This window comes from Dasypus novemcinctus, chromosome 9 (assembly GCF_030445035.2).
Source record: "Dasypus novemcinctus isolate mDasNov1 chromosome 9, mDasNov1.1.hap2, whole genome shotgun sequence".
In the NCBI taxonomy this organism is placed as follows: domain Eukaryota; kingdom Metazoa; phylum Chordata; class Mammalia; order Cingulata; family Dasypodidae; genus Dasypus; species Dasypus novemcinctus.
In genome coordinates this window covers 90,037,907-90,179,602 of record NC_080681.1, presented here as the reverse complement: position 1 = coordinate 90,179,602, position 141,696 = coordinate 90,037,907, and the positions used below count along the sequence as shown (strand labels likewise).

At 51.9% G+C, this 141,696-nt stretch overlaps 1 protein-coding gene across 9 annotated transcripts; it reads left to right on the top strand.

Annotated features, from left to right (window-relative positions):
- The first annotated feature begins 53,772 nt into the window (after positions 1 to 53,772).
- PTPRF (protein tyrosine phosphatase receptor type F) lies at positions 53,773 to 138,616 on the top strand. Of its 9 annotated transcripts, XM_023586333.3 has the most exons (36): positions 53,773 to 54,026; positions 60,339 to 60,414; positions 67,044 to 67,180; positions 75,945 to 76,090; positions 76,265 to 76,406; positions 88,496 to 88,684; positions 97,799 to 97,909; positions 107,833 to 108,102; positions 109,600 to 110,181; positions 110,376 to 110,512; positions 110,892 to 111,036; positions 114,701 to 115,006; positions 115,396 to 115,589; positions 118,480 to 118,506; positions 119,738 to 119,855; positions 119,934 to 120,512; positions 121,216 to 121,313; positions 121,444 to 121,697; positions 121,780 to 121,873; positions 122,511 to 122,726; positions 123,075 to 123,229; positions 125,861 to 125,976; positions 128,790 to 128,822; positions 129,649 to 129,746; positions 132,710 to 132,833; positions 132,950 to 133,125; positions 133,892 to 134,011; positions 134,255 to 134,409; positions 134,489 to 134,774; positions 134,877 to 135,055; positions 135,348 to 135,474; positions 135,713 to 135,838; positions 136,054 to 136,208; positions 136,314 to 136,449; positions 136,926 to 136,990; positions 137,497 to 138,616. In XM_023586333.3, the coding sequence occupies exons 3-36, from the start codon at positions 67,090 to 67,092 to the stop codon at positions 137,678 to 137,680; spliced, it is 5,934 nt and encodes a 1,977-aa protein (XP_023442101.2). In that variant the 5' UTR covers positions 53,773 to 54,026; positions 60,339 to 60,414; positions 67,044 to 67,089; the 3' UTR covers positions 137,681 to 138,616. The 9 variants fall into 9 exon arrangements, with proteins under 9 accessions (XP_023442101.2, XP_058159735.1, XP_023442102.2 ...); XM_058303752.2 differs by lacking the exon at positions 114,701 to 115,006; XM_023586334.3 differs by lacking the exon at positions 118,480 to 118,506.
- The last annotated feature ends 3,080 nt before the right edge of the window (positions 138,617 to 141,696 follow it).

Genomic DNA, 141,696 nt, shown 5'->3' with positions numbered 1-141,696 from the left:
AGTGATGCTGAGCATCTTTTTATGTGCTTATTGGCCGTTTGTAAATCTTTTTGGACTCTACTAACTTTTTTTTAAGATTCATTTTTATTTTATTTATTTCTTCCTCCCCCCTCATTGTTTTGCGCTCACGGTCTTCTCTCTGTGTGTGTTTCTTTTTAGGAGTCACCGGAAACCAAACCTGGGACCTCCCATGTGGGAGGGAGGCAGCCAATGTCTTCTGCCACCTCCACTTCTGCTTGTCGTGTTTCTCATTGTGTTTCCTCAATGTGTCTCTTCGTTGTGTCATCTTGTTGTATAATCTTATTGCATCAGCCTGCCGTGCCAGCCCATCACATCATCTTGCTGTCTTGCTCATCTTCTTTAGGAGGCACCAGGAACCAAACCCGGGATCTCCCATGTGGTAGGTGAGCGCCCAACTGCTTGAGCCATATCCCTCTATTAACTTTTCAGACATACCTTTTTCTATTATTTTTTAGTGGTTTCTCTAGTAATTACAATATTCATCCTTTTTTTCTTTTTTTTAAAAAGATTTATTTTTATTTATTTCTCTCCCCTTTCCCCTACCCCCGCCCCAGTTGTCTGTTCTCTGTGTCCATTTGCTGTGTGTTCTTCTGTGTCCGCTTGTCTCTTTTTTTGTTGTTGTTGTTGCGTCATCTTGCTGCATCAGCTCTCCGTGTATGCAGTGCCACTCCTGGGCAGGCTGGACTTTCTTTCATGCTGGGTGGCTCTCCTTACGGGGCACACTTCTTGCGTGTGGGGTTCCCCTACATGGGAGACACCCCTGCATGGCACGACACTCCTTGTGCACATCAGCACTGTGCATGGGCCAGCTCCATACAGGTCAAGGAGGCCCTGGGTTTGAACCATGGACCTCCTATGTGGTAGATGGATGCTCTATCCGTTGAGCCAAGTCCCCTTCCCACAGTATTCATCCTTAACTTACCATATCTACCCTGAATTAATATATACCACATCATGTGTAATATCAGGTAATATACAATGGTTTAATTCTAATTACACCCCATCCTATCCTTTGTGCTATTGTGATCATATATTTCACTTCTACATATTTATAAACCCCACTATAAATTGCTTGTTTTAAATAAACAATCAACTTTCAAATAATTTAAGAAAAATTGTTCCTTTATATTTAAATGTATGTGTACCCTTTCTAGTACTCTTTATTTCTCCTAATAGATCTGATTTTTCATCCATTAATATTTCCCTTCTACCTGGAGAACTTCTGTTAGGACATCTTGTAGTGAAGCTTGTGGATAATGAATTCTCTCAGATTTTGTTTATCTGAAAATGTACTTATTTCAACTTCATTTCAAAAATATATTTTTATTTGATATGGAGTTCTAGGCTGACCACTGTTTTATTTCTTCAATGCTGTAAATATCATTACATTGTTTTTTGGACTCCATTTTTTTCTGATGAGAAATTAGTTGACATTGTTATCATTGTTCCCCTGTATATAATGTGTCCTTTTTTCCTAGCTGCTTTTAAAACCTTTGTCTTTATCTTTGGTTTTCAAAAATTAGACTATGATGTGGATGTGCATAGGTGTGAATTTCTTTGTACTTATTTGGCTTGAAATATCTGAACGTCCTGGGCTTCGGTTTGCTATTTATTTTTAAGTCAAATATAGAAAATTTCCAAGCAAAACTTCTCTAAACAGGCTTCCAACATATTTTCTGCCCTAGAGTATTTCTCTTCTCCCTTGGGAACTCTAATTATACGGGTGTTACCACTTGATACTATCCCAACATGCCATTGATGATCTGTGCATGTTTTATTCAAACTTTTTTTCTCTCTCTGCATCAGTTGGATTACTTCTATTGACATGTTTTCAAATTCTCTAATCCTTTTTTCTGTTGTGTCCAGTCTTCTTTAGTTAATTGATGTATAATTCACATACCATAAAATTCACCCTTTAAAAGTGTACGATTCAGTGGTTTTAGCATATTCTCAAGGTTGTGCAATGGCATCACTATGTAATTCCAGAACATTTTCTTCACCCCCAAAGGAAACCCTGTACCCATTAGCAATTACTTCCTATTCTCCTGCCTCCCAACCCTGGGAAAACACTATAGACTCTCTGTCTCTATGGAATTGCCTATTTTTTATATTTCATATATAAGGGATAATACAATATTTGGATTTTTGTGTCTGACTTCTTTTACAAAGCATAATTTTTCCCTAAAAGCATAAATGTTTTAAAGATTCACTCATATTGTAACATGAATCAGTAGTTCATTCCTTCCTACAGCTAAATAATATTCCACTGTATGGATAGGCCACATTTTGTTTATCCATTCATTAGCTGATAATACTTAGTTTGTTTCTACCTTGGAGCTATTATGAATAAAGCTGCTATGAACATTCACATATAAGCTTTTTGTGGATATATGTTCTCATTTCTCTTGGGTACATAACTAAGAGTATAATTGCTGGATCCTTTGGTAATTCTGTTTAACTTTTTTTTTTTTTTTTTTGAGGTACCTGGGCTGGGGATTGAGCCCAGGACCTCACATGTGGAAAGCCAGCCCTCAACCACTGAGCCACATCGGCTCTCCTGAGTTGGTTCCTTTGCCTGTTTGCTTGTTGTTTGTTTTTGTTTTTAGGAGGTACTGGGAATTGAACCTGGGACCTCCCATGTGGGAAGCAGGCGGTCAACCACTTGAGCTGAATGTTTATATACCACATCTCTCCCCAATGTTTAACTTTTTAAGGAACTATCAAACTGTTTTCCACAGCAGCTACACCATTTTATATTCCTATCAGCAATAGATTAACTTTACAATTTCTCCATATCTTCACCCACACAGACTATTGTCCATTTTAAAAATTATTATGGCCATCCTAGTGGGGGTGAAGTGGTTATCTCTTTGTGGTTTTGATTTGCATTTCCCTGATTACTAATGATATCAAGCATCTTTGATGTGCTTATTGGTCATTTGTACATTGTTTTTGGAGAAGTATCTACTCAGATCCTTTCACCATTTTTTAATTGGGTTGACTTTTGTATTGTTGAATTGTAAGCATTCTTTATATATTCTAGACAAGAATTCCCTATCAGATATATGAGAACCCATTCTGTGAGTTTTCTTTTCACCTTCTTAATAATACACAAAAGGTTTCAATTTTTATGAAGTCCAATTTATCTATTATCCTTTTGTTGCTTATACTTTTGTGTCAAATCTAAGAACCTTTTGCCAAACTCAAGGACATGAAGATTTACCCATTTGTTTTCTTTTAAGAGTTTTATAATTTCAGCTCTGACAGTTTTGTCTTTGATCCATTTGAGTTCATTTTTGTATATGGTATAAGGTGAGGGTCCAACTTCCTTCTTTTTCATGTGGCTATCCAATTGTCCCAACACCATTTGGGAAAAGACTTTTCTTTCCTTATTGAATGGTCATGGCAACCTTGTTGAAAATCAGTTGACCATATATGTAGGGGTTTAATTCTGAAATCTCAGTTTTATTCCATTGATCTATATGCCTATCCTTTTGACAGTACAGCACTATCTTATTAATTATTATTAAGTAAGTAGTAGGTTTACAGAAAAATCATGCAGAAAATACTGAGCTCCCATATATTCCCCTTATACACAGTTTTTTTAAAATTAATAACAATTTATAGTAGTAAATTTAATATGATGTGGGGGCATTTTCGGTGGTTGGAGTTGTCCTGGGTGGTGCTGCAGGGACAGTTACCAGACATTGTATGTCCTCCCATGACCCACCGGGTGGACTGTAGGAAAGTGTGGGCTATGGTGTGGACCATTGACCATGAGGTGCAGCGATGCTCAGAGATGTATTCACCAAGTACAATGAATGTCTCATGATGATTAAGGAGGTTGTTGTTATGGCGGAGGAGTGGGTGTGAGGGGGTTGGGGGGTATATGGGGACCTCATATTTTTTTAATGTAACATTAAAAAAAATGAATAAAGAGGAAAAATTTAATATTATTAAAATTATACTATTAACAGGAGTCCATAGTTTACATTATGGTTCACTGTATTGTACAGTCCTATGGTTTTTAAACAGGTTTTATTCATAACATAACATATATACAAACTAAAATTACCCTTTTTAACCACATTCAAGTATGTAATTCAGTGGTGTAAATTACATGCAAAATGTTATGCTACCATTACCACCATCTATTTCAAGAACTTTTCCGTCACCCCAAAGAGAAACTCTGCACCAATTAAGCATTAACTCCCCATTCTCTAACACCATCTCAACCCCTGGTAACTTGTATTCTAATTTCTAGCTCTATCAATTGGCTTACCCTAATTATTTCATATCAGTGAGCTCACACACCATTTGTCCTTTTATGTTTTGCTCATTTCATTCAACTTAATGTCTTCAAAGATCATCCAGGTTGTCTTGGGTATCAAAACTTCATTCCTTTTTAATTTAAATAATATTTCATTGTGTGTATATACACACACACAAATACATGTACCATTTATTTATCTATTCCTCTATTGATGGACCTTGGGTGAATCCATCTTTTGTCAATTATAAATAATGCTGCTATGAAAATGGGTGAAAATCTGTCTTAGTTCATACTTTCAATTATTTTGTGTATATACCTAGAAGTGAGATTGTCAGGACATATGACAATTCTTTACATAACTTTCTGAGGAACTGCCAAACTGTTTTCAAAGCAGCTGCACCATTTTTCTTGTCAACCACCAAGGAAAGAGCGTTTCTACCACTCCTTATCCCTCTAATACTTACTATTTTCTGTATTTTTAATAGTAGCTATTCTGGTGGGTGTGAAATGGTAACTCATTATGGTTTTGATTTGCATTTCCCTAATGGCTAATGATGTTGCACATCTTTTTATGTGCTTTCTGGGGCCATTTGTATGTCTTCTTTGGAGAAATTCTATTCAAGTCTTTTGCCCATTTTTAAATTAGATTGTCTTTTTTGTTGTTGACTTGTAGGTTTTACTCCTGTATTCTGATTATTAAACCCTTATCTAGGGAAGTGGATGTGGCTCAAGCAATTGGGCTTCCGCCTACCACATTGGAGGTCCTGGGTTCAGTTCCCACTGCCTCTTGGAGAAGGCAAGCTGGCCTGGCAGGCAGGCACGGTGAGCTGATGCAACAAGATGATGCAACAAAAGAGACACAAATAGGAAAGACAATGAGAGACACAACAAAACTAGGGAGCTGAGGTGGCTCAGGTGATTGAGTGCCTCTCTTCCTCATGGGAGATGCCAGGTCTGGTTCCTGATGCCTCCTAAATAGACAACAAGCATGCATAGAAAGCATACAACAAACAGACACAGAAAGCAGACAGCAATCCCAAAATAATGGGGGGGGGGGGTGTTTGAATGGGATAAATAAATAAAATAAATCTCTTTTTTTTGAAGATTTATTTATTTATCTCCCCTTCCCCCCCAGCTCCCCTGCCCCGGTTGTCTGTTCTCTGTGTCTATTTGCTGCATCTTCTTTGTCCGCTTCTGTTGCTGTCAGTGGCGTGGGAATCTGTGTTTCTTTTTGTTGTGTCATCTTGTTGTGTTAGCTCTCTGTGTGCGCGGCACCATTCTTAGGCAGGCTGCACTTTCTTTCACGCTGGGCAGCTCTCTTTATGGGGCACACTTCTTGCGAGTGGGGCTCCCCTACACGGGGACACTCCTGTGTGGCACAGCACTCCTTGCGCACATCAGCACTGCGCATGGACCAGCTCCACAGGAGTCCCATGTGGTAGATGGATGCCCTAACCACTGGGCCAAGTCCGAGTCCCAAAAATAAATCTTTTAAAAAAACAAAAACCCTTACCTAATACTTGGTTTCCAAATATTTTCTCCCATTCTATAGATTGTCATTTTACATTCATAATCAAGTCCTTTTATGCACAAAAGTTCTTTTTTCCTTCTCTCTTTATTTTTTTTTAAATGTTACATTCAAAAAATATAAGAGGTCCCCATATACCCCTCATCCCCCTAACCCCACTCCTCCCACATAAACAACCTCTTTCATCATCGTAGCACATTCATTGCATTTGGTGAATACATTTTGGAGTACTACTGCACCACGTGGATAATGGTTTACATTGTAGTTTATACTCTTCTCCAGTCCACCCAGTGGGCCATGGCAGTACATACAATGTTCAGCATCTGTGCCTGCAGTACCACCCAGGACAACTCCAAGTCCCAAAAATGCCCCCATATCATATCTCTTCTTCCCTCTCCCTACCCTCAGCTACTGTGGCCACTTTCTCCACATCAATGTTACAATTTCTTCCATTACTAATCACAATAGTTCCTTAGTAGAATATCAGTAAGTCCACTCTAATCCATACTCTATTCCTCCATCCTGTGGACCCTGGAATGGTTATGTCCACTCCACCTCTATATTGAGAGGGGGTTTAGATTCCACATGGATGATGGATGCAATTCTCCTGCTTTCAGTTGTAGGCACTCTTGGCTCCCTGGTGTGGTGGTTGACCTTCTTCACCTCCCTATTAGCTGTCTGGGGTAGGTCCTATGAACCAGAGGGTAGGAGTTACAAGTCTGCTGAGGCCTGTCACATGGACAATCCAGAGATTCAGGTCTCCTGAGTATACACCAACCCCAGCACCAACCACAGGTTCAGTAAAAGTAACAGAAGAGGCATGTGTAGAAAGGTCACATCTGAATCTAGCTCCATCACACTCAGGAACACAAACTCCAAAGTAGGGCCAACTGACATGGCACTGAACTCCAGAGCCATCTGTCATGATCATAGAACCTGAGGGTCTCTGTAGCCTTCAGGAGAACCAGTACCTGGGGTTGTATCTGGGACCCTGCTGAGGCGTGCATAAGCATGACCCCTCTGATGACCTCCTGACTCTTTTTTGGAGACTCATAGCCATATAAATTCATTTGTCCTTTCCATTTCCCCCTTTTATTCAAGGCCAAAATGCAGTTTTTAACAGCTGATCCTACACGTAGGTTGAGATATTCTGCTGTCTGAGTTGACCCTTTTATTCAAGGTCTTTTTCTAGTTATATTACCAGCTGGTGCTTGGTAGTAGTCCCTCAGCACCAGGGAGGCTCATCCCCAGGAGTCATGTCCCATGCTGGGGGGAAGGTAATGCATTTACATGCTGAGTTTGACTGAGAGAGTGGCCCATTTGAGCAACATGGAGGCTCTCAAGAGGTAACTCTTAGGTACCCTGCAGCTCTAGGCCTAGTTTATATTTCAGGTACACAGGCTCATAAGCATACTTATCAGTATCAAGGGCTCATTGTTGGGCCATCCTTCTTTGTTGGTCTTTGCCATTGCACATGGGGGATTGTTGCTGTTCCTTTAGGGACTGTGATAGAGCTCCCCTGGCTAGGAACTCAGCACTTCCTCAATTGTCGTTTTTAACTGTAACTACTATGAAAATATCCAAATATTTTTTGTACCCTGTATACATGCCCTGGAGAACTCCTTCCCAACCATGAGCCCCCCATCAATAACACCCCACACCAGTGTTCCTCCCCTGCCATAGTTGAACCTCTCTGCTGTCCAAAACTTCTTCAAAAATGAAGCTTAATATATTGCCAAGTTCCATTAATAGTAAAATGGAATATAGTGATGGGTTTAAAGGTTAGATATAAAATACATACTAATTTAGAAAAATTAAAATAAAGTAAAAATAACTGGGGTATCAAAAATTAAAAAATGAAAAAGCTTTGTTTTTGACACTTTACCTTTCATCACTGCAATAGGTGTTGTCCTGTATGTACCACTGTACATACAGCAAGGCAATTTCTTTCATTTCTTCCTCAGTGTCTACATCCTTTCTTTTCTTTTTTTCTAATTATTAATTTTGTCTTCACAAAAGTTTTAGATCACAGTAAATCACATATGCAATATAGGGTACTCCCACATATCCAACATCAAACACTTTGTCCCTTCCCCAGCAATGGCCTTTTTACATGTTCATATTATATTTGCTGCAGCTGAGGTACAGGTACCGAAACAATAGCTTTCAAATATGGTTCATTTTGGTTTACATTATGGTTTATATTTTAGACTACACTATTTCCTAACTTTTGGTTATCTTATGTTCTACATTATGGTTTACATTTTAGCCTATAGACTTTTATACATATTTGGTGTAAAAGTTGTGAGCTGACACCTACATCGGTGAAATCTATGATAAGTTGGAGGTAAGTATTTGTACAGGGAAGGGATAAAATGGGGGCATAGGGATACCTTTGGGTGGGGCTTTGTGGGCTTGAGGGGGAGATAGGGATGGGAGGATGGGTCAGAGGGCCCAAGAAATTGGGGGGAGGGTAGGGGGAACATTTAAACATAGGAGATTGTCAGGTATGTGGTTGAAACTATAATGTTGAGAAAACTCTTTAGAAAATATAATAAGGAAGTTTGCCTGTTTAAGATGCTTAAGGGTGGGAGGGGGCATCTGACACAGGGCAGGCTTCTAGGGAGTGTGTGAGTGCTCATTTTGTCATAGTGGGTTATATCATTGGGGGGACACCCATACAATGAGTGTGAAGGTATACCCACATCCTGGGGAGGACTGATGTTCTCAAACAGAGGGAATTGTGTCTCTCAAGAGAATTGGTGGCTCCCAATGGGTTAGGGCAGTTGAGTATGTCAAGCCCTCAACATTGTTGCAAATATCTGTGAATATGTGTCCTTCAAGTAATGAAGATTGATCGTCACTGCGGGTCCTGAGGGGAGGGGGAGAGAGGTATTGAAAAGGTTTTAATTTTGATGAGGTCCTCATTTATTTATTTTTCCTTTTGTTGTTCATGTTTTGGTGGTAAAATCTAAGAAACCATTGCCTGAAACACAGTCCTGAAGATGTTTCTTTATGTTTTCCTCTAGATATTTCATAGTTTGGGTTCTTATATTTAAGTCTTTGATCGATTTTAAGTTAATTTTGTATATGATATGAGCGAGGGATCCATCTTCATTCTCTTGCATATGAATAAACAATTTTCCTAGCACCATTTGTTGAAGAGACTATTCTTTCCCTATTACATACACTTGGCATCCTTTGGTCATAGATGGGAGGGTTTCTCAACTTTCTATTTGATTCCATTAGTCTATATTTCCATCAATTCTTCTATTAATGCCTACTTTCATATTTATTTTGCTATTTTTTAGTGAACCATTTTGAATCCCTTATTTATTTCTGTGTATATTTTTTGTATATTTTCTTCATGGTCACCATGAAGTTTAAATTTAACATCCTAAATCTACAATAACAATTATGTTTGATTTGATACCAACTAACTTCAATAGCACACATGTACACTGTTCCTATATACCTCCATCCTCCCACATTTTTATGTGTTATACTTGTGACAGAGTATATCTTTCTATACTGTATGTCCAAACCATAGATTTATCATTACTTTTTATGCATTTGCTTTTTAGAACCTGTAAAAAGTAAAAAGTGGAGTAACTTATTAAAACACACAAGTGTATTGGCATTTATAATTATCCATGTACTTACCTTTACTGACTTCCTGAGTCACCCAATAATAGAAAGTTCAATGAGATCAGCAACAAAACCAAGAAAAATGACCTTTTCACACTAAAAGTCTCAAAAGAGAAATTCTTCCTGCAAAATCTCTTAGATTTGATTTGATTTGGGATGGAGCAGGATGAAGAATATGCAGAAAATCTTCTAAACTATACAATACTACTAGGTTTCGAGTGATTTTTAAAGATAGACTCAAATGTCTCATCCATCTGATACACTTATGTAACTTGCATTTGGGGGGGAAAAAGCCACTGTTTAAAATTGTATTCATATTCAGGCAATGATTTCTTAGACTTTATAGCCAAAACACAAGCAACAAATGAAAAGTTAATGGGGCCTCATGGAAATTAAAAACTTTTGTTCCTCAAAGGTCTTTATCATGAAAGTAAATGACAACCTAAACAATGGGAGAAAAGTATTTGGAACCCACATCTCCAATAAAAGATTAATAATTAGAATATACAAAGAAATCCTTAGACTTAACATCAAAAAACAAACAACTGAATTTTAAAATGGGCAAAAGGCTTGAACAGACATCTCTCTAAAGAAGATATACAAATGGCTAGAAAGCACATGAAAAAATGCTCATCATCATTAGCTACCAAGGAAATGCAAATCAAAACCACAATGAGATACTATTTCACACCATTAGAATGGCTGCTATTTAAAAAACAGAAACATCTTGGAGAGGATGTAGAGAAATTGGACACTCATTCATTGCTGGAGGTAATGTAAAATGCTACAGCTGCTGTGGAAGACAGTTTGGCATTTCCTCAGAAGCCTTGGTACAGGACTACCAAATGACCCAGCAATTCCACTAGTCATTATATACCCAAAAGAATTGAAAGCAGAGACTTAAATAGGTATTTTCACACCAATGTTCATAGTGGCATTATTCACAGTGCCAAAACATGGAAGCAATGCCATGTATCCATCAATGGATGAAATGGTAAATAAAATGTTGTATATACATATAATGGAAAATTATTTAGCTGTAGAAAGGAACGAAGTCCTGATACATGCAACAACATGGATGAACCTTGAAGACATCATGTCGAGTGAAATAAGCAGACAAATATTATATGAGTTCACTCATTTGAAACAATTAGAATAAGCAAACTCAAAGTGTCTAGAATACAGGTTATCAGGGGACCAGATGGGGGTAGGGAATGGGAAGATAAGGCTTAAAATGTAGAGAGTTCCTATTTGGAATGATGGAAATGTTTAGATGTGAATGGTGGTGATGGTAACACAACATGGTGAATTCAATTAATAGCACTGAATCATATATCTGAACATGATTTAAAGGGAAAATGTTAGATTGTACACTATGGTAACAATAAAAATATTTTTAAAATCCATAGAACTACACTACACAAACAAGGAGCCTTAAGTTAAACCACGGACTTTAATTAATAGTACACGTATTAAAATGTGCTAGCCACAATTGTAACTTATATTTCACACCAGTGCAAGGTTGTGGTGGTGTATAAGAAGCCTATATTTTATGCATGATTGTTCTGTAAACCCAAAACTTCTCTAATAATAATAATTTTTTAAAAAGAGTTGAATCCTCGCAAGTTTCTGTCTGCTTTTTGTCATTTTCCAGTAGTTTCAAACAATTGTGTTTTATATTTTGGCCAGACTTTATCATTTTCTCTGTAAGAGAACTAGTCCGATACAAGCTACTCTTCTAATACCAAAGTTAGGACCTTGTTCCAGAACTCTTTTGATATTAGTTGTTAAACAATATTACTTTATTATCTATCCTTAAATAAAACTAACAAATACTCATATAAAAATGGCCAAATGATACAGAAGTATAAAAGGAAAAATCAGGGAAATAGATTCGGCTCAACTGATAGAGTATCTGCCTACCACATGGGAGGTCCAGGCTTCAAACCCAGGGCCTCTTGACCCATGTGGTGAGCTGGCCCATGCACAGTGCTGATGCACGCAAAGAGTGCCGTGCATAGGTGTCCCCCGCATAGGGGAGCCCCACGTGCAAGGAATGCGCCCCCTAAGGAGAGCTGCCTAGCACAAAAAAAAAGTGCAGCCTGCTCTGGAGTGACACCGTACACATGGAGAGCTGACACAGCAAGATGATGTAACAAAAAGAGACATGGGTTCCTGGTGCCACTGACAAGAATGCAAGCGGACACAGACAGCACATGGTGAATGGACACAGAGAGCAGACAACTGGGGGGGGAAAGGGGAGAGAAATAAATAAAAAATAAATCTTAAAAAAAAAGGAAAAATCAATTTAAAGTAATTAAAAATTAATCATTTTAATTACCCTCATCTCACTCCCATCTCCATGATAGTTTGGTATTTATTATCATATGCACACAAAGACACACATATATATTATTTTTACACGAATAGTAAGACACTGTACTTATTACTTGGCAATCTGCTTTTTCCCCCCTTAAGTATTTTACTCTTTCTGTTAGTACATATTTATTCTTTCAAAAAATATGCACAGTGTGTTTGCTATGTGTTAGGCATTTGTTCTAGGTCCTGGGTATAAAGCAATAAGTCAAATGTACCAATAACCTGCCTTCATGTAGCTTATGTTCCAGTGAGAGTGGAGGGTGGCAGACGGAAAATAGACAATAAACTAAATAAATAAGTGTTAAGTGCAATGGAGAAAGACAAAGAGGGAAAAGCAATAGGCAGTACCAGCCATCTGTGAGGGGAAGAGGGTTGCCTATTTTAAAAGTGTGATAAGAAATGATCTCTCTCTAAAGGTGATATTTAAGCAGACTTGAAGGATGATTAAAGAACTTTCTGGGCAATGGAAAAAAGCAAAGGCAAAGGATGGGCAGAAGCATATCTGTCATGTTTAGGGGACTACAAAGGCACCGATGTGTCTGAAACAGACTGTGTGGGGACCAGAGTAGGAGATGAGGTCAGAAAATTACAAAAGGCCAGGTGACACTGAGCCTTGCAGGCCACTGTGGTTTCCTAGCTCTACATGGCATTCCATGGAGGTGCATCTGTTTGGCCCCCTTCAGCCACTGGTTTTATTTATTATTTATTTTTATTTATGTATTTATTTATTATTTTGAGGTACCAGGGCCAGAGATTGAACCTGGGACCTCGTATGTGGGAAGCCAGTGCTCAACCACTGAACTACACCAGCTCCACTGAGTTATTTTTTTCATTTGTTTGTTTTGTTTTTAGGAGGCACCAGGGATTGAATCTGGGACATTGTACATAGGAAGCAGGCACTCAACCACTTGAGCTTCATTCATACCCTCGTTTTTCAATTTTATTTTATTTTTTGTAACAATGTTACAAGATACTCTGTTTTTTTTTTAAAGATTTATTTATTTATTTCTCTCCCCACCCCACCCCAGTTGTCTGTTCTCTGTGTCTATTTGGTGCATGTTCTTCTTTGTCCACTTCTGTTGTCAGGGGCATGGGAATCTGTGTTTCTTTTTGTTGCATCATCTTGTTGTGTCAGCTCTCTGTGTGTGCGGCGCCATTCCTCGGCAGGCTGCTCCCTCCTTCGCGCTGGGTGGCTCTCCTTATGGGGCCCACTCCTTGCGCGTGGGGCTCCCCTATATCGGGGACACCCCTGCGTGGCACGGCACTCCTTGCGTGCATCAGCACTGCGCGTGGGCCAGCTCCACACGGGTCAAGGAGGCCCGGGGTTTGAACCGCGGGCCTCCCATTTGGTAGACGGACGCCCTAACCACTGGGCCAAGTCCGCTTCCCACAAGATACTCTGTTAACACCACATAATAACTACAATAACAATAAATCTTTGTTCTGTGGTTATATTACACACTAGGCTTGTTCATTCCTCAGTCTTGAGGGATTTGGGACAAAGTCCACTCTGACTACTTCAGGCTGAGAAAGGACATAGATATTATGGGACAGAGGAAAGGAATTATTTTGCTTGCAGTTGAAGATAAGTCCTTGTTTGGGGGATGGGACTGATCCATCATCATCGTTTTGGTAGTTGACCAGGGCAAGCCTGAAGAACTGTAGAGTAGGAGTTGGCTGCAAATCTACAGGGTTTCAGGGCTCAACCAGTACATGGACAATCCAAAGTGTCAGGGAAATATACACAACAGGTACATTGAAAGTTATAGGTTCAAATAAAAGGAGTAGAAGAATCATGATTAGGGGAATTATAAATGAGTATAACTATGTTATGTTGGGGAAATGATTTTCATATATTCCCAGATAGGGCCTGCTGAGGGGCTATTGATTTCACAAGGCCCTGTGAGTTGCCTGTGGTGTCTGGACATCCTTACAGCCCTGGGGAGCACTTTTGTTTGAGGTTTTGTTTACCGTTGCAGTTTGTGAAATCTGGCTGAGACCTGCAGAAGTGTGACCTCCGAATGAATTCCCCACTCGCTTTGAAACCTCTTAGCCATATTTTATTTAATATTTCCCTCCTTTGGTCAAGGTCTTTTTCCAAATGCATTGCTGGTTAATGCTTGACAATAATTCCTCAGTATAGGGGAAGCTCATCCCCAGGAGTTATGTCCCACGGTGGGCGGGGTGGGGGTGGGGGTGGACAATAGTGAGTTTCTTTGCAGAGTTTGGCTTAGAGATAGGCCACATGTAAGTAACAAGGAGGTTTTCAGGAGGCAACTCTTTGGCATTAATTGTAATTAAGCTTAGTTTTATTATGAGAATAACAAGGTTCATAAGTGCAAGCATTAAGATTGAGGGCTTGGCTTATTGGCCTATGTTCTTTTGTTGGGCAAAGCTTATATATTACAGAGTTTTTGCTGTCTCATTTGAGAAAGTAGCAGAATCCCCACGAGGCAAATTTAATATTTTGTTACCTACTAGACAGATTTTTTGGACCTCTATCTATACATAAAATATACCTATGTTAAAACAAGGATACATTTATATTCCGTAGAAGTATGCTTTAGGTGCATTTTTTGCCCATATGCCACGCACTATCAACACCCTGTATCTGTATTAGTGACATATCTTTGCTATAGATCCTTAAAAAACATTCTTTTTTTTTTTCTCTCCAGCACTTAGTGCTTTCTATTTTTTTTTTTTAAGATTTATTTTTATTTATTTAATTCCCCTCCCCTCCCCTGGTTGTCTGTTTTCTGTGTCTTTTTGCTGCGTCTTGTTTCTTTGTCCGCTTCTGTTGTCGTCAGCGGCTTGAACCGCGGACCTCCCATGTGGTAGATGGACGCCCTAACCACTGGGCCAAAGTCCGTTTCCAAAAAAAACATTCTTATATTTGTATTATTAGCCACAATCCTCTGCCACCAGAGTCCACTGAATTATACAATCTCCTGGCTTTTATCTTCTAACCTTCCTTCTATCAACATATGTGACTTGAAACATCCCCTTTCAACCACGTTCACACCCACACTTCAGCTCTGTTAATTACACTCACATTGCTGGGCCTCTGTCACCTCCCTACATTTCCAAACCATTGCAATCCACCTAATTGTAAATTCTGCACAGATTAAGCATCAGCTCACCATTTTCTACACCCATTCTATCTTCTGGTAACCTATCTTCCTGACTCCTTGAGTCTATTCACTATACGTAGTTTACATCAGTGAGAACATACAGTATTTGTCCTTTTGTGCCTGGCTTATTTCACTCAACATAAGGTCCTGGAGGTTCAGTGATGTTGTTGTACGTGTCAAAACTTCATTCCTTCTTACAGCTAAGTAATATTCCATCATATATATACATATATATACATGACACATTTTGTTTATCCATTCCTCTGTTGATGGACACTTGGGTTGCTTCAATCTTTTGGCAACTGTGACTCATGCTGCTATGAACATTGGCGTACATATATTGGTTCATGTCCCTGCTTTCAATTCTTCTGAGTGTATACCTAGTAGCAGGATTGCTAGTGCATATGGCAATTTTATACTTAGCTTCCTGAAGAGCCACCAAACTATCCTCCACAGCCACTGCACCATTCTACATTCCCACCAGCAGTGAATGAGTGTTCCTATTTCTCCACAGCCTCTCCAACACTTGTAATTTTCTGTTGTTGTTTTTTTAATAGCAACAGTCTAGTAGGTGTGAAATAATATCTCATTGTAGTTTCGGTTTGCATTTCCCTAATAGCTAGTGATGTTGAGCATATTTTCATATGCTTTTTAGCCATTTTTATTTCCTCTTTGTTAAAATGCTGTTCAAGTCTTTTGACCAATTTTTATTAGGGCTGTTTATCTTCTTACTGTTGAGTTTAGCCACTGGTATTTTATCTTCAACTGATACCACGCGGTGTTCCTGTTGAACCCTGATCCCCACATTCCAATGGAAGCTTTTCTGCCCTGGTTGCCCTGGGCCTTTCTGGGGTTATGGTGAAGCTGCAGCTCAGCTGTTATTGCCCAAGACATAATACCTTTTGAGGTACTCTGGCTTAAAGACACAGCTTTTTTTAGGAGGTACTGGGAAATGAACCCAGGACCTCATACATGGGAAGCTGGCACTCAACCACTGAGCAACAAACATTCCCCAATGAGACTTGGTTTTTTTCACTTGTTTGTTTTTAGGGGTACCAGGGATCAAACCTGGGAGTTTATATGTGGGAAGCAGGCGCTCAATCACTTGAGCTACATCTGCTCCCCTCCCTATTACATTTTTTTAAAAAAAAGATTTATTTATTTATTTATTTATTTCTCTCCCTCTCCCTCCCCCATTGTCTGCTCTCTGTGTCCATTCACTGTGTGTTCTTCTGTGTCCACTCACATTCTCGCCAGCAGCACTAGGATTCTGTGTTTCTTTCTGCTGCGTCCTCTTGCTGCATCAGCTCTCCATGTGTGTGGCGCCACTCCTGGGCAGGCTGCGCTTTTTTTGTGTGTGGGGCAGATCTCCTTGCAGAGTGCACTCCTTGTGCATGGGACTCCCCTACACAGGGGACACCCCTGCATGGCACAGCACTCCTTGCATGCATCAGCATTGTGCATGGGCCAGCTCACCACATGGATCAGGAGGCCCTGGGTTTGAACCCTGGACCTCCTATATGGTAGGCGGATGCTCTATCAGTAAAGCCAAATCTACTTCCTTCTATTATCTCTTAAATACATGTGTTCAGCTCAGACTCTACCTTCTCTTCACCTGATCAGGTCTCCCTAACTTCAAATCATGGAGAAAAGGGGTAAGATCACCATTCTTTCTTGCCCAAAAGTCCTTTCTGATGCAAATCAATTTATTTTCTCCTCAAAGACCAACCATCCATCCGAAGGATATATAAAGGAACCGTACTTTTCTGAAGGTACAAAAGGTTCCATTCACCATTTTCCCAAGGTAAGGGATGCCTATTCAAAGTATACTGCCATAAATAATGGATATGACTAAAATTATTCTCCTCTGAGTGGAGGAAGTCTCTTTCAAGGTGAAATGTTAAATCTGCCTAAGCAGAAAAGAGGGGCATCTTCTTGGCACTCTCTTACATGTGGATGTACTGTAATTTAATTAATCATTCCTCTGCTTTTGGATATTTATTTCCCACCTTTTTATTATTATAAATAATTATGTGATGAATATCTTGGCATGAGTATGGATATTTTTGCAGATTAGATTCTTGAAAGCAGATGCTGCATCAGAAAAACATGCATTTAAATGAAAAACCTTCCTGAACTGCCCCCAAAAATGCTTTACCAATTTTTATTCCAAAGAGAATGTCTGTTTCCCCACTCCTTCAATATCACTAAATATTAGGAATCATTTTTCATTTTTGATAGTAATATTGTTTCAATTTCCATATCTCTGATTACTAGTGAGGCTGAACATACCTTTATATGTTTATTGGCCACTTTTTTCTGTGGACTGTTCATAAACTTTCCTTTTTTTCTCTTGGATAGTTTGTCATTTCCTTATCTTGCACACAATGTTTTAGGCTTATTCCTAGGTATTTTGAAGTTGTTAATTGATTACAATGGACAAACGATAAAGCTATTGACTTTGCATGTTGGCCTTATTTCTGGCATCCTTCCTGAACATGTTGGGGTTTTCCCTTCTTTTTTAAAAATTTATTTTATATATTTCATTTTTTTATTATCTTTTTTTTTTAAAGATACATGAATCACAAAAAAGTGAACATGTTTCTAGGGAAGCAGACTTGGCCCAATGGATAGGGCGTCCACCTACCACATGGGAGGCCGGCGGTTCAAATTCCAGGCCTCCTTGACCCGTGTGGAGCTGGCCCATGCACAGCGCTGATGCGCGCAAGGAGTGCCGTGCCCAGGAATGGTGCTGCACACACACAGAGAGCTGACACAAGATGACGCAACAAAAAGAAGCACAGATTCCTGGTGCCACTGGTAAGGATAGAAGCATTCACAGAAGAACACACAGAGAATGGACACAGAGAACAGACAATGGGGGGCGGGGGGTTGAGGGGAGAGAAATTTTTTTTTTAAATCTTTAAAAAAAAAAGTGAACATGTTTCTTGGTTTCAGTAGTTTTACAGTTGACTATCATTTCTTTCCAGGGGAGACTATCATATCATTTGCAAATAATCGTTTATTGTGATTACTCATGCACTTGGACTTATGCCTATTTTTATTCTTTATTTTCCATCAACCATGCTTCCTGGTTTCTTTTTTCCTTCTTGCTGTTTAAGGCTTGATAGTGTTTCTTTCTTCCTTTTGTGGTTCAGAAGTTCTGCATTCTGTTTCTACACTGCTGGTGGTTTTCCTCACATGTTTTATCAAATATTGAAATTTAAATTTTTCTGACAGTATCAAGAATCAAATCAATTTATAACCTCCCCCCAAACAAGAGAAGAATCTCATTTCTCATTTCCCTTGCTTTATTGAGGTCACTTGAAATCTTAATACCAGATGGCTATATTTTAATCTTTGTTTACACTGTATTGTTCTTACTTAATATTCCTTTATTTTTTGCTTTTTTGTTTTATAGAATGTTCTATTTTCTTTTGTTATCTTTTATGATTTAAAAGGTAGTAATCCTGTTTTTAGTTTTACTAGTGATCAACTTCTATTAATCTATTCACCAAACACATTTCTTTTTTTTTTTAAGATTTATTTTTATTTATGTTCCCCCCACCACCACCACCTGTCTGCTCTCTGTGTCATCTGCTTGTATTCTTATTATGCAGCTCCGGGAACCGATCCTGGGACCTTCCAGAGTGGGAGAGAGGCAATTACTCTCTTGTGCCACCTCTGCTCCCTGTTCTGCCACGTCTTCTTGATCCTCTGTGTCTTTTGTGTCATCTTGCTGCACCAGCTCTCTGCATTGGCAGGCATTCCTGCACGGGGCGGTTTCCTTGTGTGTGATGGCATTCCCACTCAGGGTGGCACTTCTGCGCAGGGCAACATTCCCTGCATGGGCCGGCACTCTGCATGGGCCAGCTCGCCCTTACCAGGAGGCCCTGGGCATCAAACCCTGGACCTCCTATATGGTAGATGGGAGCCCATTTGGTTGAGCCACATCTGTTTCCCACCAAATATATTCTTAAACCTCTGTTTCTTTAACTATGAAAGTTAAGAGCAATCGATTGCTTCTAATTCTCTTACTTTATGTCAGATGGAGATTTTAGGGTACTTTTACCAGCCTAGGCCTCTTCTCACCCCTTTTCCTGTCTTTTAAAAAGTTACTCTGGGGAAGTGGACTTGGCCCAATGGATAGGGCATCCGCCTACCACATGGGAGGTCCACGGTTCAAACCCCGGGCCTCCTTGACCCATGTGCAGTTGGCCCACACGCAGTGCTGATGTGCGCAAGGAGTGCCCTGCCACGCAGGGGTGTCCCCCGCATAGGGGAGCCCCACGCGCAAGGAGTGCGCCCCGTAAGGAGAGCCACCCAGCGTGTAAGCAAGTGCAACCTGCCCAGGAATAGCGCTGCACACACGGAGAGCTGACACAACAAAAAGAAACACAGATTCCTATGCCTCTGACAACAACAGAAGGGGACAAAGAAGAACACACAGCAAATGGACACAGAGAACAGACAACTGGGAAGGAGGGGAGAGAAATAAATAAAAAATAAATCTTTAAAAAAAAAAGTTGCTCTGAATTTATAAATCCAACTTCATTTCAATTATATACATCTTTTTTAAGAATAGACTTTTTTTGTCTTATGATACAATTAGTTTTAATGATTGCAACCAGTCTTTTTATATTTTAATGTTCCCATTTTCAAGTTCTTAATTTCAATTCATCCCTTGAGCAGCTGAAGTATGTCTTCGAATTGTTTACTTAGAAAGAACACAAGTGATACATTTTCTACACTCTTCTCAGTAAACCTGGAATATATTCTGTTGTTATTTCATATGAACGACAACTTGCTGGGTGCAGAATTTTAGGTCATAATCTTCTTCGTAAAACTCTGTAACCATTGTTCCCTATCTTCTTGCATTTAGAAATGTGAAGGCAAAGCCTAAGACCAACCTAAAATGCCCTTCTTGCAATCCAATTTAATATATGGGTCTGTGTAGCATTTTTCCTTCATCTTAGAAAAAAATCATTTTAATTGCCAAGATGTGTCCTGGTGTAGACTTCTTTATTAATTTTCCTGGATCTCATTGATTTGTTTACCCAATCATTTGTCAGCTCAGGAAATCATTTTTTATCAAATATTTACGTATTGTTTCTCTTAATTTGATCATGATGATAACTTCTCCTGAATATACCTCTCATCTCCATCGTCTCTCACCTGGGTGAATGCAACAACCTTCAAACTAGTCTCTGTGCTTTCACGCAGCCCCTTTTGGCCTTCTCATACCCTACCTCCATTTTTTTTTTAAAACGTTTATTTATTTATTCCTACCTCCATTTATGACCCTTACAAGCGAGGTCCCTGACTGCTTTGGTCACTGCAGTGAACAATATCATCCAGCCCTCTCAGAATATGATCCCAAATCCTTAGCGTGCCCCACCCCACTGGCCTCCTCTCCTACTACTCTCCCCCTGCTCCTTATGCTGCAGCCACACCGGCCTCCTTACTCCTTCAAAGGACATGCTGCATGGATATAGGGCAATTCTTAGGTCTGCGAGACTGCCCCCTACATGTAGAGCTTCCAGCACCCCAGCCCCCACCCACCAAGCGCCCACAACACCCCCTCAATCATCGTGACAACCAAAAATGCCCCCACGAATATTCTGAGCTTCCTGGAGGCTTGTCTACACAGTGTTCCTCATCTTTTGAAGACTTTGAACCTACTCACTGCTCCCCCACCCCCAAGTTCTGCCCGTTTCCTGAATGACTTCATTTGCACTCTCCGACCACACCTCCAGGAATGCAACAACGGTGCAAATCAAGAGGAGACTGACCTTTGTTTTGCTTAGAACTTTTGCAAGAGTTTTTCACCATTGTGGAAAACCACTGACAGCAAAGTCCCTGGGGGTATTTGTGCGGGAGCACATCACAGCGTCGCAGTCTGCTCTTTGAGCTGTGGCCTGCCCAGTGATTCTACAGTCACAGACAAGCACCTGACCCGTTCTTACAGCTTCAGTGCAGTCGTGCCTGGGCATTTACATACTGATATACAGAAACATTCTCTTTTATCACTTTCCTTCTGTATCGACTTTATATTACTATTAAGGCATTACTTGGACATTTTGAACATTTGAACATTTTGGACATTTGAAACTATGTATATGGTAGGTAATATTATCTGTACATTAATTTCAGGATGGTAAAGGGAAGTTATAAAATACTTGTTATAAAAAGGGAGTATTGGGTATGATCAAGTTGACAACCACAGGTCTAGAAGTTGGGTAGATGTCAGCCACAAGAAGAAATATTTTTCTGTTCAGAGCTACCTTACTTTCCTTATTAACAACCCCATAATAAAAGTTTATAACTTGCCTTTCTCTAGGTTTCTCAGCCTTTGATACTACTGGGATCCCCCAAGCAGCTAAAATTCAAATTTCTCCATGTGCTCCTCCACAAGCTTCGCACCTAGACATTTCCTCTCCCCAAATTGCCAACCCTGAAGATGGCTAGCCCTAGTGTTACCAGATTTTGTTTAGGTTCCTGATGCTGCTGCAGAAATGAATTTTAAGAGCATGTCAGGTGAGTTAGGCCAGTAGTTTATTCAGGTAGGGAGGGAAGAGAAATGGGAGAAAACAAGAGATCATGGGTTCCAGGTAGAGGGGAAGGGGCTGAAAAGTGATAAAGTGGCTAATTCACAGACTACAATTTCCCATTATAGATTATAAATTCCCAGGTTTAACTTGCATGGCCATCGTGGCAAAGGAAAAATGGCAAGAACAGGGCAAAGAAGGCAGGAACAGTCACACAGACTGGCACCGAGACTGGCACTGGGACATGGCAAAGGCAAGAGTGAGGGTCCAAAGGAAAGAGTGAGTTCAGGCCTTGCACCTGCTTTTCGAACCATTAATTATTCCACCCCTTTGCTAATGGCAGGGGAGGAGTCCCAGCTGTTTGCTGTTTTGATTGATTACCCCCCCCCATCAATCCCCCATGGAGGCCCAATGATAAAGTCCTTGGGGAATGTCCAGGGCTTCTCCTGGCTGGAGTCTTCAGGAGGTCTTCCAGCAGCCATCTTGGGGTATCGATGTCCATGTGGACTTCTTGCCAGGTTCCAGATCCATCTGTTGATTCCCTATCCTAATAGGCAGCTTAACTAGCAGTGACAGACACCCAGTCCTGGAGAGAAGCCCTTCCTTCACTCAACAAAGTCCTTTTTTACTTGCTCAAGACATCTATCTGCTTTTTCCAGAGTCCCTCCATTTTTTTCCTGAAGCACTGCTAGCTCTGAAGGGCTTACATTTCATGCGTCTAAAATCAAATTCAAGACAGGCATCCTAATCTTCTTTTCCCTAGTCATGTGTCCCGGGACACACCCCAGGCCTGGGCAGGTCTGATTCAGCCCTGGGCCATAGCCCACAGCCGGGAGCTGGCGACTGGAGGTGCTCTCCCAAGCAACAGAGCCTGCCCTCCCATTTCCTGATAGATGAGCGCTTGGCACCTTCTCTGAGTCCAGACTCCATTCTTCTGCCCTAACCATCCTCCCTGAGGCTATATGGAATCATGTTTGGCCTGAAAAACAGAAGAGGAGAAACAGAAGTGTTCTTCATTTGAGTTCTGAACTCAGGGGGCCCCTCTCATGTTCCCCACTCGAAGCTTCTCAGAATTTCCTGTCACTTCCTTGTGAGTGGGCTGCACTGGGCTGCTCCCGCTCACCCTCTGACAGCCTTGAGGCCAGTCTCTGCAGGTCACTGCACCCCACTAAACAGAACTCTGTCTCCAAAAGTAGTGGTGGGTAAGGTGGATTTTACTGAAGGCTTTTGTGAGATGACAGAGGAGTTCTACTGCTCCTTACAAATTCCTTCCCCCAAGTACCCCTCCCCACATCCTCCCCTTTCTCTGCAACTTTTCTTCCTCTCCTTCTCGTTGCTTGGTGGCTCCAGCCTCCTCCCCCACACTCTCTCAATGTGAGCATGTACAATCCTGTCAATACATAGTCAGACAGAGGCCTTGGGAGGCCTTGGTTCTTCTCACCACCCACTCCTGCTCGGGAATTAAGTGGGTGTGCTATTTCCTTGTGCCCCGGAGCCTCTTTGGGCTCAAGAGCAACCCCCCACTGCACATTCCCACCCTCCTTCATCTCTGAAGCTTTGCTTAGAGATGCTCTTGCCAGACGCAGCCTGGCTCTTCAGCTTCTCTTTCCTCCAGAGCCTCTCCTCCAGCCAGCCCAGCTCACAGGGGAACTTCAGTGGATGGCAAAGCCTCTGGTGAAACCCCAAGGCTAAGGGATGTATGGCTGCTGTGGAGGCAAACCCCTGAGCCCTAGAGTCACAGGAACTAGGCCAGGAAACTGGTCCTCTGCCTGGGCTCCCAATGTGCCTTCTTCCAGGCCTGCTAGCCCATGTCTCTGACTCTCTCACCCCAAGAAGAGAGCTGGGTGACCACTCTGCCAGCTCTGGTCCTTCCCCTACCCCATCCCCATTCCCAAGAGAAGGGTAGGGTTTGCCAAGCTCTTCTCCCAGAGGTGCAGTCTTCCACAACATACCCTTCATTGTCACAATCTGGACAACTTTGCAGGACAAGCGAGGGTGGAGGAATTCGTGTCACAAAGCCCTGAGCTGTCCCCAAAAGGTTGACCGACCTTGCTGGGACTTAGGGGGTACCAGGAGACCACCAATCCCCATGGACCAAACTTGCCACCCCAGAAACAAACTAGGGAGTGGTATCTGGACAGTGCCAGGGGCTGCCTGAGGGGGCTCTGTGATAAGGGGCCTTTTTCTCCCCTTCCCTGGGCCTTACTTGCATCACTTCCAGCTCCCCAAGTCAGCTTCCCAATCCCTGATTTGGGATGGCCGTGGTTTTCTCCCTCTCCTCCTGCCCTCACTAAGAGCTAGAGTGCAGGTGGCCCATCCAGTTTATGAAGGGTCGAAGATTGTTCAGGAAAACCTGGCTAAATGGTTCACTCCAATGGTTTCTGGGGCCCCCATCCCACCCCCTGCGGGGTTCCTGGTGGTCTGGGGTTACAAACTCAGGGCAGGAACCTGGGTCCCTCATCTCTTTGTCTCTGTACTTTGTCTCAGAGCCATTTGCTCAGAAAGCCACAGAGACAATGGCTTTTGCAGCTGGGAAGTTGGCTCGTGTTGGTTCCCCAAACCTGAAAGGAGGATTTGAATGCAGATGATTTGAGATGTGTTCCCAGGGGAAAAAAGTAGGGGAGTGGAGAAGGGGGCTGAGGAACAGAAGGGCCCCAGGTCGGGTCAGATATTGAGTGGAGTCCCAGGGAGGCTGAGATTGACTCAATCCCACAGGCAAACCTTGAGAATGGCCCAGGCCACACGCCGAGATGGTCCTGATCAGGGTTAGGGGGCTGCAGTGTTTAACCCCCCACAGCCCTCAGTCATTGCTTAAGGCTGCCCCCACCCTACTTGTACCTCCTGAGCACTTACCTCAAGTGGGTGCCAGGAGCCTGAGCTCAGTCTCTAACAAAGAGATGTAAGCACAGGCTTTGGGGAGGGAAAGCTCTCAAGAAGCTGGTGGGCAAAAATGATGTGAGGAGGGAAATGGACTTGGCCCAGTGGTTAGGGCATCCATCTACCACATGGGAGGTCCGCAGTTCAAACCCCGGGCCTCCTTGACCCATGTGGAGCTGGCCCATGCGCAGTGCTGATGCACGCAAGGAGTGCCCTGCCACGCAGGGGTGTCCCCCGCGTAGGGGAGCCCCACGCGCAAGGAGTGCGCCCCATAAGGAGAGCCGCCCAGCGCGAAAGAAAGTGCAGCCTGCCCAGGAATGGCGCCGCCCACACTTCCCTTGCCGCTGACGACAACAGAAGCGGACAAAGAAACAAGATGCAGCAAATAGACACAGAGAACAGACAACCGGGGGAGGGGGGGAATTAAATAAATAAATAAATCTAAAAAATAAAATAAAATAAATAATAAAAAAAAATTATGTGAGGAAATATGGGTGGAGCACTGACAGCCTCTGCTGAGTCTCTCTTTAATTATTTCTTAATGCAAACTCTTAATATCTGAGGCCTCCTCTCTGTTACCCTTCGCTAGTATCTTCTATCCACAGGTCTTAAGGCATCTCCCAGCCTGGAAGCAGAGTCCTTGCTTCCTCCACAGCTTGTGCCCTGGCACCTGCTCAATCAGCAGCTCTCAACTCTTCTCCCCTCCAGGAAGACTTCGACCCCTTAAGAAACTGTAAATAAAAGAAGATATGCATCCTTCTACAAGAAGGGTAGCAGGCCCTGGGGCATCCCACAGGCCCCAGAGAGCAGGGAGACTTGAGACAGATGGGGTATCTGTCCTGGGCAGAACCATCCCATAATCCTTCAACCTAGTGACTAGTGAGCTTCCCTGTGCCCTCTTGGAGTGCTGAAACTCACCCCTCCTCTCCAGCACCCAAACTCTCCCCCACCACCGCATCAGGAGACACTCACCCCATCCCTCATGATGCACTTTTCCTCCTCCTTGTCCTTTGGTGCATCTCCCAATACATCAGCCAGGCTCCAGTCAGGAAAGCAGAACCCTTGCCAGGGAACTAGCTATAAAGGTTTTAGAAGGGGCAAAAGAGCAAACAAGGGCAAGTGAGGCCACCCAGAGATCAGAAAGAGCAGGAAGCCACTTCCACAGTCAGAGGGATAAAGGGTTGGGCCGCTGTTCCAGAGAATGGGAGCCAGAGCCCCTGGAGGTGGAGGGCCCAGACGGCGTGGTGTCCAGTGAGTGCCAGAAGACACAGCCACCACCAGAGTGTCTGCCACAATCCAGAAATACCCTGGCTTCTCCCTCATCTGGTCCTCAATATTCTACCAGTGCCTCCCACTGACCAATGCTGACTGGAAACCAGTTTGCCAGGAAGGCTGGGAAATATCACCTGAAGGGTTACCCCTGAGGTGTAGAGCTGAGCAGTGGAAGATCAAGGAATGGGCCCAAGGGCAAATGAGCCAGCACTCCTGGAGGCCACCGACTGCAGCTCTGCTGTTTTGAGATTCAGTGATTGGAGGGAGCTTGCCATGTCCCCCCAGAGAGGCCTGGATGAATCACCTGATATAGGGTCAACAGGTTACTGGACTTCCACTCAAAAGGGTCACCAGTCAACCCTGACTTTCTCACCATCTATCTCCCACCCACATCTCACCAAGAGAGAGGCCTGGGCTCACTTCCCGTTCACCTGCTCATGGGGGCTGTTGTTAGCGTCCTTGGGCAAGTGGGCAAGTAGAGCCTCTGGCTGCATTTTTTTTATTTTAAAGATTTATTTTTTATTTATTTCTCTCCTCTTCCCCGCCCCCCTAGTTGTCTGCTCTCTGTGTCCATTCACTGTGTGTTCTTCTGTGTCCACTTCTCTTGTCAGTGGGACCCAGAACCTGTGTCTCGTTTTGTTGTGTTATCTTGCTGCATCAGCTCTCCGTGTGTGCAGCGCCATTCTTGGGCAGGCTGCACTTTTTTCGCGATGGGCAGCTATCCTTATAGGGTGCACTCCTTGCGCGTGCAGCTCCCCTATGCCGGGGACACCCCTGTATGGCATGGCACTCCTTGCATGCATCAGCACTGCGTGTGGGCCAGCTCATCACTCGTGTCAGGAGGCCCTGGGTCTGAACCTTGGACCTCCCACGTGGTAGGTGGATGCCCTATCCAATAGGCCAAACCTGCTTTCCTGGCTGCATTTTAAATTTGCAGGAATCCTAACCAGTCCCCTATCAGATATGGGGGTCCTTTAGGACTAAGCTATCTTCAGTCTAACTGGGGCCGCCAATTCCATTGCAAAACACAAACTCCAGTCTGCAGGACTGGCTCTGTACCTAGGTAAATTAGCAAGACCTCTCAGTTGTGATGACAAGAACAGCAGCTCAAACTGCTTTAAGTAAAAGGGGAAATGTTTTCGTTCATTAGTTGAAAAGTCACAATGGAGGTTATCTTCCGGCTTAGCTGGATCCTGAGTGTTTCAATAAGGCATCCAGTAAACTGCAACCTGCTTGCCAGATTTGGCCTGGCCCCTGTTTTGTAATAACATTTTACAGAACATCGTCAGGCTCATTCATTTACATATTATCTGTGGCTGCTTTCGATATACAAGGCAGAGGCTGGTTAGTTACAGCGGAGACTGTACGGCTGACAAAGCTGAGAATATGTATTATATGGCCCTTTACAGAAAAAGTTTGCCACCCTCTGGCTTAAACGATATCATCAGAAATCTATCTTCATCTCTTGCCTGGAGGTTGTTGTCAATTTCCCCCACCCCTGGCCCCTAAACTACATAAACTGAGAATGGCTGAGATGTGGCTTCCCAGGTGAAATTTGGAGCGTGGTCATCAGAAGAAGGTAAATGGCTTCTGAGCAGAACAGAACAACAGATGTCTGCTCAATAGGCACCGATCTTGTTTTCTATACAATATTAAGTGGTGACCAACCCATAAGACACCTGGAGTTTATCCTTCAGCTTGGTGGCAAACTGAATGAGATTGTCCCTGTGTGTCCCTTTGTTGTAAACCTCCAAACCAGAGATCAATAAGGGACGGTGGCTCCAGTCCAGCTCTCACGATATTGATAGCGCTCTCAGAAGCAATGTTCCCAGGGCAGTGTATGGATTAGAGCACCTGCATACCAGCCCACTGTCCTTTCTTATCTGGATAGAGCATTCCAAGTAAATTCAATAAAGTTCTGTTAAACTCCTTGGATTGGGGACCCCCTTTGGGAAGTGATCCTAGCCTTTGAAATTCTGCCTGGTAAAATGATTATTGCACACAAACATGAAATCCACAAACCAAGAACTTTTCCCACAATACTCCTGCCACAGAGGATGCTTCCAGATCCCTGGTGGGTCATGTTCGGACATGTGGAAGAACTGTGTCATTGGCTTTTAACTGCCTGGTTTCAGAAAGCAACAATCAAGGTGCACCATTTCTGAGAGTAAGCCACTCTGAGTCATCTCCAGATAGGCTGGTTGGCGAGCATTGTTTTCCACAGAATGCACTGGGCGCAGGTGTCGCATTTTATTTGGACGTCCTCTGCCTTCTTGGGCCAGAGGAACCATGCCCTAATTAGCCCCAGCATCTGTTCCCTCCCCGAGGCCCAAAATCATCACACATGGACTTTGGTGCCACAGGGAAGTCTTTTTGAAACAGTACCAACTACTTCCACAGTCCATTTATGAGGCACACAGAATCCAATAATTAGTGGCAATTTCCATCATTCCTAGAGTGGGACATTCATGGAGCTAGAGAAGCTCTGTACCCCATCTGCCTCCCTCTCACATCTTCCCCTTCATTATGAACCAGAGCACAACACCTTCCTAGGAAAGTTCTTTACCAGTTCTCTACCTCCATCTGGGGACAGGAGAGGCAAATTTGGGTTACATAATTCAAGGTTGTAAGTACAGCTTCTGAGCATTGCCCCAGGCTGTCAGCCAAGCCTCTTTTCCTGGCTCCTTTGCAATTCCAAATGATCTTCACATCCTCATTAAAGATGGTCTCAGTAACCTTTGTAGTATAGCATCTGTACCTTCAGAGCAGATGGTAACAGTGCTGGAATTACAGTCCACTGGAGCTTCTACCCAGCATGCTTCATAATATCCAATTCAGTACTGGTAAGAACTTAAGTAAGGGAAGTAGCAGCCCACACCTAAAAGGGTGCTCCACAGTCATTTGCCTTACATGTATTCTTGACCACCCACTTCAGCATTAAAAACTCTAGTTTGTTAATAGAGTATTAGGGCTCACTCCAGAAGGGATTTGATAAGAAAATTACCTCCACTGACTTAATATAACATCATTGTCCATCCATTTTTTCCTAGATTAAGGTTTTTGGTTTTGGTTTTTTTTTTTTTTGTCTGGCATCCCCTCCTTTAGGAAATCATCCCTCCTTTATTTCAAGTAGTTTTTAGGTGGTGCTGGTCCCCACTTACTCCAGCATCCAAAGTTGGCTATGCAACATAGAACTGAAAACCAGACTATTCCATGTTTCTAGACTTAGTGATTGGCTCATGGTGGGCATGTGAACAAACTGGACCAATCAGAATCTTTCCTGGGAGTTTTACACCAGAAAAATATTCTCTCATCCACTGAGATTGCAACCTGGAGTTGTCTATGGCCATTTTCACTGTCACACTGAAGAATAATTCTACAGTAGAAGAGAATGAGGCCAACAAGCAATGCAAACCAGAGAATAAGCAGAAGTGAGACTTGGAGGGGAGAAAGTAGAGAGAGAGAGAGAGAGAAAGAGGAGGAGAGGGAGAGAGAAACTTGATAAGAATTATTGGAGCCACTGGACTCAGCCATATTTTTAATATCTACCCTTTGAGGAAATATTATAAGACCACAATCCCTTACTCATCTTTGTTTACAATTGTAGGTGAAACCAGAGGTTTCAATAGCAATAAGTAAGGAACTTTGAGAGTGAGAAGTTATTGATATCAGGGCTTTTGAGCATGCAAAACATTGGTATAGACATAAAGGTATAAAGAACACACACAGAGAAAGGGGCGAGAAGGGAGTATATTAGCCATATGGAGCTAAGATCTTATGTCAAATTAAATTTATTCTTATTTTGTGTCTTCTTGTCATGATATTGAATACTTTATATGCAAGAAGCGTTCCCACAATATTCTACTCTAACTACAATAGTTTATTGTTTTATAACCCTTAACCTTGAAACTATGAAGCTTGCTTAGTGTAGAAATTGTATTTACTCATTGTATGTTATAGGAAATTGAATTTTCCATCAACTGTGTAATATTTAACCAACTTGAGTATGACTTCAGTGCCATGTTTTATTTAACCCAACCATCAGTATAAGAAGGATATAGTTTCTTGATATTAGGAAAAAGTATTTGTAAGTTTTTTCCTCCTTGCAAATATCAATTATAGCAGATTCACATTAAAAACACAATGCTGAATTTAAGCTTTTTCCAAGGAGGAGTGGAGAGGGAAGCGAGGGTTTGGTGGGCCATCAGAGTCGGTACATTACATGAGCATGGACTCCCTGATCCCTGGGGTTCTTTCAGGGCCTGTGGCTACTCCAGACATTGTAGAGCTTCTTGGATGCTGGCCCTGAGCTACCACTGATTCCTGGAGATCCAGAATGCTTCTGCAGTCTACTGATTAGAATGGGAGTGTGTGGGATCAGGGATAAATGGAGATCATAGCCCAAGTCTATCTCACAGAAGCCCAGGGCCCAACCCTATCTTGTAATCATTCTCCTAATTTCTGAGGATGTAACTAGAATACATAGCATCAGCAGCTCACAGAATCCTCACACCCAATCCCAAACCTGTATGGTTTAAGAGCCTTTACATAGGAAGGACCTAGTGTAAACCCCTAGATTCTCCCTCCATATCCAAACAAAACAAAAGCGATACTACATCTCTGGGGTAATTACAGATGTTAGTGAAACCACAAAAGACTTGAAATATCCAGGACTAGTAACACCAACTAATTCTCCAGTTTGGCCATGGTCAAAGGACAGGCCTTGGAGAATGGCAGTGGATCATTATAAGCTTCCTTAAGCTGCCACCCACTTGCAGCTAGCTGTTGCTCCAAATTTGATCAGCTCCTTCCTGTCCTGACAGCTCCCTTCACAGGCTACCTCCTCTCAACATTGCCCATGACTGTCAGTTTGAACTATTTGTTCTCAACAATCATACCCCTCCATCAGCTCTTGCACCAGGCGTGACTGCGGGCTCCAGTACAACTCTATTCTTTGTTCCTTCTCATGCTGGAGTCCTTTTTTTTTTTTAATGAAATTTTATTGAAGTGTATCATTCATACATGAACACGCATACATAATAAGTGTATAGTAAAATTTGTGAATTTATAAAACAAACATGTGTATCATCATATAAGGCTCCCATGCATCTCCCCACCACCAATACCTTGCATTGTTGCAAAACATGTTACAAACTATGAAAGAGCATTGTTCTAACAACTAACTATAACCCATATCTTGCATTTAGTGTATTTTCTACCAACCCACCCAATTATTAACAGCCTATATTAGTATTATATATTTATTATTGCTCAGGAGAAAACATTCTCATATTTGTCCTGTTAACCACAGTCCATCATCCACCACTGGATTCCCTGTGTTATACAGTCCCATGCTTTGTACAGTCCATTCAAAGTATATACTCAGTGGCTCTCAGTTTTATCATTGTGTTGTGCTGTCATCACCTCAGTCAATTTTAGAATATTTTCATTACCTGAATTCCCTTTTGCTCATCAGAAGGCCCTTTCCCATTCCTCAGGCCCAATGACAGAGCACATTGGCTCAGTTCAGTGGTATGATGAGGTCAGGTCACAGCTGACACAGGTCTTGCTCAACACCTCTGGGTGGTTAGCACTTCAATACCACACTCGGAATATCAAAGGGAAGGAAGAACACAGTTTACTACAAACAACAAGAGATCTCTAATGAGTTTTTCCTCTGTCTTTGGATTTTGACAATTTTTCTCTAATGTGTCTTGGTATAGATGGCTTGGAGTCTATCCTGCTTAAGAGTTCATTGAGCTTCCTGGATGTGTATATTCATGTCTTTTACCATTTGGGGAGTTTTCAGCCATTGGGTCTCCAAATACTTTTTCTGCCCCTTTCTCTCTCACTTGACCTTCTGGGAGTTGAATCTTGTACATGGTATGCTTGAGTGTGTCCCACAGGTCCCTCAAGCTCTGTTCATTTTTCTTCATTATTTTTCCTTTTTGCTCCTCACATTAGATAATTTCATTTTTCTTGTCTCTGAGTTTGCTGATCCTTTCTTCTGCCTGTTCAAATCTTCTATTGGATCTGTCTGGTGAGTTTTTCATTTCAATTACTATATTTTGCAGAACCAAAATTTCTGTTTAACCCCTTTTAAACATTTTTATTTCTTTATTTTGTCCAGAAAATGTTTTCCTAATTTTCTTTAGTTCTTTGTTTGTGGATTCCTTAAGCTCATTTAACAGATTTAAGACAGTTGATTTAAAGTCTTTGACTAGGGAAACAGATGTGGCTCAACCAATTGGGCTCCTGTCTACCATATAGGAGGACCAGGGTTCGATGCACAGGGTCTCCTGATGAGGGCAAGCTGTCCCACGCGGTGAAGTGGCCCACACAGAGTGCCAGCCCACACGGAAATGTCGCTTTTCATGGGAGTTTCCCCTGAGTGGGAATGCAGCCCAATGCGGGAAAGCCCCCCCACGAAAGAGTGCCAGCTGACGCAGACAGCTGGCACAGCAAGATGATTCAACAAGAGACACAGAGGAGGGAAATTAAGAAGATGTAGCAGAACAGGGAGTTGAGATGGTGCAAGAGAGTAATTGCCTCTCTCCCACTCTGGAAGGTCCCAGGATCAGTTCCCAGAGCCGCCTAATGAGAATACAAGCAGACACAGAAAACACACAGCCAATGGACACAGAGAGCTGACAACAGGGGAAATGAGGGTGGTGGGAGAAATAAATAAAATAAACCTTTAAAAAAAGTCTTTGACCAATACTTTCAGTACATGAGCTTTCTCAGGGATGGCTTCTGGCAAATTATTTTTTCTTGTGAATGGACAATACTTTCCTGTGTATTTTGTCAATTTTTTGTTGAGAATGGAACATTCTTAGTATTATGTTGATGTAACTCTGGAAATGTAGTTCTCCCACTCCTCTGGGATTGCTAAATGTTTTTGTTTTGTTGTTTTATTGAGAGTTGGAGCCTTCAATTTGTGACTTTTCCAAACGATCTGAAGTAGTTGTTCAAAAGTAGTGATCCCTGAACAGATCACACCCTACCCCACCCCACCCAGATTTTGGAGGACTAGGTCCTTATAGCCTTCCCCGGCACCAGTAAGTCACACCAGGATCCTAGGCTACAGTTGCCACTGCTGCCTGTCACATAGTTGGGGCATGGGGAATGGTAGCCACTGCATAGAGGGTGAAATTCACTGGATATTTACCACAGTTTACTAGCCTCTTCCTCTTCCTTTTCTGGAGATGCTGAGCAGTGTTCAGCTAGATTCCAGAGTTTCAAAATAGTAAACTTGGACTGTTCCTGGTAGCTCAATAGTTGTTTTGGCGGAGGGACTGATTCCTGGAGCTTCCTACTCCACAATCCTTCCTCATCATTGATTTCTGACTTGAGTTTTCTTCTACTCTAAATAGACTATCCAGAGAACTGTTGTTTTTATTTTTTATTTTTAGAACAGTTGTAGGTTTATAGAAAAATAATGCAGAAAGTATAGACTTTCCATATACCCACACACACATGTACATAGTTTTCCCTATTATTAATATTAACATTTGCATTAGTGTGATAAATTTCTTATAACTGATGAAACAACATTATTATAATTATATTACTAAAGTCCATAGTTTACACTAGGGTTTGCTCTCTGTTTTGAGGAACGGCTCTTTTATTTTCTTCAGCTGAACCATAACAGCGCCTCAGTAAGCAAGGACCTTTTCATTTACTCTCACTGCACCAAAAATGACCACCTTCGCAAGATCGAGAGGGAAAAAAAAACACCTCCTCTTCCCACCACTGGCTCTCTTATTTGGCCCACCTGTTTGTTTCCCATAATTCCTTTCCTTCCCTCATGCAGAAATCTACTTCTTTGCCTCCTTGGATTCTGATACAAGTTGTCAGTTGTTCATTTCCACCTGATTTCAAACTCGATGAGGAGGGATGGGTGAATGGGATGGGGGCTGTTGATAGAATATCTATAAGAAAATCATACCAATAATCTGTATCTTCTTGGCTTATGGCCCATGTGCTATATTATGCTGAAAGAGCCTTTGGTCATGAGTCACATGGCCACATACCTGTTGGCACCCTGGCTTTGTATGCGCCATGCTTCCAGAAGGTAGATACAAGCATATAAGGGATCTTGTACCACCACAATTGTAATTTCTAACTCAGATTGGTTTTCACAGTTTCCCCCTGACTTTGAGATGGTATTCCAAATTCCATCATATCTCAGGCCAGATAATCTTCTTCTCTTTGTGCCATAATGCTGAAAGCTTGGCAGTTATAGTGAGGTTGTGCTCTGAAATTTGAGAAGAACGAGTTAATCCAAGATGCAGCTGGATATACCATGCATTAGGTAAAAAAATTCCAGACAAGACTCAACCTTTAACCCACTCATAACTGGATCTCTTCGAGGCACTGCTTCTGCTTTGAAGTCAGCCTCTATACACTATGAAACCTTCCCAAATACAAACTTAACTCCCAAAGTGACCAAAGCTTTCTTGGAGAGCTGGAGGAAAAGATTACATGACTCTCTGCCCAGAAGAATCCCCTGAGAATCTGCTACAAAATTCATGCTCTTTCGGCATCTCTCAAAGGACCTGCCACACCCTCATCCTTCTGTCCATCATCCGCTCCTCAGCCTGCCAGGCTGCCTCTGGCCCTCCTCTGTTTTGAATGTCAAATCCTGCCAGCCTGAATATACCACTGCAAAGAGAAGCAAGACAAGTTGTACTTTACAAAACAAAAACCCAATCGTTGGCTAAATAGCTAAACTAACAAAATACTGTTTCTCGCGTGTGTGCTGGAGGGCCTTTGTTTATCCCACCACTCAATGTACCAGAGTTGGAAAAGGCCGAAATACATCTGTGCTAAACTTTGTTCTAGTTTCTCAGTTAAAATTTCTATCCCTATCCCCACCTCATCTTTATGTCCCTGTTCTCCATGTACAAAGTAGTGAAAGTAGATTTAAATGCTCTGCCCCTGCCAAGGTTGGGACTGCATCATTCTTTCACCATTATTCTCAACTCCAGACTTTTATTTGTTTTAACTGAACTACCCTCTCTCCTAACACTATCCAATAGAAATTTCAGCAATGACAGAAATGTTCTGTATATGCACTGTCCAATATTGTAGTTGCTAGCCGTACAGAGCCATTGAGCACTTAAAATATGGCTAGGATGAGTGAGGAATTAAATGTCTAATTTTATTTAATTTTTAATGAATTTAAACTTAAATAGCCACATGTAGCTAGTGGCTACTGTATTGGGTTGCATAGCTCTAGCCTAATTCCACCAGTGATAATGAGAAACATTATAAGAAACTGTCAAAAAAAACCCCAAAAAACCCAAAATTATATTGACTGTGGGGATATCATCTGGGATGTTCACTGGTTCATACAGTGTTCTCTCACTACGAAAAAACTTTTCAGGTCTAAGGACCTGAAAAAACAGGGCTGCTCCTGAACCAGTTAGTTTCGTTTTGTTTTTAATCTTAAGGACACTATGAATTGCATAATCAGCCATGTTTCCTCTTTTCCTTTGGCTATCAGGAAGCTCAGCCAAATTTAGAGCCCACCTTTACCAGGTGGTACCCTTGAATACTAATATAATCCTAAGGACCATTTATCTCTTTCTTACCTTGTTGTCTTTTTTTTTTTCCTAGTGTATAACTCAGTGATTTTTAGTACACTTATAGAGTACTACAACTATCACCACAATCTCATTTAAAAATATTTTCATTACCTCAAAAAGAACCCTCATTTTCATTTCCAGTCATTCTCCCTTCCCCCAGGCAGCCACTAATCTACTTTTCTGCCTTTTTAGATTTGCCTTTGCTGAACATGTAGATCAATGGAATCATACAATATGTGATCCTTTATGTCTATCTTCTTTCATTGAGCATAACTTTTTTGAAGTTCACCTGTAGCATCTGTCATTCCTTTGTTCTGTTTTATTGCCAAATAGCAAATAGCAGTACTGTATGGATATGCTTAGTTTATTGATCCATTCACCATTTGATAGACATTTGGGTTGTTTCCACTCTGGGTTAGGCTAATGTGTCAACTCAGCCAGGTAATAGTGCCCAGTTGTCTGGTCAAGCAAGCACAGGGCTAATTGCAATACAAAGGCATTTCATGGACTTTATTTTTTTTTAAGATTTATTTTTTATTCATTTCTCTCCGCTCCCCCCCCCCCCCCATTGTCTGCTCTCTGTGTCCATTTGCTGTGTGTTCTTCTGTGTCCACTTGCATATTTGTCAGCGGCACCAGGAATCTGTCTCTCTTTGTTGTGTCATCTCCCTATGTCAGCTCTCCATGTGTGCAGTCCCACTGCTGGGCAGGCTGTACTTTCTTTTTCAAGTGGGGCAGCTCTCCTTGCAGGGGCACTCCTTGTGCATGGGGCTCCCCTACGTGGAGGACACCCCTGTGTGGCACGGCAATCCTTGCGTGCATCAGCACTGCACATGGGCCAGCTCACAACACAGGTCAGGAGGCCCGGGGTTTGAACCCTGGACCTCCCATGTGGTAGGCAGACGGTCTATCAGTTGAGCCAAATCCTCTTCCCTCATGGACTTTAATCATCAGTGAGTTGATTGCAAAAATGAGTGATTATATCTATAATCAGCTAAGGAGACTGCCATCAGCAATGAGTTATGTCTTATCCAATCAGTTGATAGCCTTAAAAGGGGAAGTGATTTCAGCATTCAGAGAGAGAATCCCCATCTCCATCTCAGGCAGTTAGCATCTCCGGGGAACTCATCAAGGACCTTCATCAGAGTCCCTGGTTTGCAGTCTGCCTTGCAGAATTTAGACTTGTGATTCCCACACCATATGCATGTGGAAGAATTTTATAAAATCTTGTACTATTTACAGATTTCTCCTTTCAGTTCTGTTTCCCTAGAGAACCCTGACTAGTACAGGGCTGTTATGAATAATGCTGCTAGGAATATTCATATACAAGTTCTTTGGTAGATCTACGTTTTCATTTCTCTTGGACACCTATCTAGATGTGAAAGTTCTAGATAACGTGGTATATGTATGTTAAGAAAATGACTATTTTCCAAAGTGGCTACAACATTTCACATTCCCACATGCAACATATGAAGGTTTCAGTTTTTCTACATCTTCATCAACACTCATTATTACCTTTTTTTAAAAAAAATTTTATTTATATATTTCCCCCCTTCCCCTCCTCCCATCCTGCTGTTTTTGCTGTCTGTGTTGTCTTCTCTTCTCATTTTCTCTTCTCTAGGATTCACTGGGATTCAATCCTGGAGACTCCTCATGTGGAGAGAGGTTTCCTGTCAACTGCACTACCTCAGTTCCTACTTTCTGCTGCATTTCATCTTGACCCTCCCCCTTGTCTCTCTTTTGTTGCATCATCATCTTGCTGCATGACTCACTTGCACAGGCACTGGCTCACCACATGGGCAATAACGCGGGCACTTGCCCAGGTACTTGCACAGGCACTGGATCACCGCGTGGGCACTTGGAGGCACTCTCGCTCACCACGCGGGCACTCCCATGGGCATTGGCTTGCTGCATGAACATGTTTTCTCTTCTTTTTCACCAGGAGGCCCCAGGGATCGAACCCAGGTCCTCCCATATGGAAGGTGGAAGCTCTATCACTTGAGCCACATCCGCTTCCCCTAACTTTCTTATTGTAGCCATTCTACCGGGTTGTAGCGGTTTAAAACTATGGTTTTAATTTCTCCAATGACTAATGATGTTCAGAGTCTTTTCATGTGCTTATTGGTCATTTGTATGTTTTCTTTGGTGAAATGTCTATTTGAATATTTTGATCACCTTTTAATTGGGTTGGTTTTCTTAGTATTATTGAGTTATAACATTTCTTTTCACATTCTGGATACAATTCCTTTTATCAGATATATGATTTGCAACTATTTTCACTCAGTCTGTAGCTTGTATTTTCACTTTCTTAATGGTGTCTTTTGAACTGATAAGTTTTTAATTTTTATGAAGTCCAACTTATCATTTTTCCCTTTATTACTTGTGCTTTTGATGTCATATCTAAGAACCCTTTGCCTAACTCAAAGCCATGAAGATTTATTCGTGTTTTCTTCTACGAGCTTTATAGTTTTAGCTCTGACATTTAGGAATGTGACCAATTTTTTTTTTAAAGATTTATTTATTATTTCTCTCCCCTTCCCCCCCCCAATCCCAGTTGTCTGTTCTCTGTGTCTATTCGATGCGTGTTCTTCTTTGTCCACTTCTGTTGTTGTCAGCGGCACGGGAATCTGTGTTTCTTTTTGTTGCGTCATCTTGTTGTGTCAGCTCTCCATGTGTGCGGCGTCATTCCTGGGCAGGCTGCGCTTTCTTTCGCGCTGGGCGGCTCTCCTTATGGGGTGCACTCCTTGCGTGTGGGGCTCTCCTACATGGGGGACACCCTTGTGTAGCAGGGCACTCCTTGCACGCATCAGCACTGCGCATGGGCCAGCTCCACACGGGTCAAGGAGGCCTGGGGTTTGAACCTTGGACCTCCCATGCAGTAGACAGATGCCCTAACCACTGGACCAAGTTCGCTTTCCTGTGACCAATTTTGATCACTTTTTGTGTATGGTTTGAGGTAAGTCTAAATTCATCTTCTGCATGTGATATCCAGTTTCCTAGAGCCATTTGTTGAAAAGACTGTTTGCCTATTGAATTGTCTTGGCACCTCTGTTGAAAATCAATTGACCATAAATGTAAGGGTTTATTTCTGGACTCTCAATTCTGTTGCATTGACTTGTATATCTATCCTTATGCCAGGATTATACTCTTTATCACTGTCCTTGTTTTCTTTTATTCTGTTTCTTCATACACTTGTCTTTAATTTCATTTAACAGGGAGGATAGGTCATCCCCTTTCTCTTTCCCTAAATTGAAATTAGCTCTTGGCAAGGATGTATCTGAGGCTTCCTAAAATCAAACTGTCTAAACCTCTCTTGTGAAAATCAAGGAGAAGTCATTAAAGATCTATGGCCATGCTCTTATTTGAACAAATCCCAGAGGAGATTAGGAAAGGAACAGAAAACTATCCTTGCCACAATAATCGGATTTACTGATTTCCAGAGAAAGGGGAAGACACACTGCTAATTATGAAGTAATTATGGAATTATTTCATATCGCAATATGGTTTTAAAATGTAGTAGAGCTAAGAAGTAATGTCTTTGGAATAAATATGTGCATGTGTTTTATTTAGTAGGTTCGATATTTAAAGAAACAGTAGGAATACTGAATATTGAAGAAAAAAAAAGCCCTACTTGGAGGGCTCTCACTCACCTTAAAGGATGTGACACCCTTCTCTACAAGAATGACCTTTGGGAAGGGATGCCAATTTAATTATTACTGACCAACTTGATGAAGTCTGAAGACATGTCTCCAGAGTGTGACTTTAACTTGGGTTCTTTCTGCCTTTCTGAAAGAAGGTAAGGTAGAGAAAGAGAAAGGGAAAGGTATTCAATCAATCTTGGTAAAATGAATGAATTGCAAGAAGCTGATAGCATGAACCTTAAATGAACAGAGATTTCTCTGTGAGTCTGAAGGAATAATGACCTGGATGTAGCTTTTGAGAGTGAGGAAGGTACCACCTCCCTACTCTGTGGTAGTAAAAGTAGCAGTCTCCCTGAGAGACGGTTACTGTGTCCTCAGACAGGAGTTGAAGAGAGGATTTCTGAAAGGGCTGAGGGGTTGGGGAAGATTATGTGAGAAGGAGGGAGCAGAGGGAAGTTTGACCAGGGGAGTGGAAGTCCAGAAGAAGGCTGAGTTTAAAAGAGAGGATAGATGATGAAATGGGCTCTTATTCAGACAATTGTTGAGGATTACCAGGCTGTGGGGCCGGGTGGGATTCACATTTAAGTGGTTCTCCAAACTGGTGCTATTAGAGGCTTCATTATGCTAATTCTAAAAATCATCAAATAGCCTCTCTTTTCAAGAGCCTATGGTGTGCAGAGAAATGGGAACACTTTTACATTGTTGGTGGGAATATGAAATGTTACAGCTGCTGTGGAAAAGTTTGGTAATTCTTTAAAAAATTAAATATCGAATTGCCATATGACCCAGCAATCCCACTTCTAGATATAAAAGAATTGAAAGCAAGGACTCCAGATAACTGTACACCAGTTTTTATAGCCAAAAGGTGGAAGCAACCCAAGGGGCCATCAACATATGAATGGATAAACAAAATGTGGTATATACATATGTCTTAGTTTCCTGGCTGCTAAAACAAATGCCATACAAAGGGGTGGCCTAACAACAGGAATTTATTGACTCAGGGTTTCAGAGGGTAAAAGTCTTGCTTTCTCCCCAGATCGATATCTTCTGGTTGGCTGGCAAACTTTGGGGTTCCTTGGCTTTTCTGTCACATGACAGTGCACATAGCGGTATCTTCTTTCTCTTCTGGATTCTGTTGACTTCCAGCCCTGGCTATTCCCTGTGGCTTCTCTCTCAGTCTGACTTTCACTTTGCTTATAAAAGACTCCCCTAATTCAACCTAAGGCCACCCCTTAGTTGAAGTGATATCTGAAGAGATCTTATTTACAATCGATTCACACCCACAAGAATGCAGACCAAGACAAATAAGTGTTCCAACTGGGGTACACATTCAATCCAGATCCATATACAACGGACTATTATTATTCAGCTGTAAAAAGGCATGAATTTCTCATGCGTACAACAACATAGATGAAACTTGAAGACATCATGTTCCATGAAATAAGTCAGAAATGAAAGGAGAGATATTGTATGATTCACCCACTTATATGAAATAACTAGAATATTCTAAAAATTCATAAAGACAGAGAGTAGAGTACAGGTTTCCAGAGGCAGTGGGAAGGGGAAATGAGGCAGGGCTTCTGTTTATGTTATGGAAAAGTTTGGGTAACAGATGGTGGTGATGGTAACACAATATTGTGAGTGTGATTAATGCCACTGAATTGTATGCTTGAGAGTGGCTGAGATGGGAAATTTTATATTGTATGTATGTTACCACAATTTAAGAAGAAAGGAGGAGAGACTAAAGAGACAATGCCAATTAAATGCAATGCACGGGGAAGTGGATGTGGCTCAAGTGATAGGGCTTCCACCTACCATATGGGAGGACCCAGGTTTGATTCCCGGAGCCTCCTGGTTAAAAAGAAAAAGAGAGGGAAGCGGATCTGGCTCAACAGATAGAGCATCCGCCTACCACATGGAAAGTCCAGGGTTCAAACCCAGGGCCTCCTAACCCATGTGGTGAGCTGGCCCATGCACAGTGCTGATGTGTGCAAGGAGTACCGTGCCACACAGGGGTGTTCCCCCACATAGGGAGCCCCATGTGCGAGGAGTGAGCCCTGTAAGGAAAGCCACCTTATGCAAAGAAAGCGCAGCCTGCCCAGGTGTGGCGCCGCACACACGGAATGATGACACAGCAAGATGATGCAACAAAAAGAGATACAGATCCCCGGTGCTGCTGACAAGAATCCAGGTGGACACAGAAGAACACACAGCAAATGGACACAGAGAGCAGACAATGGGGTGGGGGGAGAGAAATAAATAAAAAATAAATCTTTAAAAAAAAAAGAAAAAAAAGAGAAAGCCTGTCTGCGTGATGAGCCAGTGCTATGTGGTAAGCCAAGTGCCTGCACAAGTGAGTCATGAAGCAAGACGATGACACAACAAAAGACAGATAAAGGGTAAAGTCAAGGTAAAGCACAGCAGAAACCAGGAACTGGTGACGCAGGTGACAGGGACCCTTTCTCCACATCAGAGATCCCTACACATCAGAAGTCCCCAGGATTAAATCTCCCAGAGGAGAAAAATGAGAAGAGAAGACAAAAAGAGAAACAGATACAGAAGATCACACAGCGAGTGGGCACAGACAGCAAAAACAGCAGGGTGGAGGGAAGGGGAGGAGGAAAATAAATAAATAAATAAATGCAATGCATGATCCTCTACTGGATCTAATAATGGAAGAGAGAATGCCCAAAAGGACATTTTTGGGACAAGTGAAAAAATTGGAATATAGCCTGTATACTGTACATTGATGTTAAATTTCTTGAACTTGATAACTGTACTTAATATGGTTATATAAGGAAATATTCTTGTTCTTAGGAGAGATACATGGAAGTATTTAAGAAGTATGATGCATTCATGATCTACTCTCAAACATTCGGGAGTAAGGTAGATAGATGGATGATAGGATGATATAGCAAAGGCAGTAAAAATGTTAAAAGTTGGTAAATCTCTCTATCTGGTAGGGCCTTATTGGAGTTCTACATATTGTTTATTAATTTTTTGCAACTTGCCTGTAAATTTGAAATTATTTCAAAATTAAAAGTCTAGGGAAGCAGCTGTGGCACAATCCATTGGACTCAGCCTACCATATGGGAGGCCTTGGGTTCATGTCCCGGGACATCCTTGTGAAGGTAGGCTCGCCCACATGCTGTGGAGAGCTGCTGGCCCACAAGTGCCACGGAGTGCCACTGGTCCACAAGCTCCGCAGAGAGCTGACTCAGCAAGTTGATGCAACAACAGAAAAATGGAGAGAAGCAAAAACACAGAAGAACACGCAGCAAATGGACACAGAGAGCAGACAGCAAGCAAGTTGCAAGGGGAGGGGGAATAAATAAATAAAAATAAATAAATACAGATACTGAAGAACACACAGCTAATGGACACAGAAAGCAGACAGCAAGCAAAAAGCCTCAAGGGGGCGGGGAGGGAAATACAAAAAAATTGAAAGTCTACAAAAATAAACAACCTATGATGTGCCAAACTCTGGTGAAGCTCTTTACAAATGTCATTTCATGCAATTTTTATTACACTGCAAAGGAGGTATTCTTCTCTTTCTACATAGGTGGAAACTGAGACTTAGAAAGTCTCTAAGACCTCACCCTACTCAGTGCCGTAGGTGTTATTCAGGCCCAGGGCTGAGTGTCTCCAGATACCAGGTCGTCTCCCAGCAGCCTGTCTGTCACACTGAGGTCGGTTTGGCCTGAGGCACCGGGAGGTGTTGGGGGCATGTTGGGGAGTCCTTGAGGACCTGGAGGTATCCATGATATGCACCTATGCAACTCCAGGCCTCTGGCCAGAAGCCCCCACTTCACTTCCATATCCTGCTGTCCACATTTCCTGGAACCCCTCCGTGGGCTTCCCCCATCTTCCACACAGGGCTAGGGTCCCAGAGAGCAGTACAGCCCCCTGATGATGTTTGCTGTCTCAGAGGGGCGTTGACCCCCATCCTGCTTCATGAGCCCAAATGGGCAAGAAACCCAGGTGTGGCCCACAGTCTGGCTAGGTGGGGGAGCCTAGGCTCTTATTTGTATATCCGGAGTTATCGTCCTCCTGACTTGGGTGCTCTGTGCAAGCTCTTTTCTTCCCCCCTCCCCCTCCCCCCACCCTGCTGTTTTTGCTCTGTGTCCATTTGCTCTGTGATCTTCCGTATGTATTTCTCTTTTTCTGTCTTCTCTTCTTGTCTTTCTCCTCTAAGATTCACCAGGATTAGATCCTGGGGATCTCTGATGTGGAGAGAGGTTCCCTGCCAATTGCACCACCTCAGTTCCTGGTCTCTGCTGTGCTTCACCTTGCCTCTCCCCTTCATCTCTCTTTTTGTTATATCATCATCTTGCTGCATGACTCACTTGCACAGGCACTGGCTCACCGTGTGGGCACTCGGCTTATTGCACGGGCACTCAGCTCACCGTGTGGGCACTGGAGCGGGCACTCAGCTCACCACGCAGGATAACACAGGCACTCAGCTAGCCGTGCAGGCACTTGCATGGGCACTTGGCTCACCACACGGGCACTGGCTTGCCACACAGACACGCTTTCTCTTCTCCTTTTTCATGAGGAGGCCCCAGGGATTGAAACCAGGTCCTCCCATATGGTAGGTGGAGGCCCTATCACCTGAGCCACATCTCTTCCTGTGTGCATGCTCTTAATCACTAATTCATTTACTCAAGAAAAAGATCTCTTGAGTAGCTACCATGTGCCAAGTACTGTGCTAGTGCTGAAAATATCGTGGAAAATGAGATAGACATTATCCCTGCCCTCAGAGAGCTTACAGCCTAGCAGGAGAAACAGTTATTAATCAAGAAAACAAAAATGGAATCAAAATATTGACAGATTGTGATCAATTCTATGAAGGAAATAAAGAGGGTGTGCTTACAGAGTTATGGAGGATTTTTTTAGATAGAGGGGTCAGCAAAGGCTTCTCCAAAAGTGTGACGCTTCAGCTGAGACACTGAAGACACCTCAGATCCCTTTCCATCATTTGTGGTGAGAGGGCCAGGGATACAACCTCCCCCACCCTGCCTCGTCTTCAATATGCTTGAACTTTCAGCAGCTAGCACTGTGGCTCTTTTTTGGATGATTGCCCTCAACCTACCGGAATCCCTTCGATCCACGAGCAAGCCAAAAAAGCCTGGGAGTTTACTCATCATCCCTTTACTCCCCCTACCAGTAGCCCTTAAAAAATAACTAATAGGTGGGAAGCGGACTTGGCCCAGTGGTTAGGGCATTCGCCTACCACATGGGAGGTCCGCGGTTCAAACCCCGGGCCTCCTTGCCCCTGTGGAGCTGGCCCATGCGCAGTGCTGATGCGCACAAGGAGTCCTGAGCCACCCAGAGGTGTACCCCGTGTAGGGGAGCCCCACAGGTAAGGAGTGCACCCCATAAGGAGAGCCGCCCAGCGCAAAAAAAAGGGCAGCCTGCCCAAGAATGGTGCCGCACATACGGAGAGCTGACACAACAAGATGATGCAACAAAAAAAGAAACACAGATTCCCCGTGTCGCTGATTTCCGGTGTCACAGAAGAACACACAGCAAATGGACACAGAGGGCAGACAACTGGGGAGGGGGAGAAGGGAAGAGAAATAAATAAATAAATCTTTTTTAAAAAAAAAAACAAAAACTAATAGGTTAAGAAGTTTAAAGCCCCAGCTCCCTTGCCTGGGGGTGGGGTGGTGTAGACAACCCTGAGGCATAACTTAGACACTCCAGAGTCCCCTGTGGTATGGCGCTGAAGCTACCTGAGGGACCTTGAAATCACACCCTTGCTTGACTTCCTCCCCACCCCTATTCTGTTTCCCCTATTCCCTCCCCAGTTTCTTCTGGGTGCATTCTCATAACAAGCCATTTTCACATGAATCCTTATTTCAAGATCTCTTCTAGGGAACTTGACCTAGGACAGATATGAAAAATGAGAAAGAGTTGGTCAGGCAAACTCTTTATGTGCACTTTATGTGCAACAGAAAGAGTTAAAGGCAGAAGTCTAAGGGTAGGTCAAATACAGGTATATAAGGAAAATAACTCTGTAGCAGTTTGATATGGTTATGAATTCCAAAAATAGATATTGGATTATGTTTGTAATCTGATCTATACCTAGGCGTGATTAAGTTATGATTAAGGGCTTTGATTGGGCCATGTCATTAGGGCATTGAGTCCCCACCTACCAAGGGGTGGCATGGCAAAGGACAGAGTTGAGGGTTTTTGGTGTTGTTTTTTTTATAATTTCCTCCTTTTTTTAAAAATTATTTTTTATTTATTTCTCTCCCCTCCCCCCCTCACCCCAGTTGTCTGCTCTCTGTGTCCATTCACTGTGTGTTCTTCTGTGACGGTTTCTATCCTTATCAGCGACACCAGGAATCTGTGTTTCTTTTTTTGTTGCATCATCTTGTTGTGTCAGCTCTCCGTGCGTGCGGCGCCATTCCTACTCAGGGGACACCCCTATGTGGCAGGGCACTCCTTGTGTGCATCAGCACTGCATATGTGCCAGCTCCACACGGGTCAAGGAGGCCCGGGATTTGAACCGTGGACCTCCCATGTGGTAGGCAGACGCCCTATTCATTGGGCCTAGTCCACTTCCCTGGTGTTGGAGTTTTGATATTGGAGTTTAATGCTGAAGCCTTAAGCTGGAGCCTCGAGAAGTAAGCTCACAGAGGAAACAGAAGCAAGCCCCAGTGTATTAGTCAGGGTTCTCTAGAGAAACAGCATCAACAAGAGATTTCTGTCAACAGTATACAATTCTATAAGTCTCTCATGCAGCCATGAGGATGCACAAGTCCAGGTTCCGCAGGCAGGCTGTAACCAAGACTTGCAATGAAAGTCCAATGAATGTGTTTTTTTTTGTTTTTTTTTATATATATATATATTTTTTAATTTTTTTAAGATTTATTTTTATTTATTTAATTCCCCTCCCCTCCCCCGGTTGTCTGTTCTCTGTGTCTGTTTGCTGCGTCTTGTTTCTTTGTCCGCTTCTGTTGTCATCAGCAGCACGGGAAGTGTGGGCAGTGCCATTCCTCGGGAGGCTGCTCCCTCCTTCGCGCTGGGCGGCTCTCCTTATGGGTGCACTCCTTGCGCGTGGGGCTCCCCTACGCGGGGACACCCCTGTGTAGCACGGCACTCCTTGCGCACATCAGCACTGCGCATGGGCCAGCTCCACACGGGTCAAGGAGGCCCGGGGCTTGAACCGCGGACCTCCCATGTGGTAGATGGACGCCCTAACCACTGGGCCAAAGTCCGTTTCCCCCAATGAATGTTCTTGACAAGTTCTGGGAGATGTTGGCTGTCCAAAGACAAGCTGGGAAATTCTATCTCAATGCTGGAATCACTTCCCCTTTTAAGGCATTCAATTGATTGGGTTAAGTGTCACTCATTGCTGATGGCAATCTCCCTGATTGATGTAATTATAACCAGCTATTTATGATTTACCACTGCAGTAAAGTCAATGGTGGCTAAAGTCCATAAATGCCCTTATTACAGTTAACCCAGTGCTTGCTTGACCAAACAACTGGGCACAATTACCTGGCCAAGTTGACACAATAGCCTAATCATCACACCCAGGAAGAGAGGAACTCTGAGCCCAGGAAGAAGCCAGCCCCAGGAAGAGAGGAATCATGAACCCAGAGAGAAGCAAGACCCTGGAAGAGAGGAACCCAGGAAGCCTGAACCCTTGCAGACATTGGCAGCCATCTTACTCCAACACGTGAAAATAAACTTTGGTGAGGGAAGTAACTTATGCTTATGGCCTGGTATCTGTAAGCTCCTACCCCAAATAAACACCCTTTATAAAAACTAACCAATTTCTGGTATTTTGCATCAGCATCCCTTTAGCTGACTAATACAAAGTCTCTCCTATTTTTTTCCCTTCCTTACTGGTCACCTCTCCTTTTGTCTCCTGGGTGGGCTCCCATATCTTTATCTGGTCTTCAGATATTGAGGATAATAATAGCTGATATTTATTAAGCATCTATCTAGACACCTTATATGGATTTAACAAAATTTGTTGAATGGATGATGTTGGAAGACAGATATGAATCAATTAAATGTATAATTATAAATGGAAAGAAATGTTCTGGCAGAAAGAAACGGGGTTCTGTAAGAGTGTCTAATAAATAACCCTGGTCATCTAGACTGAGGATCAGGGAAGGCTGCCCCAAGTAGTGGCGCTTAAACCAAAAGTGAAGAATGAGTGGGAGCTAAAAGGTAAAGGGGATATGGCAGGAAAATCTTTTAGAAAGAATGTGCAAAAGCTTAGTTGGGGGGGGGGGGCACAATGTGCTTGAGGAACTAAAAGGAAACCAGTGGGGCTAAAGCTGGGAGGTAGGTAAGGGGAGGGCCTTTAGTACCTGTTAAGGATTTGACTTTTTGTTCCAGGAGCAATGAGAAGCCATCAGTAGGTTTTAAACAGGGGATTAACATGACCTCATCTGTGGCTGCAACATGGAGCCTGGAGAAGGGAAAAGCAGATGCAACAAGACTGGTTAGAAACCACTGCAGGAGTCCAATTAAGAGACTTGGACCAGCGAGGTACCACTGGAGATTAAGAGAAGGGGGCAGATTAAAAAGATGCTTTGAAGGCGAAGTTATTAGATTTGGTGATGGCTCCTAGGATTCTGGCTTGCCTACTGGATGGACAGTGAAGCCATTCACCCAGCAGAGAATACTGGAAAGGGGGGGAAATGAAGATCATGAGTTAGGTGTGGGGTCGAGGCACCTTTTGGACATAGGGGCTAAGATGTTGACAAAGCAGTTGGCTAGGATCCTGATGGTCTGGAGCTTGGCTGGAGACATGAAGGTGTGAATCATCGACAGATGGGTGGTAATTGAAGCTATAAACATGGATGAGACAGCAGAGACAGAGTCCACAGTGGGTCTTAAGAATGATGACAGTTTAACGGCAGAGTAGAAGAGGAGGACCCTGCAAAGGAGACTGAGAAGAGATCAAGAAGTTAAGAGACAAACGAGGAGAATATGTGTCAAGGAAGCCAAAGAAGATAGTGTTTCAAGAATACAGAAATCTGGAGGTCTGACAAGAGGAATACTGAAAAAAGGCCCAACAAATTCTGAGATGTGGAGATGATATCTCAAACATCATGTTTTAGGGGAGTTGTGAGTCTGAAAGCCAGATTTGCCTGAATGTTGAGGGAATACTCTTTTTTTTTTAAAGTTGATGGAGAAAAGGAAGAGAAAGAAACGATGGCAGAAAACAGGCAAATGGAGTGAAGATTGCCAGGAGCATTTGATGGGAAGGGTCAGGTTGAGAAAGTGGGATTGAGAGTTCAAGAGAGGGAGAGGACAATGTTTAGAGGGAAGTTCCTAAGAACCAAGAGGGAATGGGGAATCAAGACTTGGCAAAAGCATTGACCTGAGATTGGAGGGGTATGTTCTCTCATGCAACAGGAGAGAGGAAAAGAGAGGTTGTGGAGCAGATGTAGGGAGAGGTGCTAGCAGGAAGCTGAGGGAGGTCCTATCTGGTGACTTTAATCCTCTCTGTGAAAGAGCAGGCAAGGTCACACCTGACAGCAAGGGGGAAATGGCATGGTTGGCGACTTAAGGAGAATAGGGAAGGTTAAAAATAGCTATTGCAGAGTGGGATTCCAAACTGCCCAGAGGGATGTGTTGGTCCACATGCAGTTAGTGGCCAGGATTTGTGGAAACATCAATCTGATCTGTGGAGTCACTTGGCTCCTGGAACCTGGGCTCAGAGAAGGCAGATAGCAGGGTTGCAGAAAGCCAAGGTTTCACCAGATATGATGAAAAGGTAGAGAGGAAAAGGGACTGGGGGTACTGACAAGAGTGTTATTAAAATGCTGGGTGTTGGTATCTAAGTTGGGCAAAGAGAAAAGTGAAGAGAGAAGAGAGCTGATAAATTAGGAGTACAGAAAGAGGTCAACATCAGAGAGATCTGATGAGACAGAGAGTCATGGTCAGGCAGCTTGAGCAAGATGCCAGCAGAGCATGTACAGCTTTGGGGGTGAGGACAAGGCTCAGTGTGTGATGGTAAGCATGGGTGGCTCAAGTAGCCTATGGGAGATGGTCACTGTCAAGGAAGAGGTCAAGGAGCTGGTCCGTCTCTGCGGATCCTGAAGTAACCCAGGCTGATGGCAGGAAGTGGGGAGGGCCACTGAGAAGTCCAGTCAGCTGAGAGCCGAGGCAAAGCCACTGGATTTGGCAAAATGGTGGAAAGCAGTCATTATGTCAAAAGCAATTTCAGTGGAGTGTTTGGTTCCGAATGCCAGATTGTAGTGGGCTGAGGGGTGAGCAAGAAATGGAAGGGCAGCAGTAAAGTGTATAACAGATCTTGGTTTTTCTGTAAAGGAGAGCAGAGAAATGCTCAAGTCTCTCCCACTCCAGAGGAAGAAGAGGGGTGGTCAAGGGAGGGAACTTTTTTAGGATGGGAGAGACCTGAGCATGACTGTGAGCAGATGGGAATGAGGCAGGACAGGATGTGGAGGACTGGGTGGAGGTGAGGGGTAGAGAAGCAAAGTCCTGCAGGAACCCAAAGAGGAGCGATATCCTGAGGACAGGTGGGGGTCCGCTCTCACCAGAGGACCATGTCCCAGGAGGGACATGGTAAGGAAGGCAGACGCAGATGTGGGTGGGTCTGTGGATTTGGTAGTGGGGAAGTGAGGGAGCCCTCCTCTGATGGCTTCTGTTTGCTCAGAGAAGCTTGAGGTGAGGTCATCTGCAGAATGTTCTATTGAAAAATAAACTCATGTCTCATTTTCCCCCCCTAGTATTGAGTCGTCAGGAAGGAATGAAAGACATGAGGCAGGCTTTTGTGTTCTAAGGCCTGGGCCTTTCTTCTACCCCATACTTGAGAAGGTAAACCAGTTTTGTAGTTCTGATGTCTGAGCTCTTTCTGATGGCCTAAGAGGGAGAGCAAAACGGTCTTAGTGGATTGGTTCTCCAGCATACGTGAAACGGGCAGGACAGAAGGCATTCTCGATCCTGTGTCACATGGCTTTCCAGGAAAAAGGTTTTGTATGGGACTGAAAGTGCCAAGGACTAGGGCTGTGTCCTTGGGGATTTAGGGGAGAGGCCCCCATACAAAAGCCAGGGACAGGCTTGTTCTAGGAGCTGGGCAAGTGAGGCCCTGCAGAGGGGAGAAGGATGGTGGAAGGGCAGACAGCAGGGGTGGCCTGAAAAAGTCTTTCCCTGCAATGCTCACATCTCTCTGTAGAGCACAGACTGACCATCCTTGGGACTATGCAAACCCTTGGAGCTCCTGTGGGCTTGAAGGGAGGTGTCCAGAAGCCATGAGTGGTATGGAATTCTTGCTAGTCTGGTGGGTAGGGCCTCAAGCTGAATTGAATTTGATTTAGACCAATTAAAAGACGTGACCATATTTGTGTCATGAGTTAGAGGAGAGTGTCCAGTGGGCCCAGGCTCTGTACAAAGGGTGACCATTGAGTGGGAGCTGACATCTGGCTCTCCCCTCATCCTGTACCCTGGGGCTGGAGCACAGCTAACACAAAGCTACCACATGGTGCTGTTTGGCCTTCACAGATGAGTGCAAGGACATCCCTCCCCGCCAGGCCCACGAACAGGGTGGCAGGTCAGTTCCACATGGACCCTGTTCTCCAAGTTTGGCAATCTGGACAGGGCTTTGGCTCCTCTCCTTCCTCAGCTGTCATGCTCTTCTAGGCTCTAAACCCGAAGTACTTATCCACATAGCCTGAGGGCCTGGGCCTCTGGCTTCGTCCCCTCTGTTTTGTGTCCAGTTCCAGCTTGGACATGCTGAGCCTGATGAAAAGGGGCTTGGGCTCTGGGAAGGCAGCTCATGGGCATTCTTGCGCTCTTCCTTGGTGGACACTTTGCCCATATGGCACTAAAAGGTGGGTGAGCAGGGGGCTAGATACCAAGGGGTTGAGATTCTGAGACCCCTGTGCCCCCGTAGCGTTCTAAGCAAGTTAGCATAATGGTGACATCTGTTGATTACAAGCACAGGGGTGTAGGAGCCTTGGTCCCCCCCTATTCTAACAGCATGTCCAGGCAGTGCAGGGTAAAAGGAGGAGGGTGGCTAGAGCTCCAGGCCTACGGAAGCCCAGGCTGGCAGACAGACCAGTCAGCAAGCACCGCGAGCCCCTCATCCAGTCCATGCCAAGCTTACAAAAGACCCAGGTTTGAGGAAGCTTTAAGGCTTGGCCAGGGAGCTTTCTCCTCATGTGGTTATTTATGACTTGTGGTTTCTTGACTACAGAAGAGGAGTATCTACCTTCCATTCCTTTAATCAATATGTCCCAAGCACCTGCTCTGTGCCAAGTACAGTGCTGGACACTGGGATATGGCAGGGAACAAGACAGACCTGTCCCTCCTGCCATCAAGGAACACACAGACTGGGAGTAGGGAGACAGACACTCAGTGCTCAGAGCTGTGATGGGCAAGCTCCCCACCCAGCTAGGGGTTAGGATGGCTTCCTGGAGGTAGTGATGGTTCTAAGCAGGTATGGTTGGTTCCACGGTCACAAAACCCACTCAAATTAGGGCAAGTCTTAAGGGATGTTATTTATGACTACATGAAAGAAATTTTATGGCCATCTGGGATTCTTGTGGACTGGCACCCGAAAGTCAGAAACTTTTTGTCTCTCAGGGTCTGCGCCATCTTTCCTTGCCCTCTCCCTCCCTTTCTCTCATGGAGCCATGTGGTCTTGCAGCTTTTCGTAGTTTTCCACGTTTGCAGATGGGTGACTGCTTGGATGGGGGTTCAGGAGAGAGGGTCTCTGCATTTCTGGACAAGTGATAGAGTGAGTGAGGGTGCCACTGACTGAGATGGGGAATATCAAAGGAGAACAAAGGGAGAGGTACGGAAAAGGTTCTTGGATACAAGGCTCAGAAGAGAGGCTCAGGCTGGAGATCAAGGTTTGAAAGGCATTAAGATCTGGTTGGTGATGGTTAAAATGGTTCATGGAGAGGGAGCAGAGTGGGAGAAGGGGAGACCTAGATGGAGCACTGGGAAGATTGGTATTTATGTGGCAAGTAGAAGAGGAGATGGCAAAGGAGACTGAGAAGAGTAACCAGCAAAGGAGAATGTGGGTCATCAAACTGAGGGGAAGAGCTGTTTTCTCAATGAGCAGGCACAACTGGCTGAAAAGTAGAATTTGGAAGAAGACAACAACAACAAAAAAAACCTACACTAACCCCTGAAAATGGCAAAAAGCAGACAGAAATGCTTAAAGATGCATAAAGTTGCAATATCTACCCCACAGTACACCAAAATTACCAAGGGGTGAAAAACCACTGACTGGGAATATTCATTTTTGATTTGTTTGTCATCCAGACCTAATTATTCACCCAGAATCCTGGAGCCAGGCCCATCCCCTTCTCATACACCAGGGGGCGCACAAGCACTGTTTCTGAATCCAAGTCCAGGGCAAAAGCAGGCAATGAAGTAGGTAGGTGATAACCAGAGGTTGACCCCTAAGCCAGATCCCCTAGACGCCACTGTGACCACTGTCCTACACATTATCGCTGTGATCCCTGAATCCAGATGCCTCAACAATCCCCTGGCATTGTTTATTTCTCACCTGACCCCAAATTCAAAAGGGTAGCAGGGAGACCCCTAGAAGACCAGAACCCCACAGGGGTCCTCACCTGACTCAGGGCAGTAAAGGTGAGTCCTCCGTCCTTGTTGGAGGTGAGCCAGCATGGAGGGGTGCAGGCAAGAGAGGGCTGGTGTGGTTGGGCAGACCATTTCGTGGTGGCAGCAAGGACTGGGAGGGCAGGTCTGGAGGATGGGGCTTTGGTGCCAAGGCATGGCTCTTAATTGGGAGCTCACCAAGTTCCTACGAATTTTAGGACTTGACATAAATCTTCAAGTAGGCTGTTGGTTTAGTATGTATGAGGTCAGCATTTGGGCTTGCTAGTGAGGAGTCAGAAACTAAATACCCAGGTTTATATCAGATTTGGGGAACATTTTCAAGTCTTGAATTTGGGGCCCAATGTAAGATTCACAGTTAAAACTGGTATAAATATTGGGATACTGGCCAGCCTCAGGTTGGGAATGATACCAAGTCAGAAAAGTGGAGGGTAAATTCAAGGAAAGAGGGGGTTTGTGTGCAGTTCATGGAGCCAATCTAAGGAATCTTGGGTTCCAAAAGAGTTGGGTCAGGTTAGAGTCCTAAATGGCCACGAGGATAGGTGGGGTTTGAGGTCAGTATCTCTCTTAGGTTTCCATTTTTGGTGACCAAATCCCAATTCTGGATTTGGGAATCCTAATTCAGAAAGGGTGATGGCTTTGACCTTGGAATGGAAATAACGTATTACAGTTTTATGTAAGGCTTGGAGTTCCAAAGAGACTATACAGTAGTCCATAGCAAGGGAGCTATTGGACTTTAGGGTTCATATATGCACTGGGGCTCAACATTGGTACTGGGGTCTTTTTAAGAGCCAGGACTGGTTCTAGAGTCACTATCAAGCTTCCAGTGGGGAGATATGATAAAGGGGTTTAAGGTCAGGAAGGGTCTTTTTAATACATATTGATGTTCAGGTCAAAATTACTACTTGTGCCAATTTCAGCCAGATTTAGGAGTTTGGACTCAGTTAAGGTTTGGGGATGATTCTGGGCTCAGTTACCAGGTCTAGATCTGTATGGGAGGAAATGGGGTCTAGGAGTAGTATCAGAGTCAGGTTAGGGTTGGGAGTCACTAGAAAAATCTGGACTTAGTATCAGAGTTGGGGCGGGAGCCACTAGAAAAATCAGTACTTAGTATCGGAGTTGGGGCGGGCCCATGATCATTTCTTGAGTTTAAACTCAATATTGGGGTTCCAGTCGATATTGACTCGGGTGAGTCGTGGCCTCGCTGGGCCTACACGGCTTCACGGATCTACGAGCGAGAGTGCACGAGGGGAGGGGCGGCGCCGGGGACGCGCACGGCAGGGGCAGGGGCGCGGGCGCGGGCGCGGGCGCGAGCGCGAGCGGGGGCGCGCGTCTGGAGCTGGCGCGGGAGCGCCAGGAGCGGTGGTGGCGGCGGCAGAGGCGGCGACTCCAGCTCTGGCTCCGGCTCGAGCTCCGGCTCGAGCTCGGGTGGCGGTGGCGGGAGCGGGGCTCGGTGGCGGCGGCTGCACAGGAGCGGGAGCAGCGGCCCCAGAGGCCTAGGGGGGACATGCGGACCGACGGCCCCTGGATAGGCGGTGAGTGACCCTCAGGTCTCACTCCGGAGTCCCCTCCGCGTCCGTTCCTTCCCCACTCCCCCCGCCCTTCCCCTGCATCCACTAAGCGGTGCCGGGGGCGGTCCCGGGGGGCTGGGGGCGCCGCTTAGGCCGGGCCGCGCCCCCACCTGCCGCGCCTGCAGCCTCGGCTAAGCGCCCCCACCCCCAGGCTGGCGGCTCCTCCCCGCGGCAGACGCTCCCCCCACCCCTCCCCCGCCTCCCGCTGGCTACCTCCTCGCCGCCCCTCGCCGCCCCTCGCCGCCCTCTCCTTGCCTTGCTGCTGCACCTGAGCCGCAGCCCGCGCCCCCCACAGAGCAAAGTTTCCCTTTTGCATTTTTCTCCCCCACATCGGTCCCGCTTCATTCCCTTCGCCCCACCCCCCAGCGAGGACGCGCTCCGGGGGCGGCCCTCAACCTCCAACCACCCCCGCGCCGGGCGGGTCCAGGCCGCGCCCCCGCCCGCCGCACAGGCGCCCCCTCCCAGCTGGCGCGGGATCCGCAGCCGACGCGCCCGGGTCTCGCTCGCGGCCCCGGCGCACGTGCGGTCCCGGGGTGCGCCCGGCGCGAGTTTGGAACTCCCCCACCCCCATCCCTCTCGGTCGGGAGCGCCGGCTGGAGAAGGGCCGGTGGTCCGGGGCTGTACCTCCCCCACCTCCCGAGCAACGCCCTGAAGGCCCTGGAGTGACCAGTCCCTTGAGGACGTGTGTCCACTCGGAGCCGCTCGGGAAAGTTCACTCAGTCGCTGCCCCGCGTCCTATCCTGCCCCAATGTGCCCCGGTCCCCATTGCTGTGCCCACGTCTCTCCCCCTGTCTCTGCTTCTTTCTCTTTTGTCCCCTGGGTCTCAGTCTCTGCCTGTGTCCTTAAATGTCTCTGTATGTCTTCCTCTGTCACTGCCTCTCTGTCTCATCACCTTTAACCCCCGGGGTCTCTCTGTTCTCTCTCCCCGGGTCTCTGTTCTCCTTCCCTGGGGTCTCCTGTGTCTCTCCCCCTCTCCCCCTCCCCCCGATGTCTCTGCCTCCTGTCTTTCTAGTGTCCCTTGCCTTTTCTGCCCACCCCCACACCTGTCTCTGCACCCCACCTTTGACTAGGCCCCCTCCCCCATTTCCCAGGAATGCTGCCCCTCTGGCTTTTCCACCCCTGAGTGGGGGTGAGGCCAGCCTTTCTCTCCACTCCCCTCCCCCCAGCGCAGGGCCCCTGAGTTGGAGCAGGTTTGGTGGTGGGGAGTGCTGTACCTGCCTGTACCCTGAAATGGGAGGCGGGCTGCCAGTGTGAGTGGATCCTCCAGATTCCCCTGGGGGGCAGCAGGGCAGGGCCTGGGCAATGGGTTGCTGAGTGTGGATGATTGAGGCTCCACTTGGGCTCCGGAAGAGTTGAGGGCAGGGATCCAGAGTGATCCGGTGCTGGATCTGGCCAGGGAACTCAGGGCAGGGCACTGGGATGGGAGGCCTGGAAAAGGATCTGGGAGGGAGCTCCAGGGGCATCCCCAATGGCACAGAATTTTTTGTGAGGCACCAGGAATCTGATGGACTTGGAGAGGGGCATTGACAGGAAGTCTGAGGGAATTCTGTGCTTGGCTCCTTATTAACTCCTGCTTCAGTAAGGAAGAAAATCCCTGTTTCTGCCTGATTATATGAATGAGCCTAGGGCTTCACCTCAAGTGCGTCTCCCACATGTCAGCCCCAGGCAGACACCAGGCGCTCACACCCTTCCACCTTCACTTACCACTCTGCTAACCCCCCCTCCACCTTGAGGCACACTCCACAGCCAATTGCTTGCTTGTTCTCCCTCTTCCACACTTGGACCCACATGCCAGGCAGTGCTCAGAAATCCCCTGTGTTTGCACACCTCATGCACCACTTCTCTGTGCTGCCTTGCAATCTGCTAGCACACCTTTGCCCATCCTGGGGAAGGTGTGTTGGCACACACAGTCTTGCATGTTCTTGTGCACACATTTTCTTACACATTCTTGCTCATTCAGTTTTCCCATTACCATTTGAAATGTCTCTGTAGTTTTGTTTTCCACTTGTTCTTCCTTCCCTCCCTCCTCTCCTTCCTCCTGTAGCTGCTGACTGCCCCGCTGTCCAGCCTTGTGCATGCTGTGTGGGCTGCTAAGAGAGAAGGTGGACTGGGATGCTGGTGAAGCAGTTTGGGGGTGGGGGGTGGGGAGGGGTGCTGCAGCCAGAGCGGACTGCTTCCTAATCTTTTGGGATTTGTATTGATAACAACAAAATAGTGGCCCTGGTAATTTGTGACCCTCTACTCTTTCTTCCATTGGCTCTAATGTGGGAGTCCGTTTTGAGGGCTCTAAGTCAGGTGAGGTGGGACCCAGATCTCCAGAGACAGAGGCAGTGACACACACTGCAGCTGCTCCACTCTCCAACTTGAGACCTCGAGAGTGTCCCTCCGTCCCTGGGTCTCACTTTTACCTCCTGTCCCAGGGCTGTTAGAATCCAGAGGCGACCATGTGGCAGTGCTTTGCCCGCAGTGGCAGTCACCTCCCATGTGAGTGACACTGCTGTGTGCTTGGCCCAAGCTCACAGCCAGGGCGCTGCCCTCGAGGAGCCCAGGGTCCCCGGGGGAGCAGGCTGCATCTTGGGAATGCAGAGCGATTCAGTAATATCGTATCAATGGCTGACCGTGAGCCCGACACCAGGCTAGGCACTTCAGCCAGGCCACCTCGCTTCCTGTGGAACAAGCCTCTCAGGTGCTGAGGTTGGAAGGCTGGGGGAACTCAACATGCGGCAAGGAAGAGTTCAGAGGTCAGGGATGAGCCCCAGGAGAGGCCAAGCAGGACCTGTCTGAACACCGAGGTTTAAAGCTTGGGTGAGGGGAGTGTGGAGTGTGTTGTGGTCAGATTAATATTTCTGAAAGGTGACTCTGTGATTCTGGGAAGTGATTGGAGGCAGACTGGAAGCCCAGTGTGGAGGATACAGGTAATTCAGGTGAGAGGTGAAGGTGATTTGGATAGGGCAGGAGCAAGGAGCCATTTAGGAGGCACCGTTTGTCAGGGCAGGATGAATGATTGGCTTTGGGGGGAAGGAGGAGTCCAGGTTTCTGGGCCTTTACTGAGCCAGGGACTTGGGGAGGAGGGGCAGATCTGGAGGGCAGATAATGCCTGAGGGATGGACTTGCTTGAGGATCCGCGGGTGGATGACTGTCCAGGTGAGGGTCTGGAGCTTGGGAGAGCAGTCTGGGCTAGAAAAAGAGAGCTGGGAGTTGTGGGCGTGTAGAGCTGTGCTCACCAAGAGAAGACTGCAGGCTTTGGTTTCACACCGCCAGCGTTTGACTCCTGGCTTCGCTATTTTCTAGCAGTGCAACTTTGAGGAGGTTGCTTAACATCTCTGAAACAGTTTCCTCACTTGTCAAATGGGTGCAATGAAACTCCATGCCTTGCAGGGTGGTTCTGAGGATTAAAGGAGAGAATATGCATCAAGTGCTTAGAACAGGGCCTGTGATCTGTTAAGTACTATTATCTGTATCAGTGCTAGCAGCTGTTATTGTCATGTTTGTCAGCAAGAACAGGGAACCCCACCTCCCCCATCAGTACCAACTGGGATTGCCTTTAAAAACACTACAAGGCTAAGGGTAGGTCACCTGCCCAGCTACAGTAGCTGCTGTTCTCAGCTGACCTTAGCAGGTTGGAGGATCTCATCAAAGGAGGTACCCATCCAGCCCTCGTCGATGGGACTGTGCGTGGTGCACAGGTGTACTTGGCCTTCAGGTGGGTTGGCATGAGGACACCACAGGATGAAGCCCTGGGGAAGACACCCCATGTCGGGGGAGGGTAGAGGAGGATTCTGAGAAGGGGCAGCCTCAGGATGTTCTGTTCCCCGTTTTGCCCCACCGTGCCTGGGCCCAGGCTCCAGGTCCAGTTTCTCCTTGCTCTGAGCATATAAAGAGGATTTTCCTCCAGCTGCTTCTGAGGTCTGGATGTACCCATCCTCTGTCCTCTGTCCTCTGTCCTCTGTGTCCCTGCTCCCTGGGTCTGAGGACTCTGCTTTTGACTCCTGGGCAGTGGTTGGGCTGCTGCTCCTGGGGCTGTTCCTAGTGCAGCTTTAGGGGCTGCCTGGAGGCCTGGGGGCTGTTCCGGAGAGGTGGCCCGTGTCTGCGTTTCTCAGGATTTCTTGGACTTGCTCCTGGTCCTCCTGCCAGGCCAGGTTTCAGGCCTGACAGATGACAGAGTGCTGCCAGGGGCAGTGCTGGGGGCCTTGGGACTGATCTCAGTCATGGCTGCTGGCCTCACCCCATCCCAGGCCTTTCAGGGTGCCAAACAGTGGGATCCCTGCCTTGGGTCTGTACCAGTAGCTTTCTAGTTGGTCTACTGGGTGTCAGCGCTGGCACTGTTTGGAGCCATACCTGGTGGTCTCGATTGTTCTGGGCTCCATCCTGGTGTGTGTAGAGCAGTTCTAAGGACCACTACTGCCAAATCTGAGGGTGATTCTGATTGCCTGTCTAGGCCAGTTTGACCCCGGCCTGGTGGGGTCACAGGCTGTTCCAGACCATTTTGAGACCTGCCATGGTGCTCCTGTCTGAGCCGCAGGGTCTTTCCAAGTACAAAGTCCTGTGCCTATTTCATCTATTCCTGGGCTCCACCTTGGGGTCATTCTGGCACAAACCTCTTTCCAGATCAACTCAGGTCTTGTCTCAGCCTCCAGGAATAAGGCCCAGTGTTCCTGGTGTGCAGCACCCCACTTATTTGGGGGACTCTCTCCATTCTCTTTCTTAGACTCGGTCCCCCTACCCAGGATCCCAGAGCAGCACCGGAGCCAACAACCTCACATCTGGCTCTGCAAGGCCCCTGGCGTGTCTCCTGACAAATGGGCCTTTGAGTTTGGGGCTTGGGAGCTGGTTTGTCTGGCCAGACCTGCCTGGCAACACTGTGCTGAGAGCAGCAGCCAAAGGGAACTTTATGGAGAAAATGGGCTGAGGGAGGAAAGCAGGTGGCCATCCCGAGGCCCAGGGCCGTTGGTTCTGGGGCGCAGGTAGGAGCAGTGGAGGGAGGAGAGGGTCAGTGAGGATGGTCCTGGGTCAGCAAGGCCCATCCTGGGTCAGTCACGGTAGACCTTCAGCCAGTGAGGACTTGCCCTGTGTGAGCAAAGGGGGTCAGGCTCAAGTGGGGACAATCCCCAGGGGAGAGGAACTGGTCCTTGGTTTGGTGGGGTCACTCCCTGATCCATGACCATTGTGTTTCCCTCAGCACCATTCCTCTGCCAGTTCCAGGAGGAACCAAGTCGGCAGAGCTGAGAGGGACAGGGACCGGTTTGTGTGGAGGTTGTCAGGCTGAGGAGAAACCCACTGTGAGGTGCAGCCTGAGTTGAGTGGGCACCAGCAGTGCCAAGTAGCTGAGCTGTGGGGAGATGGTGATGACATGATGTGGCACGTCTGACCCCTGTGCCCAACCAGAACGGCACCCATGCTGGGGAAGGGGCTGGGCTGCATTACTGTGTGTGTGCCAGCGAAGGAGGCATCCAGCGGCACGCCTTCATTTCTTAAATTATAGAGAAGCAGAAAGTCAAAAATAAATACTGCTTCTGAAGCTTCTTTGAAGATTGGTGTGTATGCTGGTGTGTATCCTTCCAGGTTGGGCTGTTTTCTGCAATTGCATTCATTCATCCCACCACGCATTCTGCATATGGTGGCTGAGCACCTACTGTGTGCCTGGCTCTCTGCTCAGTGCTGGGGATACAGGGCCGTACCCCTCCTAAACTTACAGTGGGGGTAGAGAGACATGGCAGTAATCACAGAAATCATTTAAATGGATATATAACCACACCTGTGGTCACTGCCTCAAAGAAAAACCCAGTTTGCTGCAACATAGTCTGGAACATCATGGAAGGCTTCCCTGAGAAGGTGCTCTTGGCTCCAAGACCTGGGAATAAACTGTAGCCCCCTTGCAGGCAGCGGCATAGGCACAGGCAAAGACTGGGAGGCTGGAAGAAATTCGTCATGTTTGAGGCCCAGAGGAGGAAGTTCCTGTGGATGGCGGTGGGGGGCTGCAGAGGTGAGCAGGCTGGGCCTAGAGGGCTGTGCTGAGGCACGTGGCCACAAGGTCTGCCGCCGAGGTCAGGGCTTTGGTATGGGTTGTGTACGGCTGCCAGGCACCTGGAAGAGACCTAGCTCAGGAAGCATTGAATGAGTGAGTGAGGTTTTACCAAACGGGGATCATCCTGCATGAACAGTTCTATAACCTGCTTTTTCTCCCCAGCATAAACAGCAAACTTTGAGTGTCTTTCTGTGTCAATCCGTACTCTGATGTGATGGGATTCTTGATGTTTTCTCATCTTTTCTTTCCAGGAAGGAATGGAGGCCCCAGTGCCCTGCCCCTGATGGTGATTGTCCAGCAAGTGTGACAGGTGTGAGCAAAGACCTGGTGAGTGTGCCCAAGGTGTGGCCTGGGGCAGGGACACTCGGGGCTTGTGGGCCAGTGGAGAGCCGTGGGAAGGTTGTCACTGGGGGCATGACATGATCCTCTGAATGTGTGGCTGAGAGGTGATGGGGCCTGGACCAGGGTGATAGTGGTGGAAGTGGAGAGAAGTGGTGGAGGGGCTTGAGAGCTATTTAGGGAGGTGGAGTAGACAGGACATGGTAGAGGATTGAATGTGGGGCACGAGGGAAGGAGGTGTCAAGGATGGTGCCCAGGTTTCTGGCTGGAATGTTTGATGGGGGTGGTAGGGAGTGATACCCAGCTTGTCAGCTGCTGTAGGTGTGAAATAGGCTTCCAAGTGATGTCTGGATACTTACATCGGGATCTGTCTGCCTTTCCATTCACCATGTTTCTGCAGAAGAGACTGTTCCCACCAACTGTAGGTTGTTGCAGAAGAAACAGGGTGCTTATAAGATCTGAGGGCACATCCCTCCGGGTCTCTTTGAGGTCCATGTTCCCCTCCTTTATATTGGCTGGAAGCACCAAGTGAGTGGACTTCATTGTGTGAGTCAAGTGAGTGCAACCTCATTGCAGGGAATGAGGTTGGAGAGGTAGGTTGGAGTCAGATCATGATGGACCTGGGACTCTGGACTTTTTCCTAACAGTGTTATGGATCCATCGACTTTTCTTAAGCAGAGGAGCAACATCCATGCCTATTTCTCTATCCATTCATTCGTTCATGAGACATCATCTGGGTGCCTACTGTGGACATGATCAGATGTGCATTTTTGTAAGCTGAAAGAGGGCCTTGGCTTGCGTGGAGGATGGATTGGAAGGGGAACCACTGGAGGCAAGAAGACCATTAAGAGGGGGAGGTGATGAGTCTAAGAGGTGACTGGGATAAAGGTAGGGGCGGAGTCAAATTTATTCATCAGCTGGATGTGTGGAATGATGCCACGGAGAAATTTGGGAAGTACTCTGGCTTGGATGATGTTGTGCTGTCGCTGAGGTGGGGACCCTGGAGGAGGAGCAGGACTGGGAGAGGCTGAGTCCTGGTTTGGCCATCCTGAGCCCAGGGCAGAGCCCATGTGTCTTGTTCCTCCTCCGACCTCCTAGCGCAGGGCCCAAGAGACCCAGTTCTGGATAGATGGCTGAATGAAGAGGGCCATGGAGGAGATGGGTCCGGCTAGGCTTGCGAGGGAAGTGAGGACGTTTCGGATTCTCCTGGCCCCATGCATGGTGAGAGGGGCATTGGGGTTATTCAGAGGGTGCAGAAAGAAGGACCATGCTCCAGGTTGGAAAGGTCAGATGGGGTGGGCATGTCAGGGTGGTGGCCGTGTCTGGACACTGTGTGTCCCTTCACCTGTCCATCTTCAGATAATGGGTCTCACCTACCTGGGAGCCCAGTCACACCAGAAAAGGTGTCTGAAAGTGCAGCCCTTTGTCTTTTGGGGAAGCCACAAAGATGGCATGTCTGGAGGGGTGGGGGTAGGATCTGCTCTAGGGCCCAGCTTCTGGAGTTAGGCTGTTGAGGGGGCAGGGAGAGGTACTTTGAGATCCTGAGGCCCAAGAACCAGCTAAGAGTCAAACCAGGCTGGAGCCCTCCTTGTGTAGAGGGCCCAGGGTGCTCGTAGGAACTGGGCTCAGGCAGGGGCCAGATCAGGCCTGAGGCTGAATCAGTGAAGGATCTCATAATAGATACCCGGGTTTCTCAATGTCAACACTGTTGACATTTTGGACTAGATAATTCTTTGTTGTGGGAGGCTGTCCAGTGAATTGTAGGACATCTAGTAGCATCCTTGTTTTCTTCGCACTGGACGTTAGTAGCACCTCCTCCCCCACCACCCCCATCAGAATGTCTCCGGACATTGCCTAATGCCCCATGGAGGACAAAATTGCCCTCCGTTGAGAACCACTGGCCTACACCCCTTCTTGCTACCTTCACTCTGCTCTTGAAATCTGGAGAACTGGGGAGGGGATAGTCAGGGAAGATTTCTCAGTGATGGACCACTTGAACTGAGTTCTAAAGAGTGTGTGGGTGGCTGGGGGCAAGAGAAGGGCATTCTTTCCAATAGTAAGAACAGCAAGTGCAGAGTCCTGGAGGAAGCAAAGCTGGTGAGCATTAACCCAAGGGGGCCTCCACTTCCCTGCAGGAAGGAGGTGCAGGGCTGGTGGCTTAGGGCGTGCAACTGTGAGAAGGTGCCTCTGCTGGTCTCCTTTGATCTGCTGGACCCTTTGCAGAGACTCTGGAACTCTCCTCCTGCTGTATCTGTGCCCCTGATCTACCCCCTCCACTCCCACGGGAGACAGAGAAGCTGAGGGCTGCAAGGCGGTAGGGAGGTTCAGTCCGGCTGGAAGGAGACCTGAGGCCAGACACAGGAGGGAGGGCTGTTTCCTGGCTGTGCTCACAGATTCTGGCAAACTGGCTGGAATAGAGAAGGCAGCCTCGGCCCCTCCTGCTGGCGGCCTCCTTCCCTGGGGCCGGGGTCGTGGCTGAGACTGTATGATTTATTCCCGTCATAATCCCGTGGTTGGTTTGGTGAGAGTTGGAAACATGTTGGTTTTCCCTTCCCAAGTGTAACAAGGCCTGTTTCCGCCTCCGTGGCCGCTGCTGCAGTGCCACGCGGTGAACTGTCCAGGACATGACAAAAGGGCTTGGTTAGCTGCCCGCCGGTTAGATGAACAGCTCTCAGCTCTCCCTGCTCTCGCAGTCCTCGGTGCCCAAGCACTGGCCTCTCTCCTTGGCTGTCCCCTCGGAGTCCTGCTCATTCTGCCAATGTCCATTACTGGGGGGTCAAGGTCCAGACCTGGGGAGGGAGTGCGGGCAGAGGCTGTAAGAACAGGTGGTATTTGGAGACTAATTAATATTTGTGAATAATAACGCATGCCCAAGGGAAACAAATCAATCTGTGTTTGCATATTCATGAGAAGGTCTTGAAAATGATCCCAGCTGTTCCCCAGCTGGGGAACCCCCCTATCTGGCATCACACCGTCCCTCTAGCCCCCAATTGAAGCTGGTGGGGTATGGGGGGGTAGGGTGGGTTCCATGGCTGTGGCAGGGCCTCTGTGCAACATGCACTTTCCATAACATTTGTATGTAAATCTTGTGACTCGGTATAATGCCTGCTCCTTCCTTTTTCCTCAAAGCTGTGATTCCTGAACTCTTAGATTTCATAAATGAGTACAGTTTCCAAAAGTATTTGGGGGCCAGATATTGGCTTAGCAGTTTTTTATAATATTTTGCCAAGGAAGGACATTATTAAAAAAAAAACTGCTATCTACTGTCACCATCATTTCATACAAGAAAGGACATTTTAACACCAAGGACAAAATTTGAGAATAAAGGACAGTTCTTCCCAAGAAAGGGCAGCTGGCAGCTTCACACGGACATAGCAAAGAAAAAGGACATATTAAAACCATTTTGAATATAGAAAAATTGCATCCAATTATATTCTAAAACATCATACAGTATGTAATTGTTTTCCTGACCAAGTGGGTCAGTTTGGTAGAACCTCTGGTCCACAGTGCAACTCAGAGACAAGCTTGAGTGTCCAACTGTTCCAGGCCTTGTTGTTATCTTAGTCGTTAAAAGCCCAGACTCACCCAGCCATGCTGGGGGACGTGACGCTCTGCTGTTACCAGTTGCACGCAGTCCGGAAGGTTCTGTCCAGAAGGTTCTTGGGAATCCTGGGGAGGCTAGCAGGGGCCTGTCTCCCTCCTCTTCCCACAGCTTCTCCCCACGGATGACTTTGAGCACTGGGGGGTGGGGCAGGGCTGAGGTCTAGACCTGAAGCCAGGCCTGAGACTCCAAGGCTGCTGTGCCCTGAGAAGGGAGGCCCTCGCATTGGGTGCGGCCTGAACCGCCTGACTCTCTGGGCGGGCTCTGTTCCCGGGAGTCTAGGGAGGGGAGACTCCTTGCTCATGCCAGGAGCTGGTGAGGAAGAGGCCCTGGCTCGGACAGCTATGTGACTGCCAGAGGAGTTCCCTGAGAGCGTGTCTATGTTCGTGTATGTGTCCCTGTGTCCCTTGGCTACTGGGGAGAGAATGTCTTGCTTTTCAGCCTCACCTTTCTCTCTCCTGCTTCCTGGGTCTGAACAGTTTCCTGAGCACCCCAGAGCCAGATCCACAGAGGGGACCCCGGCTACTTGCTGTGTCACGTTGGGGATGGGAGGGGTGGGGACCGCCATGGAAGGGAGTTCCAGAGGCCACGATTCTCTCACACTCGTGGTCAGAATTCCATCCAGGATCATGCCACATCTGTTCTGGAAGTTACACCCCATGGTAGCTGTACTGGGGAATCATATTCTTTTCTATTCTAGGGATTGACACCCCCATGGTGTCATTATAGGGAGTCATACTCCTATAATGTCCGTATCAGGCACCTACATCCCCACGGTGTCTGTGCACTCTGTCCACACCCTGCACCAGGGTGTTCCACTACTAGGGTTACTGTACCAAGGCAGCTATAGGGAGCTAAACCTCTGATTATCGTGTTGGGGAGTTATAGCCCCATTGAATGTGCTGTGCGTTCGTACCTCCAGAATGTCTGTTCTCCGCAGCTTCATCCCTTTTATGTCCATTCCAGGGAGCTACACCTGCCATGATGCTTGTGCAGAGGGTGGGATGGGAGTGTGTTGGTGGTGGTTCTGCCCCTGTGGGGTCTGCTCTGGGGAGTCACATACCCATAGCGTTTGCCTGGAGGTCAACCTCTCTGGCTATCCTGCTAGGGAGTTACACCCCATGGTGTCTGTACTAGGTCACTCTGCCCTGTCCTTGGGTGCAGCACACCACTGAGCTGTAAACCTGTGATATCTGTATAATGGACTATAGGACAGTTGTGCCAGGGGACCATACCCCGTAATAACCTGGCCAGGTGATTTGCCACCTGATGTCCCCTGGGAAGTTGAATTCTTTTGTTGGCTGTGCACCATGATGTCCGAGCCCCGATGGGGCCTTGTCGGTGCGTGGCCTCCATCCTGACGCAGCTGTGCAGGGCCTTGCTGTGGGGGCCTGTGCCCTCCTGGTCTCAGCCCCCTGAGCTCCGTGATCACTGAGCCGGACTGCAGGTGTGGTGTCAGGGGGCCTTGGGGACACATTGCGCCCCTGTAACTTTTTTTTTTTAGCTGCTCAGCTTCGGTTTCAGTTGTAAGGGAAGGCCCTGGGACAAGGGAGAAGCCTCCTCCCCCTTTCCCTTTTTGTTTAGTCCCTGTGCCACTTCACAGTCCTCCCTGCTTTGTCCAGCACCTTTGCTCATCTATTGCCCTCTGACTTAATGGCCTTTGACAGTCTGAGTTGATACAAGAGACCAAAGTCCATGAAGGATGTATCACTGTGGGTCAGCTGGCACCTGGGCCTGGCCACAACCCCTGCCAGAATCCACGGGTACCTCTGGGAGACCCCAAGGCTTGTTCACCATCACTTATGCCCCTGTTGTGCCCTGTTGTGTATTCAGAGCATTAATGAGGGACTTATCACATCACACTCCCTGCCCAGAGCAAGTTGTGAGCAGAACCATTGGGCAGTAGTGTGCATCCCCTGAAGCGCCCTGGCTGGGGGGCATGGAGTGAGACCCTTGAGAGCTCACCATTGGGGGTGAGGGATGCTGGCAGCCATCTGTGGCTACATTGCCACCAGGGAAGGTGTCTCACAGATGTCTGGCAGAGGCCACACAGGTAGAGGAGCCTTGTGAGCAAAGACCTGGGGGCAGCCTGCCAGCCCCAAACATAGATGTCCCAGTGCACAGGGTCCTGTCTCGGCAAATGTTGGCACTTTCAGACAAGTGGCTCCCTGGAGTTTGTGCTCCACCCCGATCTACTCTGGGCCTCTGTGGCAAGGGCTGAAAGGGAGTGGGGGTCAAATCTTGGAGTCTGACACCCCCATTCCTGGACATTAGGGCCTACCTATGGGTTTCCTCGGCAATGGGAGGATGGCATGGGAATTGGGTAGGACAAGGCGGCGGCCACGTGGGGCAGCCGCAGCTTGTCGAGAGTGCATCCTGGCGAGCCTGGGCAGGTTACAGCTTTGGCTTCAAGCCTCTGCTACCTGGATCCTGTCTGCAGTTAACAAGTTTGTGTTCTGGAGCTGTGCTCAGCATGCCAGCTCTGGCCTCCTGCCTCCTCCCTCCCTGCTGAGGGGAGGAGGGGCAGGAGGTACCCCAGGGACTCTGGAGTTCCTGGGCTGTGTGAGTCTGCCTAACTACTCACTGTTCCCTGCTTCTGATGGTCTTGTTCAGTTTCTCTGTCGCCACCTATTGTGCCTGTCTCTCCATCTCATTCTCCTGTCATCTCCCCTTAGGGGGGTGGGTTGGAAGCTCAGGGTTGTGATGGATTCCCTGCACACTCTCTGGTCCCAGTAGCCTCCCACTTCCTTGTGGGGTTTAGAGAGTGACCTGAAGACCTCCTGTATGTCTCTCATCTTCCTACATTGTGAATATTGGGTTATCTGGGTGGTCCCAGGTGTCAGAAGGTCTAGGCAGTTAATGCATACTCCAAGGGGTGATCTGTTGAACTAGGCTCTGGATGGTCAGTGGGGGTGAGTGGATCTGAGTGGTCCATGGGACCAGAAGATGGCATGGGTGGGCAGTCGAAGGATCAGTGGATATCAGCTAATTGGCTCTGCCCTTCTCTCCATCACAGGTCTGGCTATCCTGGGCTGTGGCTGGCCGTGGTGCTGGAGCCCTGGATGGCCCCTGAGCCAGCCCCAGGGAGGACGATGGTGCCCCTTGTGCCCGCACTCGTGATGCTTGGTTTGGTGGCAGGCACCCATGGCGACAGTAAGTCTGACCCCTCAAAGTGCAGGATCCCCCAGGTTGAGAAGTGCGCATTCCTCCTAGCGGGACTCCATAGTGGAAAACAGGATCAGCTACTAGGAGAGAGTATGGCCAGGTATCCCCATCCTAACCTTTTTCTGTCCTAGAGTCCCCCGACTTGGAGAGTCCCCCTCCAAGAAGTGCTCCAGCCCCACTGCTTCCTGGGAGCATGCTTGGGAGTGCCTGGATGTCTTTTAGGCAACCCAGGGTGGGGCATGTCTAAGTGACCCTGCTTTATGTGTCTGGGATGAGACATGTTTTGGATTCACGGGGTCAGTGTGTGACAGGTCCAGGCGTGCGCTGTGCCTACCCTGGCAGGTCTGTGCAAAAGGCCAGTGTGAGCCTTGCCCAGGGCTTGGCATGGGAGTTGGGGGGCAGCTCACAGGGAATGCGTATGGATGTGTGACTAGGGTACCAGGTGTGTCCACAGGTCCAGGCTGGGTTTAGAATCAGAGCCACCACAGCTGTTCCCCTGGGCTAGATCCTCCAGGTCCAACTGTGGGGACATTGAGGCCCCCTCCTCCTCCTTTCACCAGGGACCTTCAAGGCAAAGGGCCCCCCTCCCCTTTCCCAAGCCACTCAACCCTGGGAACTGGGGAAGATTGCACCAGGCCAGTGGGAAGCTGGGCAGCAACTCCAGCACCCCTCGTGTTTGCGCACGCACGCGTGTGTGGCAGGGGGAGGGGGAGAGGGAGCACTATCCCCTACCCAGATCCAGCTCTGAACTTTGGTCCCTTTTCTGCTGCCCTTCCCCCGCCTGGCACTACAGGACTGGCCGCAGCCGCCTGTCACCATGGTTACCACTGCTTGGTTACTGGTAGGAGGCGGGGCACAGGACAGATTCAGCCAATCTGCAGACCCAGGGGGAGGGGCGAGGTCGGAGCCAAGGTCCCTGGGGAAAGAGGCCATTCCCAGCCTCTCCAGAGCCCAGAGGTGGCCAAGGGCCGACCCTGGGGTCAGTCGTGGGGGTCAGCAGGCCATAGGGCACTCCGTTCCCCATCTCCAAGTCTCTGGGCCTGGATAGCTCTCCTTGCCCCACCCAGGCTTTTTCTCCTAATGGCTCATTAATTATTCAGGCCCAGATCCTAGAGGGAGGTGGGACTGGAGCAGCGCCCCCTCATCCTCTGAGGCTGGGCCCTGGGTGGGGCTAGAAGGGAAGGGGGAAGGGGAGGCTGTTCTCCCCTGGGGTGGGGGTTAATGGGAGCACCAGGAGGGCTGGGGGCCTAGCCCAGTGGGGAAGAAGGCCAGGAGGAAGGGAGGGGGGTGGTCACCACAGCAGGCGCCTGTGGAGAGAGCTTGAGCCCCCCCAGGGCAGGGTGCGCTAGATCTCCTGGGGAGTGGGGAGGCCCAGGGAGGGCCAGGGCTTTGAAGTCCTCAGGGCCTTCAGGCAGGACCTTGGGGCTGGAGGACCACCCTGCTTGGTGTTAAGAGACAGCACCTCCTGGGAGAGTAACCTATTCCCCCTCCCACCGCAGACCCGTCCTGCCCCAACTCGCAGGCACACACTCCCTTCCCCCCAAGCCTGCTCCTCTTCCTGTGTTGCTCCTGGTGAATGGCTTTACCACCCACCCTGTGGGGTGGGCCAAGTCAGGAACCTGGACCTCCTCCCAGCCTCCTCCCTCTGTCCTACCCCACGTCTAATCCATCACCAAGTTCTGTTGTTTCTACCTTCTAAATATCTTTGGAATGCATCCACTTTTCTCTCTTTCCACCGCCTTCATCCCAGCCACCCTCGGCTCTTGCTTGGGTTTTGCATGCAGCAGCCTCCTCATGGTTTCCTGCCTCCAGTCTCTTCCCTCCTAAGCCATTCTCTGTTCCAAAGTGAGAGTCATGTTTCAGAATGAAAACCTGATCATGTTACCCTGGTTTAAAATCCTTCCCCCACCCTCCATTGCCTTCAGGATCAAATCTAGGGGTCCCAACCTTCTCCAGACCCTGCATCTTCCAGTCCCTGCCAGCCGCATCCTGCACTCCTCCCCCTCCACCCCACACTCCCGCCTGCTGGCTTCTCAGTTGCTTCCGTGCTCTCTTGTGTCCAGGCCTTTGTTCCTCTGGTTTCCTCTGCTTGGAACTCTCTTCCCCATTCCCTTCTCTTGCCCAGTTCTTAGTCACCTGGAGCCATCACTTCCTCTGGGCACCTGTTTAAACCCCAACCTGGGTCACGTGGCACTCTCCTGGGCTCCCCCTGTAGGGCATGATTGTGGCTGGCTGCTTTGGGCCTGTCTCTTCCATGGTACTGTGAGTCCTGGGGGGCTGAGCCATTGTCCACTCCCAGTTCTGGCATGTGGCAGGTGCCCACAACTCTCCAATGAGGGAGTAGGTGAGTGCAGGGTAGAGCAGGTCTGGGCTTCCAGTCGGAATGGGGGTCAGGGTTTGGGGAGGCATAGAACAGTTTTTGGAGCAGAGTCCAGAAGCCTCTATGCTGGTCCCTTGGAGACCAGAGATAAAGACTGGGGTCTTGAAGACAGGAACCAACTGAGGAAGCTGAAATCCTGCTTCAGCCAGTGTGGGAGGTTTGGGTAAGATGGGCACTGCTCCCTGGCAGAAAGCCATGGTGACCCCGGGGGGCAGGGTCTGTTCTGCAGGCCTGCCTTAAGCTGCACACACTTGTGGATCAGTCCCCCCACTGTGGCCAGGCCTGGGCTGGCCTTGGGAGATTTCTAGCCAGGGGAAAGCAGCCAACCAGGCACAGGGCTGCTGCAGAAGGTAGGGCAGGCGCCCCAGAGAATTGACGGCCAGAGCAGTGAAGCGCGGAGTGGACAAATGTGTTTCTATAGGCCTCTTAACGAGACAAATGAATGGGGGCCTTGGCCTCTGAGGGGAGCGTAGGGAAGGTGGGTGGAGAAGCAGCTGCCAAGAATTATCCCGGAGGCCCCAGCATCAGTGCCGAGTCAGCTCTGATTGAGACCGGGCATGCTGGACTGGAGCCCCACTCAACGCAGCTCCCCAGCCCAGGGCTTTGTGACTTCTGCAGAGGGGAGGCTTATAGGGCTGGAGGCAGTTCTGGGCCAGGGAAGAGGTTTCTGCTGATCTGATGTGCGATGTCAGGTGTAGAATGGGAAGAATCCACCCTGGTCTGCCTTTGGAGCCGCAAGCATGGAGGCTCGAGCTCAAAAGCACGTTTTAACAGAGCATGTTATTTTGGGGGCAGGAAGCACAGAGCCAGTGACCTAAGAATCTTAAGAGAGGGATTGGAAGGCTTCCTGGAAGAGGGGAAGCCTGAAGGGTGAGCAAGCATTTGCTAGTTAAGGGGGTGGGGGTGTGCAGAGTGAGGTGACATTTGGGGGGAAGAAGCAGTCATGGGCCTGGGCAATGAGAACCATCTCCTTCCTGTTCCCAGACAGCGTGGGGCAGGGACAGCCAGGGTGCCTGATGGCTGGAGGGTGGAGGGGGGCCGAGCAGCTTAGGGCGTGTCTTGAGTCCTGACCCTCCTCCCCCAGGAACTGGGACCTGGCAGAGTACGCGCGGCACCCAGGTCCCGCAGTGCCTTGCCCCTCAGTTCCTGTGGGTGGCCTGTCTAGACTCTGCCCGCTGTGGGACTTCCGGCAGGTTGCTTTCTCTCTCTGGGCCTATTTTCCTATTGCACAACTGGGGATAATCACACCTCCTTGGAAAGGGTGCCTGGTTCGCGTGGACACGGCACCTGGCACCTGCGATGTGCTCCCCCATCCAGGGCCCTGACCAGGTGCTTGCTTCACGTCCCTGGAAAAAGCGGGGTCTTTGCTGAGTCGGCCTGGGGCCAGGAGGGCGGTGACGGCACACCAGGAACCAGCACAGGAGCCAGAGTTAATGAGTCCCTAGCGTACTGAGCTGCTCCGGCCCGGGAAGCCCGCCTCTTCAGGAGCTCCCACCCCTGCCCTCCTGTCCCACGCTGCATGTCTGCTCTCTCCTTCTGTGTGCTGTTTGCATACGTGTGTGTATATTTACTCCTCAGGGAAGGCACAAAGTAGCAGCCAGTCTCCCAAAGGCGGCATCCCAGGGGTGGCACCATTTGGCTGTCCCCCAGGCTGGATCCCTGCAACCTCCCATTAGACCAGTTCCATTTGTTTCCTTTCTTAGACCTCATCCTCCTGCCTACGTGGGGTCAGCAGCCAGAGCCTACAGCCGGACAGAGTGCTGGGGACCTGCTGCCCGAAGGGCTGGGCAAGTCAGGGTGCCTGTGGGAGGGGGAGGGAGCAGGTGGGCAGGGAGGGCTGTGTGGCAGAAGGCCCCTCCCCATATGTTTAGACAGCACCCTGTTGGCCCAGCTCGGGAAGTTCTGCTCAGGCCCTCCTGAACACCAGCTGTGGGTCAGGCACCAGGCCCAGCAGTAGAAAGTCACCCGGGTCTACCCACCTGCCCAGGGACTAACTCGTCACTGTGGAATGTGATCAGCTCTGGGCTGGGAAACACAAGGACTGTGGGGACACAGAGCAGGCTCCTGCAGCAGCACAGGAGAGTGTTTGCCAGGGCAGACATGAGGGCAGGCAGGGAGGTGCAGGGAAGGGCTGCCTGCCTGGGCGAGGGGGTGATCAGCCCTTGGGGACCCGGGCTGTATCCCCTGCACAATGATTGGCCCATAGTAGCGGCTCAAAAAATACTTGTCAAAGAGTAAAAAAGATGAGCCTGGAGAGGTTAACAGGAGCAAGTTTGGGGAAGGAAGTGGAGAGAAAAGGTCTGTAGATGTGTGCTGTACAGGTATCCCTCTGGTGAGCAGCCTCTGGTGAGCGACAGATGCCCCCCGGGGCAAGGGTTTGGTAGGAGTTTGGGACCAGCCTGAGCTGAGTGGGGGGTTCAGCTTTGGTGTTCTGTGTGAGGTGCCCTCGGGGTGAGGGTGGGGAGTCGGTTTGCCGGAAGCTGAGGGTGAGGCCTGGTTGAGGGAAGGGGCCTGCTTATCCCCTGGGTAGCTGCTGGTTTTGGGTCTGGTGGGTGGGAGGGTGGGCTGGGTGTGGCACTGGCTCCTCTCCCACCTCTAGGGGAGAAGGGGCAGGTGGTTCTGCCTCCTTACTGCCCTGCGGCCTTGGGCACAATCCAGCCTCCACATTGTAGTCAGGCCTTTCCACCAGCTCCTGACTGGTACCTGGCTCTCCCCCAGCTTCCCCTCCCCAGTTCTTTGTTTGGCATGAAGGCCCCGCCCCACCCTGCCCCCCAGACTGCTTGCCTGGCCATTCTGGTTCAGCAGGTTCCAGCTCTGGTTTCTGCTGCAGGCATGTTAAGGCGGGAAGGCGGGAGCTGAAGGGGGACTTTCTTTTTTTTTTAAAGATTTATTTTTTATTTATTTCTCTCCCCTCCCCCACCCTCAGTTGTCTGCTTTCTGTGTCCATTCGCTGTGTGTTCTTCTGTGTCAGCTTATATTGTTGTTAGCAGCACCGGGAATCTGTGTCTCTTTTTGTTGTGTCATCTTGCTGCCTCAGCTCTCCGTGTGTGAGGCCTCACTCCTGGGCAGGCTGCACTTTTTTCCACGTGGAGCGGCTCTCCTTACAGGGTGCACTCCTTGCGCGTGGGGCTCCCCTACACAGGGGACTCCCCTGCGTGGCACAGCACTCCTTGCATGCATCAGCACTGCATGTGGGCCAGCTCACCACACAGGTCAGGAGGCCCTGGGTTTGAACCCTGGACCTTCCATGTGGTAGGCGGATGCTCTATCCATTGAGCCAAATCCACTTCTACGCAGGTGTCCTTCCCTGCGATGGGGGGAGGTTCCTGCTGGTGTTTGAGGGCCCACAATCTCCGTGTTCATCAGTTCTTTCCTTGTCATTCAGCACATGTTGGGGCATCCCTGGGCCTGGTGCTGGGGTAGGACAGGAAACAAGGCCAGTGTGGTCTCTGCCCTGCCTGGGGTTATGCTCTGGATGGGGGAAGCAGCTGTTAAATAATCACCAAAAGGGTGGAAAAAGTAATAACCTTATATATATGCATTACAAACTCTGAGCAGTGCTTTCAGGGAGGCAGAGGGAGTTACAAGAGAGTTAAAGTCCAAAAACAGAGCTAATTGGAGGGTTGAAGAAGGTTTTCAACTGTTTAAATTGAGATCAGAAGGGTAAATAAGAGCTAATAGGCAAAGAGGTTCTCTGCAAAAGGACCAGTTTGTGCAAAGGCCCTGAGGCCACAGGGAACATGGCTTGCTAAGAGGCTAGAAAGCCGGGGCTCTGAGAGAGTGACAGGGTCAGACCCGGTAGGGCCTTGTCCTCCCTGATAGGAGTTTAAATTTTGTTTTGAGAGCAGTGGGTGGCCTTTGGAGGATTTTGTTCAGGAAAGAGAGGCTCTTAGTTCACTCTGGCTGCTGAATAGAGAATGGTTTGGTGGGGCAAGATTGAAGGGAGGGAGAGCAGCTTGTTAGGCCAGTGCAGTTTCAAGAGAAGATAGCAGTGTCAGGTCTAAGGTGGTGGCATTGCAGATGGAAAGTGGGAAGCTGCTAAATGGAGGTTCTCAGGTGTGGGGAGGTGCTTAAGGGGGGCAAGAGATGCTCCCACTGGAGCTTGAAAGGGCAGAGTCCTGTTTGATAGGACCAGTAAGCGGTAACAGGCTTTGCAGACAACTCCAGACTGGGAGGGTCCAGAGCCGCCTCCTGAACACAGTTGGTGGAATGGCAAGGCACAGAAGGGTTGCAGAACCTTTGTGTCATCCCCACCTCACTCTAGTCCCCCCAGGCTTGTGTGTTACCCCACCAGGGCTGTCCCTGTGCCCTGGCTTCTCCGAACAGTTGCCACCTCGCTCACTGTAGGTACTCCAAGAGCAGAGCCAATTGGGTTCCCAAGTTGCCCCTTCTCTAGCGAAGCTGTAGGCACTGTACAGTGAGCTTAGGTTTTGAAACCACCTGATCAAAACCTGGACCCTGCCACCACCCACGACTTGTCGGTCATTTACTCCTCTGAGCCTCCCTTTTGCCACCTCTAAAATGGAGATAATACTACCATCTATCTCATGGGATTGCTCGAAGATGAATAATGCTAACTAAAGCGATGCACACGCTCATCGAAGGCCCCCCAAGTATCATGCCTGTGCCAGCAGTTGACAGATGTCATCTCCTTCAACCACACAGACCCCAAGGTCTAGCACTATTTTGTGGATGAAAAAATGAAAGCTCAGAGATGTGACGTGCTTGCTGAATAATTACGTAAAAGCTCCAGAGCCCATGGGGCGTGGTCAGGCAAGTTTCCGCCCTGCTTCCTGCAAGGCTAAGCCCATCCTGCTGTCTCTGAACCTTGGCTGTCACTCTCCATCCTGGCGGTCCCCCTGGACCTTCCTCTCCTAGGGGACTCTGCTCCATCTGTTCTCTCTCCTCTCTGTCCCTCTCTGTTTGCTCCTTCCCTTCAGCATTTAAACATTGCAAGTCTTTCACATCTTAAAAAGAAAAGGAAACAGAATTTTAAACCTCTTTCCAACCCTTATTCTCTCCAGCTGCCATCTTCTCTTTCCTGCCCAGTCACAGTCAGTTTTCTGTAGTTGTCACCTCCATTCTCATTGCCATGTCCTCATTCCACTAACTCCTCGAACTTCTTGGGTCTGGCTTCAGCTCCCACTATGCCACTGACCCTGCTCTTGACAGGGCTCCCAGTGATACCGTGTGAACTGTTTTGTGACAGATGCTTTGTAATCAGAAGTCTCAGATATGCCACTCACGGGCTGAAACTCTGGGCCAGTAACTTGATCTCTTCGAGCCTGTGAACTGGGGATAATAATGGTGAAGGAACAGATGAAATAATGGGTGTGAAGTACTCGGCACAGAGTAGGCACTTGGCAAAGGATTGTCCTTACTGTACGTGAATGATTCTGTGCCAGCGACCAAGCCGCCACTGGCTCTCTGGCCACAAGCAGGTAGCCTGAAAGGTCATTTCTCCTGGAGCTGTTCATTGGCCTGGCTAATCGGAAATGGATCCACTGTCAGGATTAATGAGGCATTGTAGCTTCTCAATGAAGGCTGGTTTTCTCTGGCCTGGTGACCCTGGGTGGCAGGATTCATAGGGATGGGTGCTCCTGTTCAGCCCTGATGTGTGCACCAAGGAAATGTGAGCATGGCGGTGCATTGTCTCCCCCCTGCCCTCAGCCACTGCCTCCCCACGGACACCTTTGGGAACGGTCCAGGTTGGAAGGCAGTAACACAAGTTAGCGGGGACAGGGGCGGGGGTGGGGAGAGGCAGGTTTACAGGAAAGCATTTACCTGGGAAGATGTCCAGAGGTACTTAGGAGCTGGAATGTCCAGGGGTATGTGCTGGTATGTGGGGACCGAGGGAGAAGAGGAGTCTGGCTTGAGCCACGGGGTGGACCAAGATAGAGCACACTGCAGGTGGGACAAGTCTGGGGAAGATGCTAGGACTCTTTTGGGCAGCTCTCCAGCATGCCTTTGTCCTTCCTAGACCCTGGAACTGATGGGGGGATGGGAGACAGAAGAGTACAGCCATTAAAGCATGGACTTCTGACTCAGAATTCCAAGGTTCAGATACCAGTTCTGCTGCTTACCAGCTGTATCATGTTGGGCAAATCCCTTAACCTCTATGTGCCTTGATCCTTTTCTCTACAAATAGAAGTCATAATGGTACCCACCTCGTATGCTTTAAAAGCCTCAATAAATGTCATTTAAACTTTTTCAGTAGTGCCAGGCACCTAGTAAGCACCGTATGAGTTAAGCCTGTTATTAGGATTATTGCTTCCTCAAGGTCTTTCTTGTGCACCATCCCATGACTCCCACTGTAGGGCTGGCCATGTCTGTGGTAACTGGACCCCATGTTGGTGTCTCCATCTCTTCCAGGCAAACCTGTCTTCATTAAAGTCCCCGAGGACCAGACTGGGCTGTCGGGAGGCGTGGCCTCCTTCGTGTGCCAAGCCACGGGGGAACCCAAGCCACGCATCACATGGATGAAGAAGGGGAAGAAAGTCAGCTCCCAGCGCTTCGAGGTGTGTCCTCGGGTGGGGAGGGACAGGCAGGGCTCAGGGTCCACCCCTGGGGTCTGTTCCCACATCCTCTCCCCTTGTCTCCCTCCCGTGGGTCTTTGGAGGTAGAGGACCATTGACGCTGACCCCACCCCCTTGGCCGGAGCAGGCCGTGAGCACGTATCTGTCTTTTGGCAGGTAATTGAGTTTGACGATGGGGCGGGGTCAGTGCTGCGGATTCAGCCGTTGCGGGTGCAGCGAGATGAAGCCATTTATGAGTGCACGGCCACCAACAGTCTGGGAGAGATCAACACGAGTGCCAAGCTCTCAGTTCTCGAAGGTACGTGCCACGTGGCATGGTGGGTGGCTAGGTGGTGCATTGGGCAGAAAGGAGGACTGGCCATGCTGGGGTCAGCAGTGGACAGCGTTGGTCCCTGGACCTGGCTTGGGTTCCTTGGCTGTGCCGAGGCCGCCTGTGTACATGGTGTCTTCTTATTCTCCTGCTGAGCTGAGTGACTGCTGGGGTGGGGTCTGGGGTCTGATGTGAGGTGTGGGGCTGCAGCTAGGTATTCCTCGGGTTATGTGGCTGGCAGTGGATCCAGTTTTCATGTGGAGCCTGGCTGTCAGCTTCAGGCAGCTCTGTTCCCTGTTGCCCAGTGTGTGAGGGCCCTTGGCTGAGCCTGTGGTTTTGTGTGGACTTCCACATCTTCCTTACTTGGTGGTTCCTCCATTCCGTCACAAACACCCCCTCCCCCCGATACTGCTTTTTTTTTTTTTCATTTATGTATTTATTGTTGTCTTTTTTTAAGATTTATTTATTTATTTATTATTCTCCCCTTCCCCGCCCCCCACCCCAGTTGTCTGTTCTCTATGTCTGTTTGCTGCATCTTCTTTATCCGCTTCTGTTGTTGTCAGCGGCACGGGAGTCTGTGTTTTTCTTTGTTGCGTCATCTTGTTGTGTCAGTTCTCTGGGTGTGCAGCGCCATTCTTAGGCAGGCTGCACTTTCTTTCGCACTGGGCGGCTCTCTTTATGGGGCGCACTCCTTGCACATGGTGCTCCCCTACGCGGGGACACCCCTGTGTGGCACGGCACTCCTTGCGCGCATCAGCGCTGCTCATGGGCCAGCTCCAAACGGGTCAAGGAGGCCCGGGATTTGAACCGTGGTCCTCCCATGTGGTAGACGGACACCCTAACCACTGGGCCAAGTTGGCTGCCCGATGCTGCTTTGAAGTCTAGAGGGTCATCTGAACTGGGCCCTGCCCTCACAACCTTCATATTCTCCAAGGAGTCCTGCTTTAGGGTCAGCCCAGCGGTTTGGGGGAACACAGAGGAGGAAGGAACTCTTGTCCTGAGAACAAGTGGAAGTTGGTGAGGAAACTACTGAGCAGAAGGAGCATGTGCCAAGGCCCAGAGGCGAGAGAGAATGGAGCTTTCAAGGAACTCTGAGTAGTTCAGTTTGGCAGGGGTCGGGGGTGACAGCATAGAGAGAAGGGAGGTGGGCAAGTCAACATGAGCCTGCAGGGGTTGAAGGGTAGATCACAAAGGACTAGGCTGAGAAGTGAACACTTTCTGGAGACAGGGGAAGCCGTAACAGGCTTGATAAGTGGGGAGTGACATGATCAGCTCTAGGCATGATGGATTGATCAGTCTGAATATATATTGGTGCTTATTTTCCAAAACCAGCATTGATTGTTCTTTTACTTTTTAAAAACTCAATACTGGTACCTGTTTACTGTTAAAAATTTGAAAACTATAGGATAGTACCTCGGGGAAAATAAAAATTGCTTATAATCCTACTTCTGTTAACATTTGGTTATTTCCTAGTAGTCCATGTTTTATGCACACATATATATATAACAAAAATGGGATCGCATCCTGCCCAGTGGTTTGTAACCTGCTTTTTTCTTCTGTTTTTATTTAACACATCATGGACATCCTTTTGCTATTAAATATTCTTCTACATCATTATTTTTAATGGCTGTGGATGAACTCTCACACGAAAGTACCTTAATTTAGCTATTCCCTCATTGTTGGGCATATATGTTGTTCCCAGTTTTTTTCTATAAATAAGCTTCTGTATACATCCTTGTAAGTAATCCTGTCCACCTTCCTGATTATTTCCTTTTTCTAGATTCATGGAAGTAGAATTGCTGGGCCAAAGGACACATACATTTTTAAGCCTTTCAGTGTTTCCAGAACATTGTGTCAGTTTACTGTCTTGCTAGCAGGGCGTAAGGGGACCTCTTTTCTGCACATCCTCACCAGCAGCAGGAATTATCATTAAGAAAATATCTTTGCAAGTTAATAGGCAAAAAATGGCATCTCAATTTAATTTGCATTTCTTTGATTACAAGAGCAATTGAACATCTTTTCACATAGGCCATTTTTACGCTCTGGTTTTATGTGTTCACACGCACATGCTTTCAGTTACTCTTTTGCGTCTGCGTGTCTTATACATGAGATGGTGGGTTCTGCGGTACTTTGCTGGGCCCTCCAGCATAGAGGGGCAGTGGAGGGCTCTTAACCACATGAGTGTGCATGCACACTCCCTCACAACTTGACCTTGAGCAAGCAGCTGCCCCTTCAAGCCTTATTTCCTCTATCTGTAAACAGGGATGTATACCTCCCCAACAAGCTGGTTTGGACGATTAAATGCAATGTATTTAAGCACTCTCCAGGATTCCAGCATGAATGGTAGCTGATGTCCGGCTGGAAGCTGTGCGTCCTGAGGTCCCCACTGTCCACTTTCCCAGGGGCTCTTACTTATGGGGCTGGGGCCAGAGGACTGTCCCTCAGCCTAGATCACCGATTGCCATGTGCTGGTCCACCCTGACCTCAGTTTTCCCACTCATGACCTGGAGGCAGGTATTTCAGCTTTGCCCTCTCTCTTGTGGGCATCTGCCCCACCCTGGCATTTGGGAAGATCTGGAACTCCTGCTCTGGAGAGAATCCTCTCAGGCTCTCAGATTGGGGAAAGAGGACTCCTTGTTAGTGTTACAAGAGATCTCCCCCAAAAAGCCTCTACCCCCCAGCTCTGTCCCTAGGACTCTTCTACCCCTGCCACTGCCCTTGGCAGCCTTATCTTTTAAAGGATTGAGGCGGGTGTGGGGGTGTGGAGGTGGTCTTTCAGGGCCTGGGGTGAGGCTGAGTCGGACTTGCAGGGTGTGTCCACTGGAGGGGCCTTCTTGGATGAGGGCGTCTTTGAAGAGTCTGGGGTATCTTTGTGCTTCTAGGGTGTGGCAGGGTAAGAGGTGCCTCCCTCCCCTACCCAGGCTCCCCAGGTGGGGGTGGAGCCATGGGCCTGAACGGGCCCCTCCCACTCCTGAAACTCGGCACCCGGAAGGGAAAATGCTGACTTTAATGCCTGTGTAACCTTGACCAGCTTTGGACTTGGCAGAATAGAGTGGAATGGGAGGCCTCATAAGTGCAGGGGCCAGGGCCAGAGGGAAGCTGCCCAGACTGTCACCACCCTGCCCCCGCCCGCCCTCCTGGGAGGGCCAGGAAGTGGGGGGTGCAGGGACAGCGGTAGATGGTCTGACTGGAACTCTTGGATGGGGCTGGAGGGAGAGCTATTCTTGGGAGGCTCCCACAGGTCTGAGAGATGCCGAGAGGACGAACCAGGGTTTGAAGTCTCGTACCCATGTTGCACTCTGCACACACTCACCTAAAGGCACAGTGCGTGTGCACGTGCTCACCACACACCCAGCTCTTTGGGAGGGTGGTGGAGGGGTTGTCTGCAGCTAGTGGCCTGGGAGGGATCGGTGCCTGGGACCTGCGTGTCCTCTGCCCTTGCCTTACTCCATCCCGGCCCCCCTTCCCTCGCCCCGGCCGCGGCCTCTGCAAGCAATGCTCACTGCCCAGCCTTTGCACCCTGTTTCCCGAGCAGGACAGCCATTCAGTGGGGCCCCGTGGGCCCCCGGCTGCCCAGGATGCCCTGCTCTCTGCCTTGCCTGTCCCCCCGGCCTGGGTATGAGGTGGGGTGCCAGCCTGGGCCGGGGGGGTAAGGGGGATGAGCGCAGCCTGACTCTGACGAGCATGGGGCCCTCCGCCCGGCGTTCCTGTCTGAGTGGTAATTGAAGCCATTAGCGCGCCAGCCTCTCCCTCGCCGGGTAATGGCAGGAAAAGCTCTTCTCGCTCCGCACTCTTGAGGCGGCAGCTGAATCACTCCCCCTCCAACCTGCCTGCTGCCGCCACTGAGACAGGGAATCTGACATTTTCCCTCACGAGGAAGGGGGAGTGGCGGGGGAGGGGAGGCAGGCCTTGCTCCTCAGCCTTTCCGTGGGGGGGTGCCGGGTGCGTGAGGGTCTTGGAGCTCGATCTGGAGGTCATGGATTCCCTTGGAGCAGTGGGTTCCAGGCCAGGCAGGACAAGGTCAACACAGCCCCACAAGTGGCCAGACAGTCAGAAGGGCGGGCAGGGCCCTGGTGACTTTGGTTAGGGTCTGGAAGGGAGAAGATGGAGGAGGAGCAAAAAAGAGCCCTGGATCAGGGATGGGCTATGTCTCTCTGACTTTGTCCTGGGGCCTGGCTGCTAGTGCAGGAGGTAGCATTTGCCTCGTGTTCTGTGGATATAGCAGATAATGTGTGCTCTGTTTGGTGTGGATCCGTGTGTTCAGCGTGCAAGGCAGCTTGTGTGCAAAGCATGTGGTGCGTTGGGTGCAGCAGGCAGTATGTGTGATGTGTGGTGCGGTGTATACAGCAGGTGGTATGTTCAGCAGGTGGTGTGCGCCTTACGGGCTGTTTGTGCGGCAGGGGGTGTGAGTGCGTGCGTGTGTGTGTAGTGCAGTAATGTTCAGCAGGTGGTGTGTACCTTATGGGCTGTGTGTGCAGCAAGTGAGGGTGCAGCAGGCAGCCTGAGCTGAATGCGTGGTGTCAGTCTGGCGCTGGTGGGAGGTTAGAGATGCTGTGTCTGGTTCACTGTCTCTGGGACCCCACAGGTTCCCTGCTCAGCTACTGGTCTGCAGGGACAGCTGGACAGAGATAGAGGTGGGACAGAGTGGTTGGGATGAGCTGTTCCTGGATAGTGCTTTGTGGTGGCACTCCAGCAGCACCTCTGTAGCCAGGCCAGGAAGGGAGGGTGCACCAGATAGGGATCCTGCCCCAGACCTTGGGGCCCTCTCCTCTCTCTCCCCACCAAACCTAGACTCCATTTGACCTGTTCCCATGCCACATGGGCCCAGGAATCCGGGTGCCCACATGGAGTGCCTGGTTCTGCATCTCTCGGGCAGGCTCTGGGAAGGGCTGACTGTCAGGCCTGTGGGATGCTGGCTGGAGGTGGGGAGAGGTTAGTGCTGGACGTGGACTGCTGGGTTCTGCAGTGGCTCTGCCCCTCGCTGACTGGAGGACCTGGAGGATGATGACGGACCTCTTAAGACCTCCTACCCCCAGTATCTTTGGGACATGAGGCCTGATGAGCAGAGTATGAGCCTGTCCTGGTCTGGACCTGGAGCAGAGCTGGTGAGGGAGCTTATGTTTGCAGTGGGGTATGTTTCTCTGGAAATCAACTCTCCCTGCATCACTCCTCCTCCCTGCCCCGCCTGTCCATCCCTGCCACTCCATGACAGAATGACTTGCCCTGCCTGGGCCCAGGCCTGACTTTGGGGTGTGGGGAGTTTGCGTTAAGGGCTACCCTAGCCAGAAAATGGCTTCCTAAGTGGCAAGGGTTAACAGGCCAGTTTTGCGGGAGCTGGACCTGTCATCTTCCAAATTTGCAGTCACAAAAGAGGTAGAAAGGGCCCCAGGAGCTGGAACCTGGGCCAGCCTCTGTCCTTCTCCTGGCAGCTGGCCCATCCCTCCACCCCTGTGACCACAGGAGCACTCAGGACCATGCAGACTGAGACTCAGCAGCCAGTTCCTGGAGGGTTCTGGGTGCCAGAAGAGATGTTAAATAGGTGGGTCCTGCCAGGAGGGCCTTGATGGTCTGACTCTGGGTTTCTTGGCACCTGGCATGCCTCCATTTTTTCTGATCCACCTTCAAGGGCCCAAGCAGACCCCTTCCAAATGGACCCCTCTGAGGGGCAGGCAGTATTCCTGCTTCTTTTAGTCCTGGACACCAGGCACCTCCCCTGTGCCCAGCCCGGCCCCTCTACCCCTGGATTCTCAGGTACTCACCAGGCCCTACTGCGTGTGTGCATGGCCTCCTGGCTTACTCCCCCGCCCCGCAGCCTCCTGCCCACAAGGGAGCATTGGCTCAGGGAACCAGTGCCCTCAACCACTGGCCAAGTTGGAGGTTTTAAAAAAATGCCCCATCCATATTCATGTTCTCCATCCTTAGTGTGGTGCCCCCACCCCCTGATGGTCAGGCTGAGGAACTAGGCTTTATCCTTGGGCATTCAGGAGTGTTAGAAGCCTTTTAATCAGGGAGTGTCATCAGATTTATGCTTCACAAAGGTCCCTGTGGTTGCAGAGTCGGAGGGAGTGCTGGCAATGAGACCATGGTGAGGAGGTTGTGATCCAGGCAAGAGTTGACAGTGGCTCAAACCCTGACAGTGGATAGAGGAGAAAGAGCAGTGGGCCACTGTCTGTTGGGTGGGGGAGGCAGGAAGTTCTGGGCTCCTGGCTGCCGGGCTGGGAGATGGCGCCATTTTTCAAGATGCAGATACAGGAGGAGGACCAGGTCTGAGGGGCATCGGTGTGCTCAGTTGGTAACGTGTGGAGTCGGGTGCACGTGGGCATCCAGGGGAGGTGCTGAGGAAGCCTTGCACAGGATCACCTGGCTCTCTGGAGAGACATCTGGAGATGGAGTTTTGAGGGTTAAGAAATGGCAAATCTCTGGAAGCCAGAGCCAAGTGCGGAGAAAGAGGGCCCAGGATGGAGCCCTGGGAAACATCTCTTCATATTGGGAAGAGAAGTTGGCCCAGGAGATGGGTGAGGGGATGCCCGAGAGATAGGAGGGAAACCTGACAGTGGAAGGTCATGGGGACCAAGGGAAAAGGGCTGTGAGAGAGGAGGCAGAGGTCAGGAGGGTGGGGTGCTGCCGAGGGCCAGGCTAGCCGAGCACTGAGAAGCGACCTTTGGACTAGCTCCACGCAGTCACTGTGACCTCAGGGAGCATGCTGTCTGGGAAGCTGTGGGGCTGGCAGCTGGACTGTGGGGCGCCGAGGTGCGCGTAGGAGGCTGTCAGTGGTCTGGAGTGACTGGAAGCAGGGCTGAGCCTCCAGGGGGCTTAATGGATCAAAAGAATCTCGCTGGAGTAGTAGGACTGAGGGGGGGAACCCCAGGAAGGTCCAGTTGGGCCAGGCCCTGGGAGCCGGACCGTGGGTATGGTGTGTGCCCAGGGGACGGCCCCAGTATATGGGTGTGTGCTGAGGAGGGTGGAGTGGGGCGCCAGGGAAGCCCTGGGCGGGGAGCAGAGCAGGAGAGGGAGGCCGCGGCTGCTCCCGGCTCTCACTCGCTCTCGGCTCTCACTGCCGACAGGCCCCAAACAGCTCAGATTCAAAAACAAAACAGGCTTTTAAGATGCCAAGTTTGATGAAATCTGAGTGCTGGAAGAGGTGGGAGTTTTCTCTTGGAAAAACAGCTGAAAATCGAGACTGAAAGCTGCGAAGGGAGATGGGCCACGGGCTCCCTGGGCCCCCCTTACTGCCTGGAAGCCTGGAGCCAGGCTGGACTCCTGGGGAGGGCTTGGCAGTGGGCAGGGGAAGCCTCCTGACCTGCCAGGCTGGGGTGGGGGTGGCCCTGACCCTGCCGAGGATGGAGCTGCCCCAGGACAGGGCCTGTGCTGGCCTCGGCTTCCTGGGAGACATGAGGGCTGGGGGAGGGGCAGCCCAGCCACCACGAGGTTCCTCCATGTGTCTGTCCTTGGCTTTGTGGTGACCTGTGTCTCTCCCCCTGCGTGTGTGTCCAGGTGCACGTATCTCACGTATGTGTAGCTCTGGCTCTATGTGTCTCCACGTGTTTTTTCATGTCTCGGCGTGTACATGCCCCTGGATCTGCCTGCATGAGTCTATCTCCACAGGTGCTTGTCACTGCAGGTGCCCCTCCACAGGCACTTGTAGGCTTCTATTTTTGCACTTGTCTCTTTCTCCGTGTGTCTGTGTGTGCCCCTGGCTGTGCATGTTTCTAGGTGTCTGTTCAGAGACAAGGCGAGACCAGGCCCGACACTCACACAGGGGAGGGGCTGGCTTACAGACAGTGCCACCCCAGGGAGCCTGGGTTTGTGTGTATGCAGGTGTGCGCCTGCATGTGCACAGAGATGCCATAAAGCTGGGTGAACATGGGTCAAGAGGTCGTGCTGACAGACGGTGCTGCCCACCGGGGCACCCTGCAAGGCATCTCCATCTGTCCACCTCCCTCGTGCAGCCTCCTCCCTCCAGCCCAGACTCCGCTTCAGGCGTCCCGGACTGAGCTGGACAAAGGGACCTGTGTGTGCTTTGTAGGGGGCCTCAGCAGTCTCCCTCCCCCCAGGCAGATCCTCAGTCTGAGCCACTCTTTCCCCCACCCCCAGCTTCATCCATCAAGACCCCAACACATGCCCCATCTCGAGCCAGATTCCTCTTCCCATTGTCCCCCAACCCCTCACAGCCTTTGCTCAGGCAGTCCCCTCCCCTCCTGCCAGAAAGCTCTCCCTGCCTCCTATGCTCAAGTTCTTTCTAAGCTTGAACTTCTCCTCCTCTTCCTCCAGGAAGCCAGCAAGATATCAGGTGAGCCACGGAGTCCACCAGTGGGGTGGGATCTCCACTAAGCTCCTGCCCCGTTCTCTGAGCGTAGGCCCCCACCCCTGCATGACCCGTGCTTGTGTCATCTTCTGCCCAGAGTGGGGGTCGGCAGGGCTTCTCCAGGAGAGGTTCTTCCTGCTGCAGTGTCTCCTGACCAGTGCAGTTCCACGCAGGAGCCGTCAGCACACTTGTGCGCAGCCACCACAGGTACACACAGCCCTCATGCACATTATGTCTGCGTGTGGGCAGAATCCACAAACAGTTGTAGAGAACAGGGTTTCCCGGCGCCCCAGAAGCCCCCCAAGTACGCCATATGGGAATCTCTCTGGATCCCAAAGAATCTCTTATCCAAGTGGAGGAGCCCGGGCCCTGCAGACACAGATGCTGCGGATTCCCGGATTCCCGGCACAGAGGCAGACCTGCGCGCACTGTGCTGGGCACAACGGCACGCCACCGCTGAGCATCTGGGGGCTACGGGAGGCGGCGCTGCGGCTCCTCCCAGGCCAGGGCTGGAGGGGTGGGACAGGCTCAGCTCGCACGGACACGCGCAGCGCTTCCGCCACAGCGCCCGCCTCTCCGCGGTTGCCATGGTTACTCTGCGGCCTGGAGGAGGGAGGGGCCCTTTTCCCCCTCCCTCTCCTGCAGCCCCTGTGCCTGCAGGACTTGTTTTGAAGGGACTCGGCGCGACCAGTACCTTCGGTGTTGGAACGTGGGTGTGTGTCCGCGGGTGTCCACATGTGGGGGCACTCGGGTTCGTTTTGCGGTAAATAAAAAGCAGCAGTGTGTGTGCAGGGGGTCTGCAGTGGAGCCGATTAGCCTTGAGATGCCAAGGGCGTGGCGTTGGAGGGGCTGAGTGGAGGCAGGCCTGGATGGCCTGGCCAGCCAGAGCCACCCCTCACCCCCACCGGCCTGGCGCTGAGCCCTCCCTGAGCTGTCCTGGGTGGGGGCTGGTGCCATGCCAGGCACTGGTGATACACATTGGGTGTAGGGTCTCACCATCTGGTGTCATCTCAGCCCCACGTCCGATCTAGCTGTGTGACCTTGGGCAGGTTTCTAGATCTCTCTAAGCGTCCATTTGTTCATAGAATTCCTAGGGCTCTTTTAGTGAAGTTTTATTACAGTGCCTGGAATGTAGTAAATGTTCTGTAAATATAACTAATTATTCCTCATATCTGGACCTCAGTTTTCCCAACTGTTGATGGGTATGGGGTGATCATGTGATACTGGCCTGAGGGATTTTCCCTGGGTCCCTAGCCTGAGTAGTTCAGACTACTCGGGACCCAGCTTCTGTTAGTACTTTTTTGGGGGAGGGAGTGGGCGGAGGAGCGTGCCAGTGTGGTGGATGGGTCTGGTTTACACCAGCATGTCCAGTGTTCAGCTCGGCCAGACACACAGCAGGCATCAGAAAACTGCTGCTGTCCTTGGCTATGTTTGAATGAGCTGGAGGTTCATTCCCGGGCGGGGTAGAAGGAAGAGACAGCAGCAGGTCATTCCTGAGGGGCTGGAGCCCTCCTGCGAGACACACTTCCCTTCCCCGAGGTGGGAGAATGGCAGCCTTCCGAGTTCTGCCTAGAAGCCTAGTTGGCAGGAGGGACTGGCTCTTGGGTCCTGCTGCTTTATGGACAGCTTTTCACACATGCCGGTTTTAGGCCCTGGCAGCAGTGCCTGAGGGATGATCTGAGCCAAGGATGGAGCCATTGAGGGCGCGATAATTGAGGGAGGAAAATTAATTGTCCTTAATTTGGTGTAAATTCCAAAGACCTTCCCCGTGTTTGGAATTCAGAGGTGATTCCTGGGACACAGTACTGCAGACGTTTGTACTCCTTCCTTTCTTCTTGATCAGTTCCTTGCAGAAAGGGATGGGGACTCTTTGACTCCTAGGCCTCTCTGCAGCTCACAAAGCAAAGAAAGGCCTCATGGCCATTGTCCCTAACTCTGGCAGGCCCTGGATGACCCTCACCATTACTCAAGGGGCTGAGCAATGAGGTACGGGAAGAGTCCCCTAGCTTTAGAGAGTTGGGGGTGTGAGGGAGGGTAGGAGGGAAGCTCTAGGCCTCAGGCCTTAATTAGGCCTTCTTGGGAAAGCAAGTGACAGCAGGACCAAAGGAAGATGTTCCCCTGCTTGGTTCCCCAAGTTCTGCTTCATTTTCAAGTTCCCTTTTCTTGCTACTTTTTAATATTTTCCATTTTAAAAATCAGAGCTGAAAGTCAGGGCACTGTGGGATTTTATTTACAGCCAAAAAGACACTAGGTTTACATCCAAAATTTATAGGGCCGTGGCTGGAGAATTATGCTGCCAGCAACTTGGATAACCTGGGGAGGCTTCCTATGGAGGGACACTGTCCCTTTGGGATGCCATGGGCAGTCAGATCCTTGGGGACCTCCCTCTGGGGTCCGGCAGCAGATGGAGGGGTGTGCCCCCACCTGTTGGTGCTCCTCCAGCTTTTTCTCCTTCCTCCTCCCAGGCACTCTCTCTGGGTCTTGGAGAGCCTCCAGGGAGGGCCATTTCTGACAGCCTTCTTTTTTTCCCCTTCTGAGGATGCCCCATACCTTTTCCCTGGCCTGGGCATCTGACCTCGGCAAAGGCTCCCACACATGCGTTTTGTGCCTGGCCTGCAGGAGGAAGGTGTGGAGTGGTCCTAGCTTCCTGGCCTCCCCACATTGGGGCACCCAGCATCCACGCTGGAGGAGAGGCTTTCTTGAGTTCTTGCTCTCACACTTTGTGGTTAGATCCTGGTGAGGTGGCCACCTGGAAGGTGGTGGTGGGGGCGGGGGTCTCACTAGCCCAGGATGAGAAAGTGTGGCCCCAGACCTTGGACTCACAACCCGTCTGCCCCAGCGCTTAGCCCTCACTAGTTATAATGTCAGCTAATGTGTACTGAGCATGGATTCTGTGTCAGATGCTCTCTAGTACTTTTCACGTGTACCATCAGATGTAGTCCTCCCCGAAACCTTACAAGGTAGGTGCTCAGACCCCATCGTATGCACCAAAACGTGCGGAGAGGATATGCCAGTCAGTGGTGGGAGATAGGTGCCCCATGTTGGTCTGTGCTAATCCCACCCCTTTACCTCTTACTGCCTAGGGATGGGGAATGGACATCCTGGCCTCCCCCACCCCTCAGGGCTGGTACACGGGGGTCCACGTTCCTGCTGCTGCCTTGGAAGTGACCTCTCTGTGTACCACCAACCCCTGGCCAGCTGGGGGAAGGCAACCAGGCAGGAGTTTTGCCTCCCCTCATCAACATTTGATGTCCTCATAGAGTTTCTTCATGTCCTTAGTCTCCACATGCTCAGACATGCCCAGACCTGACCATGAACTGAATGAGGGAGGAAGGTCAAGGTCAGGACCTGGTGTGGAAGGGAGGTCATTAGTATGTCAGGGAGAGCCCAGGGTCAGGGCCAAAATCTGGGCTGTGACCTGGGGTTGGAGCTGCAGCCTGGATGCAGGCGGTGGCGGGAACAAGGGAGCGGGGGCTGGACGGCATGGGGCTTTCAGGCTGAGCTGAGTCCGTTGAGGCTGCGTGACTGGGTCCTTGCGCCCCAGCATCTGTGCAACACTTCCTGCCGTGGCCAGCAGAGCATCTGTCCTCCTCAGGGCACAGAGATAAGGGCAGAACCCGGCAGTGGGATTCGGGACTCCAGTTCCTCACACCTGGGCAGGTGTCAGGCTTAGAAGTCAGGGATTGGGGGGGGGCAGTCTTGAGGGCGAGGAGAGGCTGCCCACAAGCGGGCAGCACCAGCCCTAATGCACACGTCTTCTGTCTGTCTGCAGAGGAGCAGCTGCCCCCAGGGTTCCCCTCCATCGACATGGGGCCACAGCTGAAGGTGGTGGAGAAGGCACGCACGGCCACCATGCTGTGCGCAGCAGGAGGAAACCCAGACCCTGAGATCTCCTGGTTCAAGGACTTCCTCCCCGTTGATCCTGCCACCAGCAATGGTCGCATCAAGCAGCTGCGTTCAGGTGAGCAGAGGGCAGGGGTCAAGGGGCCACGCAGGCTGCAGGAACGGTGTCTGACCAGACCCCAGCACAGCCATCCCTCTTGGGCCCAGGTGTCCGGGAACGACAGGAAGCCCAGCCTGGAGGATCAGCAACCCGCAGGTGGGCTGGGTCTTGCCATAGGCCCACACACGGTACGCTGCCGTGGCTCAGGGAAGAGAGCTTGGCCACGAGGGCTGCTCGTTGGCTGCACCCCAAACTTCCAGGATTGTCAGACTCCAGGCTCGGGGCCAGTCCTTCTCCCTGCAGCCTGCATGACGTGGCCAGCATAGTGTTAGGCTCTGTTCATCCTCCACCTTCCCCTGTAGCCTGGTCTGAGAGGGGCCCTGGCTGATGCTTGTCTTCACTTCTCTAGACATCAGGGCTTAGCTGGGAAAAGAGGCCAAAGATGGCCTGATTCATCAGGCTTCAAAAGGTTGGACCTCAGGGGCCTGGAGCCAGGGAGCCTTGCTGCCAAGAGGGGTGACTGAGGCCCCCTCCCTCAGCTACCAGAGCCACCTGACTCCTCTGGATGTCTCGGTCGAGCCAGCTTGGAGCCCTGGGAACAAGGATGCTGTCGTGACCAGGCAGGAGGTGTCGCCCCGTTGATCGATCTGCCTGCGAGGCTCCCGCCAAGATAATTGATTCTGTTTTTGTGGGAACAGAGCGGGTGGGAAAGGAGGCTCAGAATCAACCTGGCTGCATTCTGCATCTGCTGCCAGCACAGGCTGGACAAGTAGGCCTTGCCCCACAAGCCCTCTTGCTAGCTGTGGATCGTGGGCCTTGGGGGGCATGACCAGCGCCAGCCAGAGCCCCTGCTGCCTGTCAGCTCCGATGTCAACACTGTGAGGGAGAAGATGGCCCTGCCCTTCTCTCAGCCCTGCAGGCTCCCAAGGTGCCCCCACCCTCCCCGGGTGCCAGCCCCTCCCTACCAACTTCTTCCAGTTCCCCGGGGGAGGAGGGAGAGATGAGCCTCCCGGCAGGGGTAGAATTCCTGCCCCAGCCATGGCTGCCTGAGACAGCCCACGAAGTGTTAGCTCAATTTAATTAAAACTCAACAAGATGGAGGCAGCTGTAGCACAGTTAATTAAAACAGCCATAATCAAGGCAGGAAATGGACCGGCGGTGTTTGCACCACTACCCAGTGCTGCCCGGTGCCTGGCGTGGTTCGGCTGGCTCCTCTGTATTTCCTTACGGGTCCCTTGGGCAGCTTCCCCAAGCAGGCAGGTCCTCCCCGCAGGCCCCAGAATGGCGTGACTGTCCAAGGCAGTTCTGGGAAGGCACGCTGTCTCCTGTACTTGCTCATCAAGTGTTGATGCAGTGCTTGCTGTGTGCCAGGCCCTGAGCCACCCATTCACCGCCCTGCAGGCCGGTTCCTGCCCAGCGCTCCCCTGCATGCTGCAGAGGCCTCAGCCTCCTTGTCCTCTCAGCAACGCCTGGCATCCCTCCCTCCTTCCTCCCTAGTCACCCCCTCCCTCTTTTCCCAGGGCTTCCCTCTTACATCTCTGTTTACTCCTTTTCTGTCTTCCGTGCAGCCTCCGCTTCTCAGCTTGGTCCTTTAGTCCCAGAGGCTTGAGCCCTGCTCTGCCCCACCCCATCCACTTTTCTTTTTTAAAAAAACATATTTCTTATCTATTTTTAAAAGATATATAGATCACACAAAATGTTACATCAAAAAATATAGGAGGTTCCCATATGCCCCACTCCCCACACCCCTCCCTTCTCCCACATCAACAATTTCTTTCATCAGTGTGGTACATGCATTGCATTTGATGAATACACTTTGGAGCACTGCTACACCGCATGGATTATAGTTGACATTGTAGTTTACACTCTCCCCCAGTCCATTCAGTGGATTATGGCAGGATATATAATGTCCTGCATCTGTCCCTGCAATATCATTCATGACAACTCCAAGTCCCAAAAATGCCTCCGTTTCACACCTCCTTTTCCTCTCCCTGCCCTCAGCAAATCCCATGGCCACTGTTTCCACATCAGTGATATAATTTCTTCCATTGCTAGAGTCACAGTAATTCTTAGTACCCAGCTACTTTTTATCACACAGTTTCCTTGGTGAACTCACCGCTCCTATAACTCCACTTACCATCCCCATGCCAGCAACTCCCAATTCTGTTTCTCCAACACAAACCTTCTGCCCGAGCTCTAGACTCAAAAATGTGTCTGCCTATTCAATGTCACCTTAGCCATGATGAGTGGCTGTCTGCTCCCCATGCAGCCGTACCCTCTGCTGAGTGGCAGCACTGACCCCAGCCTCCCCAACCTGAAACCCTGGAGACACTCTGACTCCTCCTCCCTCTCCCCCCTTTCCCTTAAGGAACCAAGTCTTCTCCAGGTATCATCCACGTGTCTCTCAGATTAGTCCTCGTCTCTCCTTCACTGCCTCAGCTGGATCCCAGGTCACCAAACCCTACTCCCCCTGCCTCCTGTCTCTGCCCTTGAGCCCATCCAGCAGCTGCTGGACTTAATCTGCTCATGTCATTCCCATGCTCTGGCTGCCTCAGTGGTGTCTCGTGGCCTGCGTGGTCAAGTACACGCTCCCGAACAAGGCACATAGAAGCCTTCTTGGTCTTTCCCGGCTCATGTCTCCAGCTTTATCTCATCGGGTCCTGGCTGTGCCACTTAGTAGCTCTGTGACCTCAGTCACCTTATTTAACTCACCAGAATTTCAGGTTTTTCATCTATAAAAGGGAGTTACGGCAAGGATTGAGAGAGACAATGGCAGTAAAGCTGTCGTTTAGTGCCTGGCATGTAATGGGGGCTCTGTGAATGGAGCTGTTTTTAACGCCTGCTGCTCCCCAACTTGCCCTGAGCCATGCCTGCCCCATCCTCAACCCGTCCCCGTCCCCCTGCTCACATTCTGGTTCTTCCATTTGGAGAGCCTCCACCCTTCCCAGCTCAAGGCCGACTCCCTCAGGACTCAGCAGGGCCCCCACTCTCCTTTCTGGTCACTGTCCAGCTCCAGCCCTGCTCCATTTAGGTTGTGCCCTCCTTGCAGGGAGGGCCTGGGTCTGACTCCTCTGCATGGTCCCTGCCCAGCACCCTGCACAAGCCCAGTGATAGGACACGTGTCTCTTGAGCCCTTGTTGTGGGAAAGCTTTCCATGAACATGACCACTCTTTTTGGGGGGCCATGTCCCTGCAGACTATTGTCCACTCCTTCCCTGCTTCCCAGCTCCAGAGATGACCTCCTGGGTTGACCTTTCCTGCCACCTAGAAGCAGTGACCTAAGGGCCCAGGGTCCGGCCCCTAGGATGGAGCCAGATGGCACCCGAGGAGCCTTAGTCATCCTCCTGTAATAACAAACAGGACCCTCTCCCTCATCACCCCCTTATCTGGCCCTTGACTATTGACCCCAATAGTTCCTACCTGTTCTCCCACTTAAGTACCGTTTAGAAGGCTATTCCTTGTGCATCTTACAAGAGTGGAATCAGGCCCCTGGGCTGTTTCCAGGGACCTTCGCCATGTGTACACTTCAGTTTACAAAGTGCTTTTCCGTCTTTTGTTGTTGTTTATTTTTCTGCACCCTGTGAAGTAGACAGGCTGTGGTTATGCTCAGAGGCAGCTGAGTTAAGGGAGTCATCAGAGGTCGCATATCGAGGTCCAGGGCCTCGGAGCTTCCCTATGATGCTGTCACTGCGGGTCTCCTGGCCTCAGGTTCTGACGCAGGGAGCCTGGGCATGGCTGGATGCCTCTGGGGCTGTGGAGCTCCACACCTCTCCAGGCCCCAGGCCTTCACCGACTGGTGCCCAGGATTCTCTGAGCTTAGCCTTGGCATGTCTGACCAGGGCTTGGCCACTGGGGCAGGAGCTGGACAGGCAGGTAGCTCGACAGGCACTTTCCTCACCCCAACAGGAACCTCTTGGAGAATTTGAACTCGAGATCCAGTGTGGGCCAATGAGGAATGGGGACAAGGCCAGAGAGAGTGGAAATTGAGTCACAAGAATAGCAAGCAGAGGCTGACCTCCAAGTGGGATTCAGAGCTGCTGCTGGCCTTGAGAGGAACCGTTGGCCTTCGCTCTCTGCCACACTTGGACGGGGCCTTAAGGAGACTTGCCGTGGCTATCCCCTCATCCCAATGGCCCAAGCGCGAGCCGTCATGCCTGTCACCATAAAGGACAACTTAATTCACTGTCTGTCTACACACCCAGAGAGCGTTCTCTTTCCAGTCCGCTGAGACTCAAACCGATATTGTGGGGCCTCAGGGCGAGAAGCCAGCATCAGGCGGCAGAGGAGGCCCTTGGTCCTTGCCAGCAGCCTGCAGTCCCTGCGCGGTCACACTGGCACTCCCAGGGAAATGAGCACTGCCCAGGGTGTGACTCCTAAGACCCCTTCAGCCCCCCACACCCATCTGAGTGGTGAAAGGAGCAAGGCAGATTATTCTTTCCGTGCGGTGGGGAAATTACTATTCTTGGAGATCCAGAGACTTGTCACACAACAGGTTTGGTTTTGGAGGAGCTGAGACCAGAAGCCACGTGTCCCAGTCCTGGTCCATTTATCCTACTGACTCCTCCCCAGGCCTGGCCTAAACTAAACTTTTTGGTCTCAGGATCTCTTTACACTTGTAAAAATTGGAGGACCTTAAAGAACTTTTGTTTATATGGATTATATCTATTACTGTTTACCATACTAGCTATTAAGACCAAGAAGATTTTAAACATCTATTAATTCATTTTAGAATAACGAATTAATTATTCATTACTTGTTAACTCATTACTTGTTAACATGAATGACATTTTTAATGAAAAATAATTATATTTTGTGAAACAAAAAGGGTAAGAAGAACAGCACTGTTTTGTACTTTTGCATATCTCTTTAATTTGGGGCTTAACAGTACACAGCTGGATTTTCATATTAGCTTTTGTATTCAGTCCATTGTGATATCACACATCACATTGTCTCTGGAAAACTACGCTGTATACTCATAAGAGAATGAGAGTAACGAGAATTTTTTAATATTATTAAGAAAATAGTTCTGACTTTGATGACCCATAGAAGGGCCCCCGGTTCCCCCAAGATTCCCTGGACTACTCTTTGAGAATCACTATGATGATTCTTCCCAGATACTCTCTGCACCCCTTATCCACACACACACTAGGACCCAGCACCTGCTTTTACTTCTCCCCCGCCTTGGCTTCTGCAGTAGACAGCCTGGTACAGTGGGAAGGCTCTAGATCTTGGAGCCAGAGGGACCTTGGGCAGATTTGCCTTGTCACTTGCCAGCTGTTGCCCTTGGGCTTTGGGCAAGTCACTTAATGTCTCCCAGCCTCTGCTTCCTCATTTGTACATAGAGGTGGATGATTCTTTGAAGACAGGGGTGTTGTCAAATTGGTGATCACTGTTGTCCTTTTGAAGTCTTCCCACCCCCTAGAAGTGCAGGGGCAGAGAAGAGAGGGGGAGAGATAGAGCTGGACCTGGGCCCACAGACCTCTCTGGATGAGGCAGTGGTTGAATAGGGCACCTGAGCACAACCTCAGGAGAGGCACCTGTTGGGAAGGGGCCCTGTTCAGACCTTATATTGGCCCTGGACAGGTATTTGGAGGATGAGGGTCTAGTTCTATTGGTTGCTAATTCCCAGGGTTATGAGGCACCGAACAGGCAAGGGGTGCTGGCTCTGGCTTCTGGTTCTCTGGGGAGCTCAGTAGGCAGAGCTGAGTGGGTTTTCCAGGCATCTGCCAGTGGGTTATGAGTCCCACCCCTGAGTTACCCTGAGTCCTACCAGGGCTCATTGGTTGGTTTGCTGGAGACCTGGTTTGGTGGTAGCCTATGGGAGCCCTCCCCTTAACCAGTTCTTCCATCTGCTTAAATGCCCTGGTTTGTTTTGGTAAGTGCCTTGTTTTGACATCTTACCTACCTGTGGAATTTGGGTGGTCCTGCCAGATGGGGTGGCAAGCTCTTTTCGTCACTTTCCCTCTGCCTTGGCGCCTGCAGTGGGGTCTTTGGGAACCCTGACTCACTGTCCTGTTCCCTTCACCCCCACTCCCACCCCAATTCCTCAGAACAGTGCCAGTGACCTGGGGACACAGCTTCACCAACACTCAGCCTGGCTCAGCCTGGCGCTTGCTCACACATCACCTAACTTAGGCCTCAGGTCCTCCGTGTATTTAAGGCCCTTTCTCGTGTTTTATTTTATCTGATTTGGCTTTGTGTGGCTTTCCTTCCTTTTGTACTAATGCTTCTCTCTGATCTTATTTGCATTCAAATTACCTCGCCAGGTGGTTCACCAATCAGAGGTAAGAATGCTGTCCGTGCATCTCGCCACGCCACGCCACGCCACTGCCGTCACCACCACTCATCCCGTCCCGTCCGTCACCTCCCCCATGCCCATCCTGACCTCTCCAGCCTCCTCATCTCCAACTCTGGCCCCACCTAACACCACTGGCCACCACACACATCCACTCTCAGTCATTCCCTCCTGTGGACTCATCCATTGCAAGTCTGAATTGTGGAGTTACTCCGCTGAGCCCCACTGCCCAGGCCTTCTAGGCCAGCCCCTTAGAAGAGGACCTCTTGGCTCTACAGTGAAACCGAGCCCTGGTCCCAAGGCTGGCCAGAGATGGTGCATCTTCCTGTAAAGTGCAGAAGCATAATCAAGCCTTGCCAAGCTCTTGAGAGCCTTCTTTTTCTGGGGGATCTCAATTATTCCTTGACTTCCCCTTGAATAGCTGATTCCCAGGGTTATGAGGGATCACCCCTTAAATCCTTACAGCCCAGCAGAGAACAGAAAGAACATTCAGCTCAGACTTCAGTGTGGTTGCTGGAACAATAGCATGGAAATAGGGTCACATGTGACCAGACCCCCTAACCTGTCAGCTCGGAGTCCCCTCCAGGCTGTGTTCTGCCTGCGGCTGCATCCGTGCAGGAGGGGCCCCTGCAGCCTAGAGGCTAAGAGCACAGGCTGGACCCGTAAAGATCTGTATGGCCTTCAGGAAATCCCATTCATCTCTCAAAAGTCTGTTTCCTCCTCCTTAAATTGGGGCCAGGAGCACATGTTCCATAGAGTTGTGAGAGTTAGAGGAGAGACTGAAGATTCGTGCAGTGTCTGCAGAGCAGACACCCTGTAAAACAATTGCTTCTGTTTTCATTCACGTCATTTTCTTCCCACCTCTCTGGGTGTCTTTGGGCAGGTGAGAGTTCAGAGCCAGAGCGGTCTCTGGGCAGAAGTTGGGGCCTGGAGTTCCAGCTGCTTCCCAGGGGGTTATCTTGCCCATCACCCCTTGAGGACAGGACTTACTTTTCTCATCCGTCTTTATCCCCCCAACCAAGAACTTAGCCTCCTCTAACTGCTTACCACGCCCCCCCGCTGGGTCTTCGTTTTGGCTCCAGATTTTTGGATGGCCACGTGGAAGTAGAGAGTGGTCTACAGTGGGCCCCCTGATGAGTCCAAGGCTCTTGGCTCAGGCCTGCTCTTCCCACAGTCAGGGATTTCACCCAGACACCACTGCCAGCTCCCGGCCTCTGGCACAGGCCACCGGGTCACTTCTCATCTCCCCCTGAACTGACCTTGGTTCCAGGTCCCCTTCCCCAGCCAGGGGCCTGACCCCAACCTGCTTGAATGAACGTTTTCTGTAACAGCGTCCATCCATCCCATAAACATAACCTGTTGAGTGTCCATCAGGGCTGTTCTCGCAGGAGATGGCTATTTGGAATGTGCAGTGGGCCCTCATGGTCCTGGCAATTCTCAGTGGGGAGAACTAAGGCCAGGAGGATCTCGGTCTCTGGGTCCCCACGGAAAGGGTCCCAGGGGGCTCAGGCCCACACAGGTGGGTCTGCCCCTGTCCTCCGGCATCGGCCGAGCCTGGGCATCCCCCTTCTCCCTGCCTAGCTCCGAGGCCCCTGGGTGTTCACAGCCCCCCTGCTGCCCTGGGTCTGGATGGTAGGAGAGGGGTGTCAGGCCTCGGGCCTGGCCACGAAGGCATGGCTCGGAACTCCTCCCGTGGCTCCTGCCCAGTCCGCTAAGGTGGGGCCCGGCAGGTTCTGTCTGGCCCATGTGGGTGTGATCGTCAGGCAGCCTGGGCCTGGGAGGGGTGGGGGATGTTAGGGTCACTCTGGCTGTGCTTTGCAGAAGGTGGTTTTCAGTCAGCCTGTCCCATGGAGGTTATTAACTGTCAGTTCAGCTGTCCGTGTAATTGTCTGTCGGGTGGTTCCAGGGAGGGGAGTGTTCCCTGTGCCTCGGGGAAGTTACTGTCACGGGCAGCTCTGCCCCGTGTGCTCTTACAAGCAGTTTATTCAAGTGCGTGTTGCTGGGACTGGGGGGAAGCCAAGGCCTGCCGGCCCACGTCCCCCTCCCCCACCTGGACCTGCCAGGGCTGGCCACAGGCCCGAGTTTTCTTCTGTGGGGGTCCTTTTCAGCTGCCCCCACCCAATCCTGGCTCCTGTCTGTCCGTCTGCGGCCAGAGCAGCCCCTCAGGGCACTAGCCCAAGTGGGAGCTGCAGCCTCCATTAGCCTCCTGAATTATGCAGGAGCCCTGGTGGGTCGAAGCACTTTAGCGGGGCCAGGCTCAGAAGAGGAGCCGGAATGGGTGGGGCTGGCGGGATGGGGGTGGGGATGGGGGTGGGGAAGGAGGGGGGATGGGTGCTGTGAGCAGAGGCCACTGTGCACCAGCCCCTTCCTTCCTGTAGGGTCCGATGGGCGACAGAGCCAAAGGCTCTTACCCATCGAGGCCATCTCGTGCTTGTGAGTCCCAGGCCAGCAGGTCCAAACCACTCCCACGCTGGCTCTGCATTGCCTGGCTGGGTGGGCTGCGCCTGGAGCACTAATGAGTCTCACTGGCCACCAGGCTCCAGGGCTGGCTGGAGCATGGAGGACATTCAGGGGAGTTGGGGGTGGGTCTGGGCCCCTGGCAGCCTGGACCGAGGGGCAGGCTGGGTTGAGCTCCAGAGCCCGACCCTTGGTTCCAACCGGGAGGCCCCGGGCTCATCAGGGAGCACAACCCCAAAGCAGCACCGGCGCTGGCGTGTGGCCTGGATGTGCTGCATTCTCTGGTCAACACAAGCCACAGATGCTGCCGAGACCCCTTCCCGTGTTCCAGGCCACACTCAGCAGAGGCTCCGTCTGACCTCTGCCTTTGTGTCCCCTCAGGTGCTTTGCAGATTGAGAGCAGTGAGGAGTCGGACCAAGGCAAGTACGAGTGTGTGGCGACCAACTCGGCAGGCACACGCTACTCGGCCCCCGCGAACCTGTATGTGCGAGGTAAGGACTTGGGCCTGACCCCTGTCACCACGGAGCCCAGCTACACCTGCTGGGCACGCTGCCCAGAGCCCCTGATGCAGACGTGCCGGGGCCTGCCATGGGCCCAGACTCTCCTTCCCGCCTCTTTCTGCAGCAGTGACAGCAGCAGCAGCAGCAGCTCCCACTGGGCAAACTCCAGCGTCTGCCACTACTTTGCCTTCCTTCCCTGCAGGCCCCCCGGGAAGCAGCCACCGTTGGGAGCATTTGTGTTTCTTGTAGGTCCTTCCACGTGGGCTCAGAGCCCCATGGGAGTCTGGAGCCTTCTGAGCAGACTTCTCAGTGAATGTGTGTGTGCACGTGCGACTGCATGCATGTGTGTAAATGCGTGCAGCCTGGCCTGGCCTTCCTTGAGTCTGTCCTCCCATCTCCTCCAGCAGGTGCTGGGTTTTTGGACAGCTAGGCCTTGGGAATGGGTCAAGCCAGACCTGCCTGCCTTGTGGCCAGGCCTGCCTGGGTCCTTCCTGGAGAACTCAACTGTGCTGTCACCAGCCAGGACCATTGCATAGGGGGTCAGGCTGAGGCATCTGTGAGTCTCTGCACTGCACTTTGCCTTAGGTGAACAGCTACTGTGTTCCAGGTGGGCCTCACTGGGGCTAAGTGAATCATGTGCATTTCACAAATCCAGGTACCTAGCCAAGAGGGTCTGGGAACTGACTGTTTTGGGGTCTCCAGTCTATGCCATTCTTACAGCCAAAGGGGATGAGCCATTCCTACCTCCCACCATTCCCTTGCTTGGCACAGATGGGTGTCATTAAAAGTTAAACCATCTTTACTCAGGGGACTTGTACAGGAAAGTGGATACAGCTTCCTTGCAATGATGATTTCATCACACTAAGTGCTTGGTACATCCTCCTTGAGGGTATCGCCTGCCTGTCTGCCTGCCTGCCCAGGGCCAAGCATGGGGCAGGAGTGATGGAAGTGGCCTGTCCCACTCTGCAGGGCTGCGGGGTCAGATTGCTCACTCAGGGCAGAGGGAACTAGGTATTCAATCAACATATATTTATTGGAAGGCTGCTATGGGTCAGGCACACAGGATGGTTTCAGAGAGGCTTCCAACCCACTTGGTGACCAATTGAGCTGTTTGTAATGGGCAAATTGTGCTTCAGAGACAACTGATGCTTCATCACGTTTGGGGGGTGGGATGGCAAGTCCCCACCGCCCCCTTGCCTGGTCTCCTTTTAGTCAGGACTGTGCTGAGCTGACCCAGGACCTGTCTTAAGGAACAGTGTTAGGGCAGGGGCGCCAGGATCCGAGAGCCACCCCAGTGGCTGGGATAAGTAGAGTTCTGACAGCATAGTCTTCACCCCACGCTGCTGCAGGCAGAGGTTTTGGCAGGAGCGTAGGACCCTCCGCCCACGCAGACCCTTCTGAATGCTGTGATCTCTCAACTGAGCACGTCTCCCAGAAGACTGCAGGGTCAAGAGTGGAAGGGTCGGAGCCTCCCCAAGAAGCCCTTTGCTCCCTGGCATTGCAGCAGGAGAAGAGAGGCCCCATGGAGCCAGGGTGAACCCCAAGCAGGTTCCACAGTGTGGTTGTATAAGTGCGTTTCCTGGGGAAGAGCCGCAGGAGGCAATGCCAAGGCAGAAGGCAGCCCAGACTTGAGGTGTGCAGGCCCCTGCATTGTCTTGACTGTCCAGTGTGCTTCTGAGTCACTGTCACGCTGGCCTCAGCCAGGGAGGCGGGCCTGTGGGACTCTTAAAGAGTTGAGCTGAGCTCAGCTGCCGGAGCTGGCAGCTCGGGCCCAGACCAAGGAGAGCTTCCCTGCAGTCCCCTAGAATATCCCTGTTTGGGGGCCCCATTGTCCACTCCTGACTGGCTCCTGCCATGGCTTCTCTCCCATTCCGCCAGGTCTTTCTGAATCCACCTTCTTGGCTCTATCCCCCAAGCCTTTTTGGCAGGGAATGTGGGGGTTCCTTTAGTTTTAGCCCCACTTGCCAGGCAATCTAAAACAGGCTGTTCCAACCTGCCCCCCTTCTCTCACTCACACATGCACATCCAGACACTCCCATGGGCCCTGGTGTCTATGGACTAGTCCTAGCTCTGTCCCCATGACCTGTGTCGTATTCAGGCGCCATCTGAATCCTTGCCTGCCCTGCTTTGCCAGGGGTACACTTCCCTCTAAGCCCCAGGACAGGCCCTATCGATGGGACTTCCAGGCACCTGAAAAGCCCCAGAGGCCTTTCCTCTAGTGCCCTGACCCCTCCTCCTCCTCTCATGCCTGGTAGAGCTCCTCCGTGCCTCTTGCTCAGTGGTGCTGAGGGCCCAGCCGCCCCAGCCCTGGCAGACCGTCACAGCCACAGCTCCTCTCCTGGCCACCAGCTCTGTATCCTGGACCCTGCTTGTGGATGGACACCTGTGGCCTGCCCTCCCAGATGTTTCCCAGCAGCTTCGAGGCTCCTCCCACAGCATTCTCCCGTTACCCTCCAGGCTGGTGGGGGTTCCCTCTGGGCTCTGCGTGGCCATCCTCTAAGGCTGCGCGACGCATCTCTGTCGGGACTGGGTCCCAGCATCTGATTGGTGTGGACTCTAGCTTCAGCACCACCGAAGTGCTGGACCAGATAACTCGTATTTGGGAAGGAGGGGTATCCTGTGCATTGTAGGATGTTTAGCTGCATCTCTGGCCCACTAGAAGCGGAGAGCACCTCCAGTTTGTGATGACCAAAAATGTCTGTAGACCCTGCTAAATGTTCCCTGGGGGGAAATGGCCCCCAGTTGAGAACCACTGCCGTGGGTCAACGCCTCCCACTGGCCTTCATCTTCACCCTTCTGTGACTCTTCTCCTGCCATCCATTGGCCCCAGAGCCTTGTTCCACTCCTCAGACTTGGCTTCAGTGTCTACCTGGCAGCCTTCCGCAGTCCCTGAAACTCTCAGGGCTTCCGCTGCCTCTCTGAGGCCCTGTGGGTGCCACGTTTTAACAGGACAGTAAACGTAAAGCTCCCCGTGGGGTACCAAGCACGCAGGGAGCGCCGACTTGGCGGTCCGTGCCACTGCTGCTTTTGTGACAGTGCTATTTGGGGAGTGGGGCATCGGTTACCGCTGACTTCTTTCCCTATTGCCGGCAGCTCCACCCACGGTCTAGCAGGCCCAGACATGCTGCATAGACCATTCTCTTCCTCCGTCACCATCTGACTCTCCCTGAGTGACTCATTCTCTCCTTCCATCCACAGCGTCTCTCCTCCAGCAATCGGGGCGCACAGCTGCCGGGGGCCAGGGCAGGGCATGCCCTTCTCAGAGCCTGGCCTGCCTGCACCTCAGCCCCCAACCCCCCCGTTCTCTGCAGGGACCTGGCCGCCTCTAAACAGGGATGATGTCTCCAGAGGCTTTCTCCTCACAGGCTCCTCACTCTGGCGCTGTGCAGTACGGGGCTCCCTCAAGGTGGTGGGGCTCTAGCTGCCCATGTGCCTTGGTGGGTTTGTGGGCTCAGCGGGCCCCAACCCCTGAGCCCAGTTCCCTGGGTCTGTCCGAGCCGAGGGGTGCGTGTGAGGCCGGGGGGCCTGCCTGCGTCCCGCTGCCGCCCCTCCCGTCCCGCCCTGCCCTGCCGGCGGGCCCCAGCCCTGTCCGCCGTGTCCTCCATGCGTCCTGAGTCTCTTGTGAGCAGCGTGGTCCGCGCGCACCTGCGTGCCCTGTGTGTATGTGGGGGCACTGGAGTCTTGTCTCGTTTCCGTGCTGTGTGGGCAGATGAAGGTTGGCCTGTTTTTACTCTCTCTGTGTTTCTCCTTGTCTTTTTTTTATTCCCTCCTCATCCTCATCGCACTCTGCCATCAACCCAAACTCTCATCTCTCAGATCAGCGAGAAGGTTGGTCCTTTTCACTTCTTACCCATCTGCAGTTCGCCCGTCGAGGGGATGCTCCCGCCGTAGGGACCAGAGGGCTCGGTCAGCTCCCTCCGCTCGCTCCAGCCACGCCTGCCCACCCGTCGGGCTCTGCTGCCCCATGGTGGGGCCGGCGGGCGGGCAGGACCAGGGATGGGCGGGCAGGCCCCCTCGACCCTGCATGTCATTGCTGCTTGGGTCCCCGATGCACCACGTATCTGCATGTTCCTTAGCCAGGCTCCTCTGCTGGGGTGGTGGGCAGGCATGGAGCATGGCACAGAAGTGCACACCCCCCTTTGTGCCTGGGCCAGGCCAGATCTCTGTTCCAGGTGGAGCTCAGGAGCAGTTAGGGGGAACTGCAATAAGAGGGAGATGTACGAGCTGTAACAATGCTCTCTGGGTACTTGTGGAGCTTACCACAGCCCACCTTCCCCCAAATTCACTTTTCCCCCAAGCTCAGCAGGAACCCCTGGGAAGATGAAGGGAAAAGGCTAATCTGGAGGGTCTGTCCTCTCAAGGTCCTACAGCTCAGAACAAAACTTGTGCAGCATCTTCCCTGTCCCTGAGGCCCCCAGAGCTCCTGGCTACCCTCACCACGGCTATGTGGTGTTCGTGGCACAGGATGGGTGGTGTCATCATGGCTCGTCGAAGAAGTCTCCTGGAGTAGCGTCTCTTCCTCCTTCATCCAGATTCAAGCTAAGCGTCTTCCCACCTGTTCCAGGCCCCTCTGCCTGAGCGCCCATATCTGTCTTAAGGATGGGCTTTATTTGGCCCACCAGCCAGCTGAAGCATTTCCTTAGCCCTGTGCTGGGTGCTGGGCCTTCAGACCCAAAGAGTCATACCTGGGGCAACTCGCAGTCGATTGCAGCTCAGCGAGGCCCATGCTCTAGGGAGGAAGCCCGGAAGAGGCCCTGCCCCCGCTGCGGGTTGGTCACCGCTTCCCAGGGATTCTCCTCAAGCCCATTCCAGGGGAGGCCTCTACAGGCTTGATTCTCAGAACCCACCCTCCAGGCCAGCCCCCACCCCAATGCAGGGTCCAGCAGAAGGGTCTAGCAGTCAGGCTTGTGTCAAGTGGCCTGTGTGGTCAGAGGAGGCTCACCGGGGTGTCCACCGGGCTTTAGGGGTCCAGAGGAGACATGTGAGCCAGGCTGAGCTCAGGGAGCAGAACGGACCACATGGTCCCCCTGCAGTATCCTCGGTGGCTTGAGTTTCCTCCATGAGGGAGAGAGAGAGGGAGCCAGTCAGGAGCAGGGCTGTGGCCTCGACTCAGATGTCAGCCCCGAGCATCCCTCCGTCCACCCTCCTGAGCTCTGGGGCGTTTGGGTTCCACCGTTTTGCTGACCTGGCCTATCTGCCTGGGTGTTGAGAAAGCAGCCCTCAGCAGAGACGAGCCCAGCCCCCAGCTGCCCCCCACACCCCATCCCTGGTCCCTTCTCCTTCCTCCCTGTGGTCCCACCGAAAATAAGCACGTACACAAATATTTAACGGGAAGGCAGAAATGAGTTTCTAAATATTCCAGGGGGATTTGCCGGGCTGGTAATTTGTTTGGCGCTGATAATTACATCTTACATTTTTCCAGCTTTACTTAAAACTGTGTGCCGAGTGCGCCGGCATTTAATTACTGCTCTGCGGCAGCCACAAGGTTATTTATTAAAGAGTTATTTTATCTTGATACAGTGGATCCTGCCCCTTCTCCCCTCCTTAATATTGTGTTATTTTCATCAGAGAAATTTCCGCGAGTGAATGCCGATTGCGGGGCTGCCTCCCCCTGCCATTAGCCTGTCACTCCACTGAATGCTGATGCCTCCCGGCGCCACTCCGCCCTATTATAGGGGGTTGTCAGTGCAAATAATTAGACTTAAAAGTTACAGCTGAAATATAATCCAGAAATGGCAGGGCCCTGTTTTGGAAATTGTCTATAAAATGTCAGCACTAGGATGCACGGGGAACGGTAATAGACCAGCATTGTTGGGGCCCAAGATTAGACTCTTAAAAAGCATTTTTCTCAGATCCAGTTTTCCCTCCCCCTACTGTTGCTTCTGTCAATAGACTGAGTCCAGGGCAGGTCCTGCACCTTCTGGAGGCCTTGTGTGTGTGACAGCAGGAAGAAGGCGGCGAGGCTGCTGCAGCGAGCCACTAGCCGCTCCCGGAGGTCAGGTGGGAGGGGCTGTCCAGGCAGGTCAGAGACGCTGGGCCCGTTGTCTACCGCCACCCTCCTCCTGCGCCCGCCCCAGGGAGCCAGGCATTCCCTAATAAGCTCCCTCGCACTGCAGGGGCCGTGTGGACGGGGCGGCAGGAACCCGTGCTCTGTTCGGGTCTCCTTGGGTGTGACTGAAGCCCAGCTTCCCTGGGAAAGGAAAGAGGGTAAAATGGGGTGCTCAGGAACCTCTGGGGCTGAGGCCCTTGCCTGGTGCTGGGGATGACTTCAGGGGGCCAGCCTCTTCCCTGGATCTGAGAGGGGGAGAAACCTCCTCTCTCCTCCTGGTTTCCCGAGTGGCTGGAGTTTGAGGCTTTGGCAGGAGCCTGGTCTGACCCTCCAGGATGGTCCATGTGTCTTGGCCTGAAGACCCTGTGCTCCCAGGACTCTTAGGTGGTAAAATCCTGTCAAGTTTCTAGGCTGTTGAGTTTGGGGCGCAGGGTTTATTGGGCAAAGACCTACTACATCCTGCTGCTGGGGCTGTCTGTTCTGTGTTCAGGGATCCGATTAGGCCCTTGGATTCAACCACTGATTAGGCTCAGACTTGCAGCCCTGACCTCTCCCCTGGCAAAGGCTCTCAAAGTCCGATCTTCATGCCTCCTGGAGGAGCCCCTCTCTTGCAGCCCTGGCTACACCAGAAGCTTCTCCCCAGAACCTCCTGGGTTTCTTTTGTCAGCTGCCAGCCAGGGCTCTCAAAAGGGCATGAAAAAACAAAACAAAAATGTGCGTTTTTCATCACGCAGACCTAGTCCTACAGCGTATATAGAGTTGGGCACTTTGCTTAATGTATCAGTCACCCTCAGTTCCCTTGTCTGCAATTAGGATTGATGCTGGTGAACAAGGAAGAGACAGGGCAGCCACTGGCTCAGGGTGTGGTAGAGCCATGGTCAGCTGAGGTTTTATTCCGCTCAGCCTTTCTTCTCAAGCCAGGACTGTGCTGGACCCCTCCCTTAATTGCAGGCCTGAGCCTGATCTGCAAACAGACTTGCCTGCCTAGGCCTCTCCTGCCATCTCCCACCCCTTAGGCCCAGCTCCGAGCCCAGGGAGCACCCACAGTCCCAGCTGGTGACGTTTCTGGCTGTGCCTTCTGGCCTCCTCCCTCTTGTGCCGTTTTGGGGGAGTGCACGAAGAGGCTCTTTTTGTGGTTTCTATTGTCTGCTGTGCCCCCAGGATCTACCGTCCCCTGCCACACAGAATTGCCCTACCTGTCATGGGCTGTCATCATTCAGCATGGACTCCCAACATTGGGACAAATGACAGAAACTCAATTTATGCTGACAGCTTAAGCGAAACAAGGAACCTCTTGTCTTATGAAACTGAAAAATGTAAACGTCAATTTGGCATCAGGCAGGGCTGGATCCAGATGTTTTAACCATTTGGTCAGGCCTCTTTGTGTCTTAGCTCTCTTCTCCATGTTGACTTCTTTGTTCTCAAGCAGGTTCCCCTGCCTGTCAGTAGAGGTGGTCCCCAGCCATCCCCAAGCTTATATCTTTCAGGTTAGCCTCCTGAGTAGAGAGAGAAGTCACTCTTTTCTAATAGATTTTGAGAATGCCCAGTGGTTAATTTTTTCTTCATGTATGCTTTTTATTATAACTTGAACGTTTTTGATGTTATTCAATAATCTTCCAAAACATTCTCTTAAACGATCCTAAGAATTTCACCGTATGTCTTGTAGTTTATCCAATCCAGCAAGATTGTAGAAGGATGATGGAAAAATGAGCATTATACCCAAGAACAAAAGCAGAAGGCAGGGGGGAACAGATGTGGTTCATGCAGTAGAGCGCCCGCCTGCCACAGGGGAAGTCCTGGGTTCAGTTCCCTGTGTCTCCTAAAAAAAACAAAAACAATAAGCAAAACAGACAAAAAAACCAATTCAGGGAAGCCGATGTGGCTCAGTGGTTGAGCACCAACTTCCCACATGTGAGGTCCTGGGTCCATTCCCAAGCCCCAGTACCTCAAAAAAAAAAAAAACCCAGAAGGCAGGAATCCAACGGGGGCTTCCAGTTGCCATTTCTTTGAGCGTATCAGGAGTATTTTACCATAATTCCTGTTTCCTTATCCAAAGATTATTTCTTGTTAGATCTGGGTCACACACCTCATGTACTAAGAATGGGGGAGAGGTGGTTCCCCTAGAGAAAACCAGGATGCTGATTCTGGGCAAAGGCAGACCACTAGAAGGTGTGCTGACCACAGGTGAGCCTGGGGACACGAGGGAGGCAGACCTGCCCCTGGTACCAGTGTCTTGGCTCCGTCAGTGTTCTGGTTCTGTCTGGAGGACTCAGAGTGAGGCAGGGTGTGGAAGGAATTGAGCAGGGCCGTGCAGGCTGGGCTCAGGAGCTTGGGCTTTCCTCTCAAGTGTTGGGGAACCGTGCAGCAGTTTTAAACGGGAGTGTTGTGATCAGGTTCATGCCAGCTGTGTGTGGAGGGCCGGTTAACAACAAGGTAGGGGAATGTGGTGGTGGCTTGGGCTTTGGGAACAGCAGTTGCTTGTAGGCTTGGAGAGAATCTAATGGGTTTGAAAGACACTTTCAGGCCATGGCATGAACGGGGCCTGGTAACTTGCTGGATGTCCAATCTCCAGGCCTCAGTTTCGTCAGTTTTGCGGTGAGGTCAGAGGTTGGACCCAGCAGTCTCTGCAGTTGCTTCTGGCTCTGGTTCTTTGATTTTGGGGTATGTGAGCCACAGAATCTGATGTCTATAGTGAAAGTGTTCCTGGCATAGCCCTGGGGGCTGTTTGCATGCCCAGGCTCCCCAGCAAGGGTCCTGAGAGACCAGCGCTACCGGTAGTGCATCTGGTCGCTTAGCCTTGCTGCCTGCCTTCCTGGCCCTGTCTGTAAGGGTGCCGTGGGGTACTCACCCTAGCCTCTGCCCACCAGCTGCATGACCTGTCTGCATGCCAAGCATGCCTGCCCACGCTAGGTTTTGCTTGCCTTCCCTCCCTCTGCATGCTCTGAATGTCTGTGTCAGCCTTGCAACTTGGGCGGTAGATGGCCCAGTCTGCACCCCTGGAGTGAGACGCTCAGAGCAGCTTCTGACCCTGGAAGCCCAAGGCTGGAGGTCGTGTCCAAGCCCAGCCACCCTCCCCCTCGAGGCCCCCGATCGTTGGCGTGGGAAGCCGTCTGCTCAGCGCCCTCATCATGTTATTGCCATCGTCATGCCCATCCTGCCCGCGGACCACATCCCTGGCCTGCCCCGTCCCATGGCCCCTGCCCAGCCCCTCTCCTTAGGGTCAGCCCCTCCTCTTGGGTTCCTAGGCTATGTTTTGAGCATGGTGGAGGCCTAGGAGGTGACCATGCCACTTTCCCTCATCTCTTCCCCTTGGGCCATGGCCTGGAGGTGAAGGCAGTGACCCCAGAGGAGGTGGCCCTGTCACCCCCAGACTGATCCTCCACTCTGCTGCAGCCATGCTCTGAGGACCCTCCACTGTAGGGTGCCTGGGTTTCTCTCCCCGCTGCTCCAGCTAGTACCTGTGGAGACCCATGGAGGAGGGGCAGGGGTGGCAGGCAAAAGGGGTGCTGGGGGGCAACCTGGGTTGTGGCCCTAGACCTAGACCTTGCACTGAGTCCCTGTGTCACTGGGCCCTGGGCAGACAGGACCTTTTGGGGCTTCCATTTCCTGGGCTGTGAAGTGGGAGCTTGGTTGTGAGGGCTCTTATTAACTAAGATGTGTTCTAGGCAGTCCCTCAGAGTGGGGCTGCTTCTAGCCCAAAAGCAGGGTGGGAGGCGGTGAACTGGGGCCCTGGACTCTGCCCTTCCTGTCTCTGAGCAGGAATTTGGCTCTGACCAGCAGGGCCTTCTGGATGAGGGGCCCCTGCCCTTCCGTCTCGCCACGTGCCCTGCCTGGCCTGTGAGTGCCTCTCTCCCTCCTCCCGCAGTGCGCCGCGTGGCTCCTCGCTTCTCCATCCCTCCCAGCAGCCAGGAGGTGATGCCGGGGGGCAGCGTGAACCTGACGTGCGTTGCTGTGGGCGCGCCCATGCCCTACGTGAAGTGGATGCTGGGTGCCGAGGAGCTCACCAAGGAGGACGAGATGCCGGTCGGCCGCAACGTGCTGGAGCTCAGCAACGTTGTGCGTTCCGCCAACTACACCTGCGTGGCCATCTCCTCGCTGGGCATGATTGAGGCGACAGCCCAGGTCACCGTGAAAGGTCAGCGTGAGGCCCTGCCCGTCGCAGAGGGCCCGGCTGAAGGGTCGGCAGCCCCACGCTCTGGGCCCCCCTGCCCTCGGTGGAGGAGGGAGGGGTTTGTTGCTCATAGCCCTGACAGCAGCAGCCAGCATGGACTGCGTTCCTAGGCGGCAGGTGCCTTGTTTATAAGTCAGGATTATTACGTTTCATTTTTGTGTAGCCCTGGGAGATAGGTGCTCTTATTATCCCCATTTTACAGATGAGGGAACTGAGGGGCAGACAGGCCATGTCATTTGTCCAGGGTCACACAGAAGTAAATGGCAGAGCTAGAATCTGAACCCTGGGAGGTCCGAGTCCACAACCCCCCACCCCTGACCACAGCACAGTTCCAGAGCCTTTGAACATGACCTGGCAAGAGGGATGTGGTAGGAGCCAGGAGGGCAAGTGGTTCTCTGCCTTACCCTGGCCTACAAGCCCAGCACCCCGGGGACACATGCGGTGTAACAGACTCCTCTCAGAGCTCCCTGCTTGCACTTTTGGCTCCCTCCCATCCATCCTTCATTCTGCATCCCAAGTCATCTTTTAAAATGTGCCTCGGGATCATGTCGCTCCCTCTCTTCACCCCTCTTGGTGGCGTCCCATTGCTCTGAGGATAAAGGTCAGGAGCTCGCTGGGGCTGCCCTCCAGCAGCCGCCCCTTGCTCAGCACACACCAGCCCTTCCCCCGCCAGGAGGACCCCGCTCCAGGAGGCCTCCCCGATCACCCCATTACGGAGATCCCTGGGTAGCTCTCAGTCCCAACACCTGCTTCCTTCTGCCCCTGTGCACATCAGAGTCGTGTTTGTTGGTACTGCATTTGTGGACGTTGTCTCCCACTGGCATGTACGCTCCAAGAGAGCAGGGACTGGGCTGCAGTGTGACATTTGTCCCCAATCCCTGGTACTTAGTAGGCCCCCCGTGGTGATTTGTGGGATGTGGACCTGGGACTTCACCTTCAGTTTGAGCCAAGCCACGTGGTCTGTGAGGCCGGCAGTGCCACCCCTTTTATAAAGCCAGGGCTGGTCCCTTCTGAAACATCTTCGTTTCCCCCTTCCCAGCCCATTACCCAGACTCGCCCACCGGTGAGCCCCAGTGCACTCCAGAGACAGGTCACTGATGCCCAGCCCTGCCTGTTTTCTGTTGGTGTGGGACCTGGGGCAGGTCATGTCCACCCCTAATGTGTGTGTGAAATGATCCCTGTTGGTCACATGGGCTGACATGAAGGATCAGTCATTCCCACAAGTGACCTGGATAGATACTAGATGTCCTAAGGCCCTGTGGCCACCAACAGGCCTGGCCACTGTTCCCACCCTGTACCCTTGAAAATTATGCAAGCTTTCCAGGCTACTCTGCGCGGTGGGCTGTGGGTGTCAGCCACGCTCTGTGGCCACACTAGCTTGCCTTGAATGACTTGCATGGGCAGGGCTGTTTCCTGGGGTCAGCACTCTGGGTAGCCCTGAGCCTTCCTCTTTGTCCCCAGCTCTACCTAAGCCTCCAGTTGACCTTATGGTGACAGAGACAACGGCCACCAGCGTCACCCTGACCTGGGACTCTGGGAACTCGGAGCCTGTGTCCTACTATGGCATCCAGTACCGTGCCGCGGGCACAGAGGGCCCCTTCCAGGAGGTGGACGGGGTGGCCACCACCCGCTACAGCATCGGTGGTCTCAGCCCTTTCTCAGAATACGCCTTCCGCGTGCTGGCGGTGAACAGCATCGGACGAGGTCCGCCCAGTGAGGCGGTGCGGGCACGCACGGGTGAGCAGGCGCCCTCCAGCCCACCACGGCGCGTGCAGGCACGCATGCTCAGCGCCAGCACCATGCTGGTGCAGTGGGAGCCGCCCGAGGAGCCCAACGGCCTGGTGCGGGGCTACCGCGTCTACTACAGCCCGGACTCGCGCCGCCCCCTGAGTGCCTGGCACAAGCACAATACGGACGCGGGGCTGCTCACCACCATCGGCAGCCTGCTGCCCGGCATCACCTACAGCCTGCGTGTGCTCGCCTTCACTGCGGTGGGTGACGGCCCGCCCAGCCCCGCCATCCAGGTCAAGACGCAGCAGGGAGGTGCGTGTGCACGCACGGGGAGGCGCAGCTCTTCCCTCCCTGCACCGGGGAGCTGGGGTCTGGGAGGAGGAGGGCCCGGTGTTCCCTTGGATGCAGGGTGAGGGTGTGGGCTGAGGATCTGCCTCCTGTTCCCCGGGTGCCCCTGGCCGTGAGGAGGCCTGGTGAAGCTGACCGTCCTGGGCTGGGCGGTGCAGTGCCTGCGCAGCCCGCGGACTTCCAGGCTGAGGCGGAGTCGGACACGAGGATCCAGCTATCGTGGCTGCTGCCCCCGCAGGAGCGGATCATCCAGTACGAACTGGTGTACTGGGCAGCAGAGGATGAAGGCCAGCAGGTGAGAGACCAGGCAGGAGAATTGGGGAAGGGGTACCCCTGGCCCCTGCACGTCTGGTTGTTCACCCATGCAGACTTTTTGGCCCTTAAGGCCAGTGAGTGCCATGGGGCCCCCGCGGCTGCTGCGGTTTTGTCATGTGTCCCCTTTGTACAGGGAGCGAGCTCCCTAGTGTCTAAACTTGGGGCTCAAGGGCTCCTTTAGGCCATGAGTCCCATGGGGTTTCTGTGACGCCTGTGGCCTGGGGCTCCTCTGCTGGGGGCTGGTCCCAGGCCGTGGTGGGGAAGGGGATGCGGTGCTCAGGGTGTGACCCTCGTTGGGGAATGACTTCCCGGTGACCTTCGAGGTCAGAGCAGTCAGTGAGTGCTCCCTGCTCTTCCAGCACAAGGTGACCTTCGACCCCACCGCCTCCTACACTCTAGAGGACCTGAAGCCTGACACGCTGTATCGCTTCCAGCTGGCCGCCCGCTCCAGCATGGGGGTGGGCGTCTTCACCCCCGTCACTGAGGCCCGCACGGCCCAGTCCAGTAAGTGTCCCCCGAGGCCGCTGCCTGTAGAGCTGGGCTGGGACACACACATACACACCCCCTTCCCCGCAGCCAGGCGGGCGTCAGGTCTGCTGGGCCCTGGGCTAGACTCTAGGCTCTGGGTCTAGACTCAGAAAGGGACAGGTAAGTGCCCTCCAGTCTGTGTCCAGGTGGCTGCTCCCCTCCAGCTTCCGCCCCTCCCTCCCTCCCACCGCCCCGCACCCTCCTCAGGTAAGGCCTGTGTCTGTGACTCACTCCCCTTCCTCCATCCCCACTCTGTGCTGGGTGCAGCAGCTCAGCTGGCCCCCCTCAGCTGTGGGGCCGCCTCGTTCGCCATGTTCCAGATGGGCTTTGGCAGCTGTCTTCCTCCCCCATTCCCACAGCTCATCACCCCCCATCAACCATATCCCCACCCTGAGCATGACCTGTGAGCCATGCGGTCACACTGAGCGAACTGCACATGGGGCCAGGTCTGGGAGAATGGACCTGTGATGGAGTGCACACATGTGCTCACGTGGGACTGTCGGCGAGGCTGTTGGTGTGGCAGCTGTGTGGTGTCGTGTGCTGCTGTGTCCCGTGTGTGCGAGGCTGTGCCTGGCCGTGCCCAGCCCCTTGACTAGAACTGCATGTGTGTCCGTGAGTCTCCGCTTGACCATGTGTGACCGTCTGTGAGACTGTTCTCAGGCCCATGACACAGTGAGCGGATCTGCGAGTGGCTCCAGGCTGGCCAGATGGCCGTCTGTGTGTCTGTAGCCCTCCAGATGACTGAGAGGGAGTGGGTGAGGCCAGGAGACCCCACGCTGTAGCTGATCCCACAACCCCAGCAGGGCCCTGTCTGTGAGGCGCTGTGTGATAATGTGGCCATGGGTGTAACCAGGAGACACCTTGTGTGGTGACATGGCTGAGACAGTGACTGCACATGATAATCACAAACGTGGCTGTCTGTGAAACTGCCTGCATGACACAGGGCTGTGCGTGAATGTGCCATGACGTCAGGAAGCCTCATGCACCTGTGCTGTTCATTCATTCTGCAGGCACCTGCTGCTCTCTTGCCAGGTGCCAGGCCCCACACACGGAGCAGAGCTGGTCCCACCAGCAGGAGAAGGGCCTCTGCTCACCGGGACCATCCATCTAGTGAGGCAGAGGCCACGAAACACATAGTTACCCACATGAGCTTCTAATTACACCTGTAGCTGGTGCTACAAAGGAGACAAGCATGGTGGAAAGGTGATATGGCGGGGGCCTCACCTGGTCTGAGGGGCCAGGAGGGCTTCCTCAGGGAAGGAGACATCTCAGCTGGGGCCTGAGGGGGAGGCAGAGGTAAGGGGACAAACCAACAGAAGCAAGGAGTGCAGGGACCTTAGACAGGGAGCCAGCACGTCCAGAGGCCCAGAAGCCAGAAGGGGCTAAGTCGTGGTCAGGGAGCCAGCAGCAGGCCAGTGGGCTGGAGCAGCTGCCAGGACCATATCAGCCAGGGCTTCCAGAGGTGTGACCATGGCTGCTGAGTGGAGAGTGGATGGGGCAGCCTGGGAGGAAGCTGGAAGTCCAGTTAGGAAGCTCTGCAGTAGTCTTTGTACAAGGTGGTGGCAGGGGAAGGAGGTGGCGGCTCTGTGAGCTATCTGGGATACCAAATGGACAGGACTTGGTGATGGATTGGGACCGGGGGTGCTGCGGAAGAGGGAAGTACCAGGGTGCATCTGTGTTTCTGGTATGTAAACCTGAGAGGAGAGCGGTACTGATCACTAGAACCAGAAACAGGGCTAGAGGTGGGTGGAAAGGGCTCCCCTGGTTTGGACACACGAGTTCAAGGCCCAGTGTTCATCCAGGCTGGGCTGGAGGCGGGGATGGTGGAGGACTCCGGGAAAGGTCACCAGAGACGGAAGAGATCAGGAGAGGAGAGTGTCTTGGAGGTTGGAAGAAGAGGCAGTTTCAAGAAGTAGAGCTCAGATGGCCAAGGAGCACCCACTGTGTCGGGTCGTAGATGAGAGCTGTGGTGGTGTGATAGGACTGAAGCCAGATTGGAATTTCACAAGGTGTATGTGGCAGGTGAGGAAGTAGAGACAAAGATCAGACATGCCCCATTGTACCTGGAAGGGGCCGTGGCGCTGAGGATGGTTAACTTTTATTTTGAGACAGGAAAATCTTGAGTTTAGTTCAGTGCTGTTGGGGAAGTGTCAATAGAAAGGAAAAAAATGGAAAGTAGGAGAAAGAGAAAGGTAATTGGTGGATAATTGGGAGAGCATCCCCAGGAGATGGTGGTGGCGGAAGTTGGCCTGGGACAGGAGGGGCACACCACTCCTTTCCTGTGGGAGGAAAGGGGAGAGTCAGTGCAAACGCAGGGAGGTCGGTGGGTTTGGCAGCAAGAAACGGAGGGAGCTGCTGTTGGAAGGCTTTGGTTTTCTCTGCAGCATGGGCAACAGGGTCACAAGCTGATAGGAAGGGTGGCGAAGGGCACTGGAGGTTTAAAGAGCATGGAGGAGGTTTAAAGTGTTCTGTGTGAAGTGGGGGAGTGAGCTGGGCAGAGAAGGGAGACAGGCAGGCAGCATGGCGCCCCGTTGATATGTCCACCGGATACCAGTATGCCCCGGGACGCGGCTTTTTTCTAAGTGCTCCACTGCCTCCTTGCAGAGGGGGGGGACTTGGACTCATTCAGGGCTGGGTGCATGCCAGGCAGGAGCATGGAAAGATAAAGAGGGTCTGGGGTATTGGTAAGAAGAGTGGTGAGATGATAGATCCTGGAGTCTGGGCTGAGTATCGAGGGTGGAAAGGATGGAGAGTCCGATGGGGTGAAGAGTGAGTACAGTGCTGGCCTTGAGCACCTGAGCTGGGACTAGAGATGAGGGTCTGCGTTGGAGGTAGGGCCATTCTCAGTAAGGTCCAAGGCACGACCACCGAGGTGCAATGGAGGAGAAAGCCCTGGAAGTGAGGGGTGCTGGGGCCAGTGAGTCAAGGGGGTTGCTGAAGTCACCGGGTAGGGGGCCGTGGCAGAACCTGAGATGGAGAGGAAACTTCTGCATTGGCAGCAGAGTTGCCAGTGGGAGGAGGGTCTGGAAATGTCACTGGGAACGAGTAGGGCACCGACCCTGCCTCCTAACCCCTAAGGGACCTCTGGGTGCACTTGGCCCTGTTGTGGCTGGCCTCTGTTCCCTGTGGCTTACCTGTGGCTCACCTGTGGCTCAGGCAGGCCCAGGTCAAGACAGTCTTAACACCCAAAGAGCTATATGGAGAATGCTCGTTCTCAGAAGGGAGTTGCTGTAGGCACAGCAAGTGGAAAGCGGTTCTCGGTATGCAGCGTGTGTGTGCCTGGGGGCGGGGCAGCCACATGCTCGTGTGTTTCCAATACTGCGTGTGTTTTGTGTGAGCCAGCATATGTGTGGGAGAGACCTTGTGTGTGTGAGACACTGTGTGAGTGCACCGTATGTGTGGGGGAGACGCCATATGCGTGTGGAAGACACACTGTGTGTGTGTGTGTGTGGAGAGCCTGCCGCTCGGGGAGCCGAGCTGTCTTGGCACCGTGAAGGCAGCCCTAGTGGGACCCTGGGTGGCCCCTGCAGTCCTCAGGGTGTAACCTGTCGGGTGAGTGTCCCGTCCCCGTGACTCAGTCGCCGTGCCTGTGATCCCCACCCTCCATCTGCCTGCTTCCCCCCCATTTGTCTTCCCCCAGCCCCCTCCGCCCCTCCCCAGAAGGTGACGTGTGTGAGCACGGGCTCCACCACAGTCCGGGTAAGTTGGGTTCCGCCGCCAGCCGACAGCCGCAACGGCGTCATCACCCAGTACTCAGTGGCCTACGAGGCGGTGGACGGCGAGGACCGTGGGCAGCATGTGGTGGATGGCATCGGCCACGAGCACTCCAGCTGGGACCTGGTGGGCCTGGAGAAGTGGACAGAGTACCGGGTGTGGGTGCGGGCACACACAGACGTGGGCCCTGGCCCAGAGAGTACCCCAGTGCTGGTGCGCACTGACGAGGACGGTAGGCGCTGGTCACTGCCGGGAGGGGAGGGGCGGCCTGGGCCTCGGACACCACCTGCCTCGCTCCCAGGGCTTTCACTTCCCCACGGGCTCGTCTTTCTGGTGTAGCTTAATTGCCCACTCTGGGACAGTAGCTTATGGGACAACCCGTGCTAAACCCCAGCCTTTGGAGTTATCTTCAAGGCAGCTGGAGCCCTAAGAGGCTAGGGAGAAGGAAGCAGCCCCACCTAAAATTTGAGGGGTCCAGATGGGGAAGATGGGTACAAGTATCCTTCAAAAAATAATCGTTAAGACTCTGCCAGGGCAGAGGCTAAGGAAACTATATCCAGGGCCGTTCCTGGGGAGTGGGTACAGAAGCGAGGCCTGACTTCTCTCTGTGCCCACCCCCAGTGCCCAGCGGGCCCCCGCGGAAGGTGGAGGTAGAGCCACTGAACTCCACTGCTGTGCACATCTCCTGGAAGCTGCCCATCCCCAGCAAGCAGCATGGCCAGATCCGCGGCTACCAGGTCACCTATGTGCGCCTAGAGAACGGCGAGCCCCGGGGCCCACCCGTCATCCAGGACGTCATGCTGGCTGAGGCCCAGGTGTGCCATTGGGTGGTAGTGGGGCGAAGGGGAGGCTGGGTGGAAGGGTGGGTAAGACCAGCACGTTCCGCTTCCTCTCTGCCTCCCTGCCTGCTCTCACAGGCCCTTAAGACTGCCTTTCTGTGGTCGCAATAACCAGAGAGGTTTCACTGCGTCAGGGTGGGACACCCTGGGATCAGGAGGTTAGGGCCAAGTTCCAGAAAGACTCCGTCTTCTGCCTTGGCTTTGCCTGAGCTGTGGCAGCCCAGTCCCTGCCAGCCCCATCTGCCCTGCTGACTGTCCTGGCCTGGCCGTCGTCTCTGTGACTCTGCCACCAGCAGTAGCAGCGAGATCTGTCCCCAAGGAGCCCAGGTCTCCTTGGCCACCCGTTGCCCAGGCTGCAGGCCTCCACTCCATCCTGCCTCTTCCTTGGTGGTCTTCAGGAAACACACTGACTGGGAGGGCCATGCTGGGCTTTGGAGATGTGCAGAGGGAGGGAGAGCGCCCCTAGATGGCCTGCTCCCTGCAAAACCATGGCTGCTCTGCTCCTGTCCCGGAGGGTGGCCTTGCCCTCGGGCTCACTCTCAGGGGCCAGACCTACCAGCCAGCTTCATGCGGCCCTCCGGGCACTTGCGTCTTCTTGGCGTGGGTGGTTCTGCTGTGAGCTGGGGTGAGGCCTGGGTTGCTGCTCAGGTGAGGAACCTGGAGTATTGAGACCTTACAGGGGCAGTCCGGAATCACCTGGCAAGTGCATGGCTGAGCTTACGTAAGCCAGCCTCTGAACCCCTGGGAAAGTCTCCTCCCATCGTACTCCGCTGTAGATTCCTAACCCCACATTTGGTCTTCACTCAGGGTCTCCCCATCCAGAGCCAAGGTGCTGAGGCACCACACAGGGGTCAGCGCTGAGCCAGTCCCACGGGAGGAGCCAGATTTCCTCCAGAACCTACGTGCCATCCCTGTCCAGCCACCCATACCTGGGCTGCAAGCAAAAGTGCAAATTTGTCCCCAGTGTTTACAAACGGTGCTTAGGGGTGGCCTCTCCCAGACAGACAGGGCCCTTTGTAACCCAGCCTGGCTCAGCCTCTGAAGCAAAATTCCTTTCTGCCCAGAGGACGCCCTCTTCCTCCTTTCAAGCCTGCCCAGGCTGAGAGAACAAGGGGGTGGAGGAGGCGGTGTGTGTACCGACTGCATTCCTGGGCCAGGTTGAGGGCTCCCTGTGGAGCCCCAGCAGACACACCCACCCAGAAGCATCCCGGGAATGGGCTCTCACCAGCCCCTCCCACTCTAGGGGGCAGCTGCGGTCAGTGCAGTTCCAGAGAGGGCACTTCGGGTGCCCCCTTCTGGTCCCAGGTGGTTTGGAAGGGAGCTGGCCAGAGGGTCAAGGACTCTGCCTTCTAAGCTGGGGACATCCCATGGCAGGTCGACATGGGCCTTGGCTCCAGGAGTGTCACCTGGAAGTGGACAGCCTGCCCTTGGGGCCCCTGTGACTGGGTCATTCTGCAGATGGGGCCTGGTCCGTGCCCTGTGCTGCCCTGTCTGGGATGCCTACAACCTGTCTTCCTTCACCTGGTAGTACCCTCTGCTCAGCCCAGGCCCCCGTCAAGTCTGAAAGAACCACGTGAGACCAGACCTGTCTCCATCTCACACTTGTGTTCCTGGTTGTCTGTGACTCTTTTTGTCCCTTTCTCATCATGTTTTTTTTTTCCTTCCTCTTTTTCTGTCCCTTCCTCTCCCCGACTCTCTGTTTCCATCTATCTTTTTCTCTTTTCATCCCACCTTCCTTCCTCCCCTACCACTTCTCTGATCCTTCCTTTTTTCTCTCGCTCCATTTTGTTTCACTCTTTGTCTTTGCCTCCTCCTCTCTGGCTCTGCCTCTCACCCTGGAGAGCCTCCATACCTAGGCCAGCCTTAGAGGTCCCATGTCTCCCCCACTGGCGTGGACACTAGAGCAGAGGTAGGTCCCATTAGGACCTGCAGCTGGCTTCCCCTCACCTTCTGTTCCATGGTCCTTGCAATGACTTTCCAAAGAGCAAAGCAAAATAGGAGAAATTGAGACCCCTTCCTGCACTGGGGCTGTGTGGACAGAGGCCAGACCAACACTGGGAGGGTGGTCCAGGCTGAGGACCCCAGCATTCCTCTAGTGTGGAGTTGGCATAGGCAGGTGCCTGGGGCCATGGTGCAGAGGCCACAGTGTAGGCGCGTATTGCTCCCTGCACCTCTGTGTCTCATATACCATATGCACCAATAGCCCAAAGAATTTACCAAAAAACAGCAATGTGCCAGCTCTGAGTCCCGCTTTCCTTCCTTGATTCTCAGGCATCCCCAGGAAGGAATGAGGGTCCGAGTGACACCCTGTGCCTATGGGCCAAGCCCCAGGTTCTGATCTCGGTACTCAAGGCCTCCATGATCTGCTGGCCAGTCTGCCCCTTGGCCCAGCCCTGCCCCAGTACAGCTCTGGCTGTTCCTGGGCCACTCCCGTCATCCCAGCCAGGACACTAGTGAGAGTGGAGGGAGACAGTGTGAATAGGCATACCAGCACCACAAGCACAGACTAGAACTGTCCCCTGCAAACCCAGATGTGTCGTCCCCCGACTCATTCATCCCTCAGGGCGCCCGAGCTCTCCAACCCCAATGTCTGGCAACCCCTGCCCCAAAGCCCTTCCAGGAGGTGCTGCCACCCCACCCTCACCACCATGCTCAGACTGTGCTGCCCTCTGGGGCTCCCCCCGCCCCAGCCCTGGCACACACAGTTGGTGCTCGTGAAGCCGGAGCTGGGATCTTAGCATGGGGCATGGTCCTGGGGTACCACCCCAGGGGCCCTTCAGAGGCCCGTGCCCTCCGTCTGCCCGCCTTGGGCTGGGCCAAGTCCTTCACCATCCTGTCTCCCTTTTTCTCCCTCTCCCGCGGTCAGTGGCGGCCAGAGGAGTCCGAGGACTATGTAAGTAAGGTGTGCGAGCGCGGCAAGACCTGGGTCAGGCTGGGCTCGTGGGACACTCCCCCTCTCCCGCCCTACTCCCAGCCTGAGCTGCCAAGATCCGCAGGGCACCAGCCACATCCGGAGAAAATTGGTGTGTAGTCGCGAGCACCGAGCTGAGCAGCAATTGGCATTTCCTCTAATCCTTACTTCTCGCCTGCCGAGTGGCAGTTTGTGGCCACTGTTCACGATCGACCCGGCCTGGCCCCTGCTCTGGCCAGACAGGCATAGGGTCAAATCCGATCCTGGTCGTTAGGGCTTATGGATCCCTGGAGTGAAAAATCACCTGCTTCCAGGCCCAGGCTGAGAGGGGCATCTGGGGAGCCGGGTGCTGGCCTTGGTGCATTCTGGAGCTCCAGCCCTGGGAGACCCTCCAGCAGGGCAGGAGGCTTCGAGCTGGGGAGGGGGCGGCAGGGTTCGTGGTGACAGCTCTGTTCCCACTGCACGGTAGCCCCCTCCCTTCTTCTCACTCTCCCCACTCTGTGTGGCGTGGTGTGGCGTGGTGTGGCGTGGCCTCCCGTGGTGTTTCTGCATGTCTGGAAGGGATGCCCCCGCTGTGGTTGGGGACATGGGCCGGGGCTACCCAGCAGGACTGTCCTAGCCGCCCTAGGCATCCTGGGAACAGGCAGGGAAGTCCCTTCCTTCCCTGGGAGTGCAGGGCTTATTCTCCCCCTTGCTTCCCCTCCCTCAGGAGGGAAACTCAAGCCCATTTTTAAATGAGAAAACTGATCCTGCGGAGAGTAAGATGGAGAGTAAGATGTCGCCCGTCAGTGGCCAGGATGGGAGGCGGGGCGGGGGCAGGCCTGGTCTGCCAGGTTGGTGCCCTGCCCCCGCCTTGGTGTGGGTGTGCATGTGTGTGCAAGGCCCTGTGTTCTCTTTGTGCATGTGTGCACAGATCTCGGGGGGTATCCTTCCCAGCACAACAGAGTGAAGGAAAGTGTGGTTCTTGGTTAGCTCCACAAGGAGGGCTGAGCTGTCTGCCCCCGCGTGCAGCTTCCATGGCAGATGGGGTCCTCCGGGCACACCTCCCGCCTATCCTCTGGGCACACCTCCCACCTGCCCACCCTGCCTCAGGCCTTGGCCAGCGTTGCATGGCCAGCCTTTGCTCAGGCCTTGGAGGCGCCCCACTCCCTAGGGGCCTGAAGGGGCTGACACTCCTTGCTCTCCTGTGACACGACTCTTCCTCCTACCCCAGGAAACCACCATCAGCGGCCTGACGCCGGAGACCACTTACTCCATTACCGTCGCTGCCTACACCACCAAGGGGGATGGTGCCCGGAGCAAGCCCAAAGTCGTCACCACGACGGGAGCAGGTGAGTGAGGGCCCAGGAGCGGAGCAGAGGGCGGGACAGCCAGGAGGGCAGCGCCAGAGCCGGTGCGTGGTTGTTCAGTCCCAGGCAGGCCCACCATGATGGTCAGCACCACGGCCATGAACACCGCCCTGCTCCAGTGGCACCCGCCCAAGGAGCTGCCCGGCGAGCTGCTGGGCTACCGGCTGCAGTACTGCCGGGCCGACGAGGCCCGGCCCAACACCATCGACTTTGGCAAGGACGACCAGCACTTCACAGTCACCGGCCTGCACAAGGGCACCACCTACATCTTCCGGCTGGCTGCCAAGAACCGGGCTGGGCCAGGTGAGGAGTTCGAGAAGGAGGTCACGACCCCCGAGGACGTGCCCAGCGGCTTCCCCCAAAACCTGCGCGTGGTCGGGCTGACCACGTCCACCACCGAACTGGCCTGGGACCCGCCAGTGCTAGCAGAAAGGAACGGGCGCATCACCAACTACACCGTGGTGTACCGCGACATCAACAGCCAGCAGGAGCTGTACGGCGTCACCGAGGACACCTGCCTCACGCTCTCCGGCCTCAAGCCAGACACTACTTACGACGTCAAGGTCCGCGCACGCACCAGCAAGGGCGCTGGCCCGCTCAGCCCCAGCATCCAGTCCCGGACCATGCCCATGGAGCAAGGTGTGTGCCGCGGGCACGTCAGCGCCTGCCCACGCGTGGCTGCGCCTGGGGACCTCTGCTCTCCTTGACCCACTGACCTCTGGCAACTGATCCAAAAGCCTCTGGTGTGTGACCCTCCAGTCTCTCCTGACCATGACCCACTAACCTCTAGTGAACTGGCGCCACATTCTTGGGTGTATGACCCCTGACCTCTGCTGTCCTTGACCTACTGACCTCTGCTGTGTGACCTTCCAATCTCTTGTGACCGTGACCCACTGATTTCTTTTGACTCTACCACCATTCTCGGGTGTGCAACCTACTGGCGTGTGATACTGATTTCTCAGGGCCTTGACCTCCTGGCCCTGTTGACCTTGCTCCACCATGCTCTGATGTGGCCCATTTACTTCTCACCATAATCCACTGACCTCTGGTAGCTCTGAGCGGTGTCTGAGTTCAAGCTTGTGCCCAAGCACATCAGCAGATTCTGCTCACATGGGCCTGTGGCATCTCCCTTTCTGTCCAGTGCTGTTTGGAAGAGCTCGGGCTGGGAGTTGAACTGTGCAATTTGAAACTGACTGGGAGCGAGGGTGCTTGGTACTCTTTAGCCATTCCAGAGCCCCCTGCCCTTCCAGGTCACTGTCTTTTTCTTGCAGGGAATCTTGCGGCCCATTCACCCCACCCCAACTCCCCAGCCAGAGCTGACTCCCTCCTCATGCCTCCACAGTGTTTGCTAAGAACTTCCGCGTGGCAGCTGCGATGAAGACATCCGTGCTGCTCAGTTGGGAAGTCCCTGACTCCTACAAGTCTGCTGTACCCTTCAAGGTGGGGCCTGCCCCTCCAGGTCTCATCCCATTTCCTACCCACGGGAGCCTGTTTGGGAAGCAGGGTCCCAGTTAGGGCCGTGTGACCCATGGTAGGGGGCCTCCCCCAAACACCCTGCCTGGCCCCGCAGATTCTGTACAACGGGCAGAGCGTGGAGGTGGACGGGCACTCGATGCGGAAGCTGATCGCGGACCTGCAGCCCAACACGGAGTACTCATTTGTGCTGATGAACCGCGGCAGCAGCGCGGGGGGCCTGCAGCACCTCGTGTCCATCCGCACAGCCCCCGACCTTCTGCCACACAAACCATTGCCCGCTTCAGCCTACATTGAGGATGGCTGTTTCACCCTCTCGATGCCCCTTGTGCAGGATGCCTCGCTCGTCAGGTGCGCACGCGCGGCTCCAGGAGGAGGGGCAGGGCCGGGGCGTGCTGGGCAGCGGTGGTCTGACTCCCCTCTGCTCACCTAGGTGGTTCTACGTGGTGGTCGTGCCCATCGACCGTGGGGGCGGGAGCATGCTGACACCGCGATGGAGCACACCCGAGGAGCTGGAGCTGGACGAGGTGCCCGGGTCGGGGCCAAACAGCACTAATGTAGCCTTATTGCAGTGTTTGGCTGTGACCTCGCTGCCCCGAACGCGGGACCAGACAGCGCTAATATAGCCTTATTGCAGTGGTTGGCCGTGACCTTGCCGCCCCGAACACGGCCCCCGTGACTGCCCCCAAATTTACTCCCTTGGGCTGCTCCAGTGGGGAGAGGCATTCCGGGGTGGCCACAGCTAGAAGATTGGCAGAGAACCCCTGGGAGTTCTAGGAGAACTGGAAGACTTATTACAGAGACTCCCCAGAGGCATTTCCTGAAGGTCCTCTGGGGCGGGAAGTGGTAGCCAAGTGTCTGCAGGTCTAGAGATTCCCCAGCCCCGTAGAGGCCGAGAGTCCCTCAGGTCTGGAGGCCACAGGGGACTCACAGCCTCTAGTCCCCTAGGACATCAGAAGTCCTCGCACAGCCAGCGTAGAAACGCCCTCCCTCTCCTTACTGGCTGGCGGGGAGGAGTGACACAGCAGTGTCCGGTGTTGGGCATTGTTCTGCAGAGCCAGGTGCGGGCCCCTTACATGGAAAGTGAGCCTTGGTCTCAGACCAGGAGCCCCAGGGTAGGGTGCTCTGTGGCTCTGTGTTGACTGCTGTGTTCCCCTCTGCCAGCTTCTGGAGGCCATCGAGCAGGGGGGCGGGGAACGGCGGCGGCGGCGGCAGACAGAGCGACTGAAGCCGTACGTGGCTGCTCAGGTGGACGTGCTTCCTGACACCTTCACTCTGGGAGACAAGAAGAACTACCGGGGCTTTTACAACCGGCCCCTGACTCCAGACCTGAGCTACCAATGCTTTGTGCTTGCCTCCCTGAAGGAACCCGTGGACCAGGTCTGTCTGAGCCACCTTGGCTCTCAGCATCCCAGCACCCCACGCCCAGTTCAGCCTCAGGGACCCCAGCACCCCAGGCCCAGTTAGCCCAGTGACCTCAAGGTCCCAGGCCTGACCCCCAGCCTCAGCCAGTGTCAGACCCTCAGTCCAGCAACTCAGATCCCAGGCCTGCATGTGGGATCCTAAGACACCAGGACCCAGAAGGCCAGACCCCTCCAGCCCCCAGGACCCAGTCCAGCTGACCCACCAGCCCAGTGGAGCCCAGGCCCCCCAGGCCCTGTCTCTGGGTTTGATGGGTCATGTGGGGATCTCACACGGAGCTCCCAGCCCACTCTGTCCCCCCACCAGAAGCGCTATGCTGCCAGCCCCTACTCGGATGAGATTGTGGTCCAGGTGACACCAGCCCAGCAGCAGGAGGAGCCCGAGATGCTGTGGGTGACGGGGCCCGTCCTGGCAGTCATCCTCATCATCCTCATCGTCATCGCCATTCTCCTATTCAAGAGGTGAGTGCTGTGCTCAGGGCCCCGGGCATGTCCCCCTGCCCCCCATGCTCAGGCCTGGCCCGGAGGGAGAGCAGGAGCAGGGTATATGCACACACGGGTCCACACCTGCACCTGCACCTGCACACGCTCCTCTGTCTAGGTGAGGGGAGCCTCTGGGCCTGGTGAGGAGCTGAGGCTTCACACAGGGCTGGTCCACGTGCATCCCTGGGTGTGTCTGTCTGTCTCAGTGGATGTGAGTGTGTCTGTCTCCAGTTCAGCTTCGAGATACCACCTCCTGCTCTCCTGTCTTAAGCACCTTTCTTCTGCCACCATTTGTGGGTGATTCTCAGACCTTTTTGTCCTACTGAGGCCTAGGGAGGTCCAGCCCAGCTCCAGGCCCACCTGCCCGACATTCGTTCTCTCAGTGGATGTTTATGTCATGCCTGGTGTGAGCAGCATCCACGGCTAGCTCAGACCCAGTGTGCATTTAACCCTGAAACCGTGACCTGCCCTCCAGGCTTCCTGTCCCGTGTTCCCTGTCACAGTGGATAGGGCCCATCCACCAAGTTAGCAATGGGAAAGCCGAGGGCCACCCTCACCCCTTCTCCCTCTCCCCCCACACCCAGTCTTCTCTGGGTCCTGTCCTCGCTGTCGCTGGAATGTGCGCGTCCTTGCCTCCTCAAGATAATGCGTGTACAGGGCATAGCTGGGCACCTGGAATGCAGGGCCGCATTGCCTCCCCCAACCCCACACACACATGGTAGGTGAAGATACTTCCTCTTGGGGGTCTCTCCTTTCTGTCCATCCACTTGCCAGCCAGAGCAGTGTTTGAAAGGCTTACTCACTATCCGTTTAAAACCTTTCAGTAGCTCTGAGCTAAAACCTGACCATCAAGCAAGCACCCACCTGGTCTGCCCCTGCCACCACGTGGCATCATATACCTGCACCATGTGCAGGTTCCAGGCCTGCTTGGGCTATGCCCTCTGCTCCGTAGCTCTCCCACCCCCTGTCCACCTGGCAACTGCCAGCTTATCCTTCAAGAGGCATTTCCAGGCTCTGATGCTCTGGGGGGCTTTTCCTGGCCTCTTCCCCGCCCCATAGTCCACCTCCCTGGGATTCTTCATGGGACACACCCCCGGGCCTGCATCTGAGCCCACTGGGTCTCCAGCACCCAGTGCAGGCTGAGCACAAAAGGCTGGTCAGCAAATGCTTGTCAGGAGAGCACATGTGGGTCCATATGTCCGAGTGCGTTTCTGCGTTTGAGTTCCAGTGTTGTGTGCCCCCTCTTCCTGGCCCTGGCCTGGACCCAGTGCTTCCTTCCTGAGGAGTTAGCTCCTTCCTCCCAGGGGCCCAGGGTGGGCTGCCCTGGGGTGGGGCCTGAGGAGCATCCCTCACACCCACTCAGCCTTCCTCCCAGGCCTGTCTGGACCCTGGAGTCTTCCAGGAGAGGCCAAGCCCCCCTGTGAATGTCACATGGGTGCCACGATGGGTCCCACATTGTCCCTGTCATGAGAGAGCCTGCGTGCTTGGTGGAAACAATGACCGTTCCTTTCTTCTGTCTTTGCCTCTTTCGGGACCTAGTAAACAAGAAAGGTAGGAGTCATTCCTTCTCTCTTCACACATCTCCCCTTCACTTTTTATTCCTGTGCACATTTCGCGCCCAGCAGGGAGGGATGGTGCTTTTACTGGAAGCCCCCAGGCCTGTGGCTTTAAACAGCAAACTGTCTAGTCAGCTCAGTGGCTCCCCGGTTTGGGACCTAGTCCTTGCTGGAGTGAGGGGCAGGCTCAGTCGCTCTCACCAGGTTGATTTGGTACCTTCCGCAAGGGCTGCTCCTTCTCCAGGCACAGGCATAATGTGACTTCATATGCTTCCCCCGGGTACCCAGGCTAACTGTGAGCTCACCAGAACCTTCCACCAGGCTCCCTGTTCTCTGAGAAGTTACCTTAGTGCTGAAAGAGACAGAGTCGGGCATATGTGCAAAAGGCATTCTGCAGAGCAGGGCGAGGTGTGTCCTGATACACACACTCATGTACATGCATACAAGTTCTCCTCCCCAAACACACATGTCTGCAAAGCAGAAGTGGCCCTAGTTATTCAGCAGCAGCCGGACCCTCTCGCCTGTCTCAGACCCTGTCCTTGTAGTCAGGGAAGCTGAGGCCAGTGCAGGAGGTGATTCTGCTTGGCTAGGGTGATGCCTTCCCAGGCCCTCCCCTGCTGCTCTGGGCATTTACCCTGGTTCCCTGATAGCCGGACAGCGGCCCAGCCCCCTGTGGTGTTTGCGTATTTTATGTGTCATTTGCATGTTTCTTCCTGGTGGCTCCTGCTGTCCCAGCTGTGGTGGCCTTGGGGACGGCAGCCGCTGCCCAGCAGTGACCTGCCTTCTCTCCGGAGGAGCCACCGGCCTCTGCAAGCCCTTCCTCCTGCCCTCCCTTGCTGCACTGCCCCCCTGCCATCCACCCTCATGCTCTCTCCCCCTTCCCTACCCTGTGTTCTCTCGAGCGGAGGCTGCGCTGCCCTAGGCTCCTTGCACTCAGAAACCCCAGAATGTTGTGGGCAGTGGGGGCTTGCAGAACCGTGGACGGGGTTCCGTGAGCCAGCACGCCACGCGTCGCTGTCTCCAGACTCTCACCCCACCGCCTCTGCTTCTTTAGGAAGAGGACCCACTCCCCCTCGTCGAAGGACGAGCAGTCGATCGGGCTGAAGGACTCCTTGCTGGCCCACTCCTCTGACCCCGTGGAGATGCGCAGGCTCAACTACCAGACCCCAGGTAGGGCGACCTCCGCAGCCCATGGCCCCCAGCCCACGCCCAGGCCGTTCTGCAGGCTTGACTCTGCGGGCCCCTGGGCCTCCAACAAGGGACCTGGGCCCCATGCCCCCATTTTCTGCCCCTCTCCCTCCTTGTTGCCTTTTTCCCTGTACCCATCCCCTTTGGTCTGAGAGGGCTGCGGAACCCCCCTATACCTAGCACCCAGACAGGTGTCTGGGGCAAGGAGCCTCTCGGGAAGCACAGCTGCTTAGCCCCTGCCTTGTCTTCAGTCAAGACCTCTGAGTACACAGAGCCCACATCCCCCACAGGTGGCCAGTCTCTACCTCTTCTCAGGAAAGAGGGCTGTGCTTAGGGAGTTAGCCGTGGGGATGGCCCCAGCAGACCCCGGCAGGGGGCAGGGCCTGTTCCTGTCTGTCCTGAAGGCTGCACCCTGGTTGTAAGGGCAGCGCCAGTGCTTGCCCTTCCTCCCCCAGCCTCTCTCACAGGACACTCTGGCTGTTCCTTCTCCCTGAAACATCTTTCCCCTCCCACCCTCCAGACAAGGTCAGGTGTCTCCTCAGCTCCCAGAGCCCCTGTGCTCCCCATGACGGTGCCTCTTGCTTTGGACTGGACTCACCTCGAGTACAGTCTCCAAGCACCGTGCTTCTGGGAACTGGGTCTTGCTCGTCTTCCTGCCCCGGTGTCTACATTTGGTGGGTTCTTGTTGGATGCCCACAGAGGGAACGTCCAGACAACCGCAGGGCTGAGCGACTAGCACATGCACAGAGGATTGCAGAAATGTGAGGTACTGCTGCCTACTAAGCTGCCTAAAGGTAGTGGCTTAGAACAGTCCTCTCAGGACTCAGACGGGAGCACAAGCACTACAGCTTGTCCTGTTCCAGAACGTCTGGGCCCTCGGTCAGAAGACTCAAGGCTGTGCACCAGAATCATTTAAAACGGGTTGGCAGACTGTGGTCCAGGGGTCAAACGTGACCCACCACGTGCTTTCGTAAGTCAAGTTGTTATGTATTGTCTGTAGCCCCTTTTGCACAATAAAGGCAGAGTTGGGAGGCTGCAACAGAGACAGTAAGTCAGCAAAGCCTAAAATATTTAACATCTGGCTCTTTACAGGAAAAGTTTGCCGACGCCTTGATTCTAAAGCTCGTTTGTTCACGTGTCTGGAAGTGGCCGCTAGAATTGGTGGGAGCCTTGCTGGGGCATCTGCTGGGACGCCCACATGAGACCTCTTCCCGTGGCCTGGGCTTCCTCACAGCGTGGTGGCCGAGTCCAGGGCGATTGTACTGAGAGCGAGCCAGGCGGGCCTAGCAGGCAGTCGCAACCTGGCGTGTGCAGATCTGAGGGATGTCAAAGCTCTGGGGCAGTGGGGACCTGGAGGCCCGAGAAACCTCTGAGAGTCAACACCAAGCCACTCGGACCCTGGTTGGGCCAAGGGGGAGGAAGGGAAGCAGCCGTCGGTGGAAATAGCATGAGCAGAAGCATTCATCGTGCACCCAGTTACGAGCACCTCGGCTTTCTGTGGCATCGGGGGTGGGGCTTAAGCAAAGGTGCTGTCACAGAGGGCCTTAAATGACCTGCCAAGGGGCTTGGCCTTCACCTTGAGGGTAATAGGGAGGCATGATAGGTTTCCCACAGGGGAGTGTTTGAGAACTGTCTCTGCAGCTGTGTGTAGGATGGGGTGGGGGAGAGGAAATTGGGGCCAGGAGACTCTGTAGAAGGCCAGCCAGGGAGTGTGAGGTGCCGAGAACCCAGTGTAGGCATTGAGCTGGGCTGCGGCCACACGTGGGGCGGGTCCACTGTGGGTCTCCAAGCTCAGCACTGACATCAGTGCTGGAAGCACAGGTTTGGGGGGTGCCGAGGGGCACGCGGTGGAATCCCTGCAGCTGCAGGGGCAGGAGGGAGCCAGAAGGATCAGTGGGTAACGCAGCGTCCAGGATGGATGCGAGAGAAGGATGTTGCGGTGGGAAAGGATGGCAGGGTCTGAGCAGAGGGACCAGGGGGGGGGGGTCTCCAGTGGCACTGAAGGCCATGCAGGGCGGTGAGGACCACCACAGCTGCAGGGGTTTCTAGAGGCCACTGGTGGGGAGAGGCGGCCCTGTGAGCACGAACAGCTCCCAGGGTGACCGCAGCACCTGGCGGAGGACACACCTGCCAGCTACCGTGGAATTCTCTGTGAACCAGGGACCAGAAGGACAAAGGAGGGGAGGCAGGGATGGTTGGACTTTCTTTCTTACTTTTAGTTCAACATTTATTTTTTTCTTTCATAGTTTAATTTTTATTCCAAAAATGTCTCAAACCCACAGAAAAGCTTGAAAGAATAGTATAGTCAGGATCTGTATAGCTTGTTTTGATCGACCATTTAATTTCCTGCCATACATGCTTCGTCTCAATAAAAGCTCGCTTCCTTTTTGCCAAGTCAGCCAAAAATAGCCAAGACCAAGTTTTGATACCAGAGGGGACGAGGGTCAGTCTGGATCTAGTATTCAGTCACAGAGAGGCCCCGAGGCTGCCCGGGTTCCCAGGGGTGGGAGCACTCGGCCCCGGAGGTGGAGGACCCGTCTGTTGCTTGGGAGCAGAACGGGCTGTGGGAGAACTCGCCCACCACCCAGGCCCTGCGCTGCCCCGCGCCACCCGTGATGCCCCGTGCCGCCCCGCGCCACCTGCAGCCCCTCCCGAGCGTTCTGAGCTCTCTCCACCTCCTGTCCTACCCATCACCATGTCTGATGGCCTTGGAACCAGAAAAGGTTAACGGGCTCTCTTCTCTTGCCCTATTGTTTTCTGTTCTGTTTTTGTTTTGTTTTGTTTTTTCTCTACAGGTTCCAGTGCCCCCAGTTGCCCGAATATCTCAAGTTAGTTTTCAAAGTTCCCGTGTTTGGGGGATACTTTGGCTTCCGTGTCTGTTCCCACCCCTCTATTTCTTTCACCCCATAGCCTCTCTCCCTCCTTGAATTCTTCCTCCCCCCCCCCCCTTTGCTGTCTCATCTTTTTCTTTTCATGTTCTCTTTTTTCCCCTAAACTTGCCTCCTCCAGTTGTTTTCTCTCCTACTGGCCCCTGTTTCCACCTCTTTGCCTTCCTTGTCTCCCATCTCCACCTGAGCCCTCTCCATGTACCTCTCCTGGTCTCCCTGGCTCTGCCTCTCTCTCCATCTCTGTGTCCTGGCAGACTCCATCCACACACTCGGGGCTGGGACCACGGTTTCACCAAGTCCTCCTCATGGTGACTGGTGCCAGTGAGGGGCAGGAGGGCTGCCCGGAGGCAGGGCCGGCAGGGCGGTGTGCAGGCTGGAGAGGCCCCCGCCCCTGGGGTTGGAAGACCAGGTTCCGTCCCCGGAGCTGTCCACACTGGGTTTTCAGCCTCTATCCTGGTGGGAGGAAGCCTCTCGTTGCTCCTGAGTGGAGCCCTCCAGGCAGGGCCCTGGTGCCCCCACTCAGTGCCGTGTCACCGTCCTTGCCACATGCTCGTAGCACACACACACTCTCCTCTCTGGCCCTTCTCCCTTCTGGCCGCCATGTGCTCCGCCATCCTGTTGCCGCATGTGCTGCCGTCTCCATGCCACCAGTGCCCAGTGCTCCATGTCTCACGTGTTCACATGTGCACATACATGCATTGGGGCTCTCTCCTCAGCCTGCTCGGGTCTCGTGCTAACTCTGCCTGTGTGCCCCTGCCTCCCCCAGGCATGCGAGACCACCCGCCCATCCCCATCACTGACCTGGCAGACAACATCGAGCGTCTCAAAGCCAACGATGGCCTCAAGTTCTCACAGGAGTATGAGGTGAGATGTCCCCACCCCCTGCCGTGAGCATGACCCATGTCCTTTCCTGTCCTGTCTCAGGTCTGAGGTCTTACCCCAGGTCCTGTTTGTCGGCCAGAGCTCCAGATATCCCCAGAGCACAGAGAGGAGGGGTGTGTGCTCCTCAGGTGCCAGGCCTGGGCCAGACCCTTTTGAGCACCCTCTGGTGGTCACCACAGGAGTTGCTTCAAAACGCTCTGAGGGCCCCTGTGTCTGGACACTCAGACACATGCCCATGTGCTAGCAGAGGCCCAGATACAGGATCACAGATGCACAGACCAAAAATAATAGCTGTAAGAGCCAGCATTCAGCAGTAGCTCACTGCAGGCCACACCAGGCTAGGCACTTTGCAGGCGTCGTCTCCTGTAGTTCTCCCCACAGCCCTGTGAAATGGGTGCTGTCATCTCCCTCTTATAGAGGAGGAGGCAGAGGCTCAGAGGGGAAATTGATGCACCCAAGGTCAAGTAGCTGCTGAGTGGTGGAACCAGGGTTCAAACCCAGGCCCACCCAACTCCCGGGTCCTGCATGCTTCTGTGCTCATGTGTATACTCAAAATAACACACCTGCAGGCATCTGGGAAGCCAGGGGACTTGGGGCTTGCTGCTTGGGCTGCACAAACCTTCAGTGAGCACAGGGCCAGGCTCGGGGCCCTGCACACGCTCAGACCTTGACTCTTGTCAGCTAGGGGCTCAGCCTTCAGAGCTATGCCCCTGTGGCCTGGCCTCTGAGCACTTCTGTCCCACCCCACTGGGGAGGGGCTTTGTGAGAGGAGATGATAAAGGAGACCTGGCTCCTCTACAAAGCCCAGGTGGAGGTGTCTTTTGCCTTATCCACTGCTGTTACCCCAGCTTCTATGACAGGCCTGGCATGGGATTCACCCTTAATAAATGATGGATACATGGTTGATGGGTTGGCTCAGCCCACCCTGTGAGTTTGCTCCCCTTCTGGTCAGATGTCCTCCCTTAGCTGGGTTTGGGGTATGTGTCATGGGGTACCAGGATTCCCTTTCCAAGAGCTGTGGGCCAAGTTTCCAAAGAAGAAATTGAACTTGGCAGGCAAATTGGTAAACACATCTGTGGCAAGGAAATCATGTTATTCCTACCTGTGGGTGCCTGCTGGGCCCTGATTTGCAAAAGGCCTTTCTATAAGGATAAAAAAGCTTGTGAGTTGGACTCCCAGCCTTCAGTTCTTTCTCTGATGGGGAAAGCTTTCCCTGTCTTCTGCCTGCCCTCATCCAGTCCCATGTCCCACAGACACGCTGCTCCAGCCCTGCAGGCACCTGCACTGCACCTTACTGTCCAGGCTCACTGTAGCCTCATCTTGGCTCATGGGGTCCCCATTTCATCTTCTACCAATTTCTCTTCTATCTGAATTCTCTTGCAGGACTTTCTCTTCCTCCACAAAGCCTTCTCCAGTCACCTAAGCCCTCAGCCAAGATCCCATAGCTCTGTTATCATTCACATCCAGTCACCGTTCATCTCCATTTGTGGGGCGCTTGCTGTGTGCCAAGCCCTACACCGGGAGCTAAGGATATGGAGTCAGATGTACTCACTGTCATGCTGTCAAGGAGCTCAGATAGTGGACATACATACGCTCAGACAGATAATTAGCACTGAATGTGTTATCACGGCAATATGTCACGATACTTAGTGTGGCAAAGGTAGCTGACGGCAGTGAAGCAGGCTGAGGGGTGTAGTGTGCTGGCGCGTCTCACAGAAGGGTGATGCTCAGTCTCTGGAGATTAATGAGGCTGGGGCCAAGGTATGGAGGACCTCAAGTGCTCTGCAGGGAACTTGGGATTTTAGCCATCTGTCCAATGAGGATAGTAATGGAGCCACTTCATAAGAAGATTAGGTGGCGGGCATGCAGAGTGCTTAGGACAGTGCCAGGTACACAGTCAGTTCTCACTGGGACTCAGCTATTACTATCATCCAAGGTGATGAAGAGCCATGGAAGGCATTTAAGTAGGAAATTGATATTCTGAGCTGCATATTGGAAGGATTGTTCTGGCTGCAGAGCAAAGAGTAGGTCAGAGTTGGGCAAAAGGGAAGTGGCGCAGGGACATGCCAATTCTGAGTTGGCTCATTTGGCCTAGGGCAGCAGCAGCAGGTTGGAGAGAGCTGAAGGGGAGATGGAGTCCGAATTTAGTGGCTGATTGAATAGGGGTGCAGAGAGGTTACTCAAGTTGACTTGCAGAATCTGGCCTGGGCTTCTGGGTAAATGGACGCTGGCACCATTCCCTGAGCTGCAGTCTCAGCAGGAGAGCCAGCTTTGGAGGGGGCACTGATGAACTCCATCCAGAAGGGGTTGAGGTTGAAGGACCTATGGCACCTCCAGGTGGCTGCTGGACATTCAGTTCTGAAGCTTACGGGAATGCTCTGGGCTGCAACTGGGGTTCTGGGTAGCTCTAGCCTACCATTTGCTCCCACTTCTGGGAGCAAATGAGGTCACCCTGGAAGGACTATAGAGTGAGAAGAGAAAAAGGCCCGGGAATGAACCTTGGAGTTGCTCCATGTCCTGTCTACAGGAAGGGCAGGTAGAAGGAGGGGAGACAGAGAAGGAACAGCCAGAGAGGTAGGAGAGTGCTGGGCACGGCGTTGCAGTGGGTGACCAGAACCCTCAGCAGTGTCCGTTGTTTCCATCTTGTTTTATTGGTTGGAGCTCGGGCTTGAGGGATGTCTCTCCTGTCCTCAACTTCTCTTCTGGGCAAGGGGATCTGGTACCGTGGTCCAGGAACGCCTTGGTTCCTCACCTTCCCGACAGGCAGTTGTCCTAGATGTGACAGCCTTGGAGCCGCGTGGCCAAGGGAGGTGGTGTTTGCCCTTCACTGGCACCGTGGGAGGGAGGGACTGACCGTGGTCGGAGGAGCAAAGGCAGGATGTGCGGGGAAGTCAGTAGACCTCGGCTCTGACCTCGTCCCGCCCACCCCCTCGCTTTCTCTGCAGTCCATTGATCCTGGGCAGCAGTTCACATGGGAAAATTCAAACCTGGAGGTGAACAAGCCCAAGAACCGCTACGCAAACGTCATCGCCTATGACCACTCTCGAGTCATCCTCACCTCTGTCGATGGTGAGCCGAGGGCGGGGTGCACCCTCATCCCCTTGCTGGTAGGGGGCATTTCATCCTACAGGAGAGCCCCACGGGTCCTGGGGGCCCTGGGATCATGCCCCCCCCCCTGCCCTCAGGTGTCCCCGGGAGCGACTACATCAATGCCAACTACATCGACGGCTACCGCAAGCAGAACGCCTACATCGCCACGCAGGGGCCGCTGCCCGAGACCATGGGGGATTTTTGGCGGATGGTGTGGGAGCAGCGCACAGCCACAGTGGTCATGATGACGCGGCTGGAGGAGAAATCCCGGGTCAGACCGAGCGGGCCCTGCAGGAAGTGGGGGCGGGAAGTACTCGGCCTCCCAGGGGCTTTGGGCAGCTCCTTCTCTCCCTTCCTCAGGAGAGTCCCAAATGCTCTTATTTTCCTGGGGTATCTGCATGTTCCCCAGATACCAGGCTGCCCCGAGATGTTAGCATGTTCCCTAGATACTGAAGTGTTCCTGAGGATGTTAGCATGTTCCCCAGATGCTAGTGGGTTCCTGGGATGGTAATGTGTCATGCCAGATGCTGTCATTTTCTGGGAATACTGGTAGGTTCCTCAGTTGCTGGTGTGCTCCCGGGATGTTCCCACGTTCCCCAGCTGCTGGTGTGTTCCTGGGGCATCAGCACATCTCCTAAGCTAATTAGCGGAAAGAGCTGCTGTTATCTGTGTTCTCACTGCAGAGCACTGACTGGAACGTAAAATTTACAGAGCTTGAAAATGGCGCATAAACGTTATGGGTAAATTTGGCAGAAAATGTGCCTGGTGCGATCTGGTCATGAATAAATAATTTTCAATCATGGTCCTCACTCTACCAGCAGCTCTGGGGTGGGTTGTCACGTGAGGACCTGATCTGGTTTACAAGGGGAGAGCAACAGTGGGTCTGAGAGTTTGGGACTGGGGGCTCACAGCCCAGCAGGCAGGAGCGTCAGCCTGCTTCTCCCCTGCAGTCCCTGCCGGTCTTAAGCCCTTGGGTGCCCTCCAGCCTCCTCATTGCCACCCCCACCCTCACACCTGGTCTGCCTGTCCCTCTGCAGGTGAAGTGTGATCAGTACTGGCCGGCCCGTGGCACTGAGACCTACGGCCTCATCCAGGTGACCCTGCTGGACACAGTGGAGCTGGCCACGTACACTGTACGCACCTTCGCGCTCCACAAGGTATGGCCCCGCCCTGGTGTCTGTTCCCAGCCCAGACTGAGCGTGGCATGCTGGGGGTGAAAGTGGGAGCCGGTGTGTGGGAGGGGCGTGAGTGTGGGGTGTGGGCACCTGTGGCTCGGGTGCAATAGGTAGAGAAGGCGGTGCAGGTTCTTCCCAGCCGCCCCAAGGCTGCGGGCCGTTCTGGCCCGAGTCTGTGGCAGGCAGATTCCTGGTCACAGCATCTCTCCCCACCCCTCTCCCCAGAGCGGCTCCAGTGAGAAGCGGGAGCTGCGCCAATTCCAGTTCATGGCCTGGCCAGACCACGGAGTGCCTGAGTACCCGACCCCCATCCTGGCCTTCCTGCGGCGGGTCAAGGCCTGCAACCCGCTCGACGCAGGGCCCATGGTGGTGCACTGCAGGTGAGGGGGCGTGGTGTCACCCAAGGGGGCGGGGAGGTCCAGGGGAGGCCCCGCTTCAAGCCGAGCTGGCGTCCTGCAGCGCGGGTGTGGGCCGCACGGGCTGCTTCATTGTCATCGACGCCATGCTGGAGCGGATGAAGCACGAGAAGACGGTCGACATCTACGGCCACGTGACGTGCATGCGGTCGCAGCGGAACTACATGGTGCAGACCGAGGACCAGTATGTGTTCATCCACGAGGCGCTGCTGGAGGCCGCCACGTGTGGGCACACGGAGGTTCCTGCGCGCAACCTCTACGCCCACATCCAGAAGCTGGGCCAGGTGCCTCCTGGAGAGAGCGTTACCGCCATGGAGCTCGAGTTCAAGGTGGGCCTCGGGCCGGCTGCCTGGCTCCAGGGGCCCAGACTGGGTGGTGGGATGGGGGTCCCTGTAGGAAGCCAGGCCTGAGCAGCCCTTCCCTCCCACCAGCTGCTGGCCAGCTCCAAGGCCCACACATCCCGCTTCATCAGCGCCAATCTGCCCTGCAACAAATTCAAGAACCGCCTGGTGAACATCATGCCGTACGAGTTGACTCGCGTGTGTCTGCAGCCCATCCGTGGCGTGGAGGGCTCTGACTACATCAATGCCAGCTTCCTGGACGGCTATAGGTCAGCATGCTTGTGACTGTCCCACCATGGGTTCCCAGGCCTGTGCCTGGCTAGCTGGGGGACAGCAGAGTGTTGTCACTGTCCCACCATGGGTTCCCAGGCCTGTGCCTGGCTAGCTGGGGGTCAGCAGAGTGGAGCTAGTCCAGAAAACCGGAGTGGGCTGAGGAGAGCAGCGGGAGCTTCCTAGAGGAGGGTAGATCTGAGCCGGGCCCCAAGGGACTGGCAGTTTCAGGGGAGAATCTGGGGGCAGCAGCAGCTCTTGCATGTCCTGTCGTACTATGTCCACCCTCAGACAACAGAAGGCCTACATAGCCACACAGGGGCCCCTGGCAGAAAGCACTGAGGACTTCTGGCGCATGCTGTGGGAGCACAATTCTACCATCATCGTCATGCTGACCAAGCTTCGGGAGATGGGCAGGGTGAGCCCACCCCTTCCCCAGAGGGGTCTTTTTACCTGGAAGGCCCACCCATCCCTGGGAGAACACCAGCCACTTGTGGGAGAGATGCCCCTTTCTTCACTCTCTCCATTCACACCCCAGCCTCCCGTCAGCATGGCCTCAGACCCCCGTTAACGCCACCTCCTGACCCAGATCCTCTGAAACCTGGAGACCCCCTTCCTCTCTGCCTGAGTCTGGGGCCCCGGCCCTCTGTCCACAGGAGAAGTGCCACCAGTACTGGCCTGCGGAGCGCTCCGCCCGCTACCAATATTTTGTTGTTGATCCAATGGCCGAGTACAACATGCCTCAGTACATCCTGCGTGAGTTCAAGGTCACAGACGCCCGGGTGAGTGTTGGCAGGAGAGTGAGCTTGTCTGTGTGCGAGTGTGTCTGTAACACCGCCTGGGTCCACGTGGGCCAGGGCTGCCTCGGGCGCGGGTGTGCAGCGTGTGAGCACGGCCTGGGGTACCCCTTCACGGCGCCGCATGCCTGTGTCATTGTACGACTACCCAGCCTGACTGGGTGGGACTGTGGGCACAAACCCTCGCCCACCTCTCCCAGGATGGGCAGTCGAGGACCATCCGGCAGTTCCAGTTCACGGACTGGCCAGAGCAGGGAGTGCCCAAGACGGGTGAGGGCTTCATCGACTTCATCGGGCAGGTGCACAAGACCAAGGAGCAGTTCGGGCAGGATGGACCCATCACGGTGCATTGCAGGTGGGCCGGTACCCGTGGGGGCCAGGCTGGGTGGGCGCCGGAGGGGCCGGCAGACCCGCTGCCCGAGGTGGGCGGGACTCCTGACCGCGCCCTGTCCCTGGGCAGTGCTGGTGTGGGCCGCACCGGGGTGTTCATCACCCTGAGCATCGTTCTGGAGCGGATGCGCTACGAGGGCGTGGTCGACATGTTCCAGACCGTGAAGACCCTGCGCACGCAGCGTCCTGCCATGGTGCAGACAGAGGTACGCGGGCCCCCAAGGCGGCCGGCTGTGGATAGGCCCAGGGGGACGTGCGCTGTTCGTGTTACCAGCAGTTACCGTTCCTGCTCTGAGGTCTCAGGCTCAAGATGAGCGAGATGTGCTGGTTCATCCCGCAGCTCAGTCTCGGGAACCAGTGGCGTGCCTGGCACCGGGCTAGGGGTGGGACGTAGCAGTGCTCATGCGTGGGCAGTCTAGGGGCAGGTAAAGAGGACTAGGGAAGCAGCGGGAAGGCAGGCTGCTGTGGGGATCTGGGAGAGGGAAGGGGGAGAGGGGGGAGCCTGCAGAGGCTTTCCAGGCCCCGCAGACCCTGCCTCAGGGCGGCTATCTGCGTCCAGTGCCTGCCCTCAGCCAGCGGAAGCTAACGCCACCGCCCACTGGCTGCAGCGAGGATGCCCTCAGCAGAGAGCGCGGGGCTCTCTGCTGACGCTGCCCACACCAACTGGCCTCTGTCCCGGCAGGACCAGTACCAGCTGTGCTACCGCGCGGCCCTGGAGTACCTCGGCAGCTTTGACCACTATGCAACGTAACTACCGCTCCCCTCTCCTCCGCCGCCCCCGCCCAGGGGCTCCGGGGGGGACCCAGCTCCTCTGAGCCATACCGACCATCGTCCAGCCCTCCTGCACAGATGCTGTTGCTGGCAGAGCACAGCCCACTGGGATCACAGCGTTTCAGGAACATTGCCACACCAAACAGCCCAGAGCACCCCTGGGCGAGTGGGCGGGCAGGCCGCAGGCGGGCAGGCAGGCAGGTGCCGTGGTCTTCTTTCCACCGGGCTCCCCCGGAACCCACTTCCTGCTCTGTTCTGCTGCCGCGTTTCTCATGCTTCTTCTCATGGGGTGGGGATGGGGGCAAAGCCCCTCTTTTTATATAATTAAGCGGGGAGACCAAGGGATTCTAATGCCTCTTCCCTTTGATTTTTCCTCTTGCAAATCTTTAATGCAGAATGGGCCACTCTGGGAGTTGGGGTACTTTTTTTTTTTCTCGAGTTCACGTTGGGCCTTTTTTTTTGTATGACTTCTACTGCTGAAGGCCAAAACATGCCTGCCTGCCTGCCTGTGGAGCGGGGGCCGCTGGCCGGAGCAGAGGCTCAGCCATGGGCCCAGGAGGCGTCACTGATCCAGCTGCTCTTCAGCCCTTCAGAGAAGATCCTGTTTCACCCAAATGCAGGGAAAGCATTTTTTTACTATTATTATTTTGTTTTGTTTTTCCTTAGAGGCTTTTTTTAGACCCCACAGACAGTGGTGGGCGGGGAGGAGATAGGAAACACTCATCTCCAGTCGTCTATTCCCGTGTATGTTTAGTATTCACAGCCCAGAATCAGAGACGTGTCTGGGGGAGCCTGGCAAGGTGTTGCCTCATCACCATTGTGTTTGCAAAGGTTAAAAACAAAAAACAAAAAACCAACAAAAAAAGAGAAAATCAAGTCATCCCCTGGCCTGTGCTTCACACCTCTGCAAGGGAGGTGGCCCTGTGCGCTGGGGTCCCTGGGCTTGCTGCCAGGCCAGCCTCCGGGCCCGCTGAGCCTTGTTTTGTCCCCAGCACCGCAGTCACGCGTGGGCGTGTGTAGGCTGTGGGGCCTGGCCACTTGGCACAGATAGGGCTGGGCCCCGTCCCCCCATCCCAGGGGTGTGGCCACCCTTCAGGTCCAGGCCAGTGGGCCTGGAAGCACATGTCTGTCCTCAGAGTAGGGGCCAGATCACTTCCCTCCCTGGTTTGCAGCTGTTTTCCAAGCCCCTGAAAATCACTCTTTCCACGCCTTCAAGATGCCCTCCTAAACCAATGTGGCAAGACTACTGGACTTCTCTTATGGTACTATAGTCAGTCCTTATTATCTCGGCTTGCTGAGGGGCAGGGAAAGGGCCTCTTCCTCTGGGCAGCGCTGTCTAGGTAGGTAAATGGGGGCGGGAAGGGTGCATAGCTGTTTAGCTGAGGGATGTGATCCAGACATCCCCAAAACTAGCTAGGCTCAGTCAAGATCAACAATCCAGGGTTGGTAATGTCGAATGAAACATTCATTTTTACCTTGTGGATGCTAGTGCTGTAGAGTTCACTGTTGTACACAGTCTGTTTTCTATTTGTTAAGAAAAACTACAGCATCATTGCATAATTCTTGATGGTAATAAATTTGAATAATCAGATTTCTTACAAAGTAGGCCTCTGTCTCAGCTCTTTCTAGAATCAGAGTCTGGGCTTCTTACGTCCATACCTAGGGGTGGGTTTGGGGGCTTTTCCGTGCCTTCAGGAGGCAGTCGGGCTCTCCCCTCTCTGCCTTGGGTCCTGAGTACTTGTGATGGGGCAGGCTCCCGTCGTGGCTGCCTGCTTTCAGAAAGGGGCACCCATATGGGACTCAGTTCCCCATACAGGACCCAGAACCAGGGGCTAGGGAGTATACCCTTTGCTTCTCCTCACCCTTAGAACGTTCTGGGTCCCAATGTTGGGGTACTGGGACACGCCCCCTCACTCGGAGGCGCACTCCCCCTTTCTCATCACCTCCATCCTGCTGTAAGGAAAGGCCAGGGTCTTTATCCTGCCATCCACCCCTCCGCTGTGGCAGTGGAAGCTGCGATGGTGGGACATGGGTGAGTGAGGACTCATGTCATTCTTGCCATGTGAATACTGGACACGAAAACACAGTGTGGCCCTCTGACCCCTGGACATACGGCAGTATCAGCTCCTGGAACTCTGTGGCCCCTCAACTAGTGATCAGACAAGTCCTATCAGGTTGTCAAAACTTGGAACTTCTGGAAATAGAGAAATAAAGGAGACCAGGTCCTTAGCCCAAGGGCCTGGAACAAGTAGGGAAGAGAAATGCACAAATGAGCAGTGACCAAACTCACGACAAGTCCAGTGCAGAGGTGCTGTGGGTGGACCGGAGCAGCACCTGGCCTCGTGGGGGCATCAGGGGAGGCTTCCTGGAGGAGGTGACGTAGCTTGGTGGTGTGTTTCATAGGGTGAGTAGTGGTTAATTAAGATGAAAATGGCATTTCAGATGGTATAGCTCATACAAAGGTTTGGAAGTGTGAAATACCAACATATGTGAGAAATGACAAGATAATGCAGTAGCCCTGGAGTGGCGAGGCAGGGCTGGAGGTGGACTGGACAGAACCAGACTGTGCACCTAAGGAGTTTGAGTTGATGGTGAGAGGGATGCAAGTGTCCCTGATTGGTGAGGTACCTGCCTCCCTCGTGCCCTCACCACCTTCCTGCCAGGGCACCTGTCTCCTGAGACTGTGAGCCAGCGAGGCCTGGGGTCAGCCTCCTCCCATTCCTAGCCCCAGCACCTAGGCTGGCATATTACTGTTTGTTCAGAAAGACAACACTGTCACTGCATTATTCTCCATGGTTTTAAGTGAAAGAATGAGCTATTTTTCAAATGAGGGCTGAATACCACATTTCCATCTTAGAACACCACTGTTAAAAACTGCTAAGTGCTTTCTGGATGTTATCACTCATTCTCAGAACAACCACACAGAGCATATTTTCTTCTCTATGTCGAAAATAAGGAAACGGAGGCTTCTGTGAATGAACTTGGCAAAGACCAGGGGGCAGGTAAGCGGCCGTGCTGGGATCGACGCCTAATTAGGTCTGCTCCTGAGTCTCGGCCTTTTCCAGCACCCTGCATCCCACTCCCCCACTGCAGCGCGTGGCACCCCATTGCCCATTTTCCAGCCAGGTCTCTTCCTCAGCCCCATGTTCAACTAATCCCCACCCTGCTCATTCTGCCTCCGCTCCTTTGCACCTGTTGGATTCTCTGCATCTTCATTGCTTCTGTCCCTTGCCACCTTCAGTCTCACCTGGACTGCAGCCAAGCCTTCTAGCTTGTCCCCCTGCCCCCTCCAACCCATCCTCAACACAACAGCCAGAGTCACTCTTCCTAGTGGGTGGCTGTGGGCAGTCACTGCCCTGGCAAGATCCCCACCCAGCTGCCGGGGCTCTGCAGAAGCTGCCTCTGCAGCCTCTTTTCCTCCTCTCCGCACCTTGCCCTCCAGCTGTGACAAAACCAATTCTTTACCTTCACTTTTGGTGCCTATCTCTCAGCTCCAGGCCTTCCCACAAGCTGTTTTGAAACATTCCACCCACTGCTAGGGATTGAACCTGGGACCCTGTGCATGGGAAATTACGTGCTCAAACCACTGAGCTACACTCCCCTGCTTTTTTTTTCTGTTGCTTATTTGTAAGTCTTAGCAGAAATAGTATTCTAAAAGAGATTAGGTGACTCTGCTCTTCAAGCTATTTGAAATGTATTATTTCATGTAATCCTCAGTTAAGATATGAGGTGGAGATTATACCCATTTTACAGAGGAGAAAATTCAGGCTCATCCATTCATTCAAGTAATGAGCATTTGCTGTGTGCTAGTTGCTGTTCTAGGTACTTCAGGGACATGAATAAAGATCCCTGCCCTTGTGGCATTTATACTCTAGTAGGAGAAAACAGATGATGCCTAGGGAAAATAATAAATGTAGATAGAGTTTGTTAGAAGGTGGTAAGTGCCATGAGAAAAAGTACAAGAGGGGGAAGCAGATGTGGCTCAAGTGTTTGGGCTTCTGTCTACCATATGAGAGGACCCAGGTTCAATCCTGGGACTGCTGGTAAAGGTGTGTCTGCCCCAAGCCAAGTGTCTGCATGGCAAACCATCTGGCAAGATGGTAAAGCAACAAAAAGAGAGACAAAGGGAAGAGTCAAGGTGAGACAACAGAAACCAGGAGCTGAGGTGGTGCAAGTGACAGGGAACCTCTCTCCACATTGGAGGTTCCCAGAATCGAATCCTGGTGAATCCTAGAGGAGAAAACGAGAAGAAAAGACAAAAAGAGAAATAGACACAAAGGATCACACAGTGAATGGACACAGCAAAACAGCAGTTGTGAGGGAAGGGGGAAGGAAAAAAAAAGTACAAGAGGAATTAGGTGTGTGGGGGGACCTTGAAAAGATTGATTTTTTAATTTTACTTTTATAGGAGGTATCAGGAGTTCTTGAACCCAAGACCTCATACATGGGAAACAGGTGCTCAACCACTGAGCTATGTTTGCTACCCAATGAGAGTTGGTTTTTTGGTTTGTTTTGGGGAGGTACTGGGGATCTAACCTGGGGCCTCATAATTGGGAAGCAGATGCTCAACCACTGAGCTACGTCTGCTTTCCAAAGACAAATTTTGAGGAAAGACGTGAAGCTGGTGAGGGAGTTCCCTTTAACACCTTTGAGAGAAGCTTTCCAGGCAGAGCTTGCGGCTG

Bases quoted from the DNA above. Each gene is read 5' to 3' on its own strand.
- PTPRF (XM_023586333.3), top strand. From the start codon at position 67,090: ATGGCCCCTGAGCCAGCCCCAGGGAGGACGATGGTGCCCCTTGTGCCC. The intron at 76,091-76,264 runs GTGTGTCCTCGG...GTCTTTTGGCAG, and splicing joins TCAGCTCCCAGCGCTTCGAG to GTAATTGAGTTTGACGATGG. The intron at 122,727-123,074 runs GTCTGTCTGAGC...TCCCCCCACCAG, and splicing joins TGAAGGAACCCGTGGACCAG to AAGCGCTATGCTGCCAGCCC.